The sequence below is a fragment of the Rhinopithecus roxellana genome, chromosome 4 (assembly GCF_007565055.1).
Source record: "Rhinopithecus roxellana isolate Shanxi Qingling chromosome 4, ASM756505v1, whole genome shotgun sequence".
NCBI lineage: Eukaryota > Metazoa > Chordata > Mammalia > Primates > Cercopithecidae > Rhinopithecus > Rhinopithecus roxellana.
The window spans coordinates 56,289,627-56,433,805 of NC_044552.1; the positions used below are offsets into that span (position 1 = coordinate 56,289,627).

The 144,179-nt window shown below is 38.7% G+C and overlaps 2 protein-coding genes and 1 non-coding gene across 5 annotated transcripts in view; all 3 read right to left on the reverse strand.

The window, feature by feature from the left end:
- Positions 1–22,185: 22,185 nt before the first annotated feature.
- On the reverse strand, positions 22,186–65,209 carry OPN5 (opsin 5). The gene is made up of 7 exons (XM_010362833.2): positions 65,058–65,209; positions 60,660–60,779; positions 55,368–55,538; positions 51,732–52,066; positions 38,641–38,882; positions 35,341–35,398; positions 22,186–23,106 (listed from the first exon to the last, which is right to left on the reverse strand). The coding sequence occupies exons 1-7, from the start codon at positions 65,185–65,187 to the stop codon at positions 23,098–23,100; spliced, it is 1,065 nt and encodes a 354-aa protein (XP_010361135.1). The 5' UTR covers positions 65,188–65,209; the 3' UTR covers positions 22,186–23,097.
- On the reverse strand, positions 23,553–23,716 carry LOC115897235. The gene has a single exon (XR_004057151.1). It is a non-coding gene; the product is annotated as a U1 spliceosomal RNA (small nuclear RNA).
- Positions 65,210–122,474: 57,265 nt separating the features above from the next.
- Positions 122,475–144,179, reverse strand: part of ADGRF4 (adhesion G protein-coupled receptor F4) — a 24,869-nt gene continuing 3,164 nt past the window's right edge. Inside the window, exons 2-11 of one of the 3 annotated variants that reach the window (XR_004056658.1) lie at positions 137,793–137,901; positions 136,868–136,922; positions 134,248–134,399; positions 132,451–132,702; positions 129,867–131,246; positions 127,679–127,720; positions 127,139–127,198; positions 126,045–126,101; positions 125,502–125,582; positions 122,475–123,291 (exon numbers count right to left, since the gene is read on the reverse strand). Coding sequence is in view for 2 of the 3 variants with exons in the window: in XM_010362815.2 (XP_010361117.2) it covers positions 126,048–126,101; positions 127,139–127,198; positions 127,679–127,720; positions 129,867–131,246; positions 132,451–132,702; positions 134,248–134,399; positions 136,868–136,922; positions 137,793–137,885 (2,088 nt within the window). In the remaining variant the exon portion in view is untranslated. The remainder of the gene's footprint in view (positions 123,292–125,501; positions 125,583–126,044; positions 126,102–127,138; positions 127,199–127,678; positions 127,721–129,866; positions 131,247–132,450; positions 132,703–134,247; positions 134,400–136,867; positions 136,923–137,792; positions 137,902–144,179) is intronic. The other 2 variants (XM_010362815.2, XM_030928078.1) reach the window with 2 other exon arrangements.

The window sequence follows — 144,179 nt, forward strand, 5'->3', positions numbered from 1 at the left end:
TTATAAATATTACTTATATTTTACAATAAAAGAACAAGAAGGTATCAATTTTACTAGCCAGATATCATTTTAAATTTAACAAAAACTAATATTTTATATTTGGGATTCTTCAAAGCGTGTTCAGGTTCCCTCTGGGGAGAGCTGGATGTTTCTGTTTATCTATTGGGATCCTCCACATTTTACATGTATCAGCTTCAATTCAAACTCATTTTCTTTTGCTTTGTCACCAAGGGCAATGTCTCATAGTCACAGACTCTATTTTCTTCTTTATTTAGCACATCTAGTCAGTCCTCTGCTCCCCTCAATTATTTTAAAGATGTCTCATTCTGTTTTAGTCCATTTGTGCTGCTATAACAGAAAGCTACAGACTGGGTAATTTATAAAGAATGGAGATTTATTTTTCCACTGTTCTAGAAGTTAGGAAGTCCAAGATCAAGGCACCAGCAGGTTCAGTTGTCTGGTGAGGGTTCTGCTTTCAAGATGGCACCTCGTTGTTGCTTCCTCAAGAGGGGAGGAACACTGTGTCCTCATACAGGGGAAGGCAGAGGGTAAGCTATCCAAATGCTGTGAGAAGCCTCTTTCATAAGAGCCTTAATCCCATTTATGAGGAAGGAGCTCTCATGGTCTAATCATATCTTAAAGACCTCACTCTCATCACATTGGCCAGTAAGTTTCAACACCTGAATTTTGGAAGGGACAGTCAAATCATAGTACACACCTACCCTTTCACTGCCATTTCCAGTACTACCACCCTTCTGGAACTGGTCTTTGCAATGATCTTTATATGAGGGAAATCTGGCTCTTCCAGTCTGCAGTGGGTTCCCGTTACTACCAGAATAAAGTGTCAATGCCTCAAAATCACTTATAAAGCCCATGGTCTGGCCAAAAGTTCCATCCTCAGCTTGACCTCCTAACTTACGCTTCTCCCAAATTCTGTCCCCATCTTCAACAGTTATGAACTGCTTTTAGTTATTTTTCCTTGCCAAGTGGCCAATCACTATGTTCTCTCTCACTGCTGCATCCCCCCTTTCACCCCACTCCTCCATCCCTTGCCTAGTTTCCCCAGTTGCTGTCACCCCATAGGTCTGGTTCAAAGCTACCCCTGTAGCCTCTGTACTCCCCCATTATGGGACGTTTCCATGTTATCCTATTGCAGATTTGCTTATTTCTCCACACAGAGGAAAAGAAACGAATTTTTGTGATGTTTGTTTGTTTTTTCATTACATTTATTCCTAAATTCTTGCTCAGTGCCAGATTAATGGCAAGCACACAATATGTCAAATAAATAAATAGATTAAAATTCATTATCTAACATTTACCTAAAATGGTATTACTTGCCAGTTTTCTCTCCACATTGCTTGGTGTTTGTTTTAGGCAAAATAATGGTCTCAAATATCTCCATGTCTCAACCTCCAGAACCTATGAATAACTAACATTGCAGATGGAATTAAGGTTGATAATCAGCTGACCTTAAAATAATACTATTCTGGATTATCCAGGTGGGCCCAATTTAATCACAAGGGAATTGAATGGGAAAGAGGGAGACAAGAGGATCAGAATGAGAGATGTGACATCACGAAAAAGACTCCACCAGCCATTGCTGGCTTTGAAAAACGGAGGAAAGGAACGATGAATCAAGAACTGCGATCAGCCTCTAAAGCTGGAAAGTCAAGAAAATGAATTTTTCCCTAGAGCCTCTAAAAAGGAATTCATCCCTGCTGGCACCTTGATTTTAGCCAAGTGACTATTGACCATTTCAGATTATTGACCTCCAGAACTGTAGGTTGAAAAAAAAATGTATTGTTTTAAGCTACTATGAAAGTTGTCAGCATTAAATGGAGTCACTAATATTAAGAAAATGGTGACAGGCTGAGCGCAGTGGCTCATGCCTATAATCCTAGCACGTTGGGATGCCGAAACAGACAGATTGTCTGAGCTCAGGAGTTCAAGACCAGTCTGGGCAACATGGCAAAACCCCCTCTCTACTAAACATAAAAAAAATATAAAAATAAAAATAAAATAGCTGGGCATTGTGGCACACGCATGTAGTCCCAGCTACTCAGGAGGCTGGAGTGGGAGAATCACTTGAGCCTGGGAGGCAGAGGTTGCAGTGAGCCGGGATCATGCCACTGCACTCCAGCCTGGGTAGCAGAGTGAGATTCTGTCTCAAACAAACAAACAAAAGAAAATGGTGACAAATAGAGCTGAGGAAGGCCATGAAGAGAGGCTTCTTATGCCTGTATATCTGATTTAAAAAAAAAAAAAAAAATCAAGCACTACCAAAACTAACGACCTTGCATAAAGGCCTTCCACAAAAAAGTACTTCTGCAAAAATATCTGCCCAGTAACTCCCTGTCCAGCCTTGGAATGGCATCACCTTTGTTATTGATTTTTGTAGACAATGATAATTGCTTCAAAACAATTATGTAAGTTTTCTCATTTTTAATTTTAAAAACTATCAGGCAGGTGCATTGGCTCACACCTGTAATCCCAGCACTTTGAGAGGCCAAGATGAACAGATCACTTGAGGTGAGGAGTTCAATACCAGTCTGGCCAACATGGTGAAACCCCATTTTTACCAAAAAATAGAAAAATTAGCCAGGCATGGTGGCACATGCCTGTAATCCCAGCTACTAGAGAGGCTGAGGCAGGAGAACAGCTTGAGCCTAACAGGCAGAGGTTGCAGTGAGCGGGGATCATGCCACTGCACTCTAGCTTGGGAGATAGAGTGAGACTTCGTCTCAATAAATAAATAAACAAATAAAGAAAGAAAATAGATAAAGTAAAAACTTTCATCTTCCTTTACCTCCCTGAATATGCTCACAGTTTACTACAATCTCGTTGCAATGCTCTATTCCCAAACAAATATATTTTATTTTAGAGATTCTCTCTCTGTTATTTAGGTTGACATTAAGTTTGTGGCAATTTGCTACAGCACCAATGAGAACCTAACACAGTCTTCCATCAAATTTTCACCTTAGCTTAAATTCTTTTTATGTAGAAATGTTTAGCAACTTCCCCAATCCGGGGTAATGCTTCTTAATGGGTGTAGGTGTGTGTGTGTGTGTAGGAGTGGGGCATAGGAGGTGAATAGACATCAGATGCACCCCAAAAGTTCTTCCAAAATCTATCATTTTAAATAAAGCAGTGATAGAATAGTGTATCAGAAAAGATTTGGAGGATATTTTTCAAAATACTCAAGTCTCCCTGTACACACAAACATACACAAAGAGGACCACTGCTCTAGAATCTGTGACTTTTGACCTTGTAGTCCTTGAACTGCTACAGTTTCCTCTATTCAGAGAAGAAAATGTCTTACAGTTCTCACAAGGATACTCAGGAATGAAGCCCAAAGCCAGGACAGGAAAGAAAGGAGTCCTATTTCCAGGTTTGGGGGTGGGGGTAAAGAGCACAGTGAACTAAAATGGCACAAACTACTTTGGAAAATGGTTGGAGAATGCAAGCGATTATGTGCTCTTTCTATTTTAATCAACTACATTTCACCAACAAGAGATTTAAAAAGACTTAAAGGCTGATGGAAATTCAAACATTCCTAGAAATGGCAACTGCTTACTCACCTCAAAAAGCCGGCTGTCAGGACTGAACTGGTCAGGGCCCTCAGAGACCAGAGTTCAAAACACTCATTTTGTAGATGAGGAAATCAACATTGAGAGGGGGACTTGTCCTAGTCACACGTTTGTGGCAATGACAATTTTAACTCCAGTTTCAGTGCCTTCTGTCTCTATCCTCACTTTCTCTCGAATCACAGGTGTGGGGCAACACACGCAAGCCTCACCTTCAAATGATGTGATTTTGATCCCTAAAATAAACCCTGAACTTCCAAACCTGCACCATCAGAAAGCCAACTGAGAACCCTCTGCAGCTTTCAGGAAGTGCACTCTCTCCAGTGACTACTTCAGATTTAGTAGTAGACAATAAAGAGCCAAAAAGGATTTCTTAAAAGACACCACTGGAGGCCAAAGAAGCTAAATGATAAGGGATTCCTTCCATTTGGAAGAACCAGCACTACCAGATGGAGCTGATTAAGGAATTTACTTCCCTGCTTGGGCTGGGAAGTATCAAAACACCTGCTGAGTTGGATTTGCTAGATGCCATAGCTCTCTGTGATTCAGTCCGTCCCTTACTGCACTTTTCTGAGGGAAAGTCTTTATGGTAATTACCCAGTTCCTACCCTCACCATTGTCTATTGTGTGGAGTTGGGGATGAGGGGTAACAGACCATAGGATGACTCACCCAAACCTGATAGAAATGACTCACATTGCCCTGACCTTCTGGGCCCTCCTAATGCAATTTACCAGATGGGACTTTGTAGTTGTCTTTCTTGATGGGAATGGAGCAGGTGACGAAGTATGTTCTATCAGTGAGAAGAAGGGTGCACATAGGTATTTGGCAGGAAGAGAGATAAGCCATGGCAGAGACTGCTATATGTCTCTCATTCTCTCCTTCTCTCTCATAATAATTAAATTTCATGTTTTCACTATGGGGTAACATGCCCCTCAACAGAATAAAGAAAACTTTTCTTAATCTTTGTCATAATTAGACGTGGCCATGTGACTAAGTTCTAGCTATAGAACTGTGAAATAAAATGATATATGAGACAATGAAACCTCCAAGTTGTGTCCTTAGAATGGATATGCTTTTTATCCTTTCCACCCTCCTGCTCTCTGGATTGTGGAAATAATGGGAGGAGCTGGAGAAAACCACCTTCATCATTGAGATGGATGCTACACATTGAGAATGGCAGAGCAACAGGTGGAGCCTGGATCCATGATGAGTGAATACATTCATCATGATCGCACTAGACCACTTACCAGGCAAATAAACTTCTGACTTATTCCAACCACTATTATTTGCAGTTTCTATTTTATATATTGTGAGGGGATTGTGAAACAAGTTGATGACTGTACCTGCAGGCCTGTGATGTTGGTTTATAATTAAGAGTTAAGCAAAATAACAAAAACTATAATATGATTGAGTTCCAAAATATCATGTAAACTGGATCCATAAACTTTTTATTTAGAGTCATGCCCCCTTCTAACAGTGTTAAAACAAGTAGAAATACAGTCATTATTTAGCTATGTAGATCAAGAAAGTGGAAAAAGAACAAGCCAAACACTAAATAATGATGGACCTACAATCAGAATTTTTAGAATTTAGTGCTACTGATCGCAACCTCATTTCTTCTAATAGCAGCTTCATCCTGAGATGGTCAAGAAGACATTAGATACTTTTTACCTTTACTGTGATATTTGCAGTTGTACAGTACAATGACTAATACCAAATTCAATCATTAAATGCAATGATACTAATTTAAATGTTAGCTTTAACTTCTTATGGCATTAATTCTAAAAATTTGTCATACAAATCGTCACATATGAAAAATTGCAAAAACATTATAAACAACTTAAATGTCCATCAATGGTAAACTAGTTGATATAGTCTGGCTCTGTGTCCCCACCCAAATCTCACCTTGAATTGACCTTGAATGTTTGTCTGAATTGTAATCCCCATGTGTGATGGGTGGGACCAGGTGGAGATAATTGAGTCATGGAGGCAGTTACCCCCATGCCACTGTTCTCGTGATAGTCAGTGAGTTCTCATAACATCTGATGGTTTTATAAGGGGCTCTACTCCCTTCACTCTGTACTTCTCTCTCCTGCCTGTTTGTGAAGAAGGATGTATTTGCTTCCCCTTCTGCCATGACTGTAAGTTTCCTGAGACCCCCCCACCAGCCAGGCAGAACTGTGAGTCAAACCTCTAAGTTCTTTGCAAAGAAATAGCCAATTTCAAGAAATTTCTTTATAGCAGTGTGAAAATGGACTAATACACTGGTTGAACAAATTATAATATATTCTTATAATTAACAACTATACAATGGATAGAAAGAATGAGGATATTGTATGTATGAATACAATCACCAGGCTAAAATGTTAATTGCAAAAAAAAAAAAAAGCGAGAGTTGTTTTAGAAATTTAATCTATTTACCAAAGGGTAAACAAATTATATAAATGAATTATACATATCAGTCTAGTAATATGGATTGCCTTTGTGCTGGGAAAATGAGTGGAGAAGGGACAGAAGTGGCTGGGAGAGTTTTCACTCTAGATCCTGATGTACCTTTGGGAAATCTCAACCATGTGAATATATTACATATTCAAAAAGTAAATCACATTTAAATCATAAGGATATTGTGCAGCCTGTATTGGATGGAATTTAATGTACTTCACAGTGATTATCCCATTTGGTTTGAAATACCAAGGGAGTAGGAGGTATTTTTGTCCCTCCTTTGTAGATTATGAAGATCAGGCATGGAAGGGCGGAGCACTTAGTTCTGAATCAAGACCAAGAGTGAACCCAAACAAATACATATGGGACTCAGTGTTTGGTAAAACAATATGGCTCAGTGAGTAAAATCCAGGCCCTGACAGCAAATGGCTGGATGGAAACACAGCTCTGTCAATTGCAAAACAAGTTCTTAATTAAATCTCATTTTTTTCATCTATAAAATGAGTGATAACAATAGTATCTACTTCATACACATAGGGTCTGTAAAGATTGGATTAAATAAGTATTGTTGCACTTCTAGCATGTACTAAGAACTTAATAAATAACATATATTATTTATCCCCCTCATTATATTTTAACAACGACTTAAAAAGTCTTGCACTAGTATTAAGAGTTAATATTTTCACGGGTGCCAACAAATAAAATAAACAAAAGAACAATCACTGTGTCATGTGTTCAACAAAACCATCTCATTTTCCACTTGGCCACACAGGAAGACTCATTTTTCCATACCTTGTTATGGTTGGGCTGGGATATACGGCAGTTCTGTCCAATGGAGAGTGGGTGGAAGTGACAGATAAAACATTCTGGCATGACTTACAAAATCTCACCGCTTGAGTCTCCATTGTCACTTCCCCTTCATAGCAATCTTGGAGATTGCATGCAGAAGATGAAGACGTCACAAAATGGAAGACGCCCGACCCTGTAGGACTGTGTGCACAGAGTCCCTCTGCCCACTGGCATTGGATTGCGATGCAAGCAAGCAATAAACTTTTTTTTTTTTTTTTCAGTAGAGATGAGGTCTTGCTATGTTGCCCAGGCTTGTCTCGAATTACCAGGTTCAAGTGATCCTCTGGTCTTGGTCCTCCAAAGTGCTGGGAAGCACCTCTAGCAATAAATCTTGAAGCAACTCAGATTAGGGGTTGACTTGGAGTTTTTCATTTGATTGATTGATGGTACTGGTAGAGCAGAGCCTTTGTTTTACATACCTTTGTGAAATAGCACTACTTGTCAATAACAAAATGTTAAAAGGTTTCAAATGTTTTCACCTCATGAGAGTGAAGAGACACTCATACTCTCATGAGTAACTCTCTTGCATGTTTTCTGTTTTGTTTTGTTTCTTTCTCAAATGGCCATAATATGGGATTGAGATGTTTGCTATGGTGCTGGACTTATAGGACAGTGTGTCCCTCTAAATTTCTGGGGCCTTTGTTGCAATATGCACAGATTGCCTTAAATACTTAGAGCCAGTGGGGAAAACTAGCTCTTCTAACTAGAAAATGTTACCTCCTAAGATGAAGGCATAAAGATAACAATAGAATATTTATTGGTTATTCCCGTTTTTAGAGAGTGAACTTCAGATATTTCCTCTTGCTTAGACAAGGAAATAAGTAACATGCTTCATAGAGATATCCTGAGTTTCTTGGATATCTCCCAGTGCTGCCAAATGTTTAGAAATATTCCCAACCACTGAGCATTTTTACCTAAACCATGTGGTTTTAGAAAAGTCCACACAAATCACAGTCGTGGGCAAATGGAGAATTATGAATTGTGTAATTTGGCTGATCCCTTTAACGTAAGGTACCCTTATTTTAGTTCTGTCAAAGCTTCTCATTTATTACCCACTGTGTTGCTGAATCTTTAAATTTAAAATAAACAATGCCAACAAAACCAGAATGACTCAGAATGTCAATGCGGTATATTTTCTTTATTGAAAAAAAAGTGCACTTGAATAACACAGTTGTGACTTAAAAAGAAAAGAGAGAAATTCTTTTAAATGTGTGGATAAAGAGAAACTGACAGAGATAAAAAGAACCTAACCCATTTTTTCCTAGTGCAGTAGTCAAATGTGTCCTTCAGTTTAACACACAACTGGGCTAGACAGAATGAGTCAGAAACTGTAACATTTTCTGAGTGTTCTCATAGAGAGTACTCACAAATGCTATGTACAGGTTGACTTGACAGTTTATGCTTCTAGAAGTTTCCCAGACAATATTAAAAGTTCTAACCATCTACAGGAAGAAATAATTGGTGGTTTCAAGGACATTTTTACCACAATAAATACATCAAGAAGTTCAGTTGCTATCACAATGAATGAAAAGCTTAAGCGATTCTTTGCCTTCCCATTGCTTAGAATGTCCTTTCCATCTTGGGTCACTATTTTACACAAATCTATGAAGACTGAAGAGGGAGTAGCTGATGTATGTTACATACTCATGATTAAACTTCGATAACAGTTCAGTTGGCATTGGCCATGTATTTTCTCAAGTTTAAAAGGCAAATACAAATAATACACTAAATTCTTTTCTGCATTTCAAAAAATATATTGGAGTTTGCCATTCATTTCTGAAGCCCTGATGAACAGGTAACAGGTTTCTTGGCCTCAGAATATAGGTTCATATTTCTTGCCACAGTCACCATCATTACTATGACTGTCTGCATCCAGATTATTGGGACTAGCAGATTTGTTCCTGCCCTCTTTAACAGAACAACATTTTTGAGGTGCAACATATCCACTGATTTTTAGCATCTATTCAACAGGTTTTTATACCCATTCATAGAGAGCAGAACAATGTAGATACTCTATATACTCTATAAACTCTGAACCATACTCTCTGAGGCCAGATTCATCTGTCTATTTATTTACGAATACTGGGGTGGGGATGGGGGGTTGTTCTATGTTTTACCAAGCAGCAAGTTGAATGCTTGCTTTAGGGAACTTCAATTAGATCTTAGAGATGGAAGCCCAACGGGAAGGAAAGAGTTCCAGGAGTAGTATCCAAACCCTGTTGAACTTGTAACTAGAATTGCTCACTGTAACATACCCTACTAGGAAATGATAAAAGCAGTTTACTTCTGACCTTTCTGTAAATAAAACTGCTTATCACAAGAGAAAGAAATACCTAATTTTCCCATTTGAGAGAACTCCAAAAATAATGCAATAACTCACCACATGTGTTTCAAATTTGTTTGGTATTGTATCTATGCATACACATGTGCACATAAAGATATACATACATATATATGTTATATAAATGAATGAATGAAGAAAAAAGAAAGAGAAAGAAGAAGGAAGTAAGGAAGGAAGGAAGGAAGGAAAGAGAAAGAAAGAAAGAGACAAAGAGACAGAAAGAAAAAGAAAGAAAGAAAAGAAAAGAAAGAAAGAAAGAAGAAAGAAAGAAAGAAAGAAAGAAAGAAAGAAAGAAAGAAAGAAAGAAAGAAAGAAAGAGAGAGAGAGAGAGAGAGAGAGAGAGAGAGAGAGAGAGAGAGGGAGGGAGGGAGGGAGGGAGGGAGGGAGGGAGGGAGGAAGGAAGGAAGGAAGGAAGGAAGGAAGGAAGGAAGGAAGGAAGGAAGGAAGGAACTACACAAGATGGCCGAATAGGAACAGCTCCAGTCTCCAACTCCCAGCGCGAGCAACACAGAAGACAGGTGATTTCTGCACTTTCAACTGAGGTACTGGGGTCATCTCACTAGGGAGTGCCGGACAATCAGTGCTGGTCAGCTGCTGGAGCCCGACCAGCGAGAGCTGAAGCAGGGCGAGGCATTGCCTCACCTGGGAAGCACAAGGGGGAAGGGAATCCCTTTTCCTAGCCAGGGGAACTGAGACACACAACACCTGGAAAATCGGGTAACTCCCACCCCAATACTGCGCTTTAAGCAAATGGGCACACCAGGAGAATATATCCCACACCTGGCCAGGAGGGTCCCACGCCCATGGAGCCTCCCTCATTGCTAACACAGCAGTCTGCAATCTAACCACAAGGCAGCAGCTAGGCTGGGGGAGGGGCGCCCGCCATTGCTGAGGCTTAAGTAGGTAAACAAAGCCGCTGGGAAGCTCGAACTGGGTGGAGCTCACAGCAGCTCAAGGAAACCTGCCTGTCTCTGTAGACTTCGCCTCTGGGGACAGGGCACAGATAAATAACAACAAAAAAGCAGCAGAACCTCTGCAGATGCAAATGACTCTGTCTGACAGCTTTGAAGAGAGCAGTGGATCTCCCAACACGGAGGTTGAGATCTGAGAATGGACAGACTGCCTGCTCAAGTCGGTCCCTGACCCCTAAGTAGCCTAACTGGGAGACATCCCCCACTAGGGGCAGTCTGACACCCCACACCTCACAGGGTGGAGTACACCCCTGAGAGGAAGCTTCCAAAGTAAGAATCAGACAGGTACACTCGCTGTTCAGCAATATTCTATCTTCTGCAACCTCTGCTGCTGATACCCAGGCAAACAGGGTCTGGAGTGGACCTCAAGCAATCTCCAACAGACCTACAGCTGAGGTTCCTGACTGACTGTCAGAAGGAAAACTATCAAACAGGAAGGACACCTATACCGAAACCCCATCAGTACGTCACCATCATCAAAGACCAGAGGCAGATAAAACCACAAAGATGGGGAAAAAGCAGGGCAGGAAAGCTGGAAAATCAAAAAATAAGAGCACATCTCCCCCTGCAAAGGAGCGCAGCCCATTGCCAGCAACAGATCAAAGCTGGTCAGGGAATGACTTTGACGAGATGAGAGAAGAAGGCTTCAGTCCATCAAAATTCTCAGAGCTAAAGGAGGAATTACGTACCCAGTGCAAAGAAACTAAAAATCTTGAAAAAAGAGTGGAAGAATTGACAGCTAGACTAATTAATGCAGAGAAGGTCATAAATGAAATGACAGAGATGAAAACCATGACACGAGAAATACGTGACAAATGCACAAGCTTCAGTAACCAACTCGATCAACTGGAAGAAAGAGTATCAGCAATTGAGGATCAAATGAATGAAATGAAGCGAGAAGAGAAACCAAAAGAAAAAAGAAGAAAAAGAAATGAACAAAGCCTGCAAGAAGTATGGGATTATGTAAAAAGACCAAATCTACGTCTGATTGGGGTACCTGAAAGTGAGGGGGAAAATGGAACCAAGTTGGAAAACACTCTTCAGGATATCATCCAGGAGAACTTCCCCAACCTAGTAGGGCAGGCCAACATTCAATTTCAGGAAATACAGAGAATGCCACAAAGATACTCCTCGAGAAGAGCAACTCCAAGACACATAATTGCCAGATTCACCAAAGTTGAAATGAAGGAAAAAATCTTAAGGGCAGCCAGAGAGAAAGGTCGGGTTACCCACAAAGGGAAGCCCATCAGACTAACAGCAGATCTCTCGGCAGAAACTCTACAAGCCAGAAGAGAGTGGGGGCCAATATTCAACGTTCTTAAAGAAAAGAATTTTCAACCCAGAATTTCATATCCAGCCAAACTAAATTTCATAAGTGAAGGAGAAATAAAATCCTTTACAGATAAGCAAATGCTTAGAGATTTTGTCACCACCAGGCCTGCCTTACAAGAGACCCTGAAGGAAGTCCTAAATATGGAAAGGAACAACCGGTACCAGCCATTGCAAAAACATGCCAAAATGTAAAGACCATAGATGCTAGGCAGAAACTGCATCAACTAATGAGCAAAATAACCAGTTAATATCATAATGGCAGGATCAAGTTCACACATAACAATATTAACTTTAAATGTAAATGGACTAAATGCTCCAATTAAAAGACACAGACTGGCAAATTGGATAAAGAGTCAAGAACCATCAGTCTGCTGTATTCAGGAGACCCATCTCACATGCAGAGACATACATAGGCTCAAAATAAAGGGATGGAGGAAGATCTACCAAGCAAATGGAGAACAAAAAAAAGCAGGAGTTGCAATCCTAGTCTCTGATAAAACAGACTTTAAACCATCAAAGATCAAAAGAGAAAGAAGGCCATTACATAATGGTAAAGGGATCAATTCAACAGGAAGAGCTAACTATCCTAAATATATATGCACCCAATACAGGAGCACCCAGATTCATAAAGCAAGTCCTTAGAGACTTACAAAGAGACTTAGACTCCCATACAATAATAATGGGAGACTTCAACACTCCACTGTCAACATTAGACAGATCAACGAGACAGAAAGTTAACAAGGATATCCAGGAATTGAACTCATCTCTGCACCAAGCGGACCTAATAGACATCTACAGAAGTCTCCACCCCAAAACAACAGAATATACATTCTTCTCAGCACCACATCACACTTATTCCAAAATTGACCACATAATTGGAAGTAAAGCACTCCTCAGCAAATGTACAAGAACAGAAATTATAACAAACTGTCTCTCAGACCACAGTGCAATCAAACTAGAACTCAGGACTAAGAAACTCAATCAAAACCGCTCAACTACATGGAAACTGAATAACCTGCTCCTGAATGACTACTGGGTACATAACGAAATGAAAGCAGAAATAAAGATGTTATTTGAAACCAATGAGAACAAAGATACAACATACCAGAATCTCTGGGACACATTTAAAGCAGTGTGTAGAGGGAAATTTATAGCACTAAATGCCCACAAGAGAAAGCAGGAAAGATCTAAAACTGACACCCTGACATCACAATTAAAAGAACTAGAGAGGCAAGAGCAAACACATTCAAAAGTTAGCAGAAGGCAAGAAATAACGAAGATCAGAGCAGAACTGAAGGAGATAGAGACACAAAAAACCCTCCAAAAAATCAATGAATCCAGGAGTTGGTTTTTTGAAAAGATCAACAAAATTGACAGACCGCTAGCAAGACTAATAAAGAAGAAAAGAGAGAGGAATCAAATAGACGCAATAAAAAATGATAAAGGGGATATCACCACCGACCCCACAGAAACACAAACTACCATCAGAGCACACGATAAACACCTCAACTAGAAAATCCAGAAGAAACGGATAATTTCCCGGACACTTACAATCTCCCAAGACTAAACCAGGAAGAAGTTGAATCCCTGAATAGACCAATAGCAGGCTCTGAAATTGAGGCAATAATTAATAGCCTACCCACCAAAAAAAGTCCAGGACCAGATGGATTCACAGCTGAATTCTACCAGAGGTACAAGGAGGAGCTGGTACCATTCCTTCTGAAACTATTCCAATCAATAGAAAAAGAGGGAATCCTCCCTAACTCTTTTTATGAGGCCAACATCATCCTGATACCAAAGCCTGGCAGAGACACAACAAAAAAAGAGAATTTTAGACCAATATCCCTGATGAACATCAATGCAAAAATCCTCAATAAAATACTGGCAAACCAGATTCAGCAGCACATCAAAAAGCTTATCCACCACGATCAAGTGGGCTTCATCCCTGGGATGCAAGGCTGGTTCAACATTCGCAAATCAATAAACGTAATCCAGCATATAAACAGAACCAAAGACAAAAGCCACATGATTATCTCAATAGATGCAGAAAAGGCTTTTGACAAAATTCAACAGCCCTTCATGCTAAAAACGCTCAATAAATTTGGTATTGATGGAACGTACCTCAAAATAATAAGAGCTATTTATGACAAACCCACAGCCAATATCATACTGAATGGGCAAAAACTGGAAAAATTCCCTTTGAAAACTGGCACAAGACAGGGATGCCCTCTCTCACCACTCCTGTTCAACATAGTGTTGGAAGTTCTGGCTAGGGCAATCAGGCAAGAGAAAGAAATCAAGGGTATTCAGTTAGGAAAAGAAGAAGTCAAATTGTCCCTGTTTGCAGATGACATGATTGTATATTTAGAAAACCCCATTGTCTCAGCCCAAAATCTCCTTAAGCTGAGAAGCAACTTCAGCAAAGTCTCAGGATACAAAATTAATGTGCAAAAATCACAAGCATTCTTATACACCAGTAACAGACAAGCAGAGAGCCAAATCAGGAATGAACTTCCATTCACAATTACTTCAAAGAGAATAAAATACCTAGGAATCCAACTTACAAGGGATGTGAAGGACCTCTTCAAGGAGAACTACAAACCACTGCTCAGTGAAATCAAAGAGGACACAAACAAATGGAAGAACATACCATACTCATGGATAGGAAGAATCAATATCGTGAAAATGGCCATACTGCCCAAGGTTATTTATAGATTCAATGCCATCCCCATCAAGCTACCAATGAGTTTCTTCACAGAATTGGAAAAACCTGCTTTAAAGTTCATATGGAACCAAAAAAGAGCCCGCATTGCCAAGACAATCCTAAGTCAAAAGGACAAAGCTGGAGGCGTCACGCTACCTGACTTCAAACTATACTACAAGGCTTCAGTATCCAAAACAGCATGGTACTGGTACCAAAACAGAGATATAGACCAATGGAACAGAACAGAGTCCTCAGAAATAATACCACACATCTACAGCCATCTGATCTTTGACAAACCTGAGAGAAACAAGAAATGGGGAAAGGATTCCCTATTTAATAAATGGTGCTGGGAAAATTGGCTAGCCATAAGTAGAAAGCTGAAACTGGATCCTTTCCTTACTCCTTATACGAAGATTAATTCAAGATGGATTAGAGACTTAAATGTTAGACCTAATACCATAAAAACCCTAGAAGAAAACCTAGGTAGTACCATTCAGGACATAGGCATGGGCAAGGACTTCATGTCTAAAACACCAAAAGCAACGGCAGCAAAAGCCAAAATTGACAAATGGGATCTAATTAAACTAAAGAGCTTCTGCACAGCAAAAGAAACTACCATCAGAGTGAACAGGCAACCTACACAATGGGAGAAAATTTTTGCAATCTACTCATCTGACAAAGGGCTAATATCCAGAATCTACAAAGAACTCAAACAAATATACAAGAAAAAAACAAACAACCCCTCAAAAAGTGGGCAAAGGATATGAACAGACATTTCTCAAAAGAAGGCATTCATACAGCTAACAGACACATGAAAAAATGCTCAGCATCACTCGCCATCAGAGAAATGCAAATCAAAACCACAATGAGATACCATCTCACACCAGTTAGAATGGCAATCATTAAGAAGTCAGGAAACAACAGGTGTTGGAGAGGATGTGGAGAAATAGGAACACTTTTACACTGTTGGTGGGATTGTAAACTAGTTCAACCATTATGGAAAACAGTATGGCAATTCCTCAAGGATCTAGAACTAGATGTACCATATGACCCAGCCATCCCACTACTGGGTATATACCCAAAGGATTATAAATTATTCTAATACAAAGACACATGCACACGTATGTTTACTGCGGCACTATTCACAATAGCAAAGACTTGGAATCAACCCAAATGTCCATCTGTGACAGACTGGATTAAGAAAATGTAGCACATATACACCATGGAATACTATGCAGCCATAAAAAAGGATGAGTTTGCGTCCTTTGTAGGGACATGGATGCAGCTGGAAACCATCATTCTTAGCAAACTGTCACAAGAACAGAAAACCAAACACCGCGTGTTCTCACTCATAGGTAGGAACTGAACAATGAGATCACTTGGACTCGGGAAGGGGAACATCACACACTGGGGCCTATCATGGGGAAGGCGGAGGGGGGAGGGATTGCATTGGAAGTTATACCTAATATAAATGATGAATTGATGGGTGCTGACGAGTTGATGGGTGCAGCACACCAACATGCACAAGTATACACATGTAACAAACCTGCACGTTATGCACATGTACCCTAGAACTTAAAGTATAATAAATAAATAAATAAAACAAAACAAATAAATAAATAAATAAATAAAATAAATAAAAGAAAGAACGAAAGAACGAAAGAACGAAAGAAGAAAGAAAGAAAGAAAGAAAGAAAGAAAGAAAGAAAGAAAGAAAGAAAGAAAGAAAGAAAGAAAGAAAGAAAGAAAGAAAGAGAAAGAAAGAAAAAAGAAAAGAGGAGAGAGTGAGAGGGAGGGAGGGAGGGAGGGAGGAAGGAAAGAAGGAAGGAGAATGAGAAAAGTTTTTGACCCAAATTCTTCCGTGGAGTAGTCAGATATACAATGCAGCTATAATGGTGTTTGTTATTTTATAATTGGATAGCATACTACCTGTCAAAACCCCCCAAAATATTTTTTGAATAAGTAACCCTGGGCATAGTGGGATTATATCCCGGTGGATTTAGACTGCAGTTTCATCTCTGTATGTGAAAATTGTCTTTCATTTCAGCCCTTCCCTGTGTTATATTTACTAGACAGAGGTAGCAGCATGTCTGGAAGTGAGACAGCTATTCCTGCCTAGGCTCATCTTGTCCAAACGTGCACCTGTTCCAGAGGTTCCTTCTTCATCATTCCACAGAACACAAAGCAGACACATTGCAAATATATTAAGTCCCTGGTTCATTCTGCTACTTATTTTGCTTGTTCATCTGCCTCTGGGTCCTTGATTTTCTCTTTCTATGCCCTGGAAGTTAGGGCCATATCTCTTTAGCTTGATTTCCTAACCTTTGCACCATACAACCACATGCTCACCAAGATGTATATTGAATATACCTTGATGATTACAGCTTCCCTAAGGATACATGAGTCGCTGTTTGACATGTCACCATGTACCTCTCTCTATAAGCAAAATGAAGGAGGAAGGTTGAGAGAAGTCCCATGGCCTAGCATTTAGTATTCTGCAGAGAACTAATTTTCTAGAAATAAATGCTTCTAGGTATACTTCTCTTGGTGCTCTTTTTTGACCTCCACCTCACTCTAGCCCCAACGCTTTAGCCTAGATTTTTCTATATTAAGATTGAAGCCAAAGAGAATAGTTACGGTTTTCTCTGATTCTGCTGAAAAATCTCAAGCACTTTGAGATTCTCTGGTTTTGTCTTAAGCATTTTTTTTCATATGTGTGAATAAGGAGTTATGTGGAAAGACTCATGTCATGCTGTGAACACTAATATTATATTCGAGGGAAAGTTACAGATTATGTTTGCCTTTGTACGTCTTTGTGCAATATTGTTCCAATTGTTTCCATGAGACTGTATCACTATTTTAATTTGCAAAAATCAAATAAGAACTTTTAGAAGTCTTCTTTGTATTTTTGTAGTACCTCTAGTCTCTTTAGGGTGAACTAAAATATGTCTACATTTTCTCTCATTTTTACATTATAACATAAGAGGCAAACTTAATTATGTGGGGAAAATTTTCCCACCAATAAATCAACTTGCCACTCAAAATATTTGCAATCTATATGAGGCTTGCTCTGAAAAATAACTGAAGCTGTTACTTTTGGGGATTTAGCAACGGAGATTGTCAAATTTTCCCTGAATAGTATGGTGACAGTTACTGACAACAGAACTGCCAGAGCCTATTCTAAAGCCAGAAAGAATTCCCACCCCTTCCTTTCCACCCTAACCTTTCACTGATTTATCCTCTCCACCTCTCCAACAAATTACATGCTGTATTCTTTCACTGCTAACTTCATGTGGCCCTGAGACTTGCAGTCAGGCATCTTTTTTACTTTGGAAATAATATATACCATACCTTCCTATTGAGCAAGTAATTACTTTTACCAGATCTCCACAAATCCCTTGGAGAGTTACCCTCAAATAAGCAAATTTCAGACACTTTTTCCTACCCATGCTATACTCTAAAGCCTCCTTTTTCCTTAGTAATATTATTTGTGAGGAGTAACAACCATGCTTGGGATATTTTGCAAAACATCCAATTAACCTCCAGTAGATAAAGCAGGTGGAAAAGCCCTGAACCATGAAGTCTACTGCAGCTCTATTACTTACTTTTTGTGCTACCTGGGATGTCTTTGGATGGCAGGGGGCTCTTTGAGTCTCAACACCTCAGGAATGAAGCATGGATAGGCTGACTGACCTTCCTGTGGCACATGAGTGCTTTGGACATTAACTGATTTCAAATTTTGGTGTTAGCAGGAGTTCCCTGGGAGCACAGAATGCACATTTTTCACTCTGGATTATCTCAACCTAATTAAACCACCCAGAAAAAAAAATTAACTCTTATATCACAATGACCACTGCCTACTAATATGCATACTTGGAACAAGGAACCGGGTGGCCAGATGAAGAAAAAAAAATTCACCTTTCCTTCTTCCTAGAGTCATGGATTCCAAAGCCAATATTAGTACATCTCTTAGGTTGATACTTAAGTTGTGATTGACTCTTGTGTTTTGCCCTGGCTCACTGCTCTAGGACTGGTTGACCTTCCTCTCATCAGTAAGATTGTTTCAGAAGAGCAGGTCTTGTGCTTGCACATCTAGATATGTCAACTCCTGCAGAGGCTCTGTTGTCATTTGGTGCTGCCTTTCTGCTCTGACTTTATTGCTCATATTTTTTAACCATATTATTAATAGTCATTTGCCTAGAACTTTGCAGATTCATCTATTATTTGACCACCAGAAAATACTTTAAGAATTTATTGTTAATTTCCATTTTCAAATAAGCAAACCAAGGCTCAAAGAGATCAAATTGTTTTCCTGAGGCCATGTTGTCAAAGGTATAAAAAGTGATTCCTTAACCCTGGTGGTCTGATTCCAGGACCAGCTCTCTTTTTGCTATATCATGGTGCCTCCACATATTTAATAATACATTTTAAATTTTTACCTCCCTTAATTATGAGAGTAGATATAATAAACAGAGGGATCATGATGCTTTACTCTGTGTCTCTCCTCTTTTAATCTGTCTGGAGCCATTTATTTTTAATTATCTATAATGAATGACTGCTTATTATATAATTTTATGGTCCAGGTCTAAAACCTACTACTGAATTGCCTTTGGTAATTATAGCATGTGGAAAAAACCTATCACATTTGCTTACCTTGACCTACTTTAATGAAGTGATAACACTCATTATTTGCAGCCATACATCCAAATGTTCCCTATCTCCATGCAAGTTTGTCTCAGCCGGAATAAATGCCCAGTTAATCAGAGGTGTTTAGTTTGCCTTGCTAATAATGCTGGTGCTTAATTCTCTGTAGTTATTACACAACTATCCTTCTTCCCATAATATCTTTAAAAATAATTGCATCTATCTTTTAATTTTTGCATTTTTTGACTCAGGGAATAATATACCAAACATGTCATCTAGAAAATAAGACATTGACCTTGACAAGGAACGTGAGATAGATGGTAAATAACCACTCTTCCACCTCACCATTTGGTCCTCTTCCCAGCTATATCATGGATACCTCCACTGAGGAATCCCTGAGTGGTTCCACAGAGCCCCTCCCATCACTGTTGAGCCATGAACCAGAGCTTCCAAAACAGCCTGGGGATAAGTGCATATCAAAATGAGCACTGGCAGGGTTTTCCACGGCGTAAAGAAGCAATGGACTATGATGGTAGTTCAGTTTTGTCCTAAGAAAACTGAATCTTTAGATTTTCCTTTCCTACCTGAAAATATGCAAAACATGATATAAATGCTAAGAGAAGCACTAGACCTTGCCTCTGAAAAATCCTGAAAACAGTATTAACACTAATGGACTCTCCACTATCAAGTAACTCCGGATTAACACAGTCTCCCTTCCCTCCCAGTTCTTTGGTTCCCCAGTTTACACCAACCAGAACAAGCCAGGAGTTGGGGGCATATCCTATTTGTCAATGTAATATTCATGGTGCAGCCAAAAAAATTGTCCTGGACATAAATATCTATTCTGGTTCCAGTTCTGTAATGAACTTCAGACCTCTGGCAAGATATATATCTTTTCTGTGTCTTATTTGCTGAATAAAAAAAAAATGCTTACGCTAATTTTTTTGAAAGGCATTGGGAAGTTTAAGCCAATAGAGATGAAAACAATCTACAAAGCACGAAACAATTTTTCTATGGAAATAGAAAATATTACTCAACAAAGTTCTTAGCCTAATGACTCTGATCATGTATACTCTGTTGTATTATTGTTTCCCTTGTTAGCATAAGAAAATAGGAGTACAACATTACTGATTCATAATATTTTCTACTTCCATAGAAAAAAATTGTTTTGTACCTTTTAGATGATAGAATGTACAAAAGTTGTTTTGTACCTTTTAGATTATTCTCACCTCTATTGTCTTAAATAAACTTCTCAGTGCCTTTCAAATCAGAAAGTGGAATACATTAAAGCCACAGAGGATGCTCATGTCATCAGATATTGTTAATATCCCTTCTCCAACTGCATAGCATGAGGGTTGGGAACTCAGGTTCAAGGGTCATTCAGACCTTGGAGAAAATCTTGCCCCTGATGTGACCTTTGCCAAATTATTTTCTATTTCTGAGCTTCAATTTATTCATCTGAAAATGGGGTAATATATTCATCTGTCAATCTCACCTCACAGGATTGTTACAAGGATTAAATGAAGTAATGCCCATAAAAAGCATTTAACAGCAAACCTGACACATAGTGAGTTCCTGGCCAATGTGGTAAATACTGTCTCTTAACATTTCTTTCTCACAATGTAAATAGACTCTCCTGGAAATAAAGAATTCCAGACTCAGTTAAGTTTGGAAGATACTGCTTTAAATGCATTCTTAGGTGAAGAACCATTAATGTATTCACACATGGGACAACTCTTCAAAAAAGAGAGATCATATCTAACATTTGCCTAAAATGTTTGGAGATTAGAACACTTTATTTTTGTAGGAGCTTTGCAGGACTAGGTTTCTGTGGATCATGCTTTGGGAAATCTTGTTCTCACAAATCAGATATTCATAATATTTTCATGAAATCCCAGGATCTCATTTGTCTCAAAATAATGGGGAGAGATGGGAAGAGAAAGAAGTGGATGAGTGTCAACATGAACCACAATAGGATCACTGTTGTAGCTGGATGATGGGTACATGGGAGTTCATCATAGGATTCTTTCTCTTTTGTACATGTTCAAAAAATTCCATTAAAAATTTTAAAAAGATATTAAACAAACCAGAAATATATATATATATATATATATATATATATATATATATGTGTGTGTGTGTATACACATATATATGCAATATATATACCTGCATACATGCTGTGTCTTAATACATACACCAAACTCTAAGAGAAATGGCTTATCTCCCAAGGTCTACAGACCCACTCAAGCAAAAGTAAATTATCTGTTTCTTTCACTAACTTGGCAATGAAGCTCTTCTCACACTTCGGAGCCTAATGAGGTCACCTGTGGTGATGGCAGTCAAAGGAGAACCCAGCCGGGTCATCGAAAGACGAGTATCATCTCTACTCATAATCTCAACTTTCTTCCCTTCTTCCCCATAAAGGCTTTTACAGAAAAAAAAATAATAATAATGCAATAGAAATTATATTTTTAACTTAATTTTTTTTATCTCATATTCCTGCCAGATGTGCTACTACAGTCAAAATCAACCAAAGGTTTTGACAGGAGGAAAAACAGAATCAGTTCCTGAATAACAGAGACTTGAATCACCAAACATTCAATGGACGTGGTACAACAGTAGTTTTGACTTGAAGAATCAGGTTCATCTGTCATTTTAACTGAAGCTGTCTTTTGGGAATGCCAAGGTTTTAGCTGCCAGGGAACCCAAAGGGACTTGCAATTGGCCTAGAACCCATTTCACTTGCCAAAGTACCTAATTTATTATATTAAGAAAATTCTCTCTCCTGATAACAACAAAATCACCAATCAACTGTCACTTTTTGGCTTTTTAGACAAAAATTCTCCCTAACTTCTCTCTTGTTCTAAATGTTAAGTATTTTAACCATACCTCATTACTTTTTATTATGCCCAATTAAAGGTACTTGCATATTTGCATCATGTCTTTCATGGTTTAAACTCACTTTGGCACATTAACAAAATCCTATTGTTGTTTATTTAACCTTTAGAAAGTTCACAGATAGCTAACCTACCTGTCACCAAGATTTGTGTTTATGCATTAGGCATCTCCCAGCTGGACCATTTCACAGACTCCTGGCTGGCCCTTCTCATTCATTCATTATGTGTTCACAATTCACTCAAAATTTACAAGATGCTTAAGTTTGTTTCCATTCTCTAAAGTTCCCCTTTCCGCTCTCCCCCTGGCCTGACATAATGACTTTCTTTTTTACGTAAGAGTTACCTTTAAAATTAAGGTAGAGTCTTCTTACTTTGTTTCTGTTGTATAGTTTCCAACAAAGTAAAAAGAAAGAAGGAAAAAAGCTAATTTATGGAATTATGGGGATAATTTCAATCTCATTTTTACAAAAAAAAAAAAATAGATTCAGGTTGTCCTAGCTTAACCTCTTATTCTTCAAAGACTTTTAAGAGTTTAAGAGGAAGCATCCCAAGGAGCTTTAAGCAGAAAAAAAACAAAACAAACCAAAAAAAAACAAGGAAATAATTCAATTTCAAGAACTGGACAGTTTCTGCCTACATGGAATTTATATCTGGGAACCTGCAGCTGGGCTGGGGCAGTAACCTACATATTAACTGTAGTAAGAACATTCGGGGCATAGAAAGCCCACACTATCCTCATTGAAACTGGAGTTGGCCTGGAAAAACTTGAGAGCGGCTCAGATGCTGTGGTAAAGGCATCAGGGACAAACTCTACTGATGATGCTTCTTATCAGTAAAAGACCCCTGCACTGCTTTGCCAGTCATAAAAACAGATTTTCACCAGTCCACACTCACCTCTGCCCAGTACATCATCTGCAATAGAACAAATCAAACTACAGATGTGGAGTGTAGCTGCTCCAGTTAGAGACACAGCCTGATCTCCTTGAATCAGGCTTTCCAGGCTAGCTTTCACAAGTCCCAGTTCAGAAGAAAGTGAGGTCCTTACTGACTAGACTGAGGTGTGCACTGCAGGATGCTGAAAGCATGGGTTTCTAGCACTCTCTGGTTGTAACTCTGCCAGTATACTAGAGTGAGATAACTCAGCTAAGATACTTGGATACTCCTAGGGTGCATCATTGTTTTGATATTCCTTGTGAATTATTTTTTCCTGACAGGGTAAGTGGAGTGGAGGCGAGAAGTCAGAAAAATAACATTTGTAAGCTAATTTCTCTGCATGTGCCAGACGCTGTGTAAGCACTTCGGATGCACTCTTCACAACCAGAACATTTGTTATTCCCACTGTAGAGAAGAAAAAATTGAGTTTTAGGGTGAGGCACACAGCCAGTAAGTGGAGAAAGTCCAAAACTAAATTCAGAGCCTAAACATACCATACACACACCAAAGGAACAGGGATTGCAATGGACATTGTCACTGAGATGGCTTCTCCCAGAACATGCAGAGTCCTTTTTCCAGGTGCATCCTGTCCTGTTCCCTTCCTGGATGTTCTAATGGCTGCAATTCTAGTTCAGGGTCCTTTCTTACCTATAGAATCTCCAAAGTCTCCCAATACATGCCCTTGTCTTCTACTCCTAAGCATTGCCTAGAATGAAATGCAACCTCCAAAGACTAACCTGTAAGGCCTTGCAGGATCTTCTCCCTACCCACCTATACTACCTAATTTTCTCCCATATACCCTTCTTTTTCATTTTTTAAGTTTTTTTTTTTTTTTTTTTTTTTTTTTTTACCAGAGGAGAGCGTGAACACAGTCCCACACTACCACAAATTCTGCAGTAGAGTTTCCCATATTTGGAGGTGTCTCAGGGGTCAGTACATCTGACTTGCAATGGATAAGCCTTGCCCTGGGAAAGCAATCTTAGTAATCGTGGTGTCTCCCCGGACAGGTAGGTATCTTCTCCTTACATACCCTTCAATCCATCCAATATAAACTTTAGTCTGTCTTCCAGGTATGACTCTGCTAGGGCTTCCAGTTATGTCCCTCCACCTCCTTCTATGCCTGAAAACTTAATCTGTTCTTTAAGCTTTTGCTCAAATAGTGCTTCCTCGTTGAAGCCAAACTATCTCTCTAACCCCTGACTCTGCCTTTTCTGTTTAAGTATAAGCTTCTTGAGGGTTAAATTTGTGTCTCATTCTACATCAATATGCAGTCACACACTGGGCCAAGGCCACATAACTAACCAGAGTCAGAATTCAGTTCTGATGACTCTCTTAGTTATGTTCTTTTCAACAAGTATGTGGCTTGGGGCTTTGCTGGGATCACAGCAGGATTTTATGCTATTTTCTTGTGTTATTCAGAGCAGCCAAGGCAAACCATATCCTCCTCAAAGGTGTGTCCTTCGAAAACAGGAGAGGAAAGTCTTATCCCACTTTTGAATTATCTAGAACAGATTAGCTTGTGGAACTGTGAAGACTGAAGATGTCGTTTGGAGGATTTGAACAACGTAAGTGTGGGAGGATAAAAACAATCAACCAAATAACATTTTTTTACATTATAAAAAAATACTCTAATGATGTTCATTCATGAACAAATTTTTATTAGCTCTCATGGCCAATCTGCCTACAGAACAGACTCTGTAATAGAACTACACTGCCCTTCTTGCCAGACTCCACAGCACTCTCATTTGGCAAGACAATTTCAAACACACCCTGTTACATACCAGCTTCTTCATCTCAAGAAATACCAATTCCAACCAACCCCTCTGGACGTGCCTTTGAGTTTCTATGGAACTAAACTGGGCATCTATTTCCAAAGTGGCTGGCATGTTTCATTTCAGAGTAAAAACTGGGGAATTTATTGAGCAAGAATCTAAATTAATCTAGGAGAAAAGATAGGAAGAGTACAGTTTTGGGTATGAGGAAAATATTCTCTATCTCATGTCAATAGCCTAAGTCATATTTTTTTCAATAAGGAAAGGCATTTCCTTTCTTCTTGCTAGCCACCATCCACATTCAATTAATAACAAACTCTCGCCCACGTTTATTTCCAAAGTACTTCCAAAATCTAATTACCCTCTCTCTGCAGCCCAGGTACCAGCATTCAGACACTTAACAGATCTTATATGGATGTATTTTCCCCCAATTTCTTCTTAAAACTATCCTTCAATGTTTCTCAAACTGTGGAGTATATAAGAGTCACCTGGAATAAGAATCAACTGCTTTTTTTTTTTTTTTTTTTGAGACGGAGTCTCACTGTCACCCAGGCTGGAGGGCAGTGGTGTGATCTCGGCTTGCTGCAACCTCTGCCTTCTAGGTTCAAGCGATTCTCCTGCCTCAGCCTCCCAAGTAAGTGGGACTACAGGTGCGTGCCACCACACCCAACTAATTTTTATATTTTTAGTAGAGATGGGGTTTTGCCATATTGACCAGGCTGCTCTTGAACTCCTAACCATGTGATCTGCCCACCTTGGCCTCCCAAAGTGCTGGGATTACAGGTGTGAGCCACCAAGCCCGGCCTCACCTGCTTTTCTTAAATGCAGATTTGTAGCCACTATTCCACAGACAGTCAGATGTATGAAGTGTGAGTGGGGCCCAAGGATTTACATTTTAACCAAGCATCCTATGCAACCCTAATATAGGTACTTCGAATGCTACATTTTGATGAGAACAAGGACAACATTGGCCTGAAACTATAAGATTTAAAATAAAAATCTTAAAACAATTTACTTGTACTAAAATTGCTCACATATTTTTCCCACAGTCAACTGGAAACAGTGGAAATTATTGACCGTGATGATATCAATGTTCAAAGACCTTAGTGAATTGACTCCTTTCTGTCTCTTACCTAACTTCTCAGAGTCTCCAGAATAATACTGTGCCAAGATGTTCAGTGTGCTCTTCCTCACAAAGCTCTCTCTGGTTTTGAAGACCCTCCTAGAATTCTTTTCTGACCAACTTCCATCAGGGATTGCATCTTTCAGCAATGTCCCTGGGTTCCATCCCCTCCCACACCCATGTGGCTTAGCAGAGCCCTCCCTGTGCAGCTTCTGTCATAGCATTCCCCACAAGGTAGTGAGACCATCTACAGCTGACCCTTGAACAACACAGGTTTGAATTGTACAGGTTCACTTATATATGTGGATTTTTAAAGAAACAAAAGTTAAACCAAGTGTGCCTGCCTCGCCTGCCTCCCCTTTCACTTCCTCCACCACTTCTGCTTCTGCCATCCCTGATGCAGCAAGACCAACTCCTCCTCTACCTCCTCAGCCTATTCAATGTGAAGACAATATGGATAAAAGCTTTATGATGATTCACTTCCATTTAATGAACAGTAAATATATTTTCTCTTTCCTATGATTTTCTTAATATTTTCTCTAGCTTATTGTATTGTAAGAATACAGTATATAATACATATAACATTTAAAAAATGTGTTAATTGACTGTTTCTGTTCTTGGTAAGGCCTCTGGTCAATAGTAGGCCATTAATAGTTAAGTTTTGGGAGAGTCCAGAGTTATAGGCAGGTTTTCAACTGCATGACTGATCAGTGCCCCTAACCCCCACATTGTTCAAGGGTCAACTGTACTTTCTTATTTGTTTTTCCACCACACTGTGATCTATTTTCATATAAGGAGCATGCCTTATGTTTTGCCTTGCATCCTATATAGGAAACACTCAATAAATAATGTCTATTGGAATTTATCCTCAGATGCTATCACACCCCCATACAACTGGTTCCCTTATCCCATAAACCAAGTTAGGATTTGGTGCGCTTGGTCTAGGACCTCCTGACTCCCTTAAGAGGAATAGAAATCAGCTCTAATTTCTCATCTCAAGTGTAAATCAAGCAAGGAAATAGAATTATTGTAGGAGACCTAGAGTTGGATTTTAAATCAAGCGAGATGAAAGAAGAAATCTAAATACAGAATAAATCGGTCAACCATATAGCAAAGTACTAAGAGTCACAGGCTTCAGAGGCAGACTGAGAAATCTGGAATCCTAGGTCTTCCATTGATGGATGTGTAATTTTAAGCAGGCTGCATAAATTCTCTGTGCCTCAGTTTCCTGATAGGGGACAAAGAATAATCCCTAGGGCTGCTAAAACAAGTAAAAAAGTAGAACAGACTTCAGCAAAGTGTTCCCATAAAGGGCCAGAAAGTTCCTATTTTAGGTTTTGCAAAACTGACTCTCTCTCTCTCTCTCTCTCTCTCTCTCTCTCTCTCTCTCTCTCTCTCTCTCTCTCTCTCTCTCTCCTCAGAAGGAGAAGCGGCTATAGACAATATGTAAACAAGTGGGCATGGTTGTGTTCCATTAAAACTTTATTTACAAAAACAGGCAGTGGGCCAGATTTGGCCACAGGGCTGTAGTATGCTGACTCTTATGTAAAACCAATGCTTGGCATATGTTAAACTTAATATTGTAGCTTTTATTATTTTGCTTGAAGGAATTTGCTTCCCAGAAAATAACTCAAGTTTCAAACTTTAATCATGTTCTCACTATAATGAGAACACATTTTACCTATTTGTATTAATTGGAATCAATACAGAAATAGCTGACATCTAAGACTCACTACCTCAGAATATTTCCTCCAACTCCTCACTTATGTTTGCATTAGAAATAAAACCAGCAGGGTATTTTCTGGAATAATATCGCTTCCCCTATCATTTCAACCATGCTGAAGCACAGAACTTAATTCGAAAACCCTATAAGACACTATAATGGGAAACATGCCAGCAACAGCAGCAGCCTGACTAATGCAAATAGTTTCGTTCATTTGAAAATCATTTATATTGCATGATGAACTGTTAATTAATAATTGTATTAAATTAAATTAAATTAAATTAAATTAAATTCTGCTAACACTGAATGAAACCGAGGCACTAAACTACTGAATGTGGAATAAATTACTCCCTTTCTCCTCTCCAGTATCACATTTCTACTTATACTGTAATGTGTATATATATATTTCTACTTATACTGTAATATATATATAATATTCCTAATTTTCAGAATTACTTAGAGATTTCTGACCAGCAAGTCATGGCATTGATGCCACTACCCAGGAAATTTAGGGTGTCCTGGGATGAGTACAACAGTCACATATTCTTGTTGTGATTCTTATTGTGCTGCTAAATTACAAGTATAGTTACTTAACCACTTCTGATATTTGCTCCAGGAGCTAAAAATATTTAAAAAAAAAAAAAAATTTAAAGAAGCCACATCTGCCTCCTTTTTTGTACCAACTTTTGCAAGCATATTTTTTTTGGCAGGGGTTTGTCTAGAAGAAGTTGTTGCTCTCCTCTGCCCACACAGTCCTCAGTCCTCAGCTTATTAGATCTTCTAAATGCCTGTCTGCATTTGCAGGGCTTGGACCAGCAGCAGCTGCTGCAACCCAGAAGGAGACAGGAAATTCTTTTGCTTATTAACGGTCTCAGACACTCACATTGCCTCCACTCTCCCTCTCCTTTCCACCATATTTGCTCAGCCTCAATACACTCCAGTTGCTCTAACCCTTGTCATGAACACCTTTGAGCCAGTCATTTCTTACAGTGAAGTCTACATAATATCCCAGCTCCCAGCTGACCTGACTGCTGATTTTCCATGCCTGCCCAGGTACCTCATCTAACAATACCGAAAATAGCTCAAAGGAGGTGGATAGGGTCATCTCTCACCTTGGAACACTTTCCCATGCTTTGGAGAGACATCATCTTTGTGGAGTGTGTGGTTTCATCGCCATCCTGAGCTAAGAGCCTCATCTGTGCCCCACACACAGGCTCAACTGCAGATTGAGATTATCCTCTGGATGAATGCCCTGCCAAATCCCCACTGGCAGTGAGTTTCTACAAAACGCTAGCTTGGAAGTGTTTGTACAATGTTCAGGCCCAGTCCTATATTTAGAGAAGAGTGCCTGATTCTCTACTCTCTGGAAATGTCGTGAGTAACTTGCTGCTTCAATGCTATTATTCTTCTTCACTTCCAATCATTTAAGTCATTTTATCAGCCTGGTCTCACACATGGCTTTGCTTCTACATGGATGGAATGTCAGATTGTGTAGATTCAGATCTATTCTGAGCAGTTTGAATAAATCCCACATGCTTGCTGACAAATTTGGCTCATTTTTCAAATGTATTAGGTGGTTTTTCCCCCTCTAACTAGATTTTATTCTTTGGATGTATATATATGTGGATCAGGTGGCTATTGGAAGTGAATGCCACTTTCAAAGTAGAAAATACTTAAATAAGTGTAACTCTTGGTATTAAGGAAAATATCCTTCTTTCTGAACAAATTAGCTCTAAGTAGTCAATCCTAATATAGCTGTATGCGAAGAAATGCTGACTCACCCAAGAGCTTCATTTTCCCCTTCCCTGGTTTCTTGAAGAGGTTAATGGGCCTTTGTCCCTAGTGTTCCACTGGAGGCTGTCATCTCAGAATTCTCCCCGCAAGACAGCTGATGCCATAATCTCCCTTTGTCCTGAGGGTGAAACATACCTTAGAGAGTGTCCTGCTCACAAATCCCCAGTATCCAGGGATACTTTCAAGACTCCAAGTCCTTGCTCTTACACAGCTGCCCATTGATTATGGTACTATTTCTCAGGACACCTCTGATTGTGACCACATCCAGTGGAAAAAAGACTTAAAAACACATTAGTCTTAACAGAATCATTGACTTAATCAAATTCAATGGGCTGGAAAGTCACCTTGTTAAATTACAGATTCTGATTCAGTAGTGGGTCAGGCATGGGGCTGAAGTTCTTTTCTTCTAATGAGCTCTCAGGAGATACCCAAGCTCTGGGTCTGCAGACTACATTTTGGGTAACAAGGATTTAAACCACTCTATATACAACAACATCATACACAGATATTAATGAGTTTAAACCCTAGATAGGCCTTCAAAATGGAATCTTCTCTGCTTTAAATACACTTTTATGTATTTAAAGTCAGAATCAGAGGTCTTGATAATTAGAATTTCTGTAACTGGCATGAAGCTCAATGAGAATTTCTGTTTCTGCCTGCATTCCAGAAAAATCTATGGTAAGGAGTTGTGTTCCCATCTCAGCAAACTGTCTAGAGGAAGGCTGAATATCTCGACCCTTTCGTGAAAGCTAAATAGGCAAGGTGCTCTGACCCCCTTCTCCATTGCCAGTATGTCTCCATGATGACTCCCACTGGAGTGGAGTAAATCTCTATTCTCCTTGGTCTCATGCACTACCTGGCACCTCCAATCGTGGCTCAGAAGGGCAAATATCTCTTATAGCATCAGTTCTTAACACTACAAGTTTCCTGTGGCAGAGCTACCAGTTGCTATTTCCACAGAATCTTGGTGTGTTTCTCACTTTCTCAAACAGATTTAACATCTCTCAGATCTATGGTGACCAGACATATTAAGAAATGTCCTCCTACCTCCTCAAGGACAGGATTCACTCTTATCACTACAAAACCCACTTGGAATAATTACCTATTTCCTCTAATAGTGATGATAACAATAGTTTCCTTTTATTTTATATTTTCAATGGGCCAGAACTGTCCTGAGAATCTTACAGATAATACATGAATCACAACAAATCCTAATGAGATGAGACTGTCCCTATTCCACAATGAGGACAACCAAGGACACTGAGAGATCAAGTAATTTGCCTACACAGCTGGTAAATGACAGCACCTGAGTTTGAGATCAAGTCTGCTAATTCTGAAACTGTACTCTGAACTTCTATGCTGTGCCTCCAATGCTCTAGGTACTGTTTAGAAGACAACGTTGTAATCCACACTGCCCCAAATCACCTGGCCAGCTCCATTTTGCTGTATCCTGAAGAAGAAAACTGACTCAAGAAATTTTCCTTTGCTCGAACCAAACATTCAAACACCCAGAGATAATAGGAGAACATTGGTCTGGCAATGATTGAATTCTGCTCTAGAAGACCTTGCAAAAGCCCCATATTTCTCTCCTCATCAGGGGAACAGAGACATATGCAAATCAATTCCCAGGACCTCTCCCGATATTTTGCAGTTTCTGTCATCAAAGTAAACCTATAGGTCTTCATCTAAAAACTGCCACACTTAAAGGTATTTACAATATATAGAAAGGTCAAAACTTTGCCAAAAACCCTCAAATCCCTAAGGAACTAAAAACACATTGTCCCCTTCTTTTGTATCTTCCAAACATTCAGGACAGTGTATACTGCAGGTGCTTAAAAGTGCCTGAATGCAAAGCAGAATGACTGAATGCAGTATTTGCCTATGTAGATTTGGCCAATGTTAAAACCAAACTAAAACAAAACTAACAACTACCATGTATACCTGAAAGAATTTTTTCTCTCACATATGTTTTAAGTAATAGTTGTCTGTCTATTCCAGACCTCACGGTGCATGTGAGGATATATTTGTCGGGCTAAGGAAAGAAGGTTCAAAGGAATTGAGAAAATCAGTTTAAATTATAATGGTTTGATTCAAATTTCTTAAAGTATTTTTAGAATATATCCCACGTAGTCCCATAACCTGATGAACAAATATGTTGAAGGTTAAATCATTTAAAAATCTTTGAGGGTCACACTGGTGACCAGGGATTTTACAACACGGCATCCACCAATAGCATGAGGCTTTGAGCAAAGTCTGTACTGACTGAGGGCATGCCCTTAAATGTGTTTTCTTAGCAAATCCCCTGTGGGGTCTTATATTTATTGCCTTTTGCCTCATTATAACAGAATGGTCAACCCTTTGACCTCCTGGACAATGAGGTCTGGCTCCCTCTCTACAAAATTAGTTATTGAATCAAAGACTGATGCTATCTCTGCTTTTTTTTCTTTAATGACATATATTTTCATTCTATATATAATGTTCTCTGATGTTTTGGCAGCCTTCAAGACATTTCATTATGCCGGCATCATTGATCCCTGCAGCAGCCTACTCATCAGCTAGCTCTGACTCTTCCTCTTTCCCCCTCCTTTCCTTTGTCTTTTCTCCCTCATTTGCACTCACTTAATGGAGAAGCATTTCTATTCGTAGACTTGTGGCTCATGTTGCTAAAGGTCATTAAAGGCAGTGGTGGGAAATTAAATGAGACAGATTTCAGTAGTTACCATTTCAGTCCTAAATAAGCATAATGCTTGATTCTCGAGACAATTATATTTCTAAAAGTCAAAAACTTGGATTTTACTGTGAAATATATTCTTATTGCTTCATTCTACTCGGAGATACTTAAAATATATTTATATTTTATTATGATTCTTGAAATCCAACTTTTCAAGTTAGTAGGGCATTTCTACTCTCAATTTCCATTTTACAAATTTATTTACTCATTTATTTGTTAACAAGATAGGCCATGTTTAAATGAAAATCCAGGGATCCAGGATTTTACATTCTTGATTTAATATTCTAGCCCATGTTTCCATATCTCCCCCCAAGTCATTACTTGTTTGATTTCAACCATTAACTTTCCAAATGTCCTTTATGCATCAGGCACTGGACCAGTTATGAAAACCCAAAGGAGAACAGGCATAGCTACAAGCTCAAGGATTTTGCAGTCTTTCTGATAATGCTCCCAGACATAAAATGCAATATATCTTTTTTTAAGCTAAAATTGAATTTGCAGATGTGTTTGAGGACTGTACAGAGCTTTCTCCAATCATTGGAAGCCACTGGGGAAGTAAAACCCACTCAGGAAATTATCCACTGATAGTCTGGTGTACATGAGCCAAACTTCAAAGACTCCTTGCTTTTTTTCCCTCCATTCTACCCCAAGAACCACATCTCTATCAATTCTGGTGCCTCCCAGCTCTCAGAGTATTACCCAAAACAATGTAGTACCAAAGCATGGAGCACTTAAATCATATTTTTCAAATTGATAGCAGAAATTAACTCTAGGATCTCCTCCAAAGCTCCTACAATTTAAACTCTTTTTTTTCCTTTTCACTATGCCAATTTTTCTTATACATGCATTTATAAAGCCATGTTTAAGACCATATTCTAGTTAAACAGTTAAAGTACCTGTCTTCAGGAACGTTGGTACAATGTTAATGTTAAATTCCACCTTCTAGACAAATCTACACCAACCTGAGTGTTCTTTTCTCCTTTTCTTACCTCCACCACCATCCATCATCCACTTCCACAATCATCCCCCCAAAACAAAAGAAGAAGAAGGAAAAAAATCTCCTTCACTTCACTTTCTTCAGGTCATTTAAAACCAGCAATTTCTCTTTTAGCATTCTTGTCCTACCTGCTTCACTCTGCAACTCTATAATCTATAATTATATCATTATAATGATATAATGATATAATCTATATATCATTCAGTATGACTTTAGATTATTTTTAACTACTTATTTTGAATATCTTTACCTATGTTGCAAATGCTCCACGTTCAACATATTCTAAATATAATTCACTCTCTCCCCCATCCCACTCGCTCTCCTGTATTTTTCCCCTCTGTAAACACCATTATCTACATTATTTCCTAAACAGATGGCCCCAAGTTATCTTCAACTCTTATTCATCCATGTAATCAATTACCACTTTTTTGTCACTTTTTAAAATATTTTAAACCTAAATTTTCATCTTCATTTTTATTGCCATTTTTTAATTCAGGTTCTCATAAGTTGCAATTTTTTTTTATAAAGCCTCTTAACTGCTCTGCTGACCTCTACTCTTGATTCCCCACTCTCATGCAAACAATCCACCTTGCACACTGCCACCAGACTGGTCTTTCTTCCTCAGCCTAAAATCACTAATGGTCTCCCTATCACCATCATGATAAAATCCATATAACAGCATAAACAACAAGGCCTTTGGAGTCTGATTTGGCTCCTGCCAGTCTGCCACTCCCAGCTCCACTTCTGACCACCACCACTCACCTTAATAATAATAAGAGCAGTTGTTAGTACACAGGGATGCTTCTCTGTCACTGGCATAGTGCTAAGTGACTTATGTGGATACTATTTCATAAGTCTCACAATGACCCTGTGATACTATTGTTATTATCCTCATCTTTCAAACTTGCCAAAGGGCACAGAGGAGGAGTGCAAACCTGACTGTGCTTTATAGCTGTGTCCACCTCCATCTGAAGTGCCACATACTCTCACACCTCTATAATTTACACATTTGTCGAAAAGTTCCTTGCCTTTCTAGTCTAACAACAATTCTGCCTCTTCTTTTCTCCAGACTTTGATACGCAGTCATAAGCCCCAAGCAGAGTTGTTGCTTTTTGTTTTTGTTGTTGCTGTTGTTGTTGTTGTTGTTGTTGTTGTTTTGATCATAGAGCATGTTTTTCCAACATCTATTTGGCATGTATCTTAAACCAATGACACCTATCAAGTCACTCCTCATCCCACACCCCTGACTGACAAAGAACAAAGACAAAGGAACTGAAGGTGCCATGTACTGAGGTTGAGCCTTGGAGGAGGGTATGATTCTCTACAAACCTTCAAGTGGAAGGAGTGGAGAGGTTATCAATGGCGTGAGAGGGGCCACCCTCTTCCCCTTTTCACTGTTCTTGCTGGCAGCTACCAGAAAGGCAGAATCACAATTGATGAGCAAGGCTTAAGTTCATAGCAGAAGGGGAGGTGGGTGGAATAGAGAAGCATAGAGAACACCTGTCTAGTCATTTAATTAAAAGAACTGCAATGTAGATGGTCCTGCTTATCAGATTAGGTGAAAAGATAATAGACAATGAGTAGAAAACCTATTTGGACATACTATCTACGTGCCTTCTCCTTTCAGTAGCTTTTAAAGGGCAGGAATCTGTCTTTGAAATCACTCCATCTCATTCATATCTACATCTCTTTACCTATCTGCCTCAAAAGGTGTTTGTTTAAAAAAAGAATGAACAAAAGAAATAACAAGCTAACAAAGAACAAAGAGAAGAAATAACACTTCCAAGTAGCTATTTTCACTAAATTCACTACTTAAGCAATTACAACTCATAATGCCCTGTTACATCCATGATTTTAGTAAGAAGAACTTAATGAGAAAATCCATGTGGCTAAAATTATCATCAGCGGAAATTACTGTTGTCTTTAAATTTGGAGATACAGGAGAGTTTTCCATTAGTGATTTAAGGTAAAACTGATTTCCCCAGAGGACTCCTTTGTGGAATGACTGCCATCAGAGTGTGAACTTCCCCGGGCATGAAAAATGGCTGAGAACCAAAGTACCTACCAAAGAGCCATAGCCCAACATACATGATCGTCCACCTAAATGAGCCCCAGAAACTGCCTCCCTAACCCGACATTAAGAAATAATAATGACAATGATATAATAAAATTAAATAACCCCCTAATAAATAAAATTTCTCAACATTTTTCTCACTATCTCACACACAATTCTGTTTGGCATGACAACAGGTTTTAAAGTACATGAAAAGAAAGTTCCAGGGATGCTCATCCTGATAATATTCCTTAAATTAGTATCCTGTAATCTAGTTTCCATTTAGCCATTGGAATTTCCCAGCAACCCCTGGCTTGAGGAAAACTATACAAAATATAAAAATATAATATGAAGACAAAAGTGTGACCACAATCAAACGTTTACAGCAGTGAAGAGGCAAATAAGTGAATAGTGTGTCCATACTGATGCTGTATCCATCTTCATACCTCTTCATGAATCTCCAGCACAGCAGAAGATTTCCTGACTGTGGTTACGGTGTGCAGCCTAGATATAGGAGAAGAAAAACACAATTTAATATATACATATACACACACAAATACATATACATATACATACCTATGTATATGTCAAACTTGACTACCATGAGGATTATGTACAGAAATCTTGAATTAGCAACAGATAGAAAATAATAATTCAATTTGGAATATTCAAAGTCAAGGAATTATTTGGGCAGAGTTTTCCAAAAACAAGCCACTCATTTACAGCACATTTCCTGTGCCATCATGACAAAATTAATTGTACACCTACCTGCACTCAACTAGGCCTTGTGATTCACGTACTGAAGGAATATTCTTTATGAAGACAGCATTGCAAGCCAAGGTGGTCAGGGGAGGTTTGATTATGATAGCAATGCCAAAGTTTGCAGCTTTGTTCTCCCTTGTTATCTCCACTCAATACCAGGAATGCAAATGACTCCATCCTTGACTGCACACCCCCAATCAAATGTTTGAACCCCCAGTGCCTTTTGAACATTTCTTCTCCATCTGAGATAGGCCTAGCATCAGCAGCCTCTTTCCCCTGTCACTGACCATAGGTGGCCTCACTTGTCTCCATGTAGGCAAAGGCCTATGACTCTATGAGCTGTACTGCCAGTGTCTTCCTTTCTCAGCCTCTGGTTCATTAGCTTTTAACAATGTACAAGATAATCATCTGGGAGAGGTAAGCAATTAAATAACGGAAGCTCAGGACCAATCCAGACAAAACCAAATCTCGGCAGATGGGGCCCAGGCAGCAGTCATTTTTCAAAGTTCCCCAGGTGTCTCCATTACACAGCCAGGGTGGAGAAGGGCTGTTTACAAAATATAGGAGACTACATCTGGATAAAAGAATAACATTCCAGAAAGAGTTCTTGGCCACATTTGTTTCCTTTGGTTCACCAACTTCTACCAAAATCTCAGGGGATTCAATTCAGGAGGAAAAAATGAGTTGAACTTGTAATAGACTGTTAAAATTACCCAAAATTTATTTCCATAATCCTATATTCAATACATTAGCTTTATTATTTGATTTCAAAATATTTCCCAAGAGGGTGTCCCCTTATAAGCAAAAACATTTCAGGGCTCAGAAAAGAAAAGAACAAGGATATTGATTAATCCAGTTTAATTCACTTGTTTTGATTTCTGCAATAATTCTAAACTAGCTTCACATCACTTAACCTTGCTCTGCAGACCCGCACGTTACTCACTTGCATAGCTTCTTAATAACAACAAAGAGAAACGAGGTTTCTTTTTGGCTTCTTTATAAAGATATAAAGAAACCTCTGGAGGCTACCATCCACCCTTCTGCTCTTCTCTGAAGCTGCCCCTTCTAAAATCTGCAACTCAATATCTCTTCAGCATTCCTTCCACAAAGAGGCTTTAACCTCTAGCACCTAAGGGCTCTTCACTGCTTCGACTCTACCGCCTGCTTTTTCCCCTGAAAGCTGACCCTCTAGAGAAAAGAAATAGCCCTGTCCTTCTCCAGCAGAGTAATTGATGTATTTCGTATAAACAGCTAATAGGAACCAGTGAACTGAGCTGTCTCTTGCCTGACTAATTTTCCCAAAGGTCTGTGGCCCTAAGTCGCTTTCTCCCACATAAATTTCCCTCTTCCCAATGTTGAGTATTGAATATGTGTGGGTTGCTCACGGTTGTGAGTGAATGTACAGAACACAGAGGCAGTCTGAGGCAAAATTATGAGGTACATGAAATTTGCTTGCAGTCATGCCTGTCAAACTCCCAACTCCTTCAGATGAAGAAGTGTGCCATTACTTTCTCCCACAACTGCTCTATTAAAATTATTCTCTCTATCTGCATTGGTAACAAAATATCAATAGCTGATGAGCACATAGTGTTATTACTTCAGAAAGAGATGCATTTTAGCACTTGGTTTTAACTGTTCAATTCAACAGCAAAGGCAGCAACCACCAAAAAATATGAAAGCACTACTAACAATTATCCCTTAGATCTTTTCACATATCAGTTTTGCTTAATTCTTACAACTTCAGGAGATGGGTATTATTACTGTTTATTCCAATTCTGGCTCTATGTTGTCAATTTGTTCAAAGATATAGAGCTATTGTAAACATATTGTAAACAGCCGAACATTAAACACTGGTCTTCTGTCTTCAAATTGTGTGTCTCTTCCCCTGTACCACAGCAATAATGATAATGCTACCTTTTATTTGTGTCTTTTTGTCATCGTTTCGTTTGATCCGTTGTGAGGAACCTAAAGTCCAAAATATATGTCACTTGCTCAGGCACAATGAAAGAACAAGACAAAACCCACATCTTCTCATAGCTAGTTCTACTTTTTTTCCACTGTCCCTTACTTACTCAAGGGAAGAAGTATTGAAAAATATCTAAAAATCAAGTAAACAAGAACAAAAAGCACTGAAACTAGGGGCCCTATCAACACCCCTCACCTCAGACCATGAATTCAGGTGCCTGTTCCACTTTTTACTGCTAATACTGGCCCTGAGTGGACACAGAAGACCACCAATAACCCCAAGTCTGTACTTACCCTGAGCCTTTTGGGTCTTTAGGAAAAATGGTGCTGGATTCCCAAACTCTTTTCATTGTGTAGCACAAACAGTATCAACCAAGGAGCATACATTTTGAAACCCAGTAGACTTGAATTTGAATTCCTCCTCTGCTACTTTCTGGCTGTCTAAACATGGGCAGCTTACTTAACTTTAACCTTACTTGAACCTCAATTTCTTCTTCTGACAAAGAAAGAGAATAACCCAAGGCTCTTGTGAAAATAAAATAAAAGAAACCTGGCACACAGCAGAAATGTCATCTCCCTTCTCCCCTTCCTTCCTCTGCCTGCCCAACTTTTATGCCCTTAGTTAGTGGTAGTGATGTGCCAAACAAGAGAATCATTCTATTGTGAGATCAAAGCCATGTGAAATAGTACTCTTGGAATAAAAGGATTTTGGTCCCAGATAGGCAACTTACGAGCCATGGATAAACAGTGGCTGTTTCTCAGATGGACACATCTCTGTATCTTAGTTGCTCCAGAATCAAAAACAGAATCACGTCTCACTATGTATTCATGTCATACAACCTCTACATAGCTGATTACTTGATTTCAGGAACTTTGATAAACAGAAAATAAAGTCCTTCCTACACTACTCCTAGGAGATGAACTTTAACCCTGAGAAGACAGCACGTCTGAGGAGCTTGAACCCTGCCGGATTTTGAAACAAAGAGAGTGTAATTCATTTCCAGCTTCTGAAGTTTTACCTGAAGCCTTCCAGAGACTTCTTCTTGGTTGCTTTCAAACCACCAGTTTGGCAACAGGCAAATTTGTAATCAATAACTTGGTAGATGATGGGATTGTACATCGCTGCAGATTTTGCAAGTAGGGTTGGCACCACAGAGAGCTGTATGGGAATGGAGTCTGGCCTTCCAAAAGCTGACCACACAGACACCACTGCATAAGGAATCCAGGCAACCAGGAATCCAGCACAAATCAACATCGCTACCTGATGAGAGAAAGCAACAGAGAAAAGAATCAAGACAGCTGGTAAAGGACATGAGTCTGAAACGATGGGTATGGAGAAGGATCAGGTCACCTCTCACACCCAAGAAAGTCTGTCATTGTTTTCATTTACTTTGTCCCTATCAATCATTTCATATGGACTTCTGCGAAGTTCAGCCAAAAGAAGTGAATACACTTTTTTATCCCATTTACCACATCCTATCTAGTTTTCCCTCTAGAATTTGAATGTACCCAAGGACCCAAAATATAACCCTCAAATAGCTGTCAGATTATGCCTCCATGTGGTAGGAAATCATATTTCTGGACTTCTCAACCCACATTCACTTAAAAACTCGATGGAAAATATATTCACCTTGATGAAATTTTAAATCATCATCCATATTCGCCTCAGGAAACAGAAACTCTGCCCTAGTTTGAAATTCTAATTTGCATTTTCAGAAATTTCTATTAAATGTTATTTCTTTTGACTCAAATTTTTCTCAGGTTTGAGGCTCAGATAGTGGAAATTCACTAGGTATATAATATAAAATAAGTCATTGAGACTCAGCCAACGTGGCACAGTTGTATAGAACAATACTTTTCCAGAAAACACTTTTCACTCTTACAAAATTACAATCACCTTCAGGGCCTCTTTATTTTCAGAACAAAGAATAATTAGTGATAGAGTTTAAAACACCCTCACAAGTCTCTCACCACCCGCAATTCAATCCCTTTAATAATGTAGTCCTAATTAGTGCTGTGTAACTACCTGCCTGACCCCCATACATCATCTCACTTCAACAAACTCTTTTCAACAAGTCTTTGTGTAAGACACTATGCCTAGTGCTGTGGGGCAATACCAGTAAAACCTAGAGCCTGAGTTGTATCCCTCTAGAATACAAATAACTACAGTACAAAGCTGAGTATGATTTAAGTGGCAGCTCAGAGGAAGACACATGTATATCCTATTGGGCAAATTGGGGAGTTTGTTTTTTGAGACGAAGTTTCACTCTTGCTGCCCAGGTTGGAGTGCAGTGTTGTGATCTTCGCTCACTGCAACCTCTGCCTACCAGGTTCAAGAGATTCTCCTGCCTCAGCCTCACGAGTAGCTGTGATTACAGGTGTGCACTACCATGCCTGGCTACTTTTCGTATTTTTGTAAAGACAGGGTTTCACCATGTTGGCCAGGGTGGTCTCGAACTCCTGACCTTAGGTGATCCACCCACCTCAGCCTCCCAAAGTGCTGGGATTACAGGCATGAGCCATTGCACCCAGCCTATTGAGGAAAGTTTCAAACAGGATGTGCACGTTGGCAAGTAGAAATAAAGAAATAGTGGTGAAACCAAGTAAAGGCATAGACAGAAATGCGGGAGGTCAGTATAGGAACCAGTGAGCTATTCATTGTGGTATGAGAAAGCAACAAAGGGAAACGAGGCAGGAAAGAAAGATTCAGGGTTTTGTATGGCATTATTGAGCTTGCACTTAATTCTATATTATTTGAGACACTAGTTGGTTTTGGAGCAGGAAATATGATGAGAACTCTGCTTAGGAGGATTAGCCTGTAGAGGAAAATGGCACAGAAAAAAATAGAAGGTAGAAAGATCATTGTTTATTCATTCAATCAACAAGCTTCTACATGCTTTGTGTGAAGGATAAAGCAATAAACAAAGCAGACACATCCCTGCCCATGTAGAATTTCTACTCTTGGCAGGTTTGATTGGGCAAGAGTCTAAAGAAGAAATAAGAAATTAGAGTATTGAGACTAACAAATGCAATCAAAACTTTGGTTTTTATTTAAAACTTGTGCTATTTCGGGCCCTAATTGAAAAAGCATACCCTAACTTCAAAGTATCCTTATACACTGTTATCTACTAGGATATTCCTTCCGTAAAATAATTTGAAATCTACATTCAAATCAGTCTTCTGCACAGTAGACATCTATTTGTTTGGGGTGGGGGGTTGTTTGTTTGTTTGTTTACCTTTGTTTCCACCTTCCCAGTGTATCTCTTCTACCTTAGCATCACCAGCACCCCTCAACCTGCTAGGCTGCCTTATGAAGCTGACATCGTGGGCGTCACATGACCCAAGTCTGACCAAGCAGAGAACTACACATTCCTGGCTACCATAATAGGAATAGAGAGCAGCACATGACTCAAAAGATCTTGATCAAACCCACCTTGGGGATTTTATAAAGTTCCAGGAAAACTGGACTTTCCTATAATCTCTGAGTAAGGATGCAGCTATGCCAGGTATCACTTCCTTTTACTCCCATCCCCCACTTTAAGAAGCAAAATAACAATTCCCAACATCAGGGTCATGACAAATTCTAGAGAATCAATGATAAGGAGTGAGACATACAATGTTTTATTAGTAATCATTAAAGCAACACTATTTGTGAATGTCTTTTTTGTTTTAGACGGTTGATTGGATGTGTTTTTCCCATAACAAGGTCATATGTGTGCACGTGCATCTCAGTACGCTTTAGTGGTAGGCAGGAAATGCTCCACAGCCTCCCGTCTACTTGGCCTGTGGAACAGCCTGTCTATGGGGTGTGTTTGCCCCAGAAACCCACCTCTGTGGGGTGTATAAGAATGAAACATGGAAAATCTGCCCTAAAGTCTCAGGTTCTAAAGTTCCACCCAAGAATTTCAGAACTCATCTCTGAACATTAACTGCAGCATGCACACACAAAAACCCTTAATAATATCAATTTTGCTCCATTTTGCAAATAGAGAATCTGAATCCCCAGGAAATGAATCAAGTGAGCCCAGATCTCCTGCATGACCTGCAACCTTGCTTTCGGTTCTTGGCCAAACTGTCACCTGTGCTTAACAGTTAACCTGTCAAGTTCCAGTGTACACATGCAGCTCTCCCATTGGACTTGCTTTTCTATCTTTCTACAAAGCTTACCCAGGAGAAATTTTTATTTGGTTATGTCTGTGTGACTTTTGCTTGTAAATGGAATGGATGCCTCAAGGCTCACAGTGAGGGCCTTCTTTTTCTAAATCTCCAAATAAACACTGACTATAGAAATAAAGCTTGCTTTAGCAGATGTCTAGAGACTTAACATAGCTCCATCTTTGCTTCTTTGGTGAGTCATATGATGAGTTCACAGTATCCCAAAAGCTGTTTTCTGTGTTGCTGCCAAAGTCATTGACAAAAAATAGATTAGCACTTAGTCCATAATATTTTCTACATTTTACGTGTTTTCTACTTTTAGAAGAGTGTGCAATTGGGGAACAGAAAAGACTTAAAACATTTGCATTATGTTATCCTTCTTAAAAGGACATAGAAGAATTAAATATATTGCAGTTTTACAAACACATAGCAAATGAATCACTATGGTTTTTCTGGGATTAGAATAAATCTAAATACTTTAAATTGAAAGACTTAGAAATTGAGTTTAAAGCAGAAAGAGGGATAAAAGGCTAGATCTAAAAAGTACTACACAATGTTATTTATGTTTCTGAAGTGAATACAAAGTTAATATAAGGGACATTCACTTTCAATAACCTTTTCATTTTAAAATATACTCCACAAAATATTAAACATTTAAATGTAAAAACTATTTTAAGATATAGGCCACGAAAGTTTTCAAAACTTTCATGTTACACTCCATTTTTGTCAACACTTTCTACTCAGCTTGGAATACATTTAATCTTTTCATCAGTCTGTTTTTGACTTTCCTCAATTCTAAATGTGTCTTAATTTTTATTTTCTAAAATCTCTATTCCCGATATTCTTAAGCTAGTTCTAACACAGGCTCCTGGACCCATCAACTTTTTCTAAGTTGTTTATTTTTTTTAATTACTTCACTTTTATCACTGCCTTTTTGGGTCACTTGGAAAAGCAGTAAGACTTCAAATCCTAAATTAGACAATTTTTGTGGGTGGAAATTCACAGGGTACATGTTTAGCTTCTACAAAAGAATCACACATCTGCAACCCAGTTCATTTTAAGTACATCATGCTGTAGAGGACCAAGGGATATAGCCAGTTTCCAGCACCAGTTCAAGTTGGCATTGTGTCACAAAAGCAGTGTTGTCCATAATTGCTCAATTCCAATTAATTAACCAATTAAAACAATAATAGAATTATGTAGTTGAAAGTAAATTCTCCAAGGCTATGCCTCTGGGTCTAATACATCTGAAGCATTCCAGCAGGTAAGGTTTCTAAGAAGGAGTTTCCCTCCTTTCAATGTACTGAGGCAGTGTGGAATAGTGGGAAGAGTCATTGGCATGGAGATACTCTGAGTAACTCCGTGATACCAGTCGTGGTTCAGCCCCACTGACCAGTGTGAGTGGGGCAGAATCGCTGATTTTCTAGGAACAACTATTTCAGAGGGGGTGCCCAGCTCCTCTCTCCAGGCTCCTTTGCTCAGATACAAACAAGACTTCAGCTAACATTTGAAGCTGCATACTACCTGGAATAATAAAATAGATGAGAGGAAGATATAGAATTGATGTGAAAGTAAGGTTGAAAAAGAGGGCCAAAGAGATGAAATAAGTTCCCTGTCAATAACAAGATTGAATCGCATTACAGAACCAATTAGACTGGGGATAGCAAAGATAGTTCAGTGGCTAGAGTGAGATAATGTTCCCAGGAGAGATCACCTCTATGCACATTAGGGAACAGGAAGAATGTGCATCCTGTCTGCTTCAGGAGACAGCGCAATTGACGGGAGCATGCGGGTGACAAGATTTTGTTTTTCTAGCTTGGGTCTAGCTAGCAAGTATATGGATTTGATTCCAACCAGTAAGAAAATAATATTAAAAGACAGTAATTCCCGTTATGGGACTACTACCTTCCCTGTATAAGAGCCATCTGTCATTGAGTGACTCTACCAGTGACAAGCAGGAAGGGAGGGATCTTGACAACTGTGACCTACCTTCTTTGGTTCCTTCTCAAACACATACAAATAAGAGTGGTGACACTTACTTAGCTTTCACATTACCTTTTAAGAAATTAAGTAATTTGACAGCTTTGAGTGTGTCTAGTTGGAATTTCTTCCTTCTTTCTATTTTATCCACAGAATGATAATGAAGGTCAACCATCTTAAACCTTCCTCCATAAACTTGTAAAGAAAAAATTTCTGACATCTGTGGTGTACCTTCCATCTGTGAATCCTGGTTGTGATCTAAGCAATAAACATGAATTCATACTTCAAAAAAAAATCAAGAAAAGAAAAACAAGAATTTCACACTTCCCAGTTGCAATTTTCTCGAATCTTAAAATACCGCTACTCTATAAACAAGCAAAAACTGCAACTGAATAGAGAGGCGGCAAATTAGGTCATGTCACTCTATGCATCTGTGTTTTGGGGTTTTGGTCCAAAACTGAACACAATATTTCCTGACTAGGCAGTGGCTGGCTTAAAGAACAGAAAATAACTTACAAGTATCTGGTTCAACAAAACAGGAGAGACTTCACTATTGGTTATAGATGGCCCAAAACCCTTGAAGTGGGGATATGCTGCTTGGAGAGGAACAAATACTCAGGTTGGAAGGCCATGTGGTTTTAGTAACAATAGCTATTGCCAAAGACCTTTAAACAATTGAACAAATCTAGTCATTTTCATAGACACATGGAGTTTAGAAGGTAACTGAGATATCATTTCATTCTCTTCCTCTACTTTCTTTCACAGATGAGAAAACTAAGGTCCAGAAAGATTAAATGATTTGCTCTAGGTTAATTCATCAAGATGCTGAGTTGCAAGCAACAGAAATTGACTATGGGTGAGTGAGGCAGAAAATACATTTATTTAAATGATACTAGTTAACATAAAGTAACACTGGGAAACTGCAGTTTATACTGAGATCAAGCAGAGAGAAATGCTACCCAAAGCTGTGACAGAACTGGTTCTGATGCAGAAACCACTGCTGCTGTGGCCATGGCCTCAGGAAAGAATTCCCTGCCCCTAGATGCCATATCATTACTTCCTGGGACACATTGAGGGCTGGTGCCCAAGTCCATAGCTGTAGGGGAATTCTGGGAAATGAGTGGCTGGTCTTTTCAGCATCTTTTAAATTAAGAGGCACAATGCTTCTCCTCCCACTCTAAGCAGGGAACAACATGTTAGAAATTCCTCAGATACAGAAGTCTTTCAGCCTCTGGCAGGCAAAATAAAAAACACACATTGACTATGTAACACCTCTCAAGGAGCTAGTGGCAAAATTGGGATTGATCCCTAGTTTAAAACTTTTTCATGATTATATTGCTCTGAACTAATCCTTCCTTCCTTCAACAAATATATATTAAGCCCTTACCATGTATGAGTCATTGTATTAGGTCCTGGGGACGCAAAGAGAACAAAAAAACATGGCTGTTACCCACTCAGGGCTCATCAAGTAGTGGTAACAAAGGGAAAAAAAAGGAAATGAAGGAATAATCCCCAAAATAAGTATGAAATTGTAAATTAATTAAAAATTGTGACATGTCCCAAGAAGACAATGTAAAGGCTGCAATGAAACATTTTAATAGGAGGATCTGAATTCAGTTTTTGGAAATGCTTCTCTGGGAAGTGACATTTAAGCTAAGAACAGAGGGATATAATTAATTAATTGGTTTTGGGTTTTTTTTAAAGAAATATAGTTCAACTTTCCCACGAACTGCCTTAGAGTCCACACAGGGGGTCTTCTGAATCTGATCCTTCAATGATAAATAGCATTTGATGAGCTATAAAAGGGAGGAGTCATTTAAGGGAAATGGAGCTTTAAGAGTTTTAGAAGGATTTCACAGTCAATGTAAAAGAGCACAGTGAAGAAAAATGCCCTGTCAAGTATAAAAGAAACAGAGGCACTCAAGCCAGAGTTCAAGGGACCTCTTAACATTCATCAAGGTAATTAGATTAACTTAGTTTATTCAATTATGTATTTATTCAAGCGATCCTGATTAAACAGTTAGCAGGTGCCAGGCTATAGGGTCCAGTGGCAAACAGGATCCCCAGCACTTTCCTTTGCCTCACTTACTATCTTACAAAAGAGAGCTATAAACATGTGATTCAGCAAAATATGACCAGTGTCACCAAAGATAATGTGCCAAATGCTCTGATGGCTCATACATAGTAGGTGGACTTTAACCAGCCAGGGAGAATCAGGAGGGCTTCCTGGTATAAATAAGGGGCACTAAGAGAAATTCAGGTGCCCAGGGGATCTGTATAATAACTGTAGACCTGTAACATTGTAAATGATGGATGTGTGTTAAATGAATTACTATGAAGTACCAACACGTATGGCACAATAATATTTGGAAAAACTAATTCATGCTTCTGGGATTGTCTTCCTGTCATTGTACTGAAACTGTCTTTGCAAAAATGTTATCAGTAAGAAAAATTGTAACAGTGAACTGAGCTGTTCTAACACCCTCATCTTGACTTTCCCTTAATTATTCCTGGGATTGGGGCCAGGCTGACTTTGTGGGACATTTAGGCTCAAGTTTAAATGATAACAGGCCTTTCCCCAAACTCAAGCACTTTTGAAAAGCTAATGGGAGACTGTCAAACTGGTGGAAATGAGAGGAGACTGAGTTCTGCTAAAGCGCAGACATAAATGATTGTCAGCCATTATTCTGGAGGTTATAAGATATGCAACTTCCCCAATTATTCCTGCAAATAACATCACTATTGTAGAACCTATGGCCTTTTGAGATATCTTTTCAGGTTTTTTGCATGTCTGACACTCATAGCTACACCTGGACCCCAAGGCTCCTGTGGCCCCACCTGGGCAGACTCAGCTCAAGAGGACAGCTTTGACCCCCTATAATTTCATCCCCAACCCAACCAGTCAGCACCCATTGCAGAGCAATCCCCACCCCGTCACCCAAACAGCCTTGGTGATACCCCTCACTTACAAGCTTTGGATAAGACTGATTTGGGTACTAACTCCATTTTCCATCTGGTGTGACTGGCCTAATGCCTATTAAACTCTTTATTGCAATGCAGTGGTCTTTCTTCGTGCAGCAGGTAGGAAGAACCCCTCAGGCAGTGACTCTACCTTTCCCCTTATTTAATCAGCAGCAAGAGTGTTCACTGCATTGTGTGAAGATTTTTATAAGCAAAAGTACCCAAAGAAGTAAAACCTTCATTTCTCAGCTTCTGAGTTTTAAAACAGAAATTTGAAACTCACAGGAGAAAAAATAATTGAGAAAAAGGGTTTTGAGTGTAGGAAAAAAAAGTGACTGTAAGTATCCACAATCAGAGGCTTAAAGGACTCAGGGCATTAAGATTACTGTGTGAAAAATTTAGAGGATGTACATGGAAATAAGAGCCAGTTTTCCCACTCCCAAATAGGTACAGGGCCTATACCCCAAAGGCAAGTGGGGACATCAGAGAGGTTGGTAACCAACCCTGAGAAGGTGTCCTGAACCTACCCCACCGAGCTGAACACCAAGGGCCGGGATTGGGGCTGGAAGAACAATAGCCAAGGGTCAGGGATGGGGATGGAAGAACAACAGAATTCTCAGGGATGTGAAAGCAGAAAACATGTGTCTCACTTCCCAGGGTCCCAGCCAAGACCCAAGATGCACCTGAGGGGTTTCAGCGGAAGGGTGGGGAAGTAGCTTACAGTGCTGATGAGCCTAAAGATGCCTTATAGTTGGAACAAGGAAGATGCAAAGCGACCCATGAAAACTGTAACTAAGACCACAAGGAACCCTAAATATCACAGCAACGTCAGAGTCAGTAAATGACAACACCCCGACCACGAGTCCCCTACCCATTAGCACTGACATTGTGAAAACCTTCCTGAAACTTTTAGGTAATCCTGGGAAGAGGAGAGAAATTACTGATTTGACAGAATTTATATTGGTTGTCCAATAAGAAATCAGTTTTACAAGGTTAAATGCAGGCATAGAAATGAAATTATGCTGAGTCATCGAAATATAAAGATAATCATATCTATATCTATCTGTGTGTGTGTGTGTGTGTATATATATATATGTCTCACACCTCTGTTTGTAGTCTGTGAAATTTCAGGCTGCTACAAAAGTCTAGCAAAACCATTGATTTTAAAATTAATTAGAAGAAAGCTACAAAGTAGAGAAAGGTTTGCAGAGAGAAAGCCAACTTTTAGCTTCACGAGATCAGACCCTCAGAATACTGGCCCCAGTAATAACCCAGCTAGAAATAATTAGAGTACACAGAAAACTAAGTGATTTTGATCTCAGAATCCCAGAAGGTAACCTTTAAGTAATCAGCTTTCAGAACAGGCTGTTCTGAAGATCAGAAGCACCAAGTGAGCAAGCAAATTGACAATCCTGAGCAGTAGCTAAATGAACAAAAAGGTTGCTAAGGCTATGGAGGGGTCCAGTATAAGGTGGTTTCTACTTATTTTTTTTACTCAGTAGGAAAAATCAAGGTCAAAATTGAGTAGTAGTGAAAAATAGTTTAAATTTAGTACTGAAGATGTCACAGTAGTTATGTTTGTTTCTCAATATGGGTTAAATTTTGTCTTACATTTTCTGTACAAATATTAATAATTAGAAACATTTTGTGTTTATGTTATTTTAAGATAGGTTTATATAATGTGTACATAAATAAATGAAATATAGACATATTATTAATATATTACATATTATATGATATGTCATTAAGTATATAAATTAAAAGAATATACATATATACATAACAAAATTATACATATGTATTCCTATACTTCATTTAACATTTCTTTGGTTAACCTGGTCTAGAGTGAGCCTAATTATTTGATCTACCCAGTCCAAGTCATGCAGAATAACACAATAAATCATATTAAATGGCGTACATGCTGAGCTATACCTCATATGTATAATGAGTTCCAAAAACATTGACTCATATGTATAATGAGTTCTAGAAGCACTGACTGGTCTAAACATTGACTAGGTTCATTTTTCAATATGGGTTGAATTTTAGCTTAAATTTTCTGCACAAATATTAATAATTAGAGATGTTTTGTATTTAGGTTATTTTAATACAGGTTTATATAAACAAAATATAGATACATTCTTAATATAATATCACATATTATGTGCTATAATATCACTTAGTATATAAATTAAAAGAATATACATATATACATAACAAAATTACACATATGTATTCCTACACTTTGTTTAACATTTCATTTAACCTGGTCTAGGGTGAGCCTATTTGATCTACCCAGTCCAAGTCAAGCAGAATAATAACAAATCAAATTAAATGGTATATGCTATGCTATACCTCATATGTAGAATGAGTTCCAGAAGCATTGACTAGACAAACTGCTCACTCCTCAAGAATACACAAGAGAACAAGATGCTAGAATGTGAGAGGGTCAAGTTGAGCAGTTCACCTGACAGGAGTGATGATTTATTGAGCAAGGCCAACAAAGTGTCAAGGCCAATGACATAATAGGGGATGGCAAACAGAGAGGTGAGTGGGATGGCAAAAAGAAAGCACATTCTGAGACATTGCAGCAACTGTATGCTACGTCAAACTACAGGGCAACAAAGTAAACTTCAATGTCACATACCAGTGTGATGAATGTCCACACATCGTTTCCTGGGCACACTTCCATAAACTATTGAAAAGCAAAATTTTCATCATTGGTACAATTGCCCAGTTTCCAAAATAGTACTTGATACAAAGTAGGATTTACATTAAATCTAATTCAACTTTAACTGGGATTGATTTATTTAAATTTCTTTTTTGAAAGTTGCAGATAAGAGCTAAAGGAAGAGCTAGAAATGAAGAACCTAACTCATAATGCTTCATTTTGTGAAAATATTTTCCTACTTTATAGCCAATTATAAGACAGAAGAAGATCATGCTTCCTGAATCTGCATTTTTGTCCAAGAACTGTTCTATTATTAAGCTATCAGTATAGATTTAAAGGGATGAAAACGTCCCTCAAAGCTTCCTCTACTCGGCATGTAGACTTTGAGCGTAACAGTCAACTGGAGCCATCAGGAATCTAGCTCACAATATGTGATATGGTTTAGCTGTCCTCCCACCCAAATCTCATCTTGAATTGTAGCTCCCCTAATTCTCACGTGTCATGGGAGGGACCTAGTGAGAGGTAATTGAATCATAGGGGCAGGACTTTCCCATACTGTTCTCATGATAGTGAATAAGTCTCACAAGATCTGATGGTTCTATAAAAGGGAGTTCCCCTGCACACGCTCTCTTGCCTGCCACCATGTAAGACATGACTTTGCTCTTCATTTGCCTTCTGCCATGTTTGCTAGGCCTCCCCAGTCATGTGGAATTGTAAGTCAATTAAACCTCTTTCCTTTATAAATTACCCCATCTTAGGTACATCTTTATTAGCAGTGTGAAAGCAGACTAATGCAATATGCAACCAAGAGATCTTTGCATAACTCCAAAAATTCTGAAATTTGGAGAGAGGCATATTAGTAGAACCAAGGCTCTAACTTACTAAAAAGCCATCTCTTATCTGGAGGGAACTGTGTTTCTCTGGGTCCCTGAGACCAGTGGTCTCCAAAGTGAAGGTGAGAACACTTGAGGGTAGGATAGCAATCAATATGATTGGGATACAGGAAGAAGTAATTATAACTTCAATCTACCTTTATTTTTATCTTTAAAATAGAAGACAAAAATTGGGGGGTTAAATAAGAGGGTGCTAATATTTAATACAAAGCTTGATGGTATTACCTGTATGTCATTTAATATTGAGGGCATGTGTTGGAAAATATTTTTTCAGTATAGGGGCAAAAAATCATGAACATGTGAGGACCACTGCTTTAGACTTTACCAGTAATTCCTAACAGTCATAAGGAAAAAGGAGAAACCACGGTTGCTTTAACACCTTCTATGCACCAGATGACAGAATAATATGCTTTATCTCTTTGAATTCCCACTATAACCCAATGAGACAGGTATCACTATTCCTGTTACAGAAGTGAGGAAATAGAGATTTAAGAAAGCTAAATATCTAGCTCTAGATCACAAACCTACTGGTGATGGGATTAAACTCTAGTCTTGCTCTTTTCCTTATTCCACAATATCTAAAGAACTGCCTCCTCTGAAACTACCATTTACCAAGGTACTCAAGCCTGCAGAAACTGCTCGTGTTCTTAACACAAGCTTCCCATGGGAAAGCACACGTGGTAAACTCTTACACTATAAATAATTCAGGTGGTAGAATGTCCCTAATGATGTCCCAAAGTCCATGCAACACAGTAAATACTGTGAGGCATTATATGACTCAGAAAAGTTATCCTTATTACTGAAATAATGACTATGAACCCATAGTACCCTATTTAGTAGAGAAGATAAGCCCTCAATGGATGGGTTATACAAATTTGGTAGATATTAAAAATGTGTGTGTGTGTATGACAGAGAGAAGGAGAGAGAGAGAGAGAAGAGAGAAGTGGGGAAATAGAGACAGAAAGAGGAGAGAGATACCACAAAGAAAGGCTTAGCCAATCATCAACAAAGTTCAGAATTATGTAAAGAATAGAGATTCTAAGTTCTCTCAGTCTCCAACGTTCCCCATCCTTTTTTTTTTTTTTTTTTTTTTTTTTTGAGACGGAGTCTGGCTCTGTCGCCCAGGCTGGAGTGCAGTGGCCGGATCTCAGCTCACTGCAAGCTCCATCTCCCGGGTTTACGCCATTCTCCTGCCTCAGCCTCCCGAGTAGCTGGGACTACAGGCACCCACCACCTCGCCCAGCTAGTTTTTTGTATTTTTAGTAGAGACGGGGTTTCATCATGTTAGCCAAGATGGTCTCGATCTCCTGACCTCGTGATCCGCCCACCTCGGCCTCCCAAAGTGCTGGGATTACAGGCATGAGCCACCGTGCCCGGCCTGTTCCCTATCCTTTTTACCCTATGAAGTTGTAAGTGGTCAGAAAACACGTGTGCAAAATATTAGTGCAGTTACCTTTGTCAATTTCATTTCCAGCACATGACTGCTATGGATCCGACTGTCGAAATGAGCTACTTCTTTGGAAGAGGACTTAACCTTGGCAATGATTTTTACGTAGGAGAACACGATCACAGCCGTTGGGAGCAAGAGGCAGAAGAAGAGGATGTTCAGGATGAAAACCTGGCCCCCTACCGAGGCCTGGGCCAGCCACCAGTCCAGGGTGCACGAGGTTCCGAAGGGCTCAGGTGCGTAGTCCCCCAGACCTACCAAGGGCATGGTGGTCCAGAAGGAAGCATAGGCCCAGATGGCTGCCAGGCAGATGTAGGCGTGCTTTCTTTTCAGCCAAACCCCTGGAAGCGGAAGAAAAGCATTACCTGGATGTAATCTGCCCTACACCCAGATACCTCCCCTCGATATGTCAAATTCCACCTCCAAAGATTTATTCCATTGATTTCTGGGAGACCTGGGCAGATAACTGAAGCCTGAGGGAGAGTGGAGTAAACGGAAAAAAGTTCCAGAGCTTGGGCCTTTCTCCAGGAGAACACAATTGGAAGGTTTTCTCTAGGCATCTGGGAGCTTTGGGAGGGAGAAGTGACAACAGCTGGGAAAAGGGACAGGAAAGAGATGAGAGGATGCTGAAGACAATGGAGGCCCTTGAGAAAACATCTCGGAAAGGGTGTGTTAGTGGATCATCCAGGGAAAATCCTTCTGGGAGGTGAGGAATCACAAAACATGGCTTGTGTCTTTAAAATGCCCTTCCTCCTAACAGCTTTTGTGTTGCTAGTCTCATCTGGCTTCCTAAGAACTTGTGGAAGGGGCTTGGTGGCCTGTGATCATTACACAAATGGTTTGAGATTAGAGTACTTGACTGTGTTTAGTAATTTGCGGAGCAGGTTTGGAATCTTCAAACATCATTCACACAACAATCGCACTCACACAGCCACAGCGGGAGAGGCAGAGAATCTAGGTAAGTTGCATCATGTTCTGCAAAGTAATTCTGTGAATATATTTTCAGGAAGACAAAAAATGAGCTCCGTTTTTCAGCACTAGTTTCTGTTAACCAAAAGAGAATTCCAAGCGGAGGAAATAGTGCAGTCATCTAAGAAAAGCTGTAAAGCACTAGTGATCATTTTCAGAGTTCAACACAACCACCAAAGACAGATCGGCCTGACTTAGTGCAGCAGCCTCCACAAGAAATTACCTTCACACCTCACTCATCACCTCAAACGAAGAGGGCCGGGAAAGTGATTCTTTACTGCCTTGGTTTTGTGTTAGCAGAGAAGAAATATCAAAATATATTCAATAAAAGCTAAATGATTACTTCAATATAGACTGAGAGCCTGCCTCTGCTTAGTGCAATGTGAGGTTTGGAAAGTCGGTAAGGCCTAATTCTTCTGTGTCTAGTCTTTGACTGACCTTGTGCATGCAAGACTATATGGGTTATAGTCTTGGTTAAATAATGGGTTAAATAAAATATTTAATAAATAAAATATTTAAATAAAATAATGTAAGGGGCCTGCTTTGCAAACTAGAAGGTGCTACATTAACGTGAAAGTTTTACTCCTGTGTAAGTGTATCTCATTTAGCGCTAACAAGAAATATAACAGATTGTTTCTATACTCTATTGTCTCCATTTTTTTTCAAATACATGGCATTTTGTGTCATGAAATGCAAATTTCATGCCCAACCAGATAGGGGTAGCAATCATGTAGCCACATTATAAATCAGCTCTTGCTTCTCCACTAAAACCAATAAAACATTGGCACAGGTAATCACATATATTCATGGGAATGTGCATAGGCATACGTATAAGCATTTATGGTTAGGGTTACTTGTGAGGTGTTTTATACTTACATTCCAGTATGGTGAAAGGCTGTCAAGTACAGGAGGGAGTAGATTAGTAGATTGGTTCTGTGTTGCTCCAGAAGTCAGAACTAGGACCAATGGGTGGAGGTTACTGGGAGGCAGTTTTGTCTTAATATAAGGAATAACATTGTAACAATGAGAGCAGACCAATCAGAGAATGGGCTGCCTTGTGCAGTAGTAAGCTCCCCGTCACTGGTCACTGGAATTATTCGAGAAGAGGCCAAGTGGTCATCTCTCAGGGATACCTTAAAACAGTTTACCACGTTACATGGGAGAAAAGTCTACACGTCCCCAAGCGACCTTCTAATTCCAACATTCTGGGACGCTGTGTGGAGGGTTTAATAGTGCATCAGATTAAATGATGAAACCACACTACTGAGGTTCAACCTTAGAAGAAGCTGGAAAACATACACAGTTCCCACATATGGAGTTACGGCCTGCAATGATCCTGGGAGTGGGTGGCATCATCTCTTTAATTGACAAAGCCTAAACTCAAGAAAATACTTAAAAACAGAGGTATCAGGGTTTAGTATTCCTCAAACACTCTCAGGAAGTTTAACTTTTTTGCCTTCTTATCTATAAAATCTACAGTTAAATTTAAAATCTCTTTGGTATGAGCAAAAATAAGTCTATAGAAAGAATTAGATGTTGACGTCACACAGAATATGTATAGTTGTATATTTTATATCTTACTGGAAATTTTGATTCAAGCTCTTTCTATTAGAAGTTTTAAATGTTTAAAAAAGGAGATGTAAATTTAAAAAAAAAAAAAAAGTAGTGCTGGATGATGAAGAGGATGGCTCACAAGCCCCTGCCTCCCACCCACCCAAGAAGGGATTCTTTGGAGTTTGGGGACTGTAATCTATAACAGTATAAAGGGAAATTCTACCACATTGACAGTGTTGGGTCAACTTGATTTTTCCCATCTCAGTCTCCAGGCCCTGCTCTGACACCACAGTCTGTCGCCCGTCACAACCACTCTAATCGACAGATTGACAATCAAAGCAGCTTTATCCAGAGGAAGCCTGTACTATTCCTTGGTTTGTGCCTGGTTCTCAATATTAAACTTAAAGGCCCAAATGCAGTTCTCTCAGGTTTAATAAATTCCGAGAGCTCCAAGAAACGAAAGTACTAGAAATTATTTTTAACCTATAGAATGGTCTAATCATTAAAAAACATACATTTAGGCCCTGGAAACTTATATTCTGCTGATTCACCAATTCTTGTAATCACTCATCTTTCTACCAACCAACGCCACACAAAAAAAAATGTTGAGTGATATTTCTACATGTGTGTCCTTGCATGCAGAAACAGCTACATGACTCTAACTTGGAGGTGAACTTTCTGGAATTCCTTATCTCTGAAATTACAGGGAACGTGAGTCCTAAGGGAGAATCTTAAACAGCTTTTCTTACAATTACACTTACTAGGTGGGGAATGAGCTGAACATCTTGGACTTAACACCCTTTCGATGCACTTTATTTCTTTTATTTGCATGGAAAACATGATGGAAGCTTACACACTATACAAGAAAATGATACCTTTTTAAAGCATTGTAACCAAACACCAGACATTACTATAAAATACGTATTAAAAGAAGTCTACTTTGACATAGGTTAAAATCCTTAAACATGTCAGAACAAGATGATAGGCTATAAATAGAAATATTCTTGATCTCTGAGGTTATTCATAATCTTTGTTTATTACCTGCATAAAATATGTACAGTTCTAACACTCAATCCACCTAGCTTTAACTGTCAGGGAATGAGAAACCTGCCAACTTACCATAAGATAAATAGCAGATTTTCAAATATCGATCCAGGCTGACAGCAGTCATGGTGATAAGGCTTCCACAGCCAAAGAAAAATCCAGCCCATCCATACCAGCGGCAGCCAATCCAGCCAAACACCCAGCGGTGGCAGAAGCAAGAGATGATGGTGAACGGCTTGCCTACAACTAGAGCACCAAGTGACTTGTCAACAGAGGTTCCTCTGGTTACTATTTCCTCACCTACCTCAACTCACCTGAACCTCCTCCCCTAAAGCACAGGGCACATGTGAACACACACACATACCCTTTCCTAGAGTAATAAAAGTCCAGCAGTTATCTATGAATAAACTCAGTTTGGAGCCACCCAGAGAGGACATTCAGTCATCCCGATAGCCAAAGACAGTGAAAGGATATAGAAGGAAAACTTTTAAGTAATTATTACTTTTGAAAAAACTGTCTCAAAGAGACCTGGTTTCAGGAGTTACAGACATGATACTAGTAGCCAGTGACAACGATCTTGTCACTTTTAACATTTTATTGCAGTCCTTCATTCGAAAGGTATAGAGAAAGGGGCAATATATAAAACCTCTGAGAGAAAATACCCTCTTCAAGCACTTTTCTATTCTACAGAAGTTCTTTCTCACACTAGTCTGTTAAGATTTTTTCTTTTTACCAGAAATAGACGTTAAGTTTTATTAATTGCTTTTTCTGCATCTACTGAGGTGATCGTAACATTTTTTCTCATTGAATCGGTTAATGCTGGTTATTAATAGATTTGTTTTTGAAACATACTTACATTCCCGGGACCAATGCAACTTTTCTTAATAATAAAACTCCCAGAAAATTGTCTCAATGAATAGAGGAAAGAAAAGATGGAGAAAGAGAAAATGAAGAAAAAGAGGAGAAAGACAAAAAAATATGCAAAATGGTGATTTCCATCCACCTCATCTTCCTCCAAGTGGGGCATGTTAGAACCTGTATAAGGCATGAGATTCCTTATAATGAAAAGGGGAATTTGGTTTCTGTTTTCTTTTGGCAGCTGCATCCTTCTAGGAGGAATATGGTTTCTAACACCCCAAGATAACCTTGTACTTTACCGTTAAGTGTCTATGAATTGGGTTTGGGAGGGGAAACAGAGAGGTTCTCTATCAGAGAAAGCCTTAATTAGAGAAGCAGGGAACTAACTGCTGTGAATATAGAAAAGGGGGAGATTTAACAGCACTCTGGAGAATAAAGATTCTAAAGAGCACTGGAGAAAGAAGGTGTGAGTTCCAGACACATTTTAAAGAATGATGTGGACAACTTTCTCTGAAATGTGAATTTGTCCTTTTATTTATTTAAAAAATAGAACATATTTAGTCTTTTACTATTTCCTTGTTATTATCAATGAATAAAAAGTGCTTAAGAAACCCCAGAAAGTTGAATATTCACAGGGAAGCAATAGGATGGGGGGAGGTGAAGTAGGGAGAGTAATTATATAGCCCAGCAATTTTCATGTGTATTCCTGCCTAGACCCCAGAGGATTCATGGTGCTCTTCTGCAAGAGAGTGAGAGAGGGAGAAAGAGAGAGAGTTGAGAATACCCTGAAGGGGAAGTAGGTACGTCATTTAGGGAAAGAAATATTAAGCAGCCAAGGCTCCATGCTCCACCTTCTGTCAATCAGAAAAGATAATTTTTTCACCTGTTTTATATATTCAGCTTCTAAGTCTTTTTCAAAGAAAAAAATTCAGTTTTAAAACAATTGTTTAGAAATTTTATTTAAAAATCCTTTTTGTTGAGGTTAGAACCATATTCCCACATTTCCTTCTGTTTCAGTTTTTTCTTTCTTTCTTCTTCTGTTAAGTTATGTCTTATTCAAATATGGTATAGCTATTTCAGTAAATGTGAGGTCCAAGCTATTTACAACCAGATCCAGATTTCCAGGATTTAAACTATTTATTCCTCGGGTCTCCATTAGAATTTTTTTTTTTTTTTTTACTTTCTAGAAAGCATTCCTCTACTTTTACATAATACCCTGTAGCCTTCCCTATTCAGTTATTGTATTCAGTCCCCCAAATAAAAAAATAAAATGTGCTGAGGAAGCTCTTCAAACCTCTAACTGAACTACATCACAAAAGAAGTTTCCCTAACCTCAATGCTTTAGGAAAGCTAAGCAACTGATATTCACAGCCTTCAGGTGCTAGCTCCCAGCCCTCCCAGGTGTATTACTCTATGGTATACAAAAGTATTCAGGAGTTCCTGTTAGTTGTCACTCAACACATATGTACTGAGTGCCTTCTGCAAGCTGGACACACATCTCCTCTAGGTGTCTAGACGGCTAGTGCCACCTTTCAGCTTGCTAGACTGGGTGCCCTCATATGAGAGCCTCCTAATTCCAGTAAGTCCACAGGAAATGGAGTGTAAAATAACTATTTGGGTTTGTGGTTTTTTTTCCATTCAACAACTAATTTTTCAATGCCTAGTGTTTAAGAAACACAGAGCAAGGTGCTAGAGGACAAAGTGGACATCAAGACTGACAAGTTTATTTTCTAACAGGAAAAGCAGACACACTCAAAAAAACCCTAATTTTGTAATATAAGATGTGGTATGACAGAATGATAGGTAGTGATTAGTACAGCGAAGGAAAATAAAGCAGAGAAGGCAGGTAGACGGAAATCGTTGCTTTACGTAGAGACATTAGGGAAGACTTCTCTGAGATGTGACATTTAGGTAGATACCTAAATCGGTGGGAAAGAAGTCAAACAAACTTCTGGAGGGAAAGGATTAGAGGCAGAGGAAACAGCAAACTAAAAGGCTTGAGGTGGGTGTCAGCCAGGTGGGTGCTAAAGGCAGCAAAAAGGCAAGTGAACGTGACAGAATGGAGTAAAATTACATCTGTTATGCCTGGGATCCTCATTAGCAAAAGCGATTTCAGGCTTCCTTCTTCAGTAGCGCTTTGGATTAATCTTTGGGGTGTCATCTAGAATGTCTCTCTCTCTTCCACTTAATAGAATGTTTCCGGAACCCGGCTGCACATTAGCATCGCTGGAGGGGTTGTTTTGCTTTGCTTTGAAATATCAACATCCAGGGTTCCATCCATCCCCACAAACCTCCCAATATTGTCACTTACCTGGAGCGAGTTCAGGCATTTTAACACCTCCCCCCACTCCAGGTTATCCTAATATAACATGACTTTATCCTAAGAGGTTAGCCTAATATAACACGTGTATATAATATGCACGACTGGGAGCCCTTGCTATTTAGTCAACAAGTATTAGTTGCATAGATGCCATACATCTGGCCTCCAGGAGGTGCTTATAATGGAATATAGCTGAGCAAGAAAAAAATAAAGCAGGCAAAGTTTTAAGGTTTATTGGAAGGGAAAATGTATTATAGATGCTCAGAAGTTGAAAAAACGATCTGGGTCAGAGAAAGCTGTTATATGAAAGAAAGTGGTTTCTGGTGAATTACCCTGAAGACATAAGCAGAGTCATGAGGTGGTTTGTGCCATTCTAGAGCCGACTTGCTTGGCTGAAAGCATGTTTCAATGCATCAGGCCAATTCAGGACATTTTTATTCAAGCCTAGTCTAATTCAGCAATGAGCCTGCTATTATTCACCGATGAAGGAGGTAGCTGGAATGGCAGGTTTCATTCAGGCATGTTAAACTCAGTACCAGGTAGAGCACCTGAGGGGCCCGCGGGGCGAGCTGGCCGGGAAAGCTACCGTTCCTGTTGCGACACCGCCATCGCGTGGCAATGGGTGAAAATGGCAGCCGTTTTGTGGCCTCACAAATCCCCTGGGGTTCGTCCTGATTATTTTCACAACACCAAGCATGTCTTGTTCTTCTTAATGTGCATGTGCATTCATCATAAGGGTTCATAATGTTTATGCAGGTCCATACTCAGTAAAGCCTTCCCAGATAACCCAGACCATCGAAACTGAGTGAGCACACATCTGCTGTGTGCTAAACTGCGACTCAGAACGCGGAGGATTAGTATTGAGCCTTGTTTTTAGAGATCGGCAGAAAAATCCACTTATGAAGAGAAAAACAAATATGAGAAAACTCTTTTTTTTAATTAAGGTCTCGCTTTTTCACCCAGGCTGGAGTGCAGTGGTACTATCATAGCTCACTGCAGCCTTGAACTCCTGAACTTCATCAAGTCCCAGCTATTTTTTGTTCATTCGTTTTCTGTAGTTTTACCCAATACCCAGACTTCAAGGATAAATTTGTTTTGTTGAGATGAAGTCCCACTACATTGCCCAGGCTGATCTTGAACTCCTGGCCTCAAACTTGATACCCATCTCAGCCTCCCAAAGCTTTGGGATTACAGGTGCAAGCCACTGTGCCCAGCCAGAAAACTTTTTAAAGAAGGCTGTTGATGGGAAACTACTAACAAGTTTCTAATGGTAAGAGGAGCTGCTGTATACTGTTCAAACAGATTACCCGACTCTAATGACCTAAAACCAGAAGATAAATAGCAGGTGTTGGGATTCAAGGACAGATTAGAGTCCATCTAAGCAACTCTGAAGTTGTATAGAAGAAGGTGAAGAATGATTTACTTAAAATGGTTCGTATTTTTGAAAGTGAATTATAGTGAAGGAGAAATCTTATTCCAACTCCTCCTTGCCGTGTTATTAGAGAAGTGAAAAAGAAGCCAGTGGTTCTCATTTTAGCCACACATTAACATACCTGTAGATTCTCATTTTAAATATCCTGATGCCCAGGTAACATTCTCAACCACCTAATTCAGAACTTCCCCAGATGATATTTTGTGAGTTGCGTTTGAGGACCACTGAACCAGAAGCTTCCTATGCTTCAGATGTGTCACTAAGTCATGATTACATATATCATCAGCAGGGCACTTCTTTCCTCTTCTTATATTCACCTCTCAACTGTCTTCAACTGTCATTTACCCTTCAAGATTCCTGTTGATGTTTATTTTAATCAGACTTCCATAAGGGTTGAAGAGGTGTAAAGCAGCTTAAAATATTGACCTGAGACTTGCCTCCTGATTTCTGATTTCTGAATCATTTAGCCCACTACACTTTGAGACATCTGAGGTATCATGTATTATTTCAAATTGTGCCTTCAGCATCTAACATGCCTGACACACAGAAAAGACTCAATAAATATTAAATGAATAATCTCATCAACCGGACAGCACCCCATTGATTTACCACAAAAGTCTGAAAGATGATTTGTGAAGCAAAGAGTGGAAGGAGATGTGAAGGGAAGAGATGTCAGGGGGTGACGTCTGAGACAGTGAGTACTTTAGAATGGGGAGTAGTTTAAACCCATAAAGAAAAAACAGCATGGTTGTGTTACCTGAAATCCCCAGATCACAGACAGCTAAATTGATAGTCATTATTTCAGCGGGTCTCAGCTTCTTCTTTCGTCTAGAAGACATATAAAGGACGTATCCATTTCCAAATGTAGACAGAATCCCTACAAGGAAAAATAAAAATTCCCATCGTTAAAACTAGGATTTAGAGTTCACTCAGATATGAAACACTTCTCAACTTCAAAAATGGACACCATAGATTTAGAGGGTAGTGAGAGGACTCTAAATAAAAAAAATCTAAATTAAGAAGATGAAATAAAAAGCATGAGTTGTGAGTGACAGGCCAATGGGGCAGGAGTCAGGGATTATAAGACTGAACTTACCCAGAAAAAGGCATCGCTAACTTCCCCGCGAGGCTCAGGAAAGTGTGGGAGTCCCAGTGGTCAGTTCTTGTCCTGGCCCCCAGGGTGGAGTACTTTCCTCAGCCATTTTTATAGATTATTGGCTTTATAGAACTCCCTCCCTCTGATCAGTAGGGTTAAACCCTTAGCTCTTGATAAATTCTGAAGATGAAGCCAACCAAAGAAGGTGCCTTCAGCATCACTGTGAACTCCTAAGGGAGCGCCAGTGTTCAGGAGAGGCAGAGGCCAGGTATGGCTGGCGTAACTCCCTTCAAGAAAATGGACATCTCCCAGAGAAGCCCCAGGACTTTTGCCTCTTTGGGAGACATGGACACTGAGCGTCTGGCAGATAGGACAGCCTTCAGCTGCTACTGGACTAGACATCAAGGGTAAGTGGGTGACAATCGAGAACCTGGGCACTGTCCCTCCCACCAAGGGGAGAGAAAGTGACCCTCAACCCACCGAACCTACCAACAATGCCATAAGTGTGTTCCCACTTTTTCATATCCTTTTATTAATGACTAATTGCCTTTGGCATTACAATGAAACTGTTGGATAGTTCTTACACACCCAGTTTAAATCCAAAAAGACCCAATCCCTACTGACTTTATTTAAGAAAAGAATACACCTACTTCCATAGCTTAACATGTAGAGTAGATTTTCTTCAGGAATTCTTGCTTCATAGTGTAGCTGTGTATAAATGAGAATCTGGTACAGCTGCCTTTAGTAGTAAGGAATAAGGAGAGTATTAACAGGAGAAACCCAGAGTTTTCTGTTTTAATTTCTACTTCTCCACCACAATTCATTTTGGGGGCAAAGAAAGAAATGTGTGATTCAGCTGATGGTGTGAAACCACCAGGAACTAACTGCATTGTGCTCTTAGGAAATTCTGACTCCCTGGAGTCAGCACTGCTCAATGGTCCATTAAAACCTCTTTAGCTCTCATAAAGCAGGAGAAAAGTACAAGAGATTAAGGAGTTCCAGAGCAAACCAACTATAATGAAACTTAGGGCTCACTCAAGGAAACCAGCTAGGAAAGCAAAATGTGAAAACGTGGCTTGAAAAATTAGAAACTTAATGCCACCTACTTTGTATCCAAAAAGAGTGAAAACAAGTATCCATTTTCATTTGATACCCAAGGCTCATTGAAACACCTTTCATCTGTCTATGTCTCTTTTGAAAATATTTGTTTTCTTACTTTTCCTTCCTTAAATTTTCTTTACTGGCCCTGCTTCATAAGGTTTCACCCAGTGCCCAAAGCATTATCAAAAAATAGTCACCTCTCTATTCATCACATGTAAATTATTCTGACAAGCAGTATGTTACAGATGAGTGTCAGGAGAAAGCAAATTTATTCTTAATGTTAGTGAAAAGACAACCAGATTAAGAAGACAAAGACCCAAGTAGGGACACTTTTAGATGATCAAATCCTATCTCATTTATGGATACAAAAATGTCATATATATTAACTATTAATAAACTTAGTATTTACGATAGTAGTAAAAGTGTGGACGGTAGAAAATGGGGTTGTAATTTATGTCTCCTGTATTTTAAACTTAGATTTATATTGTTATATTTCAATTGTCTCTTAAGACTTCTAGTATTTAACAAAGCCCACCAAGAATGTTTATTCCACTCTGGCTCCTTAAAAGCAACCTGGACACACACATGTTGGCTAGGCGCGGTGGCTCACGCCTGTAATCCCAACATTTTGGGAAGCTGAGGTGGGCAGATCACTTGAAGCCAGGAGTTCGAGACCAGCCTGGCCAACATGGCAAAACCCATCCCTACTAAAAAATACAAAAATTAGCCAAACATGGTGGTGCGCACCTGTAGCCCCAGCTACTCAGGAGGCTGAGGCATGAAAATCGCTTGAACTTGGGAAGTGGAGGTTACAGTGAGCTGAGATCGTACCACTGCACTCCAGCCTAGGTGACAGAGTGAGACTCTATCTTGAAAAAAAAAAAAGGAATCTTCTCACATCTACACTAGCCTATTCTAGGAGAGTGAAAACCAGACACACTGCCAAGTCCAAGAAGTGGGTCTAGGGTGAGTCCAAACCCCTCCAGCTGACCCCTCTCCTCACCCTGCGTGACTGTTCTCTAATGTACCATTGGCTGCACCTCCCAGTGCCCTGATCCTCCTGAAGCTCCCCATTTCCAAGGACTCTTTTTGAACCTGTTTTTCTGGCTCCATCTCAGCAAACCCACTGGAATATGATTGTGGATTTTCCTTCCAACTCCATGTGCATCAGGTGGGAATTTCTGATTTTCCCCCACCCTGGTTGCCTTTTCTTGCAATCCTCCCTGCTTAAGATTGGGAATGGACTGATATGCCTCTCTATTTTGTGTTGTCTGGAGAGATTTGTCAGGTTATTGATGTTACTTTTTAATTCATTCCTTGAAAGTGATGGAGCTATGCTAAATTCAATTGATCAAGTTGCTTATTTTTCTGCCTTTTCTGGTAATTGAAAGTACTTAAGTTTAATAAAAATGCAGTGTGGATTTTACAGAGATAAGATAGTCTCTGTTCCAGCAGAACGTTTGTCCATTTTATCCGCTGCTCTATTCCCAGCAACTTAAAACAGTGGCAAAGAGTGGATGCTCAATATATATTTATGTGGAAAAGAGATGGGGACTCATTTATAAGACACAGAATGTAAACTAGTAAAACACTAACAACAATAAAGACAAGGATCCAGGGAATCACTTTACAGCAGAATTTGGTTGAATCGCATGAGTTCCTTTTGCCTCAAGCACTGACCATAGAGGTATATCAAGTATTTTCTAACGAGTATTGCTAATTTCAGGAGGTTAATGAAATTCTTAGCCAGTAATAAATAGATGAGAGAAGGAGAATAAGAGAGAAAGGGAGGAAGGGAGGGAAGAAGGGTGGAAGAGAAAGATAGAAACAAAGAGAAAAGAGACAGAGAGCAAGTTTGACCCAACATCTGAAAAAAGTAAAGGCAAAGAAACCTAAAGACATAACCCACCTTCACACTGGTCACCCAAATTTAAAACAACAATTTTAAATTTAAGAGAAGTATGGTGGTTAAATCCTAATTGTCTAGATTAGTGCTGTCCAATAGAAATGTAATATAAGCCAGAAATGCGAGCCACATATGGATTCTAAAATTGTCTGGTAGCCACATTAAACAAAGTAAAAATGTACTAAGTAAAAATTTAATTTATAAATTAAAAATTTACAGTAAATTAATTTTAATAATGTATTTTACTGAGCTTAACATACCCAAAATGTTGTGGGTTCAACATGTATTTAATTTTTAAAAATTATTAATGAGATATTTTATACCACTTTTTCTTGTATTGAGCCTTCAGTATCTGGTGAGTATTTACACTACAGCCCCTTTCAATTTGGAAAAGCCACATGTGGCTACTGAATGAATGAGATTGTGCAGTCTAGAAGCAGGTGCACCCCTTCGTCAATTATGCACAAAAATCTTTTGACCCTGGGCTTTCTTCCATTTAACACCAATACATTTTTCAACTCTCACCAAAATGGCTTAGCTATGCTGTCATGATGCAGCTTTACTTTTAGGTGAAGTATACTCAGTGTTTCCACCATTACTATAGCACAATCGAGTTTGCTCAGTTGTGAGAACAGGAGACTGACCTAGATTATTTCTAAGGCCCATTCTCAACCTAAAATCTTATGATTATATCAAAAACATAAAAGAAAAGCACTCTGTTTAAATAAAATATCATTATCATTAATTGTGGTATTCAGAAAGTAAATCTACTCCCAAAGTAACCAAAATGAAATACAATCTCAAGATAAATAATTTTGCTATGAGTTCTTGGATTATCAATGGAATTTTATTCCTAGTAATAATGATAATAAAGAGTCATTTCTAGGAAACATTTATTGAATGCCATAATGCCATTCCATCTTCTACCCTTCCCCACTCTTCGTCTCCACTAAACTATCCACTTAGGTACCAGAATCCTTTTACAAAATTAACATATCAGCCCATGAATTTTCTAAATGCAGCCTTTGCACAGAAGAATTAAGGAAGCTTACCAATTATTGTCAGGTAAAAGCCAGCCACTATATCCGCTTCCCAAGAAAGTTTGGAAGCAAAGGGATCCCCATCTCGAAGGTAATGTGGCAGGCGCTCGTCCTGAGGCAGGGCAGTGTGATTTAACGCCATTCTGTTCTCGAACCAGGAGGAGTCTGAAAAGCAAACCAGTAGAGATCTCAACAGACATGAATAAGCCAGCTTGAACCATTTCATAATCGTGGCTCCTGTTTAAAACAAAAAGCAAGTTCCCAGGGTGATGTATGATTCTCTAATTAATAACTGGTAAAAATGTTAACATTTTTTTCAATGATCCAATTATGTCATTACTCAATTATTCAGTTGGCGGATTATCCAAGCCTTCATTTTCTCCTTTGGAAGGGTCATTCCTTTGCCATGATTGTTACTATTTGTTTTGAAAGGGGAAGAAATACTAATGTGGCTGTTTCTCTTTTGAACTTGCATATTTCAAATCGAACCAATAGATGTCACTGTTCAGCTCTCTAGGCAACAATTTCAGGCGTTATATCAGGCTGCAAGTGGAACAGAGTTGTGTGCCTCACAGGTGGTGACAGGGTGATCAGCAGATATCTAACCATGTAATTCACCTTTGCAAAAGACATGAATTTAACCCCTTTCTAACTGCCAATTTACACCTTACAGAGGAAGGCTAGTGACCCTATCAGTGGCCAGTTAGCTAAAACTACTGTCTCCTACACACAATTTGAGGACAGTCATGTGCTAATGTTCATTCCAAATCCTTCTCCCTGAGATGGTTAGAAAGCTATAGGAGAAATCTTTGGCTGCCAGCTGCACCACATCCCAAGGCCCACCCCAAGTCAAAGTTTATCTTTACCTTTCAAACTCCTGATTCCCCTTTGACTGCCTCTTCTTCTGGTAAACTCTCTCCTCCCCAAAGATTCCCCCTGCCCAGCTGGCTGTCCAGTCCTGTCCTCCACCTTAGATTCAGAATCATAAGAGGCATGTTGGAGTCCAACTCTGATACCCACTCTCTGATCTTGAGCAAATTATTTAAACTCTCTGAACTGCAACCACTTCATCTGTAAAATGGGCAGTCTCCTTACCCATCACTCAGGCTTATTGTAGGAGCAATAGGATATTGGATTCAAAAGCACATTATGAATGGGGGGTCCTGTTTATTTATTATATGCTGAGATGCTTACTGTTCCCAAGCTTGCCCATCCATCAAGATATAGCTCTTGTATAACAGATTTCCTCAGGGTCCCATGCCTGCTTGTGTGCTTGTGTGTTAACTCAAGTATTCACTGAACATCTACTACAAACCCAGCATTTTGAGGTAGGGTAACAGAGGCTTACCATGTTATCTAGACTTAGGGAGGGCATCTATCATTTTGGACAGAGAAAAGATACAACCAGTGGTCAGAAAATATAATAATAATACAAGAACATAAAACAATAAAATGCTGCTTTATTTGGTTTTAGACAATTTTTTTTGAGGTAGAGTCTCACTCTGTTGCCCAGGCTGGAGTGCAGTGATGTGATCAGTGCTCACTACATCCTCGACCTCCTAGGCTCAGGTGATCCTCCCAACTTAGCCTCCCAACTAGCTGGGATCACAGGCACATGCCACAACACCTAGATGATGATGATGATGATGATGAGTAGTAGTAGTAGTAGTAGTAGTAGTAGTAGTAGTAGTAGTAGTAGAAATGGTATCTCTCTATGGTGCCCAGGCTGTTCTCAAACTCCCGTCCTGGGCTCAAGGGCTCCTCCCACTTTGGCATCCCAAAGTTCTGGGATTACAAGTATGAGCCACTGTACCTGGCCTAGACAATAATTTTTAAAGCAAGGAAATAATCCTGTTTTCTGAGGAATTAACTAGATTGTGTGTATAACATCAAGAATTGTCCTTCCTATATCTAGAAGTACCCAGGCCTTGCATAGCCTAAGACTCAATATGTTAATAATGAAAATGATAACATAAAACTTCACTTGAGCCCCCAAGGGGCTTTAATAAGCAACAAAAACTGTAGAGAATATTTTCAGTAAGAAAATAACATGAGCTAAGATTTGGAGGCAAAAATGAACATAGAGTGTGTGAGGGATGGAAGAAGAGTCATTCCATGGGAACAGAGTTCATGATGGTGGGAAATGGTAGCCATTGGGATCTTGCTCTGTAGAACCTTGCCTGCCTGGCAGAAGAGTTGCTTTTGATATATCATATGTGGACTTATTTTTTTTTTCTGACACTGATCAAAATTAATGCTATTGTTTAAGTTTGGAAATCCAGTATTTGAGAGTGTTTCTAGTTCTTTTCAAAGACACAACTTAGACACAACTCTTCCTGAGGAACAGTGAGGGAGGCAGAGAATCCTAAATGCATGGTTATTTGGGAATTCTTTTTTTCTTTTCCACTCTTCTTTGTACATTACAAACTCATCTTGCAACTTCACACTTTACACATATTTTCCCCTATATGTAATTTGTGTTCCCTTTCTTCTCAGTCTATCCAAATTCCACTTAACCTTCAAGCTTTTATCCAAAGTCTACATCCTTCAGAATATAGAACTGGCTCCTTCAATCACTACTAAAATACACCTAGGAGAAATTAATCCTGCTTAATTTCCTTAATTCTTCCTCTGGTTTACCTACACATGAGTAAAATAACTTTCAGTTCATAAAAAATTAGAGGTACCAGTGCATAGTATGGGATCATTATCATTATTTTGTTGAGGTGCTATTTCATCATTGATACAGAATTACACATTTTGCTGAAAACAGGCTATAGCAATGTAGCCATCATAAATATTTTTGCAGAACACTAACTGTACTTCTTAAAATAATAAATGCAACACATAGTCATGACTGTATTTGTTCAGAGATATGTTTTAGAGAATTTCTTTTTCAGTATTGAATGTGCCTGAATTACCTTTATCTGTATTGAATGTGCCTGAATTACCTCATTGTGTAAATAAAATAGAGTCATTTGTCGATTCTTTCCCTCTTTTACCTCCTGTATTTGAAGATTGCCTACCGCTCACAGTAGATAGATGCTGTCCTATCTGCCTTCCCAGGTGGTCAGGACCCTGAACACCACATTCCCCAGTTCCCTGGGATGGCATCCTGTGATCAAACCAATGGTTGCAAATCAGCTGCATATCTGAATCTCTTATGTACTTATTTTTTATTTTTTGTATATTGTTATTGTTGTATTTTGTATTGTAGCTACTCTTTAGGTACTGTAGTCTGAGTACAACTTCCAGAGTCTATGATATCATTTCCAAGAGGATCAAATTGTACTCAGTTTGTCGAATTTTGTAACCATGGAAGCTTTCCTTTCTTGCACAATATTTCATGGCACTATTGTTGGGGAAACAACATATGCGGGTTGGAGGAAAGTATCCTGTTTAAAAGTGGAGGAGAAACTAAATGACTTGTCAAAATTTCTGCTGAAGTTACGATTCTGTGAAAGATATAAATGAAATTTCTTGGAGTAAGTTGTATGTGATTATTCATGTTAGCATAATCCTTTAAGCCATAAAATATACTCCACTGCTCTCACATCTGCTAATCAATGGTCTTTTGGACCATGAATAAAGCTTCCTAAGACTGTTCTCATAACAGCTTATTACAGAAAAAGCTGAAAACATCCCCACTCTTCATCACCCATAAAAGTTTTTAATATCTTTTGAGTTACTAGAATCCGCCTTTTAAAATCCTCTATTATTCCACAATAAAAAATTCAAGAGTATCTTTAGATGTAGCCAGAAGACCTCATGTCCAAACTGAATGGACTTACAAAATAGGTACAAGCAGATATGGAAAAAAGAGGGGCACAGCTTCCCCTCCTAACAGGAAATAAATACAAGTTTGTATCAAAAAACAGAGTCCAATTCTGTTAGGCTCTATCTAGTCTTAAAATTATCTTCAAAAAATATTTAGCATTAAATTTCCCATTGACCTGCTAAATTTTCCCTAGTTTAATGCAGGAAAGACCAAAAAGCATGGGCAGTGTGGAGAACCACTTATGTAAAGTATCTGACAGCGTCCTGCCCAAAATGGTCTTCCCCACTGGTCTGCTCTGGCTTCTGAAACTTCTGCCATTTTTTGCCTGAAGCATTATCACCAAGAAATTTCTTTCTAGGGATATATTATCCGAGAATATGAAATCTGAATCTACCAGAATCCATGAAAACTTCAACCTAGTTTCTGAAATTAGTTACTTGAAACCTAGTAGAAGCCAACAGACCTCAAAATAGGTGTGAGATGGTGCAGAGGAGTAAGTTGGAAACAAACATCGAAGACCGGGAAATGTCCAGGAAGCTAACAAAGAAACAACCACAAACTAGATAAAAGATGTCCAAGAAAGATAAGCAGTTAATATTCAATATCTAGAGCTAAAATGTGCTCAGTGTTAAGCCTGATAAAATGTAAGTAAGGAAACATAATTTACTAAAAATTTAGAAATCCTTTAGCTGGTTTACATAGGTCTTTATCAAGTGGGTGATTGTCCATTTCCACTACTGTGTAAAAGGATTACCCACAATAAACCTACAGGAAAAAGAGTTTGTGGTCAGGTTCATATTTATACCAACTTCAGAAATTCAGCCCCTAGGCTGGTGTCTGATGATAAAGACCAACTATTCAGGACTAAGCTTCTTTCACTCAACCCCAGTGAGTCAGCTGGCATCGGCCATGATTGTGTGCAGGGATGACCACACCGAAGACCAGCAAGTTTTTCTGACCGTCCAGGGATGACCACACTGGAGACCAGTCAGTTTTCCTCTGACTCCTTCTGCATGCTAGCCTCTCTCCTGTCTCTGTCGACCTTAAGATTTGATCTCCCCATTTGAGCACCACAGTGGTTTCAAGCATCTCCCCCCCCTTTCCGTTCCCATCAAACTGTTCTCTAAAAAAATGGAATTGATAAATCTCGTTGACATGGTACGATATTCATAATACACTTTGCGGAAAAGCACTAATTATCAAAGAGTCATGAAGCATTTTTAAGCGAGAAAAACTATAGAGAAAGATACCTAGAAATATATATGCCAAAGGGTTAAAATATATTTTTATTATGTATAGTGTTAGCATGGTTATGATGTATAATGATGTTAGGAGTAATTCTTTCTTTACTTTTTATTTGGAGAGTGAGGATACTTGGTAATAAAGGCACTTTTTAAATTGTTTAAAAATGGCATATTACTTTTGCAATATTGTCTTTATTTTTAATAAAAATTTGTTACAAATTATAACATTAGTGAAATTGCTACACCCATCCATTTATTCGTTCATATATTTATTTACCATAGATTATGTGCAGGCCCCTACTCAGTCTATAAATTACTTCCCTTGGAAGTCTGCCATTAATGAGATGGCTTACAGAAGCTGAAATTGAAGGTTTTTCTGCGGAAGACCTCCTCACAGCCCTGAAATCTCCCCACATAGGTAAGCAGCTCACATCTGTGCTCTAAGCATGTGCTAGCACTGCCTTGGATGTTTGTCAGCCAGAGGTCACAGCTTAAGGATTTTCTTCCTAGTAATTGTGTCTCTTCTTGCTCACGAAGTGTTCTATAAATTCAATATATTTAAGCCATGCTATTCATAATTATTTTTTTCTGTGTCAGCATCTACACATGCTTAACATGCAATAAGCCATAATGATACCAATACTGATACGTCATAGATAAATTCTATATTCCAGTGAAAAGATTTGGATTATTTTTGCATCTTACTATATAAGGATATAGTGTTTTTCTTTTATACATGAAAAGAAAAACCTGAAAGCACCTTGGCATGCAAAATAGCAATCAAGAAATAAAATCAATAGTTTGGGGTCTCAAATACCCTAATCCAGGTCTCCAGAGGGGTAACCTTTACCTATTAGCTAGTGCTAATGAGATCCTTGCCTTCTCTACAGGGGAAATGTTCACAGCCACAAAGAAAACTAGTAATTAGCTGTCAAACAGAAATGCACATACACTTTTCGGTCTTTTTCTGCCATGGTTCAATATGATATTAGAGGAGAAAATAAAAGAGTAGTATTTTTTTCAACATACTTAACTAAAAATATGGCAGAAAACATGGAAAAGAAGGGTGGGAGAAAGGAAGGGAAGTAGGAAGGCAAGAATCTTTTTCTCTACAGAACCAAGCCAGCAAAAGAGCAATCAATTCAATTCGATATTTTCTAAGCCATGTAAAAAGCGGGCAGAGTTATCTGTTGAGAATAATAACCTCCATGCCAATTTATTCCTAACCAGTTCAGCTTGAAACAAATTGACAAATCTAAGGTAATAGGAGAATTATGAGAAATAGACCTGCTCTAATATTTTCTTAGATTGATATTTTAAGTGTCAACTGTCATGTAATGACTACTATTTTATCCAGCTTCTGAATAGTAAGTTTCAAATTAGTTTATGCCCACACTCTCTCCAACCCACTTTTCTAAAGCAAAAGGGATGAGGTGTAAATTTCATATAACAATTACTATTGTAATTTCCAGGCCTCAATATTTCTCTTTCTCGTAACAAGAGGTGCTTCCTACTCAAGTACTAGACAAAGTTGCCCACCTCCTGGCATGGCGTCCATTCTTCTATTTATCTCCCAGGGGGCCTTGCCTACATCCAAAAGTCCTTCTTAGCAAAGCAATCAAGTAACCCAATCATCTGCTGATAATGAAAGGGGCCACCTGATCTAAACACTGGCCTAAGAACATGCGGGAAACCATAAACCCCAGAGATGAAACCAGAACCACAGAATTCCCCACCGCATTACCAAGGAATACCAGACCTGCAAATCCTTCTCAATCTGGAAGCATCTTTGGACACTGCACTTATTGTAGACATTTTATCTCCTCCTCAGCCCTCAAGAATATAAAAAGAAACTTGGACAATAATGATAATAACTTTGAAAAAAAGGGCTATAAATCCCTTAATTTACATCTCAAATTCAAATACTCCAGCTCCGAGCTCCTATATCCATACAGATCATGTTAGCTATGATTTATAATTATCAAGTTGCCCTTAGTAATAATAGTCAACATGAAACACGTGCAGAATGTTCGGCAATAGGATCTGTTCATTCCTCATCAAAAGGAAATATACAAGTTTACAAAAAAAACTGTGAGGAACAAATTGGCTAAACACCTGGGCAGAGAAACTCAGATTGCTTCAGAAAAGATCAGAAATTGCAATTTTACAGATTCTCACTATTTTACTGCTGGGTGCATTCTTTATTTTATTCCTGATGTGAAATTCTGCTTCTGAGATGTTTTTTATATGCGTTAGTTGACAGATTGGACCTAAAACCAACAGGAGGAAAAAAATCCAATTAACATCATTAATTACAGTGGTTTTCAGAATAAAGGCTCAGACAGAATAGCTTTAACTTGCTCTTAGTTCTCACAACTGCAAAGAAAAACAGAGAAATAAATTCCCTGAAAATGAATTAAGAATCATTGCTTATTTGCCTCTTGAATCATGCATACGGTATCCTCATAATTCCTTGTAAATGACCATTCAATTCCAAGTCCTATTTTCCAGACAAGCAATCTCAGAAATTTTTGTTTCTCAGTTGGTTCATCCCCTTGTTAAAACTCACCGATTTAAGAGCCTGCCAGGGGAAGTTTCTTTCCCTGGGCTTCTGGCTGGGTTTGCTCAGGTCTTGCAATGTCTTCCTATTGGTTCCTTCCAGAGCAATACTCTAGTTACTTTGTGCTTCAGCTGATTTTGAACATATAGTGTTCACAAAATATAGTGAAAGGTATTCATTTGCTAGACTTCCCTGCTCTCTCCACCCCTTTGGCAAAAGGACCAATCGTATCTTTGGAAAAAGCAATCTCATCTTATTGAATTATGAGGAGAGATGCAATTTTTGGAAGCTTCACTTATCGGTGATTAAAAAACCAGCAGCAGCTATTTGGCCCTCATATTGATCAGAAACAAGAATAATGCTGTCTGCTGACTGTACTGTAAGACACCATATGCTTGATTTTTTTCTTTTCAGATTTAAAAGTCTCGAATTAATCATTAAATAATTTAGAATTAAATTCTAAAACCTTTATTATATATTTCTGATGTTAGGCTATTTTTTAATCAAGACATACTATACTTACCTAATATAACTGCTTAAGAAATACAACTAAAATAGAAAAAGGAAAACTCACACAGAATTTTTTACACATAAAAGTTAACACTTGTCCTAGCCTGGTTTACAAACCTAAAGGTTTGTCAGGATTGAAAATGCGGTTTTTGTTCTTTGGTATTAAGCCAAAGCCACACGCTGTCATGTCTAGCAGTGAATGACACTGAACCTTTGTCACTGGCACTGTGTTTAGGGTTTCACATGCATTGTTTCATTTTAGCTTCACAACAATAATGCTGTGAAGAAAGTTACTGTTATTATTGCCGGTTTTTTAACTGACACCTAATAATTGTACATTTCGAGGGGCACTTAGTGATGTTTCAATACATGTAATGTAGAGTGATCAGATCAGGGAAATTAGCATATCCATCGTCTCAAACATGTATGATTTATTTGTGTTATAAATGTTTGCAGCCATAAAGAAAACTAGTGATCAGGTGAGGTTGACTGTCAAACAGAAAGGCATATACACTTTTATTAGATTTAGAGAGGTTAAGTTAGCTGGCACAAGGTCATGCTATTTAGCTCCTAGTGCTATTTCATTATATATTTGTTGACTATGTCAATGAATAAGACTTTAACCAACCCATAGCATTGCTTCAAATAATGTTTTTCATGGAGAAAAGAGGAGACATTATATGTATGTTAGAGAAAAAATGTAAAGGGCCAATAAACACAATCACTTTAGGAAAGCCTCCTAAAAGATAGGATTATTTCAGAACAGCCCTCACAAGAAACGTTCCTAGCTTTTCCAATATAATCTCAGTTTTAAATGTCCTATCCCACCAACAGTAGAATTGTGCTTTTCAGATCACATGATCCCACAGTTTTTTAAAGTCTCACTATAAGTCATACCTCAGCTCATCTCCCATTCATTCACTTACCCTCCAACTATAATAGAAATAAGATAATGTGCTTTCAAAAGCCTCAATCTGGAGAACAGATTTATGTTTCTTGAAAGATATGATTTCTTTTCTAAAAAAATAAGTCAAAAAATATTGTTCTCCAAAAACAGATGCTTAAAAGAGAAAAGTAAAAGATGCTTAAATAATTGGGGTAGCGAATGGAGTCAGGAGGAAATAGAGCAAAGAGCATTGCCTTCCTTAATTTGCATGTGGCTTCTTTACTAATGTCTAGCTAGGCCTGTGTATGAATATGTGCCTGCCATAAAATTTTGTCTCTGACTGTGGATTTAGCAGACCCAAGTGCCAGGATTAATTATACTACTTACTAAGTAAATGATTTTACCCCAAGGTCATTGACATTTTCAACTCCAGTGAACTTTATTTCAACAATTCACTTCAATGGTCATACCCTAGTCTTATACATAACCTTGTACTGTTCCACCTATGAAACAATAAATTCTAATTATCACACCCACTGGCCACAATGTCGTATTCTTCCATGACACCCAAGTGCTCTCATGCCTGAATCTCTATTGTATCTTAATTGATCACCTTGTTTTATCTTCAATTTGCTTGCCCTCTTTATATATTAATATCTTAGAACCTCAAGGTCTATTGCATTAGTCACTCAACAAGCTTCACAAATTTCTGATATCCTTCATTTCTTGCTAGACCTGCCCTGCAAAACCCAGCTTGAGAATTGTATTGGTCTGTTCTCACATTGCTGTAAAGAACTACCTGAGACTGGATAATTTATAAAGAAAAGAAGTTTAATTGACTCACAGTTCTGAAAGTTGTACAGGAAGCATGGCTGGGAAGGCCTCAGGAAATTTATACACATGGCAGAAGGGAAAGGGGAAGCAGGCACATCTTCATATAGCAGAGCAGGAGAGAGAGAACAAAGGGGAAAATGCTACACACTTTTAAACAACCAGATCACTCACTGTCATGAGAACAGCAAGGGGGAACATCTGCCCCCATGATTCAATCGCCTCCCACCAGGTCCCTCTGAAAACACTGGGGATTACAATTCAACATAAGATTTGGGTGGGGACACAAATCCAAGCCATATCAAGAATTTAGCTCTTCAACTTCTCTCCTACAACATTTCAGAGTATACTCTATGAAGCAGGGTCTCTACAAAACAGGTTTCTGTCATAAATTTAGACAACAATACTGTCTGGCTATCCCAAACTTGTTTTTCTGAAATATCTAGTTCTGAAACCAGATCTGTGAGGTAGCTTTGATGTGGGAAGGGAAAAGAGAGTTTATAGATATTACCAATTGTCAATTCAAAATAATATGGCCCTTTCTCAGCAAACCTTTTTGAGCCCTCACCTTGAATTGGACATTATCTTAAGTGCTGGAAATTTTTGCTTTCATGGCACTTGCAATCTGTATGAAAAGAAAACTAATGGCCATAGACAGTCAGGGTTATATCCAAGCAGGGGCCCAAGCACTGGGATTCTGAGAAGGGAGACTCTAACAGTTTGGAAGATATGGCATCTTCAATGCAATTTAGTGGTGTCCATATGACTGAGAAGGTTATATTATCTACCTAAAAGAAATCAGTAGGCCGGGCATGGTGGCTTATGCCTGGAATCCCAACACTTTGGAAGGCCAAGACCGGTGGTTGGCTTGAGCTCAGGAATTCAAGAACAGCCTGGGCAACATGGCAAAACCTCATCTCTACCAAATTTATATATATATTAGCTTGGTGTGGTGGCACACACCTATAATCTTGGCTACTTGGGAGGCTGAGGTGGGAGGATTGCTTGAGCCTGGGAGGTCAAGTCTGCAGTGAGCCCTGTTCACCTGCCACTGTACTCAAGCCTGGGTGACAGAACAAGATCCTGTCTCAAAAAAAAAAAAAAAAAAGGAAAAAAAAGAAAAAATGGAAAGAAATCAGTGTATCCACTATCAGCCAGAAAATCTGCTGGGTGCTGAGGATACAACAGTAAAAAGACAAACATAAAATTTATTTAGCTACAATTAAGGAAAGTATGTACCAATAAGCCACTCACAGAAAATAAAACTGTCTCCAAATATAGTGGCAGCAAATCCCTATTTTAAAGATGGACAATAGGCCAAGGCCCTCAGTTATCTCTTCTGCAAGGGGAAAGGATTTGTCATTCTCCTAATTTATTTTGCACATCAGCGTTCCTTGCAGAGACTGAGCTAGGTGCTCCATTTCTCATCCTTAGTAAAAGAGAAATACATCTCACCCAACTGTGCAAAACTGCCTGCACTGAGTCACACCAGCCCCAGACTCTAGTCCTGGGTGCTTACCCTGACTGTCCAAACACAGGGAAAGAGGAGACCTCCTTGTTAAGGATCTAAGTATCTTTAGAAAGGCTTCAAAGCCAGTTATTGCTTCACTAAATTCAGCCTCCCTCTCCTCCATTAGCCTCTCTCCCATGATGTTTTGTTCATCTACTTAGAAGTAATACTAATTGTTGTACCTTTTTTGCAACTACTTATCATTTATGTCTAAATACCATGCAACACGTTAATGATTGTTGAGTCATGTTATTAAATGTATATCAAGTGAACCATTTATTAATGCATGCATTCATTTAACAAAATTTATTAAGCACTTCTCTTAGTCCTTTTCTGCTGCTATGACAGAATACTACAGACTGAGTGATTTTTGAACAATAGAAGTGTATTTGGCTCACAGTTCTTGAATCGAGTAAGTAGAAGGCCAAGGAGTCACATCTGGAAAGGGCCTTCTTGTTTTGTCATTACATGGCAGAAGGTATCACATAACAAGGAAGGGCAAGAGAGGGCAAGAGCATGCAAGACAGAGAAAAAGAGATAATCGAACTTTCATGATAACTAATCCATTTCCACGATGATATTTCTCACAGCCTAATCACCCCTTTAAGACCCCACCTCTTAATACTGTCACAATGGTAATTCCATTTCAACACGAGTCTGGAGTTCAACATTCTAACCATAATAGCACCTGCAATGTACCTGGCACTCATAGAATGAACAAATGGACAAATAAATATATAAAAAATAAAATGGTCCCAGTATAATGGGGAAAAATAGAGTACAAGGAAGAGAATAGAAAATGCCAGGGGCTGGGCTGATGGTAGAGAGTCATTGTTTTATTAAAAGTGGCCAGGGAGTACTCACTATAAAAGTGATATTGGAGCAGAATATGAGGAAAGTGAAAGGGCAAGCCTGAAAGATATTTGGAATATGAAACTTCCAGGCAGCGAAAGGAGCAAAAATAATAAAAATTTCAAAAGAGTTAGCTACGATAAAACTTAAAGTTCACACTAATTTATGTATCAAATAATTTGTTATGGGGCAGTAAGGTTCAGAGTAATTCTTACCTAGAGCTTAAAATGATTTAGGTAAGTTCAAGTTTGTGCCTAGCTAACACAGGGCAGTCCTTTGAAACTGTGGACTGAGGGAGTATAGATACAGGCTAACATCCCAGGGGTTAACAAAAAGCTAGATATATTATTAGTTCCAGCTCAAGTGACATGTCCAATATTTCAGTTTAGTTGATGCACAGTATTTTTGCTTCCTGTATGGAAAGAAATTCATTGAAATGGATTTTTACAATGATCGTTCCCTTATCTAAAAGAAGGAGCAATTCTTTATCTTTTCTGATACTCACATTTATATGCGAAGGCCCGAGGAAGCAGCACTGACTTACAATCATCTGCCCAGGTGTCACTGGTGGTAAATCAAAATAATAGACAGAGAAGATTAAGAAAAAGTGAATGGACAAAAAAAAATCTTTCTTTATCAAATCGGGAACCCAAGGATTAAGCAAGATCTTATATCAAAAAATTCTATTGAAAGATCAGACAAAAAGCACCATGACTAACGATATGAAGAATTTAGAAGCACGAGAAAAGAGATAAAAGTAACTAATTCCAACTCTTTTTTTTTTTTTTTTTTTCCATGAGGGAATGACACACTATCAAGTCTCACCGTACAGGACCTCAGCAATGTCAGCCTTCATCAAGACTTTGCCTACTGGTTACAATGCTAGCATGGAACTCTTCTCCTTCCTTCATTCAACAAATATTTACTGAGTACCTTCTGAGTATGCTTCCAATACTGTGCTTGGCCCTGAGAACACGATTATTGAGCAAAAGATATGGCCTATATCCTAATTAATTTTTCTGTCAGGCAGCTGCAAGTTTTACAAAGGAGAAGTTCAAGATTACATGGGAACAGAGGGAGGGGAACATATATCAGTGAATAAATTGAAAAAGAAAATGTAGTCCATATACACAAGGGAATACTCTTCAACCTTAAAAAAGAAGAAAATTCTGCCATTTGAGACAACATGGATAAACCTAGAGGACATTATATTAAGTGAAATAAGACAGACATAGAAAGAAAAATACAGAATGATCTCACTTATATGTGGAATCTAAAAAAGTTGATCTCATAGAAGTAGAGGGTAGAATGTTGGTTATCAGAGGTTAGGAGCAGGGGAGTTGGGGAGATGTTAGTCAAAAAATTTAAACTTTCAATTAGACAGGAGGAATAAGTTCAAGATATCTATTGAATATCTTGGCGACTATATTTAATAACAATGCTTTGTGTTCTTGAAAATTGCTAATGAATAGATTTTACGTGTTCTCACGACAAAAAAAAAAAAAAAAAAAAAATGAGGGTAGTACATATGTTGATTAGCTAGATTTAGCCAGTCCATAATGTGCACATATTTTAAATGACATCATGTACACAACAAATATACAAAAGTTTTGTCAATTAAAAAACTTTCAATAAATTTACTTTTAAGAAAAATAAAGAAAAAAGGAAAGAAACCTGGAAACATAAATTACAAAGAAATAAAGAGCAACAGAAATGTAATTATATAAGTAACTATTATTTAAATCTCCTAGAAGTGTAATTGTTCAGGCAAAAATAATAAAAATATAGCATGAGATTAATAGTGTGTGTGTGTATGTTCACTAAAGTGAACATAACACAAAGGAGTGAAATGAGAAATGCAAGTATAATATTGTGAGGTTCTTATGCCATATGTGTAGTGTCTATGTAGACTGTGATCAGTTAAATATATATATATTAATCCCTAAAGCAACAACCAAATTAACAAAACAAAGAGTTGTAGCTAATAAGCCAACAAAGGAAATAAGATGATATCATAAAAGAAGAAATAAAGAACAAAGAATAAATGCTGTATCGGTCAGGGTTCTCCAGAGAACCTTGATATATATATATAAATGATATATATATATATAAAATGTGTTATAGTGTGTGTGTGCTACTTACACAGTGAGCAAGAAAGAGAGACAGAGAGATCAGTTTATTATAAGGAAATGGCTCATGCGTTTATGAAGACTGAGTAGCTCCAAAATCTCAGCAAGCTGGGTGCCCAGAGAAGCCAATGGTTTAAGTTCCAGGCCAAGAGCAAATCTAAAGGCAGGAAAAGACTGATGTCCAAGCTCAAAGACAATCAGATAGAGTCTTCCTCTACTCACGGGATGGCCTTTTTGTTCTATTCAGACCTTCACTTAATTGGATGGAATCCACTCCAATTAGGGAGAGCAATTTGCTTTACTCAGTCTACTGGTACAAATGTTAATTTCATCCAGAAACACCTTCACAGACCCAGAACAATGTTTGGCCAAATATCTGGATATACTATAGCCCAGTGAATTTGACACATAAAATTAACCACCATAGATGGGATAAGTAGAAAACAAATAGTAAGATGAGATATTTAAATTTAACCATACAAATAATTACATTAAATGTAAATGGCCCAAACACCAAAACTAAAAGGCAGATATTGTGAGATTAGATTAAGAAACAAGAGCTAACTACATGCTGCCTACAAGAATTGCACTTTAAATATAAAGACATAAAAAGTATTAAAAATAAAGGTTAAAAAAAGAGATACGTCATGCTAACACTGATCAAAAGAAAGCTAGAGTGACTATATTAAAATCAGAAACAGTAGATTACAGAGCAAAGAAATTTACAAGGGATAAGGAAGGTCATTTTGTAATAATAAAGGGATTGGGTCATCAAAAAGACATAAATGCATAACATAATATAGAAAGAAAAAAGCTTACATATCAATGACCTAAGGTGCCATCTTAAGAAACTAGAATTTTTTTAAAGGCAAATATAAACAGAAGAAAAAAATAAAGCTAAAAATAAGAATCAATGAAATAGAAAACAGAAGAACAATAGAGAAAAATAAATGACACTGTTAATGGTCATTAAAATATTTCTTGAAAAAAAAAGTCTATGGAACCAGGAATTCAATGGAATTCTCCTCAGTAAATGATTGAGCCATGGGAATATGCCTGGGCCCCACTGAGGATTTTTTAATTCAAGTAGGGTTATGCATATTTAAAATACCTCTGCTAACTCTGATGAAAACCCATCCATAAGTAAGAACTATTGACTTACATCAAATAAGACTATATTTGTCCTTGATTTATTTTCATATCAATGTGAAGATATAATGAGACAGAGTTCTAATAAAATCAATAGTTCTTCAGAAATGGACATGTGTGAGCAGTGACAAACATAAGAATAGTGAGAAATCATTAGCACACACAACTCTTCCACATTACAACATGCCCCCAACTACAATGTAAGAGGCCATCCGTGACAACCCAGCATGACAATCCAGTGTCTTTCCGGTAATTGCTACAAGCATGATGGAATATGAAACACAGCAAAACATGATTAGTGATATGTTATAAAACATCAGAAAGAGTGTCTAAGTTTTTAAATAGTCAGAAGAGACAAGTTTCTCATCAAAAGAAGCAAAGATTAAATAGCACCTCATGGAGAGATTTATCATTACTGCCTCAAGGAAATGTTTTTCACCCAATGACTAAGATGATAAATTTTAAAACAACGGTGATGATGGTAAAATAACTCTTACTAAACAGTAATTGGCTACTATATGCCAAACCTATACTTATGTGTGTATAGACATATATATAAATATATATCTAATATAAATATAGATATAAATGTACATAAATTTTATATATTATATAATATAAATTTAGATTACATATGTATAGAGAGAGAGACAGAGAGGTGGAGGGAGACTGTATTTGCCTAATAGTGATGTTTACTTTGTAAGTATGAGTAAGGAAACAGCTTGGGTCTCAAAAGCTAAATTCACAAGGCTTTTTAATGCTAGATCAACATGCCAATCACAACCATATCTTACTTTTTTAAGAGTAATTATTTCTTGCTTAGACCCCATAAAACTCCATGAAATACCCTGGCTTATCAGTTGAAGACTTAATGGTGGGGAGAGGGTGGGCAGGGAGAAGGCTGTCCATGTGTTCCCTCCAACAATCCTAAATAAGAGCTTCTAAACCACTTGCAGAAGGGAAAATAAGTGTTTTTGACGTGTCATCCACCCACCTTCACTCTGCAAAGATTCCTGCCAGAATGAAGCAGTGAGGAAGACAGTGAATCAAAACTAGCTGATGTGCGATAGGCCCATTCCTGAGTTCTAGTGCAATTCCCTGGAAAATGTGTAAATGCTGAATGTGGTGATTAAATGACATACAAAGCAGTCAGTTAAAAAACTCGAAAAAGAACTGTGTGGGTGTGTATTTTGAAGGACATTTCTAAAAGTTCTTATCAAATTGGCTCTCTGAAGATTTACAGGGAGCAAAGTCAGGAATACTTCCTTTCACCAAAGAGTTGCAATCAGGGAGAAAGTGAGCAAGGTGAAGTAAATGATATTTTAAGACATGGTTATTTTAGTACCAACTGAAATTTCTATTCAGATATAATTTGTGAACCCCTCAGGTGACACTTCCATGCAATGAAATAATACTATAATGACACAATGACAGAATTTTCTAAATCTGTCAACCCTTAAAATGTATTTAACAGTGAGCAGAATTTTCCCAGCCTCTCTCTTGCCAATTGAGGGCATAAATATGACAGTTAGTCAGCTAGTAGCTGTGGGCATCAGGAACTACTGCATAATGATGTCTGAGCAATATATTTCATTTACAAATCTTATATAAACTTTGTTACAAATTGTTGAATTCCATACAGTTTATGCAAACACTTCTTGTTTCTTTCTGTTTTCTAGTTACATTATTTATATTGACTGTAATAATGTACATTATTAAAAAATGAAAACTGAAAATAGGAATAATCAAGAAAGGTCTCTAAGCACACACATAGATACAAATATGTGTATCACTGAACCTGTTAGATTAGATCCATGCACCTATTTACTCTGACTTTAGACACAGTTCTAACAAGTTTAGGTTTCTGGCTCCCTGCCTGAAGATTGTTGGAAAAAAGAGATTAAAAGTACAACCATTGTGGAAGACAGTGTGGCAATTCCTCAAGGATCTAGAACCAGAAATACCATATGACCCTGCAATCTCATTACTGGGTATATACCCAAAGGATTATAAACCATTCTACTATAAAGACACATGCACACATATGTTTATTTCCACACTGTTCACAATAGCAAAGAGTTGGAACCAACCCAAAAGCCCATCAATGACAGACCGGCTAAAGAAAATGTGACACAAATACACCATGGAATACTATGCAGCCATAAAAAATGATGAGTTCATGTCCTTTTCAGGAACATGGATAAAGCTGGAAACCATCATTCTCAGCAACTAACACAAGAACAGAAAACCAAACAATGTATTGTCTCACTCATAAGTGGGAGTTGAACAATGAGAACACGTGGACATAGGGAGGGGAACATCACACACTGGGGCCTGTCGGGCAGTTAGGGCCTGGGGGAGGGATAGCGTTAGAAGAAATACCTAATGTAGATGACGAGTTGATGGATGCAGCAAACCACCATGGCACGTGTATACCTATATAACAAACCTGTACGTTCTGCACATGTACCCCAGAACTTAAAGTATAATTTTTTTAAAAAAAGTAGGTAGCACAATATTTATGTTAAACAAATTTAATTTAAAATTAACATTGAAAAGAAAAAATAAAGAGAAACCAAGGCTTAGAGAGTTTAAGTAATTTGCCCAGAGGAGAAAAGGGTATAAGTGGGACTGGAACCAGTCATTTCAAACGTGGGTCAGTGACATTCTTTGGGGAAAAAGTAAAACAAAAAACTAGATCTTTGTCGTTGTTGCTGTTTTCAAAAAAAAAAACAAAAACAAAGGTAGCATAATATCCTCAAGGTTAACCATATTGTACCATTTGATAGGATTTTCTTCTTCTTTAAGGCTAAATGATATTCCATTGTATGTCTATACAACATTTCATTGATACATTCATCCTTCGATGGGCAATTAAGTTCTTTCCACCTCTTGGCTATTGTGAATAATGCTGTAATTAATAAATATGGTAATGCAAATATCTTTTTGAAATCCTGTTTTTAATTCTTTTGGAGAAATACACAGAAGTGGAATTACTGGACCAAATGGCACTTAAATACAAATACTGCATGAATCCACTTTTGTGATGTATCTAAAGTAGTCAAACTCAAAAGAATGAGAAAACAAAATGATGGTTGCCAGGGACTGAGGAAAGGAAGAAGTGGGGAGTTGCTGTGCAATGGGTATAAACTTTTAGTCATGCAAGATGCGTAAGTTCTAGAGATCTGCTGTACCATTATGTGCATGTAGTTGGCAATACTGACTGTACACTTAAAAATTGGTTAATCCCATATTATGTGTTTTTTCTCACAATAATAATTTGTTTTGTACAGAAGTAAACTAGAGGTATCAAAGGCAGATGCAAGACCTGATTGCAACAGCCACTTTGGAAGACACTTTGGCAGTTTCTTACAAAACTAAATATACTTTTACCATACAATCCAGCCATTGTGCTCCTTGGTATTTGCCCAGATGAATTAAAAACATGCTCACACAAAAACCTGCACAGAAATGTTTATAGCAGTTTTATTCATCATTGCCAACACTTGAAAGCAAACAAGGTATCCCTTAGTAGGAGAATAAATAAACTGTTGTACATCCAGCCAATTGAGTATTATTTGGCATTGAAAAAATGAGTTATTAAGCCATGAAAAAATGTAGAGAAAACCAAATGCATATTGCTAAGTGTAAAAAGCCAATCTAAAAAAGCTGTTCATTATATGATATCATATTACATTATATTATATCATATTAGATTATGTATATTATATTATACATACTGTATAATGCCAACTAAATGACACTCTGGAAAGGACAAAACCATGGAGACAGTAAAAATGTTAGTTATTGCTAGGGTTTGAGGGAGGGGAGAGACACACAGGAGGAGCACAGAGGATTTTTAGGATAGTGAAACTACTCTATATGATGCTATAATAGTAAATACATGTCATTCCACATTTACCAAAACTCATAGAATGTGCAATACCAAGAGTGAGCTATAAACTTTGGATGATTATAACGTGGCAATGTAGGTTCATCAATTATAAATGTACCACCCTGGTGTGGGATGTTGATAGTGGAGGAAGTTGTGCATATGAGAACTTTCTGTACTTTCCACTCAATTTTGCTGTCAATCTAAAACTACTCTAAAGAAATAAAATTTGGCCAGGCTTGATGGCTCATGACTGAAATCTCAACACTTTGGGAGGCCAAGGTGGGCAGATCTTGAGGTTAGGAGATCAAGACCATCCTGAGTCACATGGTGAAACCCCATCTCTACTAAAAATACAAAATATTAGCCGGGTGTGGGTGGCACACACCTGTAGTCCCAGCTACTGGGGAGGCTGAGGCAGGAGAATCGCTTGATCCCGGGAGGCAGAGGTTGCAGTGAGACGAGATTGCACCACTGCACTCCAACCTGAGCAACAGAGCGAGACTCCATCTCAATAAAAAATAAATACATAAAATAAAATTTATCAATTAAAATGTATTAAATAAAATGTATATAATTACTTATACAGTCTACTATATATAACAAAATAAATAATAATTTTTTTTTTTTTTTTTTTTTTTTTTGAGACGGAGTCTCGCTCTGTCACCCAGGCTGGAGTGCAGTGGCCGGATCTCAGCTCACTGCAAGCTGCGCCTCCCGGGTTTACGCCATCCTCCTGCCTCAGCCTCCTGAGTAGCTGGGACTACAGGCGCCCGCCACCTCACCTGGCTAGTTTTTTGTACTTTTTAGTAGAGACGGGGTTTCACCGGGTTGGCCAGGATTGTCTCGATCTCCTGACCTCGTGATCTGCCCGTCTCGGCCTCTCAAAGTGCTGGGATTACAGGCTTGAGCCACTGCACCCCGCCAAGAATTCTTAAAAATAAAAATTCAGAGAGACTTAGGGTCAAGATCAATAGCTCTGCATATTGAGATGGACCCTAGGTGAATCAATGTATTACAGGACAATGCAATTATAAATAACTGATATTCACAGTTGCAGTTTTAACTAACCATTACACAAATATGTATTGAGCATTTTCCAGGTGACAAACACTGAGAAGAGAGAAGATGTGGCTTGTGTGATGTCAGTCATAGATAGGTGTTCACCTTTACCAGCTGTATGGGCTTTTAGTCCAACAACAGCAGAAAAATTAATATGTACAGCACATTACACAATAAGGTTAGAAAATTCCAGTGAGTTCCATATGTATGATTCTTGGGAGCTCAACCTGAAACCGCCAAAGACTGCTTAAGGTGAGATAATTTCAAGTGTGAGAACTTAAAGGATAGCTAAGATTTAAATAGGAGTACACTGTAGTGATTATTAGTATAGCTCCTGGAATCTGATATCCTGGGTTCAAATCCCAGCTCCACTACTTGCTAGTTGTATGCCTTTAAGGAAGTTACTTAAGATTAAATGAGTTAATGTAGACCAAATGCTTAAAATCGTGCATAGGAGAGTTGTCAAAATTTAAAAAGGAGGGTGATGACTGCGAATGAACCCAAAAGATATGTACAAAATGAATTATGTGATCCATGTCATCAGGCTATAGTAAACAAATCATTGTATATGTGCATCCACTCACACATGTCTGCATGCTAACAATAAATCTGATGTGTTGGAGAAACCTCACAAAACTAAATGGTTAAAAAGCAAATAGTGCAGAGACTGTATACTTATGACAAGTACATGGGTTCCAATAACAGATCTGGCTGAGTGAACTTAAGATGATACTGAAACTCTCTTTTCTCCATGAGCCAAATGGGTAACAATATAATACCTGTGTTATGGGGTAGCTGTGAAGAATAAGTGACATTTGACCTGTAAAGCACAGTGCTTAACAAAATTATTACTAATTTTCTGGTTAACTAAAGGAAGAGAATCTCTTTGATTGCAATGATTTTATTTAAAAAGTCCTTTGAAATATATTTATCTACGTCTTAATAGACTTGTAAGACTCAGCTTGCTGTCCAACTAGACTATGCCTTTTGTCAGCGATAAGCTTTCTTTGTCTTTTCATATGAGGCTACTGATTTATTATCCTCTCTTTGTCCTCGAAAATCAGGTAAATGTCACCTATATGTAGCATTCCATTCTTTCCATTCTACTCCAACAAACAGAATCATTAGTTTCTCACTCTTTCTGATCCTCATAATTCTTTAAACCAAGCTAATATAAAATGTATGTCACTGTATCTTAGTTAATCCCTTATGCCCTCATTCAATTGCATACTTTTTAAATGGTGAGATGCTAATCTTTGTACATGTCACCCCTTCACCTTTCCTTCTAATAAGCATTCTTTAAAAAGCACCTTGAGTAAATAATAATCATAATTAAATTTTTCGTACTATGCAACACACCAGGGTCTTTGTTTCCACTCAACTTAATTTCTGAGGCTTTATCATTGACATCTACATATCATATGCATATTAGAAATTCATGGCCATAATAAGAACTTTGAGGACCTGATTAGCTAGATTTCAATAAAAGTTTTACCTTAACTTCATTTATTTAATTCATTAATAAAAGTTTTAAATAAAAGTTTTACTTCAACTGCATTTTTCTGATTCATTAGATGTGAAAAATGGAAGGTAACATTTGTTGTCCAGCAGCTTCTTTAACTTAATAATGCTTAGAACCCTGAGCTAGCTATTAGCATGATGTCATGGAGGAGGCATTCCTGGAAAGTAATATTACTCATCCTCATCACCAACGTACATTTAAAGGTCGAAATCTGAAGCTCATCATCTTATATGTGGGCAATCACCTTGGAAAGTATTGACTTTTCCCTCTTCCTTCTTCATTCTCAAACAATTGTTCTTTCCTAAAGTAACTTATCAAAGTTTAGCAGGACTCTTGCTTTTATTGTGGCCCTATCTTTTACATTAAAAACCTAAGATTGCATTAGCTGTTTGATTACAGCTATCATTTCAATGAGGATCCATTTAATTAAGCACCTGGGTTCTTTTCACGTCAGATCTGCTTGTCTCTTACTGTTACGTTTTATTCTTTCAAAACTAAACTATAAATAAATTTATTAAATGAGCTCTCTCTATATATATATCCCTATTAAATTTCCTTTGACTCTATCATTCTAAACCATAAAGATCATTCTTCGTCTGTTTTGCAGACTCACTATGTGCCTATAAAGAGAGGGTAACCCATAAATTCAACAGGAAGTAAATGATTAAACTACGGTACATCAATATCATGGAATACTGGAGGCCATTAACTGATATTTATGAAAACTGTAAAATAGCATAGAGAAATGCTTATGATGTAATAAGATACATACAAATTAAATCTTTAAAGTTTTATAAATGCTTTCACACATAATGTGAATAAATATTTGTGGAAGAAAATACAGCAAAAGGTTGATTTCAGGTGGTCAAATTATAATTGCCTTTTTTTCTTTTCTTGTTCCCTTTTCCCAAAATGTTCTAGTCTTCTACATTGATTTTTAAATTTTAAGAGAAATTAAGAAAAAAATAGATGAAGATTCTAGATTATTATTCAGAGAAATAAGAAAAAGAGCAATTTTTCTAAAATTACATGGCTAACTCCTCAGTTCCTGCTGCTCTGCAGTGTTTCCAGCCTCACATGGAGAGTTTTTTTGCTATATATGGCCTCAAATTTGTTTTCCAGCTTCTAAGCTTTAGCACATGTACTTTAATCTGGACAAAAACATGTCTATGAATAGGAAACAATAAGACACCCAGTTCATTGGCCCATAGGTTTTCCATAAGAAGTGAGAATCATCTGGAAAGTTTTTCTACCATTACTCTTATTATAATCTTATATAACATTCAAGTTTCATTTAAGAACCACCTCCTCCATGAAATCCTTTCAGCCTCCCCAGCTGGAGGTGTTTTCCCAGCCTTTGTAACTTTCCTCTGAATTGTAGCCTGTGTTGCCTTACTTGTACATTTATCCCCTACGCTTACTCCTTCATCTCAACACACACACACACACGCACATGCACACTTACACATTTAATGCACTGAGTGTGGGCAAGTATTTTGCTCTGGGAGAAAAGCTGCTAGAAGAGTTATTTAGCAGTGCAATTTCTTTGTTAATTTGTAAGATGATTCTAGTTTGTAGAGGGTTAAAATGTTTATTTTGTATGGAAGAAAATAAGTTGAAGTTACCTGGAATAACATGAGTAACAACAAAAATAAAATTATTATTTTAGGCTACGCTGTTTGTCAGAAAAAAATCAAAAACCTAAGCTATAAACCAAGCAGTAGGGGACTTGAGCCATGTTTCTCCCCCACCCCACTACGAAGTACTCAGCTGTGAGTTTCATGAGCACAGCCACCCTGACACGCCACTCCCACTTCGCCAACCAATGCTGCTTTTTACCTCGGGTCCTTTCGTGTCTTTTTCCAGTGTCTGCATCCACAGTCATCTGCTCCAATACTGTTGACCATTTACAACTCCTCTTCCTGCTCTCTTTCAGTCTGTGACATTGACGAGTGACACATTTGTTCCCCCATCCCCCCCACCCCACGACAGTCTCACTGTCTTTCACTCTCCATGCAACAAATGTTCCCTCAGGTGACGTAGCTCTTTCAGCCAGTTTTAGATCACTCAGGTCTAAGTAATTTTGGCCTCAAAGAGCAACCCTTCACTCTGAAGTTTCTCTCTCTTTCATTTCAGGGCAGTTCCCAAGTCCTACAGAATATGAGTCTGAAAATCTTCAAAGTGATATTTCCCAGTAGTCTTCTATGAACCCTAAGCCAATCTTCAAAAAGAAATATCCTTTGACTAATCCCCATTCAAGAATGAGACCCTGCTCTTCCAGGAGCACAATTCTTCCCTTGCCCTGTATGTATGGGGCCTTACTCTTTTGAATTTCCAAGAACTTGACCTTGAACCCAAGTCCCATTTCTATATTTCCCCTTATCCCAAACTTTCTGGGGACCCCAAAGAAAAACAACATAACTGAGGTCCTGCTATGATGTTCTAGAGTTCCTGATGCAGCAATGTAAACTTAGCCTCTCAACTGTTCAAGGCTCTCTGTAATGCAGATATAAACTGGACTCCTAGAAGTTTGTGGCTATTGTGCATTGATGATTGTAGGAAATTGAAAAGGCAAATACTTGGAGTGGAAAAAAGCCCTAATATCTAGTGAGTTCCCTAACAGATAGGAATGAATTGTTTATTTATTATTGAAATTAGAGGTCCAATCACATTTTTAAAATCTTGCTGAAATGGCTGGGCACAGTGGCTTGCATCTGTAATCCTAGCTACTTGGGAGATTGAGGTGGGAGGATTGCTTCAGGCCAGAAGTTCAAGACTAGCCTGGGCAGCACAGTGAAACTCCCATCCCAGAATTTGCTGAAATGGTGACAATGGGTTCTAGGTACTCGGAGGTTATTTATACTATCATCTTTACTTTTACATATGTTCAAAAATTTCTAGAATAAAAAACGTTCAAGTGCAAATACAGATCTAAATTGTTTACCCACCTTAGTAAACTCCATGTCTAAGAACCTATCATAAGGGAACAATATAAAATTGTATTAGTTCATTTTCAGGCAGCTGATAAAGACATACCCGAGACTGGGCAATTTACAAAAGAAAGAGGTTTATTGAAATCACAGTTCCACGTGGCTGGGGAGGCCTCACAATCATGGTGGAAAGTGAAAGGCATGTCTCACATGGCAGCAGACTACAGAAGAGGGCTTGTGCAGGGAAATTCCCCTTTTTAAAACCATCAGATCACATGAGACTTATTCACTATCACAAGAATAGCACAGGAAAGACCTACCCCCACGATTCAATTACTTCTGACTGTGTCCCTCCCATAACATGTGGGAATTCAAGATGAGATTTGAGTGGGGACACAGCCAAACCATATCAAAAATATACAAAATATTATGCTATGTATGTTCATCATAGCATTACTTTAAATCATAAAATGTTAGAAAGAAATCTAACTGGGTTCATCCATGGCATTAAAATATGTAGTAGAATAATATTTACTGACATAAGGAAAGGTTTGATTTTTTATTTTATTGCTAAATTTAAATGAATCAATAATAAAAATTATATATAGGATTTCACTTAGTGAAAAACAAACTATGTATACAATATATTATATTATATAATTCATGTAATATATTATAATGTATATTCTTTATTATATATTATATTATATGTTTATATATAATACATAATTTTATGTAATTTATATAATGAATTTTAAATATATATATAGTTTTAGACAACAACATACATATTTAGTCAACCTCATATATATCCAGTTTTAGTCAGCTGGAAGTCAGAAATCAGGGTGCCACCATGGTCAGGTTCCATGAGGGCCCTCTTCCTGGCTGGCAGATGGCTGCCTTTTTACCATGTCCTAACATGCTGGGGAGACAGAGACAGCAAGTTCTCTGGTGTCGCTTCTTATAAGGGCACTAATCCCATCATGAAGGGCCCTCCCTTCATAACCTAGTTATCTCCCAAAGGCTCATCTCTAAGTACATCACATTGTGGACTGGTGCTTCCACATATGAATTTTGCAGACACAAACATTCAGTCCATAGCATGTATCAATATTAAAATAATTATCTCTGGAAGATATATTCTTTTAATATTTCTGGGTCTTCTATGTTTACTACAACAAATATACATTTTTTTAATGTAGTCAAGGGGAATAAATCCACAATAAATGCCCATTTCTATGGCTTGGAAAGGCTTCTGTTTTTGGTTATAATAAGAACCAGTTCTCCTACTGAGAATAACTTTAAAAGTTTGCAAAATACAGAAAAACAATTTAAATGAAGCTATCAAAATGGTACAAAGGCAGACAGGTTTGAGAGGCTAAGATCATGGAAAGAAAACTCAGAAGTGATTCTGACATTTTTCAATGCTTTCCCCTTCAACACATTTGCTAATTCATAAGTAACGTGGACAGAAATGCTAGAAGCTGAGCAAAAACTGGAGAGGTGGAGAAAATTTTCTGCAGTCTTTTCTGCAGAATTTTCTGCAGTCTTAGCAACTATAAAGACACACTTGGAGTTTAGGGCTGCCAACAAAGTTAGGACTTGAAAGTTCAAGATCTTGTCCAGAAAGGAAGTTTGGAAAAATTAACTTGGTACCTAGGGTCAACAATAAGTACCTGCTAAGGGCTAAAAATCTAAGCAAGGCAATTTGAAATTTCACTGTGCTGAGCAGAGAAGACATAGAGTTAAATGTCTGCTTATTTGGAAGAATACTGATAAGGTACCTAAGAATTCTTGAAGAACTGCACCCTAGAAATTAAGGTGAAGTGGAACTAGATCAGGGCTTTAAACAGACAGAAGTCAAGCTTAGAAACCAATTAAGCCCTGGTTGAAGTAAGGTGATCTGCTGTTCTCTGGCAGAACAGAATCATGCAGAGCCTATACATTATTTCATATATGATGTCTGATAGTCAATCAAAACCTACCAGGCATATGTATCAAGAGAAAAGAACAAGATAAAGAACAGTTGTTAAGAACAGACTCATAGGGATGCAGGTATTGAAGTTAATAAACAGGGCATTTAAAATGAACTATAATTTACATGTTCAAAATTTTACAACAGGATAAAGAATTTCACCAACTAGAGTTAATAAGAAGAAGTATAAAATGGGAATGGGAACTCTAAAACTGAAAAATACAATAACTAAAAAAAATGCAGTAAGTACATTAAATAGCAAATTAGACACAGTTGAAGAGAAAATTAGTGACCTATAATTTCAGTACATAAACGTATCCAGTTCTAAGATTAACACACATATTTGTGGTCCCAGAAAAGGACAAGAGAGAAAACAGGCAAAAGCAATTTTTGAAGGTTTTCAAAAATAATGAAATACATCAAACCACAAACTCAAGACTAATTATGAACTCCAATAATATCAAATAAATCAATTTCTAGGCATATCATAGGAAAACCAAAGACAAGGAGAAAATCTTTAAAGGAGACAGAGGCGGAAAAAAAAGACAACTTACTTTCAAAGCAGCAAGAAAGTGATAATGATACTTGCTGTCTCAACAGAAACAATGAAAGTTAGAAAGTAAAGTTTTGTCTTCAAAGTGATGAAACAAAATACTTTCTAACCTAAAATTCTATTCGAAATAAAAATATACTTATAAATGAAAACAAAGGTTTTTTAAAATAATAACAATAATAGTTTCTTGCCAGTAGAATTGCATAAATATAGATACTGAAAGGCATTCTTTAAGAAGGAATATAATTATACAGAAGGAATATAATTATACAGACATTGAACAGTAAAGAGCAATGGAAAAGGTAAATACGGGGTTAAAGCTAAATAAATTTTGTCTTATAAAACAATAATAAAAATGCCTAGTTGACTTTAAAATACATAGAGTGTCTCTATGTTGTCTCAGTTGCTGACACGCCATCCAGAGTGAGAAAGACCCAGAAACTTCGGGGCCATGTGAGCCACGGCCACAGCCTCATCAGCAAACACCAGAAGCACTTGGAAGGTAGTAGAATGCTGGTGGCATGCATCACCACAGGATCAACCTTGACAAATATCACTGGGGCTACTTTGGGAAAGTTGGTATGAGGATTACCACTTAGAGAGGAACCAGAGTTCCTGCTCAACTGCCAATCACGATGAATTGTGGACTTTGGTGAGTGAGCAGACACAGGTGAATGCTGCTAAAAACAAGACTGGGGCTCTCCTACCACTGATGTTGTATGATCAGACTACTACAAAGTTCTCGGAAAGGGAACGCTCCTGTCAAAGCAGCCTGTCATTGTGAAGGCCAGATTCTTCAGAAGAAGAGCTGAGGAGAGGATTAAAGTGTGTTGGAGTGGGCTGGTGGTGTGAAGCCACATGGAGGGAGGTTTGTTAAATGCTAACAACTGCTACAAAAAAAATAAAAATAACAAAACAAAAATATATAGAACATTAAGATATGACAAAAAGGGCAACCAACAAAAGATGAAAGGGAGATGATGAAGTTAAAGCATCCCAAGGTACTAACATTGTTCAGGAAGTGGCAGAAATAGTGACTTATGGTGAACTGTAATAAGTCAAGGATGAATATTTTAATTTCATGGTGAACTGTAATAAGTCAAAGATAAATATTTTAATCTCTAAGAAAATGATAAAAGAAGGTATATAACTAAGATCATTGAAGGGCTAAATGATATAATAAAATTAATTTTTTTATTATAAAGTAGATGAGACAGATATAAAACAAATAGAAAAAGAAATGTGGCCAGGTGCGGTGGCTCAAGCCTATAACCCCAGCACTTTGGGAGGCCGAGATGGGCGGATCACGAGGTCAGGTGATCGAGACCATCCTGGCTAACACGGTGAAACCACGTCTCTACTAAAAAATACAAAAAAACTAGCCGGGCGTGGTGGCGGGCACCTGTAGTCCCAGCTACTCGGGAGGCTGAGGCAGGAGAATGGCTTGAACCCAGGAGGCGGAGCTTGCAGTGAGCTGAGATCCGGCCACTGCACTCCAGCCTGGGCGACAGAGCGAGACTCCGTCTCAAAAAAAAAAAAAAAGAAATGTAAACCCAAATATTTCAATGATGACACTAAATGTAAAAGGTATCATATCATAATTAAATGAGAAACACTGTAAGACTGGGGGAAAAAAATATGCTCCTTTCAAAAGCACCCCCCGCCCCACACCTTAAATATAAGGACACATAGAGGTTGATGGAAAAAAGTATACAATCAGTGAGGTGTTGAAGCAGACTCACACTAGCTCATGAGCATCAGTGGATCAAATTTTTGGAAATATTGTGAGCCAATTAATGTCATGCTAGAAGCTTGAAATCAGTGCTGGTAAGAGTAGCTACATCATGGAAGGTGACAAATGCCACAAATCAGTGCTTCCCAAGCTTGGAAAGCTAATTGTTAAAAATGTACAACATACATTGTTATATAATGGAAACAAAACCAAAAGAAAACAGATATAGTTATTTTAATATGAGTCAAAGTAGACATAAGGCTAGTACTAGATATTAAGAGGGACATTTTAGAATGCTAAGAAGGCAATACACTGGCCAGGCATGGTGGCTCATGCCTGTAATCCCAGCAGTTTAAGAGGCCAAGGTTGGGGGATCCCTTGAGGCCAGGAGTTCAAGACCAGTCTGGCCAACATGGCTAAACCCTGTCTCTACTAAAAACACAAAATTTAGCCGGGCAATCACTTGAACCTGGGAGGTGGAGGTTGCAGTGAGCCAAGATCGTGCCACTAAACTCCAGCTTGGGTGACAGAGCTAGACTTTGTCTCAAAAAACAAAACAAAACAAAAACAGGCAATACACCAGGAAGATATAACAATTCTCAAAATGTCCATGCCCACTAACATAGCTTCAAATATATAAAGTTGATAGGATTAAAGAGAGGAATAGTTTCCCAATCATAGTAGGAGATCTTAACACACCTTTCTATTTTTAATAAAACAAAGGAAAAAATTAATGAGGATATACAACTGTGCCATTCAATATGAAAGCCACTAGGCAAAGGGGACTATTAAGCACTTAAAATGTGGCTAATGCAAATCGAGAATGGAATTTTTTATTTTATATATAATTTTAATTAATTTAGTTTAAATTTTTAAAACTGAAGCACTGTAAATTTTTTTATTGTTAAGCACAATCTTATTTTTTTGGTAGGGCTTCATTTCACTTTCATTATTGAGGACTAAACTCTAATTTTTTTTTTTTTAATCTTGCCCAAATTCTTATCTAAGGAGTCTGGGGAGTCATGCCCTACAAACCATAAATTACCATCAGATGACATTATTTAACCCTATATATCATGACTTACTTTCCAATCTGACTCCAGCATAACAGGGAAGATGCAGAAATGAGTAGAGATACAAAAATCAGTACTATAATCAATACAATAACTTTTTTTTTTTTTTTTTTTTTTTTTTGATACAGAGTCTCACTTCATCGCCCAGGCTGGAGTGCAGTGGCACAATCTCAGCTCACTGCAACCTCTGCCTGCTGCTTTCAAGCAATTCTCTGCCTCAGCCTCCCGAGTAGCTGGGATTACAGGAGTCTGCCACCACACCCAGCTACTTTTTGTATTTTTAGGATAGACAGGGTTTCACCATCTTGGCCAGGCTGGTCTTGAGCTCCTGACCTCATGATCTACCTGCCTTAGACTACCAAAGCTGATACAATAACTTTTTAAGAAGACTGAACATAAGGATGCTGCAAATTCTACAATGAATGGCAATTTTACTTTTCTGTGACAAAACAGAGCAAAAAAAGCTATTTGTTGTGTAAAAATATTTTTGAGGATTAAAGTGAAGAATATTGTTACATTTTTATCATTATGTAAGAAGTTTACTCTCAGTAGTCAAAGAAAAATTGGCAACACTGTCTGCCTCAAATCAGAATGTAATGTCCAATTTTAAAAAGTTAAACAATATATAACAAGATCCAGCCTTATAACTTAGTCCATCTATGAAACAGCTTGGATTTTGCAGAAAATAGAAAAACATTTTGAGAAAGTAAATTCTAATTTTAGAAATGGAAATTTTGTTAGAAAGTTCTGAGAAAAGTAAAACAAGAAGACATTTTACATTCAATAATCTTGTAAATATCTTTGGTTGAGCCACTAAACCATTGATCATAGATAACAAAACTTTTCTAAAGCTATCAAAGATTAATTGACTGAAAATTTGAAAAATTGCAAGTACTTTTCTTTTGCTTTACTTGAGTCATACAGGGTCATTCTTTAGCTTTAATGAGTCATACCCTGCTGAATTAATATTCGGAGTATACAGTGTCTTGGATGTTCCAATTGCCAAAAAAACAACAAAAAAAGGTGTACATTTGCAACCTAAAATTTTAATTTTTGGCATAGATATTCTTTAATCTTTTACATCTGTCAAAGAAGAATTTCCACTAGATACAAAAAAAATAGTTTCTATCACAACAGATGGTGCTTCAGTTATTTTAAATCAAAACTCTAGATTTACTAGAATTTTAAACCACAGACTCAAGTTTTCCTCCTACTTCATTCCAATATGTGATACATATTGAAAATATTTGTGCTCATCTTTCTGAAACAGTCTCTATGAAGAGTGTCAAGCATACTGTAAAATTATTCAGTATGTAAACGTAAATGTTATGAATCACCCATTTGTGGAATGATTAAAAGAAATAAAAGACAGTGAAGGTAATTGTCTTATGTTCTTTGCCAATTGTTGTTGGTTGAGTTGTGGAAAAGTTTTACAAATATTTATTGCAATGTTAAGTCCAATTCTAGAAAAGTTTTTGAAACTAAAGTCATGTCTGTCAAATATTAAATAATCAAAGAAAAAAAAAACAGTAGTTTGATTTGTGTTTCCTGATTGGCATCACACTGCACATGAAGGAGCTAAATTTTCAAGTTCCAAGGAAAGAAAAAGCTATTGTAACCTACCTAAACAAGTATGTGAATTTATATTAACAGGCAATATTTTATATTACAATCAATAATGATTTTTTTTACATTTTCATAACAAGAATCAATATATAGAAGATTTTAGTTGTAATAAAAACTATGCAAATTGGTAACAAACACTATAGGAAATTTGAGTAAGGCTTTCTCGATACTGATAAATTTTAAATTGCTTTCAATTTTCATAATACCCCTTTGAAATTGATATTAATTTGTACATGGTAGTTTGTGTAGCTACTATTACGAGTTATTTTTGTACTTATTTTTATTTTAATTTTACGAATACCCTTTAGAACAAGAATATTCTGTCTTGTCCTTCCGTTTTGCTTTTAATTATTTAAAGCATAAGTTCTTTGACCAGGCTTTATTTCTACCTTGTGAAATGGTAACTCATATATTTTACAGGATTCTATTACAATAAATTCTATTTTATGATACAATGTAAAAAAATTTAGTAAATGTACTTAACTTGTATAGATGACTTTTTTTTTCTTTTCTTTTTTTTTTTTTTTTTTTTGAGACAGAGAGGAGGCGGAGGTTGCGGTAAGCTGAGATCGCGCCATTGCACTCCAGCCTGGACAACAAGGGCGAAACTCCGTCTCTAAATAAATAAATAGATATTATGTGAAAGGACCTTAGGTTATTTTAGATATTATTATCAATAAAATGGTTAAAGACTGTTTTTAAACATGCTTTTTATTAGTTTAGAAAAATGAGGTCTCAGTCTAGTAGTATTTCTGAATAACAAAAACATAGACACTGTAGCTTGATGAGTAACAATGTAATTTGAACTTTCCAATGAGACCTTTTTTAAGACTCAACTTAATTTTTTATTCACAATGGTGGGAATTCTGTGTCGCGGTATTTACCCACAAAACCTGGAACTTTCTACCACAGGAATATAATAATGGGATTTACTTTGTAAGAACACCATTATCAAATTAACAATTATGATTCATAAATATATAAAATATACTTTTTCTCAATTTCCAGTACAATTAGTGGATGGTCAAAAGGGATATCTTTTCTTTTCCTTTTTCGTTTTTTAAAATAAAATAAAATAGAAGCTACTTTTAGGAGGAAAAAAAATGAACCATTCAGGTTATTTGGGTTCAATACATGTAGAAACAAGATAGAAAACAAGCCATTATAGAAACTGGCACTCTGCTTTATATTTGCACGTTCAGTACTTGTTTCGCAAAGACTAAGAATGTGTGAATATTGTCCACCAGTTGGCTGATTTAGAAGAACTGTGCTCTAAAAGTCCCTAGTAGCCTAAACTTTTAATTGGACACTAAAAAAAAAATCACTTGCAGTAATCAGAAAGTTCAATATTAGGAGTAAAAAGGATAATAAGCAAGAAGACCTCAAAAAGCTATATTTATTTAAGGAGTAAAGACTAAATTGGCTTGATAGGAAGGGTAAAGTGAATTACCCGTAAACTCTTCCACACAGCACTACACCCCCATTAAACATGTTGGAAGAGAGTCTTTGTAGGAAGAACCACAGAACACTTTTCTTCTCTCCAAAATAGGTTTGCTCCCCAAAACTACAGGATGGTGAAGAACGTGGATTCCTCAGTTTTCTAAATTTCCCTCTGTCTGACTTTACTGTTTTACCAATATTTGCTCTAGTGTTAATTTTTTTTATTGTCTTCTTGCTTTAAGCAGTCTCAAATCCTTTGTGGAATAGCACAGCCATTCATGAAGAAAAACAATTTTAAAAAGGTTTAAAAATATTACATTTTCTACCTTCTTCATTGTCAAGATCCTGTAATATAATCTGTTAGCTATGTTTCTCAATTGATCATTCTTAATTTCCTTTCTTCTTACCTAGGTTGCTGGGATGGCTTGTGTCTTCATATGTAATGACCAAAATGTCCTGCAAGTTAATGAACATGGTTATCCTCAACCTAATGGCTGGTACCTCCTCTCAGATTCATTGATTTTTTTTTTTTTTAGTTCACGAAAGTAGGAGGCCTACTTAAAAGCTATGGAGAACATTGTCTAGCTACTGGCCTCCTGTACTGGCAGAGTGTAAGCCTCCTACAGGCCAGCATATCTGTTGCTTGTCACGGCCACTGAGATCTGGAGTTGGGGGCAGAGGTGAGCCTTAGGCCAGAGATCAATGAATAAGCGGTCATCACAGGTAGACCGATGGAACTGGGAATCATATGCAGAAGAGTTAACAGAACATGGAATAATGAGGCTAATATAAATAGTATGAATTAGTTTTAGAAAGAATTGCCCAATTCACAGATCTACAGAGTCAAATGTAAAACTTAATCATTTCACCTCGTTCAAAGCACTGGTGATCTTTATTCATGTACTTGCTCTGAAACATACTTACTTAAAGTCATGGCCAAGTATTAATTTTTGTCTCTGATGCTCTGAGGTGATAGGAGTAGGTTGATTATCCTTACTAAAATCTCTGTAAGGTTTTCTAAAGGATGCTCCATAGAGTGCATACAGACATGGACTCACACTTTCCCAGAGGTAGCTAATGGCATGAAAAGTACTTGCCGTTCCTGACACATCGAGCCCATTAAAATCTGATTTCAAAATCTAATACAGATTTCTTCTAGAAGTTTAAATGTAAACAAATCTTGAAAGTTATATGATTTATAAAGATAAATGTGCTGAAATATATATATTGAGTCTAGCAGCCACTTATGGTGTCACTGAAGCCTTGCAAGGAAGCAGCATGCCTGGACTCCCTCCCACAACGTTACTGACATGAATACAGGCTATTTCTATAACAATAATGACATTATACAATTAGCAGCTGACTTTTTAAAGTCAGAGACTTGTTATACCTTATGGGTATTGATAACATTAGTTTTTAAATAGAAGATAATTTAACCAAAAACAAATAAACAACAAAAAATATAATGAACTTGGAAGTCAGACACACCTGTCACCTTTCAACCACTTGACTTTGGAGAAGTTTCATGACCTCACTGGGCCTCGGTTTCCTCAGCACCTGATCAATAAACACATTTCCATCTGCTTTATTTCTTCAACCATAAAAAAAATACTGATGAAACTTTTCTGAACTAGCAAGTCATGAAGATAGGATACAAAGTCAAATTATGTTTTTTCTATTGTAGCCAGCTGAAAAATGGCTTCCCAAATATGTCCGTTTCCTAATTCCCAGATCCTGTAAATATATTACCTTACATGGCAAAAGAGACTTTGTAGATGTCATTAAATTAAGCATATTGAGATGGGAGGAGTATCCTGAATTATCCAGGTAAAACCAATGTAATCACAAGGCTCTTTAAAAGATAGAGACAGGCAGGTCAGAAAGAGAAGAAGATGTGCTGATGGAAGGAGAGATTAAAGAGCAAGAGAGAGATTTGAAGATGCTATACTGCTGACTTTGCAGATAAAGGAAGGGACCACCAGCCAAGGAATGCAAGTAGTTTCCAGATACTAGAAAAAACAAGGAAGAAATTCTCCTCTAAAGCATCTGGAAGGAATGCAGCCCTGCTAACATCTTGATTTTAGGACTTCTGACATCCAAAGTGTAAGATAATACACTTGCGTTGATTCAAGCTACTAAGTTTGTGGTAATTTTTTACAGCAGCAATACCTCTTTCAACACTGATTCCACTCTAACAATTTCAAAGTGGATAATGTGGCATTCTGCCCAGCTAGTGGTAAGTTCCTTGGGAAAAATTGCAACATTTGTCAACAGACTGAAAATGTGTTCATCATTTGACCCAGTCATACCACTTCTAGGACTCAATTACAAATAAACAATGATAAACTTGCCCAATGCTCATCCTGTTACTATTTATAACAACAAAACATGAAAATAGCATAACTATCCACTGATAAGGGTGTGGCTGCATACATTATGCAGCATGCAAATTATGTATGCAACATTATCAATTTATACATGCAATACATCCTCAATTGCATTTTTTAGTGCCTGGATAAGAATAAAATGACAATTAATAGAAACTATAACAAAACTTATAAAGAGGTTATCCTCTAGATGGTGAGTAATTTTTATTTTTCAAACCAATATCTTTGTGTATTTCCCAAATTTCTATAAAGATATATATGATTCTACATATGATTCAATTATTAAAAAGAAGTGTTACACTATGTTGGTAACTCATGCCACAATTCGGTATGAAAATGGATTATTAATAGGAGACTCCTGACATCACAGAAAACCATCACCAATCTAAAAAAAAAAAAAGAAAAATAATCTGCACATTTAAAAATTTCAACATATTTTTTAAGTACGGCAATATCTAATTCATCAAGCAAAAATATGTTGCACGTATGTAACTTTTCTGGATAATTGAAGCCATTCATTCCCTTTAATTCTCACCATTTCAGAGATCTTAATACCATTATGGTGAAAAATTTTGAATCATGTGTTATATATGTCTTTCTTTCATTTTTTTTTTTTTTTTTTTTTTTTTTTTTTGAGACAGAGTTTCTTGTCACCCAGGCTGGAGTGCAATAGCACTATCTCAGTTCACTGCAACCTCCACCTCCCAGGTTCAAATGATTCTCCTGCCTCAGCCTCCTGAGTAGCTGGGATTACAGGTGCCCGCTACCACGTCCGGCTAATTTTCTGTATTTTTAGGAGAAACAGGGTTTCGTCATGTTGGGTAGACAGGTCTCGAACTCCTGACCACAGGTGATCCACCTGCCTCAGCCTCCCAAGGTGCTTCCACCCGCCTGAGCCTCCCAAAGTGCTGGGATTACAGGCATGAGCCACAGCGTCCTGCCTCATGTGTTATATATTTCTACCCATCATTAGAGCAGGAGTCAACATACATGATTTGTAGGATCATTCGATACCGGGTGCACCACTTAAGATGTGTGTATTTCCAATTCCTTACCTATAAACTGGAAATAAAAATTCATACTCTGGCTACCACACAAAGTATTTGGGGGGTCAAATGAGATAATATGTGTTTTAAAACCTTCAAAACTGGAAAATACTATACAAAAACAAGAAATGTGAATTATTTTTGTATTCTAGGAAATTCAGAGCTATTGTTGTAAACATCAATATTTGTTGGATGCTGCATTAGATGATGCTGCGTGAGTTGTCTAAATATTCAGTGCTAATTGTTCCTCATTTCATAGGCCAATGTCCCATGTTTTTGTGAATTAAGTCTTCTTTTTAGAATCTATGCCATAATTATTTCTTAAAACACATAAAGTGAATGGGGGAGAGAATCTGAATATATAGGACTAAAATGTATATGTATACGTGTGTGTCTATGCATGTTTATATATATATACAGGCAAACACATATATGCACCCTCTTTTTTGTTTATCCATGTTTTAATTGTATTTAAAAAGCAGCAGTTCTCTCTCCTTTTAAAAAAATCACCACTCTAGTTTTCATATAGTTAAGACTTTGGCTATAAATCTTAAAATAACCTACCCTATATCCTCATGTCAGGAAAAATGCTCTAACTTCTAGTCCTGTGAGACTTCTTTCCCTGCCACCCAGATTCAATCCTCTAGCCCTTCTGTTTCTTCTATACACATGGAAGATAAAGACCTCAATTCTGAGAAGAGAAGCTATGAGAAAAATGAAACAACCACTGACTCCTCAGGGTTATTTTATTTGCACTTTCTGAGTCATTTTGATTCACACAGGTAAGAGTCAGGGTTTAAATTAGACAATTTCTGGCTGGGAAAGTTATACTGTTCCTAAAATGGAACGTGGAGAAAGGAGGTGTGACAATAGTGTAAAATGACTCATCGTCAGCCACAATTAGACTCTCTCCATTGCCTGCCAAGTGCCCAACAGCCCTGGGCTCAGAGCTGCACAGTCTCTGTTAAAGGCCGCCTTGGCTTCTGGTAATCTTCCTCAGTTACTGAAAATTATCGATCCTGTTTCCACACATCTCAATGTTAATCGGCTTCTCCTGAAGTGTCCCCATGGACACCAGAGACCAGCTTGACCTGTTAAATAAGCAGAGTTGATTCCTATTAATATTTTCTCCTTTTAAGTTGAAGAGTTAGACACCACCAACTGAGGCAACTTTTAATTTGTTCTTAAAATAGGACAATCATTTCTGGATGACCCACCCACATGAGTCCCTATCACTGATAGTGATTCAGCAGTATAACTGGTACCAAGAGAGATGGCAGGACAGGGCGAGCCTAGATGGAAAGAAAAAAATCGCACAAGAGGTAAAATCATATGGACATAAGAGCTTTAGAATCAAATAATTCAAATCCTTGAGCTATCACTTCTCAGCTATTTGCAATTATCAATAAATTGAAATATAAAATATAGATACTCAGTTCTCAAAATAGTCCTCTTAAGAATGCAAAGAAAACTTCCATCATGGGATGCTGGCATTTCTGGTTGCAGCGTATATGTAATCTGCATTTTAAAACTAATAAATTTAAAAATCCAAGGTGCCTACAAGAAAACAATACAAGGGAACAAATCAATCTCTACATTTGCGGTTTTGGTTTTGGCTTTTGATTTGCTAATGCCTTATGAAAACCAAATTCTAGCTCAACAGAAGATAGATTTCAACAACTTCCACCATAGCCTGTGTTCCTTGGGACAGCACTGGCTTTATATCGAATACTTTCCACTGTTTTTCAACTGAGTCTGCTTGAAGGACACACACTGTGCTTCACTGCCTTGTCGCATATCCTGTGGCACCCTGAACAGTGTTAGGCACATAGTAGATACACAGTGAATATCAATTTAGTGAAAGAACTCACGATTCTATCATCCTCAGTGCCTCTGAATGCTTCCTATGACAGTAATGCAAATGTTTGTCTCTTTCTGCAGATACCGTCAGTTAGGTTTGCCCTTTCTAAGGGAACTCAGCTGTTTCCTGGAGTGCTGCTATTTGAATTTCATACTTTTCTGTTGTGGAAACAAGATGATGCCCTCAACCCCCATTATTCTGAATAAAGACAGGTGCAACCAACCTGCTTCTCCAGAGATCTCCCAAGACATCAATAATGGGGTCGAAGGAAACAGACACCCTTGAGGTAAGCCCCACTGCCCCACAGAGGAAGCGAGAACTGGTATACTTGCTCTAGGAACACACTTCCCATTGACCTACAACTCTACCTACCCCCAGCATCAGTGTGAAGAGGGGGCTCTAGAAACTCACCCTCTCTGGCCCCCTCTAGTCAGAGGCTCACCCCACCCTCTCCTTTGGATCCACCTTATTCACTTTATTCCTGTTTATGAAAACCACCTCAAAAGCCCCAAACTGCAAAGCCACCCCTCATCTCCCACATTGTAAGGGTCTGCTGACCCCATTCTGCCCATCTCTTCCACGTTTCCCCCAATCCTGAGATCCTTCCATTGTGCTATTTGGATTCCTAGCAAATCACAGAGGACAAATCCCCCTTATTGTCATCTCTTCTCTGAATGTTCTCTCATTTTCTTGTTCAAACAGAAATCAGGTCCGCAGGAGTCTTTCCACCCCACTAACACCCATGATTCATAGATTCTTAAATCTCGTTGCTGTCCACTGCTCCTGCCCTTCTTGATGGTTTCACTCCCCTCCTTACATAGCTGTAACTCCATAGTTAATCCTTTGCATGTACCCTTTTGCCGTTAACCCTTTCTCATTTGCTCCCACTTCCTTGGCAAACCACAAACTTGGCTAAATCCAACATTTCATTCCCTGAAGCCCACTCTAGCAGTGGTTGATTTTCCCCCAGACCTGGAAGGGAGTAAGTGTCCTCCTTACCTGCCCACAACCTCCATTGCTGCTTTTGGGCTGTTCTCTTTCCTTCAATTCTGAATTTCACTGTAACTGTCATCTGCTGCCCCCAAGTCCTGCCTCCTTATTTTCCATGGGAACTCTTGGTTCACTGTCACTTCGTACTGTTTTGGTGCTAATCCTTAGTCATTTCAATATACGTGTAACTGAGACTTCTAATGCCTGGACTACCCCATGGTCAGACTCTAAGACTTCATCATTACCATCCTTTACAGAGCTGTGCACCCTTCACAGTCTCAGGTGTGTACATCCCACTCTCTGCCAGCTGCCTCCTAACTGCAACTCACTCCCTCTAATGCCTTATGCCAACTGTCTTTCCACCACACTGACACCCAATATTCATCAATTCTTAAATCCCTTTACTGTTCACTGTTCCTTAGCTCCTTGATGGTTTCACTCCCCTCTTTACACAGCTGAAACTCCATAGTCAACCTTCGCATGCACCCTTTATGCCCTTATCCTCTCTCATTTGCTCCCACTTCCTTGGCAAACCACAAACTTGGTTCAATCCAAATCAGCACCTTTTCTGCATACAATCTCTTTAAATTTGTGACCACTAAATCAAGTGGCCCCTTTTATGCTGCCCAGCAGTCATAAGATATCCCACTTTCCAAAATGACTATTCCGTACATTCTCTTCCCCTCTCAAATTCCACACTTCCTCCCTCATTCTTATTCTCAGCCAATGATCTTTCTTTCTATTTCTCTGAGAAAATAGAAGCAATCGGAAGAGAACTTCCACAGGCTCCCACCATCACTGCTTCCCACCACCAGCATCTATATCCAATGACTCTGGGTTTCTACCTGTTAACCAGAGCTAATCCTCTGCAAAGTCAGCCTTGACCCCTGAGTACTAGATCATAGCTACGGGAAGTTTTACATTGCAACTCATTAATTTCTCCTAGCTGCAAGGAGCTTCTAAAATAATTTGAAAAGGACATTTCATAACAGTTTGTCAGTACAGGAGATTTTGCTATTATTAATATACACAACAGATCACAGTGAAGGAAAGACTTGACTTTGGGTGGCCATTACAGCTGACTCTGGGCAGCTGTGAAGTAATGGAAAGAACACCAGTTAGGTGTTTCAATGCTAGTGCTTTTAAAGTGACCTTGGGAAATAATTCCAGAGTTATAACAAACCGAGTTTGAATCATAATTCTGCTACCAACTGGCTTTGCTATTTGGACAAGTTATGAAATAGCAAAGGCCTTTAGTTTCCTGTATGTAACAGCACTGTCTCATATGTTGTATTGAAGTCTAAGTGCATAGAATCATATAAAATGTTCGTTTTTAAATTTATTTTCGAGATGGAGTCTCGCTCTGCTGCCCAGGCTGGAGTGCAGTGGTGCTATCTCAGCTCATTGCAAGCTCCGCCTCCCGGGTTCATGCCATTCTCCTGCCTCAACCTCCTGAGTAGCTGGGACTACAGGCGCCCGCCACCACGCCTGGCTAATTTTTTTCTTATTTTGTACTTTTAATAGAGACGAGGTTTTACCATGTTAGCCAGGATGGTCTCGATCTGACCTCGTGATCCGCCCACCTCAGCCTCCCAAAGTGCTAGGATTACAGGCGTGAGCCACCGCACCTGGCCTAAAATGTTCTTGAAATATATAATTTTCATGTTTAGTTTCTTCTTGATGTGTTCATTTTACACTGTTAAAAAGTAAAAACATTGTAATATCATTTCCATGCTGTGGAAGGAAGAAAAGTGACCAAACCCTGCCCCAGCCCCCAAGATGTCCATGTCTGACTCCCCAGAGTCTGTGAATACGTTACCTTACCTGGAAAAGAGAGTTTGTAGATGTGATTAAGGATTTTGACATGGAGAAGTTGTCCTTTATTATCTGGGTGGGCCCAGTGTCATTACAAGAATCCTTAAAAGTAGAGGCTGGTGCAGTGGCTCACTCCTGTAATCCCAGTACTTTGGGAGGCCTAGGTGAACGAATCATGAGGTCAGGGGTTCAAGACCAGCCTGGTCAATATGGTGAACCCTCGTCTCTACTAAAAATATAAAAATTAGACAGGCATGTTGGTGCGTGTCTGTAGTCCCAGCTACCCCGAGGCTGAGGCAGGAGAGCTGCTTGAACCCGGGAGTTGGAGGTTGCAGCGAGCCAAGATCATGACACTGCACTCCAGCCTGGGCGACAGAGCAAGACTCTGTCTCAACAACAACAACAACAAAGTAGAAAAGGTACTCAGAAGAGTGAGGTAGAGGAAGATTGACTACAGAAAAGGAGGTCAAAATGACTCAGCGTGAGAAGGACTCAGTGCATCCTTGCTGGCTTTGAAGATGGCAGAGCAGTGCCAAGGCATGTAGGCCTCCTCTGGAAGCCAGACAAGGCAAGCAAGTGTATGCTGCCCTAGAAGCTCCAGAAAGGAACACAGCCCCTCTGACATAGCCCTGCTGACACTTGGATTTTAGCCCAGGGAGATCCATTTTAAACTTTTGACCTCCAGAACTGTAATATAATAAATATGTGTTGCTTTAAGCCACTAAATTTGTGACAATTTTTTTATAGTGCTATAGGAAACTAATACACTTGTGTGTTCAGTACAATCTATGCCTCACCCCACCTTGCCCTGCTCCTAATGGTAACCACATTTACCACTTTCTGCTTTATTCTTCCTGTGGATATATTTTTAATAAACAAATACACATATGTTCACTCTAGCTTTTTTCTTTCTTACGCAAAATATTCTATACTACATACAACAACTCTGCTCCTTGGTGTTTTTTTTTTTTTTTACTTAACAATGCACATTCTTGTTCTTTCTTTACCCTGCACAGTAGTCCCACCCATGACCCAAGTTTTTGCAATCAAAATGTCTCCAGACCCTGCTAAACATCCCTCCCGTTGAAAGCCACATTTGTAGATGGAATAAATACCTCAATCTAGGGAAATATCTTTATGGGCTGTGAGTACAGAAGAATTTCTTTAAACACAACTTCAAAAACACAAACAAGGCAAAATGTGGATCAATTGTATGACATCACTCAGGCAATTGTATTGAGAATTAAACAGTAAGGGGATAAGAGCTGAATCCAAAGGACCAACCAGGCAGTTCTTAAACTAATTTGGGGAATCCAAGGCCACACAGCAGGCAAACGGTAGAACCAGAATTCAAACCTATAGTGTCTTATTTCATGCACACACTCTACCTCTGCTTAATACCTTTCTAGAGTGTCAACATAAGGAATATTGCAGGCTGGTAAAAGGCCTAAAAGAGTTAAGTTGGCTCAAGTACTGTCAAGTTTCCTTAACAATAGGTTATGTGATGAAGTTCAGGTTCTATATTTAGAGGCTTTATAAAGTTATACATGTTCTGAAAAATTCTGATGGAAAGATCTGGGGATAATGTGAACACATCTTTATACCAGGAGGAAGTGACTTATGGCTGGCGGGAGAATTGAACGTTTTCAATGAATAGCAGAAAATCAGAAGATGGAAGGGTAAAGCTGTGCTTTAGTAGTTGTGTCATATAAAAATTGCAAAAGAGAGGCAACTCTTGGGACCGTCTGAAGAAGGCTCACAGATGTTGACCCTGTTCAAATGCCACAGCCTTCAACCGGCCTGTTCAGTGGACAGGGACGTTCGTGGTGCCTCAGCCAGAGGCCTATATGGCCATTATAAGAGGGGATTCACCATCCTTCATTCTGTCCTGTGCATGCTCCACTACCCTGCATTTTATTTTGTTATGGTAATAAACACATATTATAAAATTTATTATCTTAACCATGTTAAAGTGTATAGCCCAGTAGTGTTAAGCATATTTACATTGTTCTGAAAGAGATCCCCACAAGTTTTTCATCTTTAGTGCTTGAACTATATATCCATTAAACAATTCCCTTTTCCCCTGTTCTCTGGTAACCACCATTCTATGAATCTAACTACTTTCTAGACCTCATATAAGTGATATTTTGCAGTGTTTGTGTTTTGCGATTGGATCAATTAGGATAATTTTCTCAAGTTTCATCTATGTTGCAGCATGTGACAGGTTTCCCTTGCTTTTAGGATTGAATAATAGTCCATGTTTATATATGCATATATATATATATATATAATATTCCATACATGTGTGTTGCTTCTACCTCTTGCCAGTTGTAAACAGAATTGTTATGAGACCCCACTTTCAATGTTTTCAGATATACACCCAGAAGTTGGATGGCTGAATCATATAGTAGTTCTATGTCCTATTTTTAATTTACTGAGGAATTCTCATACTGTTTTCCACAGCAATTACACCATTTTACAATCCCACCAACAATGCACAAGGGTTCCAACTTCTCTGTATTCTCGCCAACACTTGTTATTTTATGTTTTGTTTTATAGCGGTGCAAAATCAAAGAAAAATGACTGAGGCAAGTCTAGATCAATTTCAAGGTTTATTTTGCCAAGGTTGAGGATGCACAAGGGAAAAAGAGACACTAGCCACAGTTGGATCTGCAGCCCATACTTTTGCGGAAGAAGGTTTGGGGACTTCAGTATTTAAAGGGGAAAGAGCAGGCAGTAGAGGAAAGAGGAAAGAAAAAGGAGGACAGTAGATAAAAGTGGTAATCAGTTGCATTCTTTTGAGGCTTTTGATCACTGTTCACTGAATTCACATTTTTACATATGAAAAGAGGGGCTAGAGAAACAGTCACCTACACATTTGTGTGGCCTTCTGCTCAGTGAATCTGCATTTCGACATAAGATAAAGTAAATATAGAGTAGAAGAAGCAGTCAAATATGTATTTGTCTCAGGCAAGCAGAAGGATGACTTCCAATCCTGTCCTTGTCCCAAAACTATGAATATAAGTTGTTGATGTACATTGTCAGGGTGAAATTTAAGAAAATTTCTGTTTTAGAGTAAAAATCTTGGAGCCCACAAGGAATTTCACTGTAAGCAAATTGTGAGGGAGGCCTCCTGGGGAGGTAAGTGGCCTTGCATCTGTGTAGCTCTCTATTTCGGAACAAAACAAGAGGCAGTTTTGCACTATTCAGTTTCCAAACTTAATTCTTCCCTTTGGTATGGTGAGTTCGGAGTCCCGAGATTTTATTTTCCTTCCACAGCAGTCATTGTAATGGGTGCAAGATACCTTGCACTTTTGAATGGCCATGGGTGTACAAACAGGTTCAGATTCTGTATAGGAGAGGATTAGAGGTGGTTTCTGGTTGAAATAATGTTACATTTGCATCATACTTTATATATCAGTTGAGAAAATGTAATTGTCCATAACTAATATGGAGAGAATGGAGATTTCATAGACTTTGAGAGGTAAGGTTTGGGTGGAGTGAAAGTTCTCCCAAGTCACCTATCACTGACAAATGATGATTCCTAAGCAGGTCTCATTGGCTTCGTGTTTTCTGTCATGTGTCCTTGCCATAAAATGCTTTATTCCTGAATGTTTACAAGCTGAGCTTCTTTCTTCATTGTATCATCTGGTGACCCAAATAAATCCTTCCATCCTTTATTTTTAATCATTTAACCAAAAACAATAAGCTTAGTGTCATGCTGGGAGCATTTTACTTCTACTGCTTTGGGTAGATGTCATTTCAGCTGTCACTCACTCTAAGATTTCAACCACCAGGTGGCGCCTACGTGTTTATTAAAATCAGTTGTCTGCCCTGTTAGCCAAGTTTTAATTTGCCTAATAAGTTATTTATGACTATAAAGTCACAGTTACTGTATTAGTTTTGTATCATTGCTGTGACAAATCACCAAAAACTTATTGGCTTAAAATATCACAATGTATTATCTTACAATTTTGCAGGTTAGAAGTCGAAAGTGGGCCTCACTGGATTAAAACCAAGGTGTCAACAGGGCTGCATTCCCTCTGGGTGCTCCAGGGAAGAATGCTTTTCCTTTCCTTTTCCAGCTTCTAAAGGATACATGCATTCCTGGGCTCACGGCCCCTTTCTCCAATCTCAAAGCCAGCAGCCCAACATCTTTATATCTATCTCGTCTCCCTCTTGCACTTATAAGAACATTTGTAATTATATTGGGGATACCTGGATAACCCAGGATAATCTTACCCACGTTAAAGTCAGCTAATTAGCAAATTCAATTTCATCTGCAACCTTCATTCCCCTTTGCCATGTAACCTAACACAATCACAGGTTTCAGGATATGTCTATCTTTGGGGGTCATTACTTTGTCTACTACTGCTACCATAAGTTCTGGAACTTTTAACTTGTCTTGATTTTTTTATACTCTGCCCTGATATGCTGAAGTCAAACAGCATCAACATTTTTTTCTGGAGTATTCAAAGGATGGATGAATGGATGGATGGATGGCTAGATGATTTGATATTCAGACAAATGTGAGGTATTAATGTGTTTCACACATACAAATCCCATTTAACTTCATGACCTTCTCCTGCACCCCACTTGAGCTGATAGATATGAAGTGGACATCAATTCCAGCTACCATAATTACCAGGCTCAAACATCCAATTCCTAGCTTTTTAATTTCGAAAATACTAGTCTGTGAACAAGACAAAAAGTTTTAAAATAATACTTGATGAATTTTTTTTCCAGATTCAAAATGGGTTTTGGCATTCACAAAACAGGTTAGGATTCTCCTGGCTGGAGGAGAGAAGACACGCAGAAGCAGGAAAACCATTTGCTACTGGCGAAGGTGTCTAAGACAGGTCCTGAGCTCTGAGGTTAGATCCCAGGTTGGCAGAGTGTAGGGAGAAAGCAGATGATAAGTTTGGGGGACCAAGAAAAGAGGAAACTTGTCCACATCCCTACCTGGGATTTTGGAATATGACAGACAGACTCACAAACATTCAACACACATAGTGGCAGGGGGTGTAGAGTGGAAAAGACTGTGGGAGCTGTTGGGGCAGAGGGGGATAAGCAACCTCACCGTGTTTCTCATGACTTCAGAGAGACATGAGATACCACCTGTATCCTCTCCACACACTTGAGAAAAAGGACATGGAAGTTAGGAGAAAGAAAGGAGGAGAAAGAAGTAAAACAAGCCATTTGTCTAGATATATTCATAGAAATCTCAGCAGATGCTAGGACAGAGTGATGACTATCCCCAAAGACCAGATGGTACAGATCCAGGGCAGATGCCCTCATAAATAGAGCAGCCTAAGATTTGAGACCTCCTTTCTGCTGATACACAAAACTATGGAAGTCCCTGGAACTTAAATGGAATCTTAGGAAGAAAAGAGAGGGAGGGAATAAGGAGGACAAATCCTGAACTAATTGAAATTGGCCTAGAGAAAATGAGTTTATTTTGAATGGGCTCAATTTATACATATATATATATATATATATATATATAATTTTGCTAAAGGTGAAGCAAGGTTTAAAATTAAGTTGGGTTTTTTTTTATTCTATTTCTTATACACATGAGTACATGACTTGAAACTATATATCTACTAAATACAGATAATGTCTGTTAAATAGACTGATAATTAGAACTGTTAAGCCATATACCTCAATTTTTTGCTCAAAACTATGCAATCATATTAGTGTACTGGGTGAAAAATTATATACTTGAGAAAGTTTCGTGCTTGTTAGAAAATCTAAATTTTGATTCTCAGTCACTAGCCCCAGTTTTCTATCTATAACCTTTACCATCTTCCTCATAGAAATAAGTGTTGATGTTTATGTGCATTTTTCCATATTTTAATGGGCAATAAATACCAGTCATGAAGTCAAGAAGTTATTTGGGTGAGTATATGTCTAATACCATAAATCTAAAAATCTGAATTATACAATGTATAAACTGTGTAAGAATCTTAATCTTAGGCCTCTCCACAATTGCTCCACTAATAAAATACAAGAAAAACTTAAAGGGTGAATACCAGGATTATCATTTGGGGTGGGGTATCAGTATTTGGTACCCAGCCAAAGACAAGCTCAAGTAAAGTATTTACTAAGACTACCAATATTTTGGCTCTCTGATTTGGGAGCTGGGTTCTATTTTGAACCTCTCCCACATAGGAATAACTGCTGGCCTCTTCAGCATAGGAATAAAGCAAGGATTTCATTTCTCCAAAGTTAATTATGACTTAATTTCTAGTTCCTACAGTGACACCATAAGCCTCACAGTAGTGTAGGGACACTAGAGAGGTTCTCAAGGCATTATGGCGGTGCTGGCTGCAAAATGGGACAATAAGGCTTGGAAAAGCTTTTTAACAAACTCAGTCTCTCTCTCTCTCTCTCTCTCTCTCTCTCTCTCTCTCTCTCTCTCTCATTTTTAAGGTGTTGTTTGTGCACAAAGAAATAAATACAAGGCAATACTAATAAGACATGACTGCTGTGAGCTACAGAGAAAAGAATGAAACCCTTACTCATATGTTAATCATAGAGGGAAGCTCTCCAAAAACTACACAGTTCCGACTGTTAGCAACTCTGGTGGCATCCACTCCTAACTCTGGCTGACAGCAGAGTGTAGAGTAGTTAAGGGTCATTGCTGAACAAGTCCCAGTTTTAATCTAGTAAAGAAAACAGAAACTTGAGAAATTAGTCAGAGAAAAATACATCCTATGACATCCTAGTTATTCATTATTTATTCAGATAATTAAATGATGTAAGAATAGGAGAACAAGAAAAATAAAGATGTGAGTATTCAAAAAGAGAGAGCTGTCTTTATTCATTTAACACTAGATTGTATACATAGAAAAATCTACAGCTAAGAGATTAGAAAATATAAGTAAATTTAGCAAGGCTGCTAGATGTAGGAGCAATACACAGAGAAGGGAATTTTTTTTCTACATGACAGAAAAACAATTAAAACTGAATACTTTTAAAATAATAAAAATATCAAAAAACACCAAATACCTAAAAGTGAAAAATATACAAGACATACAGAAAACTACCAAACATGTGGAGAAATTAAAGAAAACCCATTGACTAAAAGACTAAGATGGAAGGGTAAACTATGTTATGAATTAAAGACAAAAATTTTACAAAAATATTAACTTCCTACAAATTTAAATTAATTCCAATCGAAATTCAGCAGATTGTTTTTGTGTATATTGACAAACTGTACTTAGACTCATCATTGCATAAGGTTAGGCTTAGGATAGTAAAGTTTTACACTTTGCTTTAAAGTTTAAAGTTTAAAACTTTGCTATCCTATGTGACCCAGACCAACCGACTTCACCTGAGCCTCACTTTCCACTTCTATTAAAGTGGAGATAATAACGTCTCCCTCACAGGATTCCTGTGCAGATAAAATTGGCAATTTAAATAATGTTTTTCAGTGATCTGCTCCTCATATTTCCTATTTGTCTCGCTCCTTCTGTAGACTATAAGCTCTTTGAAGACAGGAACTGGGTTTTGTTCACAATTAAAAGTCTAGTGAAGATGCTCAATAAATGTTGCATCAATAAATGTCTTTTGAAATATACAATAGGAAATAGATGGTATTTCAAGCAAATGTCATGCAAGAAGGAGCTCCTGTAGGAGATAAGAAGGGTTTCCTAGTAAGTGGGCAAGTATGTGATTAAGGTATCTGGGAGCAGACTCCTTCTACTCAAGTCGGGGAGGGATCTGGGAATCAGTCCTTGGGGAAAAGGAAAGACTGGAGCAAGGTAGCAAGGTGAAGGCCCAGATTTATATGGACTTAAAATCAGAAAGGAAGATCAATACATGGCACAGAGTCATTATTAGAGCTGGTACAATTTGGACAGTTGGTTCCAGGAGCACGGTGGAAGCCCCGTTACAACCAAGGCATATGATCAAAGTAAGCAAGGAGTTTCATCAGATATTGAATCACCCAGCTCATAATGAAAAAGACTTCTTATACTTCCTTCTGATTAAGGTCAAAATCAGTCCTAAAGCCTAAGACAAGGTTGATCCTGAAGTTTAAGATGAAGTGACCTTCACTGGGGAAAAACAGAATCATTACATATTGGAGACCCTCATTTACACATTGATTAAAACATAAAATAAGATTTGAAATAATTGGTTTGTTTAGCCCTACTGAGGGGACTTTTTATGTGCAGATCTTCTCTACTTAGCTCCCTTTGGTGACAGGGCCGGATAGCAGCAGCAGGGGATGGCAAGGCAGGGGATGGAAGAAAGAAGCAGCTCTTCCTTGAAGTTTTCTGAGACCTCAACAGAGGAAGCTTATGGGAATGGACAAGAAGCTGGACTGAGCTCACTTACCTAGAGGACTGGTCCTATGTGGAGTGAGCAGCTACCCAACTCTCAGAGCCCAGAGAGGCTGAGTAGCCAGGGCTTGACTTGGCCATGAGTACTGCCTAAGGGGTCTAGGATACTTCACAGGGTATAGCAGCCAGACCAACAGTAGGTGGTGACAAGTGATCTCAGGGGGCTGACCAATGGAGCAAGTTTCAGCCAGAGCATGGGACAGCACCCAAGAATGAAGCTGCCCAGAGGAGGTGTGAGAGCTCTGGTCTTATAAGGTACAACTCAGATTAGGACACTAACCACAGCATGACAGCTGTTTAGTAAACCAGACCCTGCCAATACAGGAGATAAAGGAAACAACAACAGGCTGAAGACACCCAGAACCCTGGACTCATCTTCAGCTCGCCTAAACCAGGTTGATGGTAGCAAATCCCAGGTCCTCATCACTGCTGTGCATGAAACTCTGAGCATGCTTTCCAAATTATTGGCATTGGCTCGAAAGTGGGCAAAGTTGATAAAAGACCTCAGTATAACAGTGCAGAGGCTAGCAGGTAAGGGCTAAGGTGAAGATTCTAGGCAGAGAGCATGATTCAGAGGTGACTCAAGTAGACTGCAGTAGGAAACCTTAAGCAGGAAACCTTGAGTCTGCAACTTAAGCCACTGCTTCAGTGTCTACAGAGAAAGATTCACTTATACTTGAAACACTTTTCTTTGAAAACAGAGAGCGAAGATTAGAGAGAAAATAAACCAAGAAAGACATGTGACCTTACCCCAGAAAGACAAAGGTGTCCTTGTAGATCCCAAGTGCATGGTCCAACCCTGTTCACCAAGACTGACTTCCTCATGGGAATATTATTACACTAAGAAGTCCTTGTGAAAAAGAGACATGATTGAAACATCCCCTCTGCAGTTCCTGTTTGTGGCAACAGCAGATCAGGGACTTGGAGATTCAGGATTGATTGTAGCCCATTTTTCCACTCTGTCCATGGTGACAGGTGAAGAAACAGATGGACAGAAGAGTTATGACTTTCCCTAAGTCACATGACTAGTGGCACTCAGGTGTTCTCAGAGCTCAGAACATACTCCAGAGCCTGATTTATTTCCTGATTTCTTTATGATAAATCACTCTGAAAACCAAGAACACTAGATCATAGACTGCTTGTGCACTAATATCAGAGCTCCTTCAGAAATGGGTGGCCCATTCCTGGGGTGAACAATCATATCTCAAGGTGCATTTATCCTGGGTAGCCACAGTCAGCCCTGTGTTTTCTCTTTACATAGTTCCAGCAGCCTGCAAGGTCACTAATGGGCAGTCCTCTAATAATGGCTTAGTAACTCAAAATATTTGGATCCCAGATTTGTTTGGCTGCTATGTGGCTTATTTTTTTTAAGTGAGTCCTACTTCCATTGAGCACGTGTTCTCTAATGTCAGAAAATTTTCATCAACATACAGTCTATCATGCAAAACATTCAGACTATCAATTACTTCCACTTACTCTGAGCAAAGAATATCATTAGTATACCAATAAAAATAGTTTTCTATGAATGGCGTCCTTGTTCACATTCCCTGGAGAACAGAATCTGAGATGGAAGTTTAGTTGCATAAAGTTTATTGAGGAGTGTTTCTGTGGGTGAATGAAAGCAGCCAAATGGGGAAGAAGGAAGAGTTGAACTATGAAGCAATGAACAGTGGCTGCTGCTGATCCCACAGGAAGCTCTGGAGATGGGTGGTCCTTCAGATATATTCCAAATTGAGCAAGGCCTTTATGGTTAATGTCATTCAATCATTACATGCAAGCTGACCTTGACATGATATAGGGAGAGGCAGTTTACTTCAGTTCTCATAGGACAATGCTTAGGGTGTGATGTGGTTTGTCCCCACCCAAATCTCATCTTGAATAGTAGCTCTCATAATTCCCACGTGTTGTGGGAGGGACCCAGTGGGAGGAAATTTAATCATTAGGTGGGTCTTTCAGTGCTGTTCTGATGATAGCGAATAAGTCTCATGAGAGCTGCTGCTTTTATAAAAGGATGTTCCCCTACACAAGCTCTCTTGCCTGCCAACATGTAAGACGTGCCTTTGCTCCTCATTTGCCTTCAGCCATGATTGTGAGGCCTCCCCAGCCATGCTGAACTGTGAGTCAATTAAATCTCTTTCCTTTATAAATTACCCAGTCTTAGGTATGTCTTTATTAGCAGTTTGAGAACAGCTGTAAGCCATTAGCCAGCAACACTCCTGGAAGCTGGGGGAATGAGTGACTTGATCCTGAAAGGAAGGTCATGGTAGTGCCTCACCATATCCACTATAATTGGTTTCTTCAAGATAATTGCTTTGAGAATATAAATGGATGGCCATTTTCACAACAAACTCCTTGCAGTACAGCACTGCATCATGTTTGTCTTTATAACTACTATACTATACTAGCTGCTCTCATGCTCCTTGCAAATAGCTAACTTCAACAAATATTTAGATTAGAATTGCCTGAAATAAAATCCACCCTATTATTGGCATATTATTTTGAAAATGAAAATAAAAAATCTACAGTGGAGCTAAGAATAAACAGTTTGTTTGTGCAGACTTGTAATGATAATAATGCATTGTATCCACCTTTTGTTCCAAGAAATAAATACATATTCTCACGAAGCATTTCATTCATCTAAAAATATCTCTAGGCATATATTTTAGCTTGCTAGGTTTGCCATAACAAAGTACCACAGACTGGGTAGCTTAAAACATAAATTTATTGGCTGAATGTGGTGACTTACACCTGTAATCCCAGCACTTTGGCAGGCCGAGGCAGGCAGATCATCTGAGGTCAGGAGTTCGAGGCCAGCTTGGCCAACGTGGTGAAACCCTGTCTCTACTAAAAATACAAAAATTAGCCAGGCATGGTGGCAGATGCCTGTAATCTTAGCTACTTGGGAGGCTGAGGAAGAAGAATCACCTGAACCCAGGAGGCAGAGGTTGCAGTGAGACAAGATTGCACCATTGCACTCCAGCCTGGGCAACAAGAGCAAAATTCTGTCTCTAAAAAAAACAAACCAAAAAAAACCACACACATAAATTTGTTCTCTCATAATTCTAGAGGCTGGAAGTCCAAGATCCAGGTGTTGGCAGGGTTGACATCTAAGGTCTCACTCCATGGCTTGTAGATGGCTGTTTTCTCCCCGTGTCTCCACATGGTCTTTCCCCTGTGCTTATCTGTCGCCTAATCTCCTCTTCTTACAAGGACATCAATTACATTGGACAAGAGCACAGCCTAACAGCTTCATTTTAATTTAATTCCCTCTTTAAAAGCCCCATCTCCAAATGTATGCACATTCTAAAGTAGTGGGAATAAGAACTTCAACAACAGATTTTGGAAGAGACATAATTCATCCCATAACAACATATAGGAAGGGCTCATGCTTCAAATATCATTTTATAGATAGATAAACCAAGACAGAGATGCTGAATGTCTTGAAGCACAGGTCATGTTACCTATCCCAAAGGCTTATCTTCTTAATTGTAATACACCTGTAGGGACATCACTCCAGCTAGAATTTTAGCATTCAGAGAGCAAGCTTTTACCACTAATCTCCCCCCAGAACTTGCTTTGCGTTGAACAATTAAGTTACTAAAGTCATTCAAGAATGGAATTTGTCTTCTCCACACAATTGGTTCCTCTGAAAATTAATATTATCCCATATAAGGTTCACTCTCTTGAACCAGGTTCAAGACACAGATATATATATATATATATATATATATATATATATATATATATATATATTTTTTTTTTTTTTTTTTTTTTTTTTTTTTCCTGAAGCAGTTCCTTGCTCTGAAACTCTTTCCCTTTTCCTATCCTGAACCAGGCCTAATCACTAGAAGGACATTTGGAGGTTTCTTCTAACTCTTGCTCTTGAGCCTAATAAAAGTCTTAATACATAAATCCCGGATTCCACTTCTCTAGTACTACCACTATCCCCTCATCCCCAGAAAAATAGAGATATGGGGAAGGGGGACTAACATTTCTCAGATATCTACCATATGTTAGACATGAGGGCAGATGCTTTCATAGATAGCTTCTTTACTCTAAACCATACCGTAAGGTGTGTTTTATGTTATCATTTTATAGATAAACATTTAGACTAAATATTAGACTCCAAGAGCCTAAATACCTTGCCCAAGTCACCCGTTGGAAAGTGGAAAGGATAGAATTGAAATGACAGACATGCCTGACTCTCCAAAACCTAGCTTCTTTCCATTGGCCTACAGTGCTTATGTATAATGGGCATCACAGAGACAAGCCCCAATCCAGCCCACTCTCTCCAAAAGTCCCCAGGTCTAAAGGTGTAGATGTTCATAGTCTTTACTCCCTGACTTTCATAACCCATTTATGTGTCTGAAAAAAGGTTCTATCCACTGTCTTAAAATACCCATATCATATAGAAGGGTGGCACTCTTCTGCACATGCTTGTTTCCTGTTTCATGAGCTTCAACATTCTTCATTTGTTTTATCAGCTAAAGTCTTTTCTTTGCCAGCTCATCACATCCTGCACTGAGGGCTGTTAAATCTGCACAGGCCCCCTCCCAGAGGAAGTTGTGGGAACTGGGCAGAATGCAAGCTCCCTTCTCCGATTGCCTCTTTCAGGGGTGCCACTCAGTGACTGACTGTTTCCCCAAGGTCCTGTGACTCTGAAAACCAGTTCTCCACTCCCCAGGCAGATTGCTATCTCTCAAAGAGCTGAATTGCAAAAACAAACCTACATAAAAGCTGCCCCTTCCATTTACAATACAAACTTTCAGCCAGATCTGCCAATGGAATGAATGAAATGGGTAAAGAGGTAGAACAAGATGACAAAATACCACCTGGCCACAGTATGCAGGTAAAAATGGATTTCTTTTTAAAGAATGATATAGTTTAGACGTTTGTCCCCTCCACGTCACAGGTTGCAATGTGATCCCCAATGTTGGAGGCGGGCTCTAACAGGAGGTATTTGGGTCATAGGGATGGGTCCCTCACAAATAGCTTGGTGCCCTCCCCATAGTAATGAGTGAATTCTCACTCTATTAGTTCACATGAAAACTGATTGTTAAAACACACCTGGCACCTCCTTCTCTCCCTCATTTCCTCTCTCACCATGAGACACACCTGCTCCTCTTCCCTTATGCCAAGCTTTCTGAGGCCTCACCAGAAGCCCAGCAGATGCTGGCACCATGCTTGTACAGCTTGCAGAAGCATGAGCCAAATAAACCTTTCTTCTTTACAAATTACCCAGTCTCGGGTATTCCTTTATAGCAATGCAAAATGGACAAATACGAAAGGCTATAATGGAACAACAACCATTGAGTCATTGACTTGTGACATTTACCAGGAGGGAGAAATCCACGGCTGTAAAATTTACCTTCAAATGAGTGGCTCAGGGCTGAGATCTTTCTGCCTAGGGTTCGTGCCTGGATACTGGAATCACAGCAAGATAGTCATCCAAGAGCCTGGGCAGTACCTGCTTAACAGATAGCCCCTTCACTCCACCCTGTCATCCTCTCCACATTTCTCTGAGTCTTTGGTTTCCTTAATAAGACTAACCATTGTTCTCCAAAACAGAAAGCTGTGTAGTAAGCAGTATTTATGATCTTTACTGTCACATACCAGATCCAGCCCCATCACCCCCACCAGGTATGCTAGGCCTTCCAGAATCTGACCTACTCTGCTTCTATGGCCAGGATGGCCTCCGCTTTGGTTAGGCTGCTGTCTGCATGGTCTCCCATGAGTGCCTTCTTTACTCTTTACTACCCTCTCTGAAGTGCTCATGCTCTCCTCCAGGCCTAGAATAAGCATCTGTTCAAATCCTTTCCAGCCATTAGGCCCAGCTCAGGTTCCACTTGCTCTGAGATCACCATCCAATTCCACAATTCTCTGATATATTCATTACATCAAGTCTTTGTGTAATAATTCAATATTGGATAAAACTGTTTTATATCATCTTTTTCTGTGGATAGATAATTGGTCACAAGCAGAAGACTAAGAGAGACTTCATTTTCTCCACTTGAACCCCTCAATGTAGGCACATACAGTAAGAAACCAATAACTATTTATCTGAATTAAACTTATTGAGTGAGAAGTTTCTCTTTCCTCGTTCTTCAACCTAGAAAGGTTTTCTTTTTCCCCCTTTTCAAAGACTAGTTGAATCAGACTCTCTGGGGTTAAGGCTCAAGGTTTCATGGTTTTAGAAGCTTTCTAGGTGGTTTTTAATGCGTTTCAGTGCTGGAACTCACTGTTCTTTATGGTGGTTCACCACGAGATACAGTCAGTTCTGCTATAATGCTTGTTTTGAAAACAAGATTTGTTCTAACTGGATGGATATATTAGGGAATAATTTGAACATAACATGAATTTCATGTTTGCTAATGTGTGATACCATCTTCAAGAAACATTAGGTGAACCCAGAAAACTGTATGTACATGAATTAAGCAATGTAGGAGTATACAAAACATGTACACATGCACGCACACACACACACACACACACAAACTTCAAACATCTACCAGCTCTCTCAATTCACTGCATGTGTTATAAGCTATACCAATTTACTTCTGGTGTTACAACTTTCTATCAATGTCAGATAACCTTTCTTCACAATAACTAACATGCTGCAACCTTTTTGACAACCACTTCCAAAAGCAAATTTCAGATCTTTTTCAATGAAAAGTATGTGTGTGTGTGTATATACATATATATATAGTTGTATTTATATATTTCTTGACCACTTAGCATGAGTAAAACTGTGCTATAATTTTTATTCAGTTATCTTTTTTAATGTGTCTCTGACAAAGTTTTGCATGTTTTATCTCCAATCCATTTTCCCCATAAGCTCTGTGGTTTTTATTGCCTATTTTGCATAGCGAGGTGATTTTTGAAATGCGTATGTGGCCTTATTGCAGAACTGACTGCACCCAGTACTACATTTCTCTTACTATGTGCTACAAAGATGGAAAGCTTTGGAAAATATGGAAAAGAAAGAAGACTAAATGGTATTAGCATATGGAAATTATAGATTTGGCCTTGTTACAGTATCAGATAAATCTACTTAAACCAAAGGCAATTATTTGGCTTGGAATTGCATAATGCTCAGGAATTTCTGGATTGAGAGAAATACAAGTTGTTTTTATAGTGGCAAGAGTCAGAAAGGAAATGTGAATCAATAAATTAATGCTAAAGAACTTTTATACATCTGAAAGTTAAATTCATGTCTCTCCAATGAACATTTTATTTTCATTTCATGAGAGGAGAAAAATTTGCAATTGACTGAGAATTTTCACCCTTTAAATAATTACTACTTAGTTTGAAACCAGATCTTATCTTGTTTCTAAACCAATGCTACAGATTTTGACAGGAGCCCTGCAAAGAGATACACATTCAGTTGTTTTGCTGTTTGTTTTTTGAAAAAACATGACCACTAATCGGCTTTTACAACTTGCACAATTTGAACAGAGTGCTCTACCCATGCACTTACCCATCTTCAGTCCTGAATGCCTCACTATAAAGCCAAATTGGTGATAGAAATTTTGTTGAGAATCCCTGAAAGACGCCAGTGTTCTTTGCTAAATATTTCCAAGTTCCCGCCCTGTGAACGCATGGCAGGACTGCATTCTCAGGCCTCCTATAGGTATGGTCAATGCACTGAGGTGGACTGATAGCAGCACTGGTGCCCAAGAATGTGTGGTACCAATGGACAAGCTCATCTCAAATGAACTCACACATGAGCAAGTTGTGAAAGGTACATATATTCATTTTTATGTCTAAAATAACAAACAGAATCTTCTTTATATATAGTATTTTTAAAAGACACACACACACACAAACACAAATACATGCAGGTAGACTCAAACACACAAATAGTAATACCTACAAGAACTTTTTTTTCCTGTTTCACAAATAAGGAAACTCAGATCCTAGAAGCTAAATTAGTTTACTCAAGGTCTAAAATAGACTTAAAAAATCAGCATATTAAACAGTTTTCTTACTTTTCTTCTGTTCCCTATCTTTAGGAAACGTACCATGACTTAACTGTCTCCAAAGCAGATTCATTGTTCCTCCTGCCACCCCACGCTCCCACTCACACCCCCAACCCTACTCCTAAAATTGGATCTAACCCTCACTGTCTACAGTACCCAAGATCCACGCAGAGTGATGGAGGACTGAGCTATGGAGCCACACAGCAGGCCTCAAGAGTGAAAGACAACCAAGCCCAGCAGGGCCCCACAGCCCCCAGCTGGCCAAAGAGACCATAAAATGGCTTGCAGGTTGACTCTTAATCTAGCCAAGATTGACCAAGAAGCCAGCCTCTTGCAGGGCGCGGGTAGGTCAAATGGTCCATAAATCACCCTCCTTAAAGCTCAGTCAGCAAATGATATCCTCAGTTTTTCTTCAGCAGACCAAGAGCTTTGGAGTCACTCCTGACAAGAAGAGAAAGTATTCCAAGGAAGCATGACCATTCCTCCTCACTCCAGCCTGCTTTCCATGTCCTCTTTCTCCCAATCTCCCCACTTGGTCTCAGGATGTCCATCAAAAACGGGGCAGCCTGGGAAATATGGTTGAAAAACAATTAATAGCAAGAATAACAGCTTGCACTGGGTTTTTAACGTGTTAGCTCATTTAATCCTGAAACTGTCTTGGGAGGCCTGTACTATTATTAACTCTGCTTTACAGAAGATGAAATGAAGCACAGAGCCATTGAGTAATTTCCTCAAGGTCACACAGTAAAAAGGCGATGCTCTCAGCTGCAATTTTTTGTGCCTTTGCCTTCCCTGGGCTGCTCCTTCCACCCTAAACTTGGTGCTCAGTGCCCTCCCTCCTCCTCTGCTGTTCGAACTTGGATTCTAGAATGCCTCTGCTGCTGTGAATTTACATTGTAAACCGTGTTGCTTCCCTCGGGGTATTTGCTCAACCAGTCTCATTTATTATTGTGGAGTGAAAAACTCTGTATCCTTTTGGTGATAAACCAACACTAAACAGGCATAAACAAATATGTGGAAGACACTGGAGGAACCCACAGCCTTCCTGGTGCTCCTGGATTCTAACAGCCTGCTTGTCCTGCCTTTGATATGAACAACAGAGAGTGCTGTGGAGCTGTGGCCTCCAACAGAATGTCGTGGCCCTCTCTCCCCTGCCTCCCAGGATGGGGTCCTCCAATGAGAATCTATACCCAAAGCTAAGTTCCCTGTTTCTCCACCTATGCAGTCCTCCTTCCCTGACCCTGGGACCACCTGACAGACCTATCTCAACCCTGTTTCTAAGAACAATTCTGACCTGCGTTCATTGGGATATGAGGAGGGTCCCCCAACACTGGAAGCCTCAATTCTCCTTGCAAGTCCAATTCTGACCTCTCAACCCATTTCTCAGATTGAGAGGCTGAGACCAGGTCAGCCTTCAATCCTGTATTCTTGGTGAAGGTCTGGAACACTGCGTTCCCCCATGGTTCAGCCCTGCCCTGGACCACCACCACTCCTGGTGCTTACCAAATAACCCGAGTGTGCCTGGGGTTTTGCCCTGAACCCTGTGCATGGGGCCCCTCTCTCTGCTGAGGGACCCCCCTGGTGCTGCTACCCTCCACTTTGGACTTTGAAGGATGATCTAGTGTGAATTTCTTAGCCCTGTACTGTAATCTTTGTTGGGTCCTCAACACGGTCTACCATGATGCCAGCTGTGATTATAGAGCCCTTCTGATACCATGTGAGTCCAGATGTGAAAAGCATAGGACCCAATACTGAGAAAATTCAATAGGCACAGAGCCACCTACAAGGGATATGCTCAAAGAATCCAGTCCTCAGTTCCTCGCCTACCTCTTATAGCTTCACAAATAGTGCAAGTTGATAGTTAGAGAATTACGTGATGAAGTCTTCATCATGGAGTATTGTAAGGGCATTCCACCTCCTTCCTGGACTTCCTTCTAACACTGGCAGACTCCTTTGTACATCCCCAACCCTAGTTAGTGTAGCTCCTGATCTTGCCTTCTCCTGTGTTTCTCCAACACGGACTACAGCCAACCAAGGATCCCCAACCAGCTGGAGATAAGGCCTTCACTACGCACTTCTTCCCTTGAAAGGCTGGACACAGTATCCCCCAAAGGCAGGGCCTCCTCCACCTGAGACAGTCTGATAAACCTAAAACAAGCAGTTGTTTAATTAGGACCTTAATAGAAAGGCCAGCTGTGTTTTTAATAGGTCATTTGAATTAGTGACTCTCTATTAGTGGCAAATTAAGAAACGTTAGAGAGATGTTTCATCCTGGAGGAAGCTGACAGACTAGGAAATGGGCAGCGAGCAGGAGGATCAACCTTTGTAAAGTTCTCCCATAAAATTCCAAATATGAGGACAATTATTAAGGGTAACAAGCCTATGTTTTCCTCTCCCCATTTTCCCAGCACTCACACATGCCACTCCATATATATGACAGAGCCCTCCTCCTCTCTCTCCCTCTCCCTGGGACTGTACCTCCCATACCAGCACAGCATACGGTTTGCAGGGTCTGTAACATGGATGTCCCTTAAAGGTTTTTCCAACTCAGAGTGTCTTTGGTTCCATGAGATTCAACCTCTTGTTTTGGCCCGTTGCTCAATATATGGACCATGACTCAGAAAAGGAAAGAAATATAAAAAGGATGTGGCTGCTGCCAAATGGTATTTTGTTTGAAAGTCTGAGACTCTTCTATGACAATGCAGAAAGGCCATGAAACCTCTCCAAGCAAAACCATTCCCAAGGTTGATCATCCCTGCCCACATTCCCCCAGTACCTCTCAGGCTTCTGGCTGCCATTTTTGCGACTTATTCTCCTGCTTCCTGGCTGCCTAATGTGTGCTCTCCCCTGGTTTCACCTGTGTAGAAATATGTCTCAGGGGTTGGCTATGAGTAGGTAGCTAATTTGCCACAACCCACCCACACCCGCTTAGGAATGATTCTGGATTCCACTTCATTAGGAAAGACAGACCTGATGCTTTGTGATTCCAATCAATCAAGTGTTCTTTTTCAACAATGGGGCTATTATGAGTGTTACTACTCACTGACAAGATGGAATTAAGGTATGTGAGTACTGTGGACAGCAGGTGTGATGGGTTTGGTCATGTAAGCTGAGATGACATAGGTTTTAAAGAAAATGTACATACTTTCATTTATGTGCTAGACAATCAAGATGTTTCCATTCTCTGAAAAATATGTCCCCCTGTTCCCCTCCTACCTCATTCTGGCATCACATAGCAGGCAATAGTGTGGTCACGAGGGGCACTGGTGGATTGATACAAATTGCAGGTGAAATTTCTCTTTGTATTTTTAATACTCACATTTCATCCTTGACGATTCATTAATTTAGATCCATTGGTTGGGCTTAATGATGCATTCTAGGTGGGGGAAAAATAACAGTGGTGGTAATGAGTAATGATATTGACTAAATGTATATCCCTCTCTAGAGATAAACATGTGAAAATGAATACATGAAAAGGAGTACCCACACTGATATAGCTACACAGAACCAAATTATCATGTTTCACTGAATTGAAGTGTAAGCTACATCATTTTTATGTTCTGCTAAAAAATAAAAAGAAACAAAACTTTCCAATTAAACTATGACATGCCATTGAATATAAGATACATTCCAATTTCAGAAACATTAAAAGATGAAGAAAATGGCTACCTTAGAATAAACTATGATACTAAAAGTCACACTCAATGCTATCTAACTATAAATGATAGTTAATGATAGTTATCAATGTATCCAAAAAGTTTTTGTTTTTAAGGAAGGGGCTCCTAATGTGAATCTGTAAGTTAAACAAATAACTTCTAATTAATAAAGTAGTATCAGCAATTTTACTTAGTGCTTTAAGAGACTGATGGCGAAGCTCAAAGTCTTCAAGATCTGTAAATACACAGATACTCCAATCCAAGAGAGTATGGTTTACTCAAAAAAGTCTCAAGGAGAATGGAAAGAGATTTTAATGCCAATTGTTCCCTGTTGTGATTCTGCTACTGATTAGCTGGGTGGCCCTGTGCCCATCCCATAAGTATTCTGGGCTTTGACTTCCATACCTGTAAAATGAATGAGGTAAAATGGACTAGAATCTCATTTCTAACTCATTTGTCATTTCACAGTTCTCACATTTTACGAATCTATGATCCTGAGTTCATGTGGTCCCATCTTGATGGGTTCAAATGTCAAGTTGAAATACATCCAATATGAAGCATTCTCTTGAAGGGTATATTCCGCTGACCTTCAGTTTTAGCAGAATGCTCCAAATTTATCGAATGAAGAAATGAATGAAGTATGCTCTGTTGATCCTCTTTGCCCGCAGATCCTGAGTACTGAGCTACGGTATTTGTCTCTGCATAACTGGTGAGGACATGGACCCTCCAGGGCTGAGACTAAAAGGGGAAGGCTTACCTCAGCTGCCCTTGATTTCCCCTTCAATGAAGACATCCTCATCCTCAAAGCATCTCTTATCTAAAGAAGCAACGACAGTAAGAAGTACCGCACAGATGTTGGAAGAAACGACAGAATGACCAGGGCTCAGATGCCTGTCCTGAAACTTTAAGACCAGTAACCCTGGCAGAAGCAATTTCAGAGGACTTAGCATAGTGACTGGCAAGTAACAAGATTTGGATAAAAGCTAGCATGTAGTTATAATTAGATTTTGGATTTGGTATTAACATTAAAATTGTGATTATGATTTCCATTCTTTTCACCAGCAATACTCCTCCTGTTGACTTGATAAAGAGCCTCCTGTTGACTTGATAAAGAGCAAGAAATGACAGAATATTGGTTTTGTTTTGGTTTTTTTTTTCCTTTTCACAGCTGATTCCTCAAACCATCCTCACAAACTCAACTCCCCTGGACTATGCTCTCCAATCAAAACTGCTTCATCCTCCTGCTTCCCCCAGCCTCATGAAAATCATTGATAAGGAGGAAGCAAATTCAAATTACCTTGTGATCCATAATGGTTCCAAACAGCAGGATGAAAAAACCCTGTGGCAAAATTCAACAGACTCATGAGGGATGGTTTTTCGAAAAATATCTCAGCTGTTATTTTTATACCACTCTTCTAGATACCTCCTAGGGCAGTTATTGGACATTAGAAACTTCAGTTTCCACTAATGCAGATAATAATGCACTGATGGGTGTTCCTTTGAGTCTGCCCCCACCCTTGGAAGAGGATCATCGCCTGCACAGGAATGTGCAGGAGGGTTATTGATATTTATTGAATGACTACAGATGTAGGACAGTTTTCAGCCTTATGCAGTTATGTTACTTTCTTCCCAAATATAGAGGTAGCTGTTTTTACTCATGATGACAGTAACATGTGACAGAAACTTGTAATTCAAAATCACAATCATGGAAGGTGTCTTAAGAAAATGAAGCTTATATTCTAGTCTACTTTGAGTTGGAGTTAAAAGTCAGTAAATAGACAGCCAAGGCCTCTAAGCTGGTGGAAAAAAAAAAAAAACATTTCTACATAAAAGCAGAGATTTATGAGGCTAGGGTCTTTTCACAATCAATCTAAGGAGAGTTCATGGTGAAGAAACACTCATCAGATTAAAATTTTAGATGTTAAGTCACAGGGAGAGCTTGTTGAGAAAAGAGAAATGTATATAACTAGAAACATTTGGGTATTTTTCTGTCAAGAAGAGGGAAACACAAATGAACTGAAAAAGAAATACACAGCAAAATTTCCTGGGGTTTAATTAAGTTGCAAAGTAAGGAAGGATGAGATCATTACTCACCAGAGTAACTTCAAGAGTGGGGAAATTTATCAAAAGTCCCAGAGTCTTTGATTTAAAAAAAAAAAAAAAAAAAAAAATCCCTCATGTCAAAGATTTCACTGTAAAGCAATGCAACAGAAAGAGTAGAATAAGTGTGCTCCTTAGTTATTATAGAATTATGAGTAAGATATATAATTGATCTGAGTTGGCATTTCTTTAAAGGCTGCTTTCTATTTTGTATCATGCTTTTAAACAGAATAATACTGACATGTTAATAGGAATACTTTGCTGTTTAATTGGTTATATTATTTAAAACAGTAGTGGGGAAAAATTGTACTGCAAAGAACCAAATAGTAAACATTTTAGGCTTTCCAGGCCATACAGTCTTTGCTGTGACTACTCAAGTTTGCTGTTGTAACTCAAAAGCAGTCAAAGGAAAACTGTAAACAAATGAGCATGACTGGCTACCAGTAAAACCGTACTTACAAAAACAGCCTGCAGGCCATAGTTTGCCAACTTCTGATTAAAAGCATAATCAAGAAAATGGACTCATCAAATTTTCTATTACTTGTGGGTATGAAAAGCAATCTGGTCAATGATAGCCTCCCAAAAGTGTAAGCTTAGTAGCCAAGAGACAGTAAAACAACTTTGAGGGGAACAATCTTGCCAAACCCAGTATGTTGGAGTAGGAAAAGACAATAGAGATCATTCTAGATGCCTATCTTTATTTTACAGATGAGAAAGTTGAAGCCCAGAGAAAAGTGTCATTCCCAAGATCAGGTAATATATGGCAAGATCTGTTTCTATAAACAGATAACTGTTAGCTGGGTGACCCTGTGCCCATCCCATAAGTATTCTGGGCTTTGATTCTGTACCTGTAAAATGAATGGGTTGGACCAGAATCTCATTTCTAAATCATTTCTCATTTCACAGCTCTCACATTTTACGAATGTGACTAGCAGGGAAGGGATATGAGAACTCCTGACTGGCTAACACCCAAAGTGAGTGGCAAGGCCCATCTTTTCATAATATAGAAAGTGGTTGTTATTTCACTGAATTCCCAAACCACTGGAGAAAGGATAAAAAATGTACCTGTTTTCAGGCATAACATGTAGCTTCACATATCCTTGACCAAACAATAGTCCTCTATAAGTGAAGGTTGGCTTCTTCTAAGATTGAAACTTTAGTAGGGATACGGGTGGATCAGTGAGGAAAGAAGGAAGGAGATTTCCACCCAACTACCCTGGTCAGCTAAATTCAATTTAACAATCAACAGTCAGAGATGCCATAGCCAAATAATCCTAAGATATAAAAGGAAGTGGAGAGAACATTTTGTGTTCTATAATTTCAGATCATAGTCATTTTTTATGGTGTAGCCAGAGTAACACAGAAATCTCTCTCTTGGAACTTACCTGGAAAGCATTGAGCAAGGCAAAAATTATATGGAATGTCAAGGAAGTGCCTTCTATTAGAGTGGCTATTCCAAAACCCCAGGTTAGTCCCAGCAGTGGGGTGAGGATGGCAACGTTTTTGCTGATCCTCATAATTATGGCCACATCCTGAGACTTGGAACTGCCAATAGAGGGCCTCTGAGTGTTGACGGCAACAACCAAAACCACAATGAGATTCACAGCCACAATGACCAACGCCGGGATGGCAAATGCTAAAAGGGCTTTGGTATTGTCCCAGTTAAGCCAACAGGCCTCGAGTCTCATGTAGCCATTCCCTGGCTCTGTGATAGCAACTGTGGTGACAGCAATGATCAATGGGCACCCATAGCCAATGGCAAAGCCAATGACCATCATTCGGGACTTCATCATCCTACGGAAAATGACCAATATTCCATAAATGATAAGCAGTGCTTTGAAGAGCATCCAGAAAAACAGAGAGAGGTAGAAAAAGTGGCTGAAAAATGTCACTGCAACACACACGTTGTAGTCCTGGGCCTTAATGTTAAAGTTAGAGCCTATGATAAACCACACATTGGCAGTCAGAAGGGACACTGCTATATTCACAATGCACACGTGACGCATGTATGATATCTCCGTCACAACCACCCGGGACCACACCGTGGCTTCAATGATCAGGCAAAGAACCAAGCTTAGGATTGAGATGCTGAGCCCAATGCAGGTGATATAGTCCAGAACTTTGTCAGTCATTGATTTGGGGGACATTAGAATGGAAAAAGACATCACTGTACTGGTGTAGTTACAGCGGCATTTCACTTCATTCTTGATATCCAATATCATTTGGCATGCTTTCTCATCCCATCTCCTTTTCTTGGAGTGCCAGCCAACACACTGGGCTCTGGCATTGCGGCTTTTATTGATCTTTTCAAAGGTGAGTAAGATTTCTTGCAACCTTTCTGGTAAAATCACTGATAGGACCAGACCATTTACCGGTCTGGGAAGACTCACATTTTGCAAGTGGGCTTCTCTCAGGATAGCTCCCAAGGTTGGGAAAGCTATGCTAATGGCTCGGGATGCATTTGGCCACAGCTTCTTTAGCTCTTGCCTGGGAATCTGTACCATTCCTAAGATATCTTCTGTGGTATTGTTTGTGCTCATGGAGAAACTGAGGCTCTTCTCTGAGGTATTATGGTTGATGTGAAACCCTTTTGTCTGAATGAAGAGTTCATTCACAATGTTCTCAGATTTATTGTGGATGTGGAGGTGCCTGGCAAACAAATTCACTGACTGCAAAAAATCCGAGCTGGCATTTTTGTTGGGAATGAAAGCCCAATTTGAAATGGCTGCCGTGTCCAGGATGTGGTTGGCCACTTCACTATAGCTCTGCAATGGAGAAAGGTGAACATTATACTAAGGATTTACACACTGTTGTACAAAGTTGATTTCTAAAACCTGAAAGTTCTAAAGATCAAGTTACCCAATCTTATTTGGCAGATTTCTCTTCAAATTCCCTGTGTATTAGAATCCCACATTAGTAAGGCCACACAGAAAGAAGAAAAGTAAAATAATGCAAAAAAAAAAGAAAAAAAAAATCACAACTAAGGTTTACCTGCTTTATTATTGCACCCAGGGCAGCATCTTCAGACTGCAGTGTGTGTAGAACTCAAGTTTCCCATTAGATTTTAATGATTGTTTAATGGAGGAGAGTGGAGGTATGTTCTCTGGTCATCCAAGCTTGATAAAGACTGCACACCCTGTCCCTATCTCCCCCTGCCTTACAAAGAATTCCAAAGTTCATTAGGACATGAAACGCTCTGACAAATTGTGCCGTACAGAAACCTGCTTAATTTTGTTTAACTCAGATTTTCCTACAACTGATGTGCTACAGATCTCCCTTTTAAAAACGGAATCTCCATTAACATTTCTCAGAACGGTTATGTTCTACAGCAGTGGTCCTCAACCTTTTTGACACCAGGGACTAGCTTCATGAAAGACAATTTTTCCATGGACTCTGGGTGGCGGAGGTGGAGATGGTTTAAGAATGAAGCTGTTCCACCTTAGATCACCAGGCATTAGATTTTCCTAAGGAGCACACAACCTACCTCCATCTCATAGGCAGCTCACAATAGGGTCCCTGCTTCTTTGAGAATCTAATGCTGCAGCTGATCCAACAGGAGGCAGAGCTCAGGCTGTAATGTTCGCTCACCCTCCGCTCACCTCCTGCTGTGCAGCCCAGATCCTAAGAGGCCACAGCCCAGTACTAATCCACTGCCCGGGTATTGGGGACCCCTGTTCTAAAGAATATAGTTTTAGAAAGGTACACTCCATCTTACTCACTGCCATCACTAGACTATGTGACATTTTCTTGAAAATGTGAAGTGTGTACAAAGATAGGTATTCAAAATGTTTTAACTTCTTGAAAACTTCCATAAACTAGAATGAATCAATATCCCAAACCGAAGTGAAATGCCTGCTGTTGCTGTGATGGTTGCTGTCACTGTAGTGTTTGCCCTGGAAAGTACATTTGAAAGTATTCAAATGAAAATTTTCAGAGAAACATCATTTTTTAATTATTAACAAAGAATACCTTCATTTTCTCTCGAGTAACATCATCAGACAAGTCTGTAGAAATATTTTGTAATAACTCCACTATAAATGCAATGTTTCCAGATGTCATTTCTGATGATTTCACAACATCAATGATGCAGGCATAATCAAGGGGGCAGTTCTTACGGATTCCTTGAGCCACACTCTCAATGGTCTCAGGAGCTCGAAAGTCTAGAATGTGCAGAGGTATAGATGCTGCTGCTACAGAAAGGCGAGATGCACCAGTTGAGTCCTGTTTAAAACAAAAGTAGTTTCATTAAAAAATGATTAAGTACTTACCATGTGTCAGACTAAAGGAGCTAAAACACAAACAATCTACATGGGGAAGGCAGATGAAGAAGTAGAGTCCTAAAAAGTGGATTTGATGCAGAGCGGGGTGGAGAGGATACAGTGGGGTCAGAAAGAGGCAGAGGATTTCGCTTGAATTAGCAGGGAACAGGATATTGACCTTTACTATTGGAATTTGCTTTCAGGACATTGATTTTTAACTCAAGCATTATAACACGATAATTTTCTACAGAGAAGGGGAAGAAGAGCCACATGGAATTTCGTGGGGGAGTGGATTTGGGAGGTTGGCAGGTCAAACACAGAACGCTAAGGAATTACAATTTTGGACTTTAGAGTTTACTAGTTAGAAGAGGTGATTTGCTCATTTTCTGATTCTTTTACCTAGACTCACTCAGAATGTGACTTTGAATAAGGAAAAGCAATGATTTACTTCCTTTCATTCACTTTTGAGTGTGACCATAGTTGCAAGGACTTCTGTGTGATAACCGTGGTGAAATCCCATCTCTGCTAAAAATACAAAAATTACCTAAGTGACAGAGAAGCCAGCTGCAATCCCCTTGTAAAACCACTGTTAAAATTTTAGAAAATGCAGAGATCCATGTGCTTCCATGGGACTGCAGGGGAGGTAGAAGATAACAGTTGCTACATGGAAGGATACAAAAGAGATTTTAACTTTAACTGGATGTGTATGCATTCAATTTCTGTTCCTCTAGATAGAGCACACATCTCTCCTCTCTTTAGGTCAAGAGATTGAAAGTATTAAAAAGAGATATCAAGGCCCGGCACAGTGGCTCACGCCTGTAATCTCAGCACTTTGGGAGTACCAGGTGGGCAAATCACGAGATCAAGAGACGGAGACCATCCTGGCCAACGTGGTGAAATCCCATCTCTGCTAAAAATACAAAAATTAGCTGGACGTGGTGGCAGGTGCCTGTAGTCCCATCTCCTCAGGAGGCTGAGGCAGGAGAATCGCTTGAACCCAGGAGGCGGAGGCTGCAGTGAGCTGAGATTGCACCACTGCACTCCAGCCTGGAGGCAGAGCAAGACTCCATTTCAAAAACAAAAAAAGAGTTATCAAAATAAATTTGATTCTAGACACATTTAGTTGATTAACTGATTATCACAAGAGGCATACAAACCCACCATTAGAGCTGAAACGTAACCTCTAAGCAATCATATGCACCATAGTGTAAATGAGTTTCATATCTTTGTTTTTTTATTGTTGTTGTTTTTTGTTTTTTTTAAGAAAAGAGTCTTAGTGGTAGAAATAGAGAGTATGTGGAGAGGAGGGAGAGTACCTGAAAGTTTGGGTAAGGAAAGAAAGTCAAGAAACAAATTTAACCCACTCTGTAGATTTTTCTGAATTTAACCCACTCGGTAGGTTTTGCAGATCTGAGACTTTTTGTCATGCTGAACAGATCACACTAAAAATGCCTCACTTTCTCCTGGGGGATTGACTTCTGTCACCAATAACTTTTGAATGCATCACCTTAAAGAGTTTTTCCACAGAAAGACTTGTACATGTTTCGGTTGATTTTTGCCACTTTTTTTGATTACATGTAAATCCTATTTCTCCACGAAAGTCCTTAGCACAGGGCTGGCTGCAGTTGGAAGAAGAGATGCAAGGTCCATAGCATTTCTCTAAAAAAAAAAAAAGAGAGAGAGAGAGACAGGAGCCCAGTTAGGATTTCCATACTCTGACACGTGCATCAAATTCATTCTAGAGATTTTTGGATTGCTTCCTGGAGGAAGTGACGTTGAACTGGGTCCACGGCAATGAGTAAGAGCTGCCAGGTAGATTGTGAAGCCGGTGTCCAGGCAGAGTGAACAGCACATGGAAAGGGGAATTTCACATCACTCAGAAAGACTAGTCCAGAGCACCTGAAGGGGGAGTGACAAGAGATGAGGGTGGGAAGGAAAGCAGGGGTTAACTCACACAGGGCCTTGAATGCTGTGCTAATGTGGGAGTTAACCAGAAGACATGATTGGACTTGTTTTTGAAAGATAATTGATGATAAGATAGAGCAGGAGTCCATAAACTTTTATGTCAAGGAACACGTGAATGGAGTTGCCAGATAAAATATGGGAATCCCAGTTAAATATCAATTTTATTTTCACACACAGTTGATTCTCCTTATCCACAGGAGTTACATTCTATAAAGTCACCATGAACACTAAGTGTTCTGAACAATCGCTCCCAGGGTAATATAAGATTAGGGTCCTACAAGCTTCTGCTTACAGCATTTTCATCAACGAATCAATATATGACCTCTTTAATGTGTGTTTCTATATAAAGATACCTTATTTAATATATATTTTTGATTCATTAGCATTGACCTCATGGCCAATAGCACTGTAGCTCATACCTGAACAAAGCTTATCTAACATATGCATTTTCTCCATAAGACACATTCCAGCCTTTTCTGGCTTAGGAATGCTAGGCAGCGCTTCAGCAGTATGTTTGGGGGCTATTTTAAACAGCAACATCACCAAGAAAAAGCACAAAAATGCAAAAACAAAACAAAAAAAAACAAACCTGTGATGTTGTATAGACTAGGAAAGAACAGTTGTTTATAGTAGGAAAGCTAGAACAAGAAGGTAAAACATCACCTTGTCCAGCTCCTGCTGAAAACATATGCACTGGACAACTCAATTTTTTGCTGCTCTCTGCATGTCTGTGAATGACCACAAAAGCACTGCGAGTATTGATTTAGGGATTACAGATGAATTTCAGCATTAGGCAAATTTGCAAATATAGAATCTGCAAATAATAAATGACTGTAAATGCTCAGATAAACAACAAATAAGTTTTCAGTGTCTGTATGATCCATGCACTATTATTCATTATTTATCTGAAATTCAAATTTAATCAGGTATTCTATATTTTTATTTGCTAAATATGGTAACTCTAGCCAGAGAGCAAATATTTTCAGCTTTGCAGGCCATATGGGTCTTAGTCACAACTACTCAACCCTGCCTTTGTAGTGTGACAGCAGCCAAAGACAATATGTAAATGAATGGGTATGGCTATGTTCCGATAAAACTTTATTTACCAAAACTAGTGGCAGGCCAAATTTTGCCCATGGGTCACAGTGAAGTCACTTTGGATAGGAAGAATGAGCCTGTTGAAATATTCTCAGGAGAACTGCCTTAAGATAGCAGCTGGGGAATGGAAAGTAAATGATGCTGAGAGCTATTAGGGTGTTCAAATCAATAAAATGAGGTGACCAGTTACATGTGAGTCACCTTTTGTGGCTTGGACAGCTCTGTGATGACTGCATTCACTGGGAAAGGGAACAAACTTTGCCAAACCTTGTTTGCAAAATTTGCATCAAACCTTGCTTGCAAAGTTTGCATCAGTTTTTGCAAGTTCATTAACCAGAATAGTTCTCAGTTTCTTCTTCCATATAGATTGAATATGATGCCATAATGTTGTTATAAATATGGATTGAGACAGCATCTTGTACAACACTTAGATCCGAGTTGTCTTAAATACCCGGTAAATGTTAGCTACCTTTCTCTCTGCTTTCCTTTCTCACCCACAAATAAGGATGTATTTGCCACCTGGCCATGATTGTGCAGAATCCAGTTACTCCCCACTATGTGAGTGAGAACAACATGACTTCACTGAAGTACTATTAGTGACTACCCCCTTAGTTTACTTCTCACTTCTTGAGAGTGGCCAGTCTCATCACCCATGATGTCCATCTTACAGTGCTTTAATAGACTTCTCAGCACCAGAGTGTTGCATACATTTAAGCACCCTGAAAATCTCTTTGAACGAAGGAAGGAATAATTTTGTCCTCTTTCCTTTTCTGCTTCCTGTTAACTCATTACTTTGAACAGATTTCTCTTTGGGATTTGGAGATGTGCACTTCTCTACTATTCTACAGCATATGTGAATATTTGATAACTCCCTTCATTGACTGTGCCACTGGTAGTGGTATAAATGTAAGAAAATCTATGAATACTGGTAAGCATAGAGAACTTACTGGAGATTGCTATTCAGTTGGAAAGCCTGTGGTCTGGGGACAAGTTTGCAACACCAGTGCCCTTCCTTTATTCTTCCCTGTCTTCAAATGGATGAAGACTGTTCTATAGCCACATACCTTGGATCCTTCCAGTCTTGGGTTTCCCTTCAGGGCTTTGAAGTTTATCTCCAGCCTGAAAAATATAAATTCCCAAAGGTCCTCTTTACGGTGGGGCTCTGCTCCCTCATCTCAGCTGAGAGGCTCCATGTGAATATGAAAAGAAAATGCGTTCAGGACTAGAAAGAAAACTGCAGCAGATCCACGTGCTGGTATTGTGGGAACTTGCTGAAGGAAACATGGGTGAGAGCACAGGGAGAATGCACTGCCCTCCGATGAGGGATAGAACCTTGACGGTGGCCTTTCTAGGTGAAGTTAGTAAAGATGATACATCTTTCAAGAAGTTTAAGCATCCAGGGAGAACAGAACACACATGAGAATTAAACCACTAATCTGTTCTCTGCCTGTATTAACTGTAAGGATGAAATGAAGTTAATGTGGTCCAGCAGACACTGTAGATCCTTAGAAGACAGAAATGAACAGATACTAGGAATAATCACTAGATCACAATAATAGAATCACAAATCTCTTATATCCATGAAGATCTATAAATAATATCTTTAAAAACTTCATCTTATAGATAAGGAAATTGGGACTCAGAAAAGTGAAACAACTTATGCAACTACTGGGGAACAAAATTAAGATCTGAATCTCCATTGCTCAACTGCCAGGCAAGTACTTTCTTCTCTCAGCAGCAGTCTATATACATTCTATCTACACTTCCCATTGCAAAGTGATTATTCTACTGTACTTTCGCTCTCCAGGCAAGTCCCTGCCACCTCTCAGCTTTTCTTTGTTCCCTTTTTTAGAAAGTTACTATCAGCAAGAGTAAAGTTGTAACCATTTGAAAATGTGTTTAAAATGGCATCTTATTTATCAGAAGTCTTGCCATCGAGGGCAACTGAGAGATTTCTCTTCAGATCACATAGGAATAGTTCAAACTTACTTTTAGGTGAATCTTGGATCTATAGTGGGAACATTCTGTGGACAGAAACAACATTAAGCAGCAAATCATGGTTGCCTGGGACTTCATTTTCATACATGAGGATCTTTACCTGCAATAGAGAAAGAAGGCATATCCATCTGAAGGTGATACCTTCACGCAACTAATAATACTTATCAGGCTAACCAACTCCTTAGTGAACCCGCTGGATATTCTGAGATAGTCACACCAAAGCAGCCGGCGCTAGAAAAGCACACCAGTATCTATTTTCAAGCCAGCTAAAATGTACGAAAAAAATTAATTTCTCTCAACTGTTAACTTTTCTACAGAAGAAGATAGAATGATGGAAGAACCAGGAAGGATGTAGTTTCACCAAAGCATCATTCCTTATTATTTAATTAACAAGTTTACATAATAGTCATATTTATCAAGAATATCTATTTGCCAATAACTGTTCTAGCACTGTCTTTTATAAACTCATTTAATCCTATGATGTAAGATGCTATTACTATCTTCGCTTTATCACTGGGGAAAGTAAGGGACAAAGAGTTGAGCAACTATGAGCCCAACATCACTCTGATAAAAAGTGGTAGAGCCACGAGTTCAACCCAGATGGTCCAGCTGGACAGCCATTCTTCATCTCTATAACAGGATTTCTCTGTGATGGTGCTATTGACATTCTGGGTTGGATAGTTCTCTGCTGTTGGGGGCTGTCCTGTGAATTGTAGGATGGTTAGCAGCATCCCTGGCCTCTATCCAATAGATGCCAGTAGCACTCACTACACCCCCTCAATTGTTGTCAAATGTGCCCTTGGAGGAAAAATCTCCCGCAGTTGAGAACCACTGTCCTATAGTGTACTGTCCATCGAGGAATACGGAGACAAGTAACCTAAAGTGAAATTAATAAGCCTAATTGTCTGCTACCAGAGCAAGCTCTGAGACTCCCTCTTAGCAATGGATAAACTATTTATACAGATAAACTAGATGCACAGGAAGATAACTCTCTATTATTTTGCTATATCTCTGTTTCTTGCCTTTTTCCTGAGAGTTCTACCTTTCAAGGCCAAATCTCCAAAAAAAAAAAATCCTTACAATAGTTGAGATTTATCAACATCATCATGATCATTACTATGACACCTTCATATAGGATAGTGGCAATTCAGACCACTTATTGGTAATAAAGTTCCTTAAAATTATATTCCTGGAAATCCAGATGCAGCAAAATAAAAAGATCATTGGTTTTAGAATCAGCAAGAGCTATACTATAATCTTATGTCTGCTATGGATGAACTAGCCCGTTTTTTCATCCATTTCATAAAATGTAGATGATCATTCATTCTATCAACCAACATTTATCAAGTGTCACTCATTTGCTAGAAATTGTACCAGATGCTGAGCATACAGAAATAAAAGATACTGTTTTTCCTGTAAAAGATGTTCAGTGGGTAACATAGACAAGTCAAACCAACAGTGAGAAAAGAGATCACGTACACATCGCATTCCGTGAACACAGCCAGGCAAAGACTCTCCTCAGCAAACATAAATTCCCTTATGATCCAGTAGAGATGACCTAGGCCCTGATCCAGCTAGGTCCATAAGGCAATCGGTGACCAGGGAGCAGACAGAACTGACTGATCTGACATCAGACCCTTTCTGGGTAGCGTCAAGCATAAGATGGACTTTCATGAGTCCAGTGAGCCTTCAGCTGAGATGACAAGCCACAGGCACTTACAGGAATGCTTCCAAATTATCTTTGAGTTTAAAGTTTCTAACCAATGAACAGAGGGGAAAGTATGTTTATTTACAACATCATCTGGTAGAGCAAGTCTGAGCGAGGGAAAGAGAACATGGCAGCATGACAGGCAAGGTGTGGTAATGGATTTGATAGGGGTTGGGATTATGAATGCAGAATTGATGATCTTACAGTGTGGGTAGAAAGAAGTCACCATGTAGGCCGTAAATTGATGAATGGGCACACTAAGCAATTTGCAATATGAATATTGTCTAGGATAGATGCTTAACTGATCATCACTAAAGAAAGTACCAGAAGAACCAGTATAAATTGTTTTAAAAATATCCATATGTTTCACATATACGACTTTGGCTTTCAAAATTTTTTGACAGGCCGGACACGGCGGCTCAAGCCTGTAATCCCAGCACTTTGGGAGGACGAGGCGGGCAGATCACAAGATCAGGAGATTGAGACCACCCTGGCTAACATGGTGAAACTCCACCTCTACTAAAAATACAAAAAAATTAGCCAAGTGTGATGGCGGGTGCCTGTAGTCCCAGCTACTCTGAAGGCTGAGGCAGAAGAATCACTGAAACCCTGGAGACGGAGGTTGCAGTGAGCTGAGATCGCACCACTGCACTCCAGCCTGGGTGACAGAGGGAGACTCCGTCTCAAAAAAAAAAAAAAAAAACAAAACAAAACTTGACAATAACACAATAAAAAACAGATCTCAAATCTCATATTATGACTTACTATGCACAGCCATACATAGGTATGTATCTATGCATGTATATCAGTGTCTATACATAAAACCAAAAAAAGTAATTTTTATATTTACAAATTTTATGTAAAATAGTTATCCTTGCTACCTACAAGTAAGAACTCTGATACGTCCAATAGTTTTATCTTACATTCTTCTCCATTCTATTTGACATTCTCTCAAATACTAGTTGTCACCCACTAAGTTTAATTCACAAGCCTCTAATGGATTGTAACCTGCAGTTTGAAAAACAGACTATAAGATTCATTTTGATTATCAAGCTGAAGACTGTTCACTTCTCTCATTAAAGTGATCACTTTAATCCTTTCTCTTCACTAGTCTTCACGATTATACTGAAGTCTCCTTCACAGGGTACATGTGTCAAGGAGAAAAGAAACCTATTCTCAGGGCCAAATAATAGGACCAATGCTGAAGGCAAACCCAATTCCTCTCCACATTTCAGATCATGGTCAGAAATGTGCGCTAAAATGGGTGACGACGAGATTAAGGGAGGCATTTATAAAGAATAGCATGTGCTGCCGGGGGCTGTGGCTCACCCCTGTAATCCCAGCACTTTGGGAGGCTGACGCAGACGGATTATCTGAGGTCAGGAGTTCGAGACCAGCCTGGTCAACATGGGGAAACCCCATCTCTACTAAGAATACAAAAATTAGCCGGGCATGGTGGTGGGCACCTGTAATCCCAGCTACTCGGGAGGTAGGAGAATTGCTTGAACCCGGGAGGAGGAGGTTGCAGTGAGCCGAGGTCACATCATTGCACTCCATCCTGGGTGACAAGAGCGAAACTCTGTCTCAAAAAAAAAAAAAAAAAAAAAGAGAGAGAGAGAATAGCACCTGCTGGCTGAGGCTTCAGGAGAAGGGTCATGTTTACTGTCTATTACCTTTAATATAGGAGTTGTGTTTAAAGCTAACCTTGTTGAAAGAAAGTCAGACATTTGGCATAATGATGTGATGTCATTTGTGAAGTCTAAAAATGTCTCTCCAACTAGTGCTAGGCCTCCAGCTGCACACAGCTCCTGAATGTGTTCAGGGAGTAAAGGATCCAACAGCTATGACATTTTCTGTAAATCATTCTTTGTGGAACAATATTGAATAATGATGTATTTCATATATGTATATAAAAATAATTTTACTAGCATAAAATATATATGTAATATGAAATCATAAACATGACCATAAAATACACGAATTTGAACTAAGCACAATTGGCTGGAGGGTTTTGATTAATTAATTTGCTACTTGATCATTCATGTTACTATAGTCTGGCATATGTAACTATATACCATTTGGGATGGTAATTTATATAGCAAATTTTCTTCAGTTATTACAAATGTTGGGGGAGAATATTCAGTGACACTACCCAAGAGGAATCATAGCGTTTTTATTTTAGCCCAGTTTGATTGGCAGGGATGGCTTAGATAGACGTTTTCAGGTTGGCCCTAATTTGGTTGGTTCTCTTCTCACCAGAAAGAGTTGAATGGGATCCCTCCTGTCAGAATTCAAATGTAGCTGAGGCCAAAAGTCAGAGTCCTCTGCAGAGAAGAGCTTAAGGACTCTGAGAATGAAGAATTTAAAAATGTCTAAAAAGGTTTGGCAGCATAATTTATCCTCCTAATTCATCCTTGGTTGATATTTTATAGAACGTAATGGAGGAAACACACGTCCTTACATCTACCACTGATAAAGACTTAATAATTAAAGTGAATCGGAGTTTTTCAACATTCCAAACTGAAAAGTTTCAGTAAATAAAAATATAGTATCTCTCCAGCACCTAGCACATGTCTATATGTAGTGAGTAGTCTCCCGAAAGGATGAGGGAAATAAAAGAACAAGCATGCAAAACCTAAATATTAAATTAAATGTAACAAGAACAGTGAGAATTATCCAGATGGATATAAGCAAACCATGGCCAATACCTAAGGAAGAAGCTTCCATACAGGAGCCTTATGGGGCTAACTCACCCAGGTGAGGGACATGCCAGTTCCTGGTAAAGAGTGGGGAGCCAATGCTAGATCCTATCCTACGTGGAGAATCCAGACTTGTTCTAAGCATATTCTCCTTAAATTACTTTTGTTCCATTTATTGACTTCTGGTTCTACATTGTGTTCAGGTTATCAACAAAATTGTGTATTCTCTTTGTGTGTGTGTGTGTGTGTGTGTGTGTTTCATTATGCAATAAGTATTGTGGGTTTTTTTATACCTTATGTTCTAGGGTACATGTGCACAACGTGCAGGTTCATTACATATGCATACATGTGCCATGTTGGTGTGCTGCACCCATTAACTCATCATTTACATTAGGTATATCTTCTAATGCTATCCCTCCCCACTCCCCCAACCCCACAACAGGCCCTGGTGTGTGATGTTCCCCTTCCTGTGTCCAAGTGATCTCATTGTTCAATTCCCACCTATGAGTGAGAACATGCGGTGTTTGGTTTTCTGTTCTTGTGATAGTTTGCTGAGAATGACGGTTTCCAGCTACATCCATGTCCCTATAAAGGACATGAACTCATCCTTTTTTATGGCTGCATAGTATTCCATGGTATATATGTGCCACATTTTCTTAATCCAGTCTGTCATTGATGGACATTTGGGTTGGTTCCAAGTCTTTGCTATTGTGAATAGTACCGCAATAAACATACATGTGCATGTGTCTTTATAGCAGCATGATTTAGAATCCTTTGGGTATATACCCAGTAGTGGGATGGCTGGGTCATATGGTACATCTAGCTCTAGATCCTTGAGGAATCGCCATACTGTTTTCCATAATGGTTGAACTAGTTTACAATCCCACCAACAGTGTAAAAGTGTTCCTATTTCTCCACATCCTCTCCAACACCTGTTGTTTCCTGACTTTTGAATGATTGCCATTCTAACTGGTGTGAGATGGTATCTCATTGTGGTTTTGATTTGCATTTCTCTGATGGCAAGTGATGATGAGCATTTTTTCATGTGTCTGTTGGCTGTATGAATGTCTTCTTTTGAGAAATGTCTGTTCACATCCTTTGCCCACTTTTTGATGGGTTGTTTGTTTTTTTCTTGTAAATTTGTTTGAGTTCTTTGTAGGTTCTGGATATTAGCCCTTTGTCAGATGAGTAGATTGCAAAAATTTTCTCCCATTCTGTAGGTTGCCTGTTCACTCTGATGGTAGTTTCTTTTGCTGTGCAGAAGCTCTTCAGTTTAATTAGATCCCATTTGTGAATTTGGGCTTTTGTTGCCATTGCTTTTGGTGTTTTAGACATGAAGTCCTTGCCCATGCCTATGTCCTGAATGGTACTACCTAGGTTTTCTTCTAGGGTTTTTATGGTATTAGGTCTAACATTTAAGTCTCTAATCCATCTTGAATTAATCTTTGTATAAGGAGTAAGGAAAGGATCCAGTTTCAGCTTTCTACTTATGGCTAGCCAATATCGGCTATTATTCACTTGATAATCAGAAATTCTAGGCCAGGCGCAGTGGCTCACCCCTGTAATCCCAACACCTTGGGAGGCCAAGGTGGGTGGATCACCTGAGGTCAGGAGTTCGAAATCAGCCTGAACAACATGGTGAAACCCCGTCTCTACTAAATACAAAAAAATTAGCCGGGCATGGTGGTGCATACCTATAACCCCAGCTACTTGGAAGGCTGAAGCAAGAGAATCGAATCGCTTGAATCTGGGAGGCAGAGGTTGCAGTGAGCTGAGATTGCGCCATTGCACTCCAGCCTGGGCAACAAGAGTGAAACTCTGCCTCAAAAAAAATAAAAATAAATAGATAATCAGAAATGCTCTGGGGAGTTTCAAGCTGCAATTCCATCACAATATGTTATCTTGGAGGGAAACACATTAATCTATCCAGACTTAGGCTTCACATGTATTTGCTTGGCATCTACCTAATGC

Coding starts and splice junctions, on each gene's coding strand:
- OPN5 (XM_010362833.2), bottom strand. CDS start 65,187: ATGGCGTTAAATCACACTGCCCTGCCTCAGGACGAGCGCCTGCCACAT. Junction 60,780..65,057: donor CTTTTACCTGACAATAATTG/GTAAGCTTCCTT, acceptor TTTTCCTTGTAG/GGATTCTGTCTACATTTGGA. Junction 35,399..38,640: donor AAGTCTCTGGAAGGCTTCAG/GTAAAACTTCAG, acceptor TCCTATATCTAG/GCTGCACACCGTAACCACAG.